The sequence below is a fragment of the Narcine bancroftii genome, chromosome 3 (genome assembly GCF_036971445.1).
Source record: "Narcine bancroftii isolate sNarBan1 chromosome 3, sNarBan1.hap1, whole genome shotgun sequence".
NCBI classification, from domain to species: Eukaryota; Metazoa; Chordata; class Chondrichthyes; order Torpediniformes; family Narcinidae; genus Narcine; species Narcine bancroftii.
Window position 1 is genome coordinate 329097713 of NC_091471.1, and position 108783 is coordinate 329206495.

At 50.8% G+C, this 108783-nt stretch overlaps 1 protein-coding gene across 1 annotated transcript; it reads right to left on the reverse strand.

The window, feature by feature from the left end:
* Positions 1 to 5427: 5427 nt before the first annotated feature.
* On the reverse strand, positions 5428 to 103804 carry flna (filamin A, alpha (actin binding protein 280)). The gene is given in 48 exon segments (XM_069923273.1): positions 5428 to 6044; positions 7855 to 8064; positions 8746 to 8964; positions 13179 to 13355; positions 13659 to 13791; positions 16558 to 16673; positions 19002 to 19139; positions 19599 to 19865; positions 22486 to 22608; positions 23422 to 23574; positions 24204 to 24407; positions 25358 to 25519; positions 26251 to 26424; positions 32894 to 33022; positions 34062 to 34202; positions 37937 to 38036; positions 39221 to 39289; positions 41902 to 42149; positions 47946 to 47969; positions 48164 to 48353; positions 49648 to 49804; positions 50640 to 50763; positions 53194 to 53361; positions 54392 to 54552; positions 61987 to 62149; positions 62699 to 62872; positions 63442 to 64039; positions 65604 to 65866; positions 67402 to 67519; positions 68624 to 68793; positions 69423 to 69513; positions 70095 to 70255; positions 71734 to 71857; positions 73541 to 73681; positions 75883 to 75996; positions 77810 to 78003; positions 78559 to 78695; positions 78897 to 79023; positions 80371 to 80508; positions 82976 to 83176; positions 83853 to 84015; positions 86225 to 86302; positions 86876 to 86994; positions 87102 to 87249; positions 89288 to 89385; positions 102970 to 103074; positions 103077 to 103214; positions 103711 to 103804. Coding segments are annotated over 48 exon segments (7632 nt in total). The 3' UTR covers positions 5428 to 5856.
* Between the last annotated feature and the right edge of the window lie 4979 nt (positions 103805 to 108783).

A 108783-nucleotide genomic window follows, 5' to 3' on the forward strand; every position in this document is an offset into this window, starting at 1 on the left:
ACACTGTGTCTGACCCCGGGAGTGTGTGATGGGACGGTGTGGAGGGAGCTTCACACTGTGTCTGACCCCGGGAGTGTGTGATGGGACTGTGTGGAGGGAGCTTCACACTGTGTCTGACCCCGGGAGTGTGTGATGGGACGGTGTGGAGGGAGCTTCACACTGTGTCTGACCCCGGGAGTGTGTGATGGGACGGTGTGGAGGGAGCTTCACACTGTGTCTGATCCCGGGAGTGTGTGATGGGACGGTGTGGAGGGAGCTTCACACTGTGTCTGACCCCGGGAGTGTGTGATGGGACAGTGTGGAGGGAGCTTCACACTGTGTCTGACCCCGGGAGTGTGTGATGGGACTGTGTGGAGGGAGCTTCACTCTGTGTTTGACCCTGGGAGTGTGTGATGGGACGGTGTGGAGGGAGCTTCACACTGTGTCTGACCCCGGGAGTGTGTGATGGGACGGTGTGGAGGGAGCTTCACACTGTGTCTGACCCCGGGAGTGTGTGATTGGACGGTGTGAAGAGAGCTTCACACTGTGTCTGACCCCAGGGTGTGTGTGATGGGACGGTGAGGAGGGAGCTTCACTCTGTGTTTGACCCTGGGAGTGTGTGATGGGACGGTGTGGAGGGAGCTTCACACTGTGTCTGACCCCGGGAGTGTGTGATGGGACGGTGTGGAGGGAGCTTCACACTGTGTCTGACCCCGGGATGTGTGTGATGGGATGGTGAGGAGGGAGCTTAACACTGTGTTTGACCCTGGGAGTGTGTGATGGGATGGTGTGGAGGGAGCTTCACACTGTGTCTGACCCCGGGAGTGTGTGATGGGACGGTGTGGAGGGAGCTTCACACTGTGTCTGACCCCGGGAGTGTGTGATGGGACTGTGTGGAGGGAGCTTCACACTGTGTCTGACCCCGGGAGTGTGTGATGGGACGGTGTGGAGGGAGCTTCACACTGTGTCTGACCCCGGGAGTGTGTGATGGGACGGTGTGGAGGGAGCTTCACACTGTGTCTGATCCCGGGAGTGTGTGATGGGACGGTGTGGAGGGAGCTTCACACTGTGTCTGACCCCGGGAGTGTGTGATGGGACAGTGTGGAGGGAGCTTCACACTGTGTCTGACCCCGGGAGTGTGTGATGGGACTGTGTGGAGGGAGCTTCACTCTGTGTTTGACCCTGGGAGTGTGTGATGGGACGGTGTGGAGGGAGCTTCACACTGTGTCTGACCCCGGGAGTGTGTGATGGGACGGTGTGGAGGGAGCTTCACACTGTGTCTGACCCCAGGAGTGTGTGATGGGACTGTGTGGAGGGAGCTTCACACTGTGTCTGATCCCGGGAGTGTGTGATGGGACGGTGTGGAGGGAGCTTCACACTGTGTCTGACCCCGGGAGTGTGTGATGGGACGGTGTGGAGGGAGCTTCACACTGTGTCTGACCCCAGGAGTGTGTGATGGGACTGTGTGGAGGGAGCTTCACACTGTGTCTGACCCCGGGAGTGTGTGATGGGACGGTGTGGAGGGAGCTTCACACTGTGTCTGACCCCGGGAGTGTGTGATGGGACGGTGTGGAGGGAGCTTCACACTGTGTCTGACCCCGGGAGTGTGTGATGGGACGGTGTGGAGGGAGCTTCACACTGTGTCTGACCCCGGGAGTGTGTGATGGGACGGTGTGGAGGGATCTTCACACTGTGTCTGACCCCGGGATTGTGTGATGGGACGGTGTGGAGGGAGCTTCACACTGTGTCTGACCCCGGGAGTGTGTGATGGGACGGTGTGGAGGGAGCTTCACACTGTGTCTGACCCCGGGAGTGTGTGATGGGACGGTGTGGAGGGAGCTTCACACTGTGTCTGACCCCGGGAGTGTGTGGTGGGACGGTGTGGAGGGAGCTTCACTCTGTGTCTGACCCTGGGAGTGTGTGACGAGACGGTGCCCGACAAATCAATGTTTCTCCACCTTGAATCCTGCTGCAGTGGAGCGGGTCTGTCTGATCTACTTTCTGTTGTTGGTGGAGATTGGTGAGGTGGTTTTGCCCCCCTCCCCTCCATCTCTGTGCCTCCACCCTCTCCCTGTTTTGCAGGAAGTGGCCAACTCTGCAATACAGTTCATTGAGGTACTCAGCCAAGCTGTCAGTGCCACAGAGTCTGACCACAGCACGCGATTGTCTAGCGATTCTGGGAACTGGCACTCCAGTTCCTACCTGGCATGAGACAACTATTGCAAGTGGTGGTGGGGGGGGTGGGGTTTAGAAACATCAAAAACCCCAGCACAACACAGGCCCTTCAGCCCACAAAGTTGTGCCAAACATATCCCTACCTTAGAAATGACTGGCCTTACCTATAGCGCCCTATCTAATTTCCAGAAGTCTCTTCAAAGTCCCTATCGTACCTGCCTCCACCATTGTGAACCATTCCACGCACCCACCACCCTCTGCATAAAAAATATCCTCTGTCCCTCCTCCCCAGCACCTTATCCCATGTCCTCTTGTGGCCGCCAATTTAACCCTGGGGAAAAAAGCCTCTGATGGTCCATGAGATCAATTCCTCTTGAACAGAGTATGGATCCTTGATGATCACTGTTGCCCCATTAGATGTTCTCAATGGTGGGGGGAGGGTTTTTATCCATGGTGCTCCAGGCTGCATCCACTTTTGGAGGGCTTTACATTCAGCAGTTTCTATAGCAGACTGTGATGCAGCTGGTCAGCACCTTTTCCACCGCACCTCTAGAAATTTGCCACAATGGGGCACAGTTGATGGCCCGAATAGCTTATTTCTGACCGTATCTCTTGGTGATCCACTGGGCACGTTGTCGGAAGAGGGCACGCATAATTGTCGAGGACCCCCTTCCATCCCCGCACGCAGTGTCTTTCAGCTGCTCCTGTCAGGGAGGTACAGGAGGATCAGAGCCAGCACCACCAGGCTGAGGAAAGGCTTCTTCCTGTGGGCTGAACGATCAAAGGAACTGCTCACACTGACGCTCCGAGACTCAATAAACAATTTATTTGTATCAATGGATACTTGTCCTGCGTATGTATTGTGTGTCTGTATGTGTGTATGTGTCTGCGTGTTTTGCACCGAGGACCAGAGAACACTGTTACGTCAGGTTGACAATCAGATGACAATAAATTTGAGTAAATCTGAACTTTACAAACCAGAGGACTTGGGTAGAAGGGGAAAAGTTTCAGGGGCTCTTCTTCACACAGAGTGTTCGGAACAAGCTGAAGGGGTGAATGCGGGCTCAATTTTAACATTTAATGAGAATTTGTACATGAGTATGGGCTGGGTGCAGGTCAGTGGGACAAGGCAGGAAAATGGTCAACATGCCAAATGGTCAACATGCCAAATGGTCCTGTTTCTGTGCTATAATCTTCTCTGGCTCTTTCTGAGAGGGTGAGGCATTCCGAAGGGGAGTTGGATCGGAATGAGTGAGGGCAGAATTGATGGGAGTTGGATTAAGCTGTGGTGCTTTTCAACAAGGATTGGACCAGGGACTCACAGAATGAGGTGGAGAGGGGATGTGTCTGGTGGTGGGATCACATTGGAGGTGACTGAGGATGATATGTTGGACGCAGAGGTGGGTGGGGTGATAGTTGAGGACAATGGGGATTCTCTGTTGTGTCTAGGGTCAGAGGGGACCCCAGGGACAATGGAGAAGATGTGGTTGAGGGCGGAGGGGAAGCTATGTTGGTGGAAGAAGGCCGACATTTTGGAAGACCTGGTCTTGGGAGCAGATGCGGTGGAGAAATTGAGAGAAGGGGATGGAATCCTTGCAGGGGACAGGGTGTGAAGAGGTGTAGTGGGAATTGGTGGGCTTGTAAAATGTTGGTGTCTCCTGAGATGGAGACTGAGATCCAGGAAGGAGTAGTCGGAGATGGACCAGGTGAGTTTGAGATCCGGGTGGAAAGTGGATGAAGTCGATGAGCTCATACCAGGTGCATGAGGCAGCCCTGATATACTGGAAGAAGAGTTGAGGGGCCTTACCTGTGTAGGCTCGAGGCATGGAATGCTCCACATAGCCAACAAAAATAGAGGCAGAGCTGGGACCCATGCGGGTACGCATGGCTACTCTTTATAACCGTAGGATATTACAGCAAAGAAACAAGCCCTTCTAGTCTGCACTGATTACTATTCTCATTGTCCCACTGACCTGTACCCAGTCTATAGCCTTTCGAACCCATCTCAACTATGAACCTGTCAAAATTCTTCTTCAATGTTAAAATTGAGCATTCACCACCTCAGCTCGTTCCACACTCCCATCGCTCTGTGTGTGAAGAGGTTCCCCCCAACATTTCCCCTTTCACCCTTAACCCATCTCCTCTGGTTTGGATTTCACTGACCCTCAGTGGAAAAATCCGACCTACATTTACTCTGTCCCCCTCATAATTTTAAACATCTTGATCAAATCCCCCCTTTCTTCTACGCTTCAGGGAATAAAGTCCTGATTAATCTTTCCCTGTAAAAGTTCCTGAAGTCCGGGCAACATCCTAGTAAATCTTCTCTGCACTCTTTCTATCTTATTGATATCTTTCCTGTAGTTCAGTGACCAAAACTGCACACAATTCTCTAAATACTGGCTTCACCAATGTCTTGTACAACTTTACCGTAACATCCCAACTCCTGAACTCAGTACTTTGATTTCTGAAGGCCAATCTGCCAAAAACTCTCTTTATGACCCTGTCCACCTGTGATGCCACTTTCAGGGAATTGTCTCTGTATTTCCAGATCCCGTTGTTCACCTCAGTGCCTAACCATTTACCGTGTATGTCCTTTCTTGGTTTGTCCTTCAAAAATGCAACTCCTCACACTTGTCTGCATTAAACTCCATCAGCCATTTTTCAGCCCAATTTTCCAGCTGGTCCAGACCCCTGTTCTAACGAACTCCTCAGGTCCCTCCACTCTTTCAAACTCCATGGGACACGGACCCTAACTGTCCAGTCTCTCTCGACCGGACGATCCTCTCATCCCCAGCCACCGTGTATCGTCTCCCAACACCACTGTGTCAGGATGGTAGTGTGCTCCTGGAGCGGACACTTCTACCCTCCTGTTTCCAAACCCTGCAGGCCAACATGTCATACCTTTCCTCACCCCACCACACCCGGTGACTCAGGGAATAGCTGCGGAGCTCTCACAGACACGGAGAGACACATGCAGAACACACATATTCACCACGGACACATAGACATACACACACACACCACAGACATGAAAAGACACACAGAGACACACACACACACACACCACAGACATGAAAAGACACACAGAGACACACACACACACACACACACACACCATGGACACACAGATCACGGACACACAGACATGCATATGTCGACACAAATACCCACAGTCACACGCATATATACACAAACACATATACACACACAGACACACACATGTACTGTATATACTGACACACACATACAGATGTACACTCAGACACCAGCCAGTGTATTATACAATAGAGTTTTAATTGGTCATTTTGATTGCAATGTGTGCAGAGAGAAGGACAGACATAATCCAGCCGGTGACCTCAGTGCTTCAGGCTAAGGGATGTGCACTGGTCATAAATACTGACAGAACCACGTAGTGACAGCAAGCAATTCTCCCCCCACCTCCACTCCCTGTCCGGTGAGAGAGGTGGTTCAGGGAGTTCAGTTCGAACCCAGGGAGCTCACCTGGCCCCCCTCTCTCCACGGAGCTCTGTCGAGAACTGACGCCAGAGATATCCCCTTCCCACCACCAAACCCCCCCCTCCTTCCCTCCCCCCCCCCCCCGATCTCTCCCAAACAGCGTGATATCTTCAGAGAGGTTTCAAAGCAGGGGTCAGCATAGAGCATGGTCGGGGAGGAGGGGGTTGAAGGATGGTGGGTGAGGGTTCAGGGGACAGACACTTGGAAGGGGCTGCCGTGAATGTGCTCATCTCCCCACTTCACAACCAGGGTGTAATTGCCTTTCTCCTTCAGGAGGTACGTCACACTGTAAAGCTTGCCGCCCAGATGTTTGACGAGGACTTCCTCGCATGGCACTTTGGGCCCATGAACTCCAACCAGCAACATGTTTGAACCTGCAGAGGAGAGAAAAGCAGAGGCAGATGGATTCAATCCGGATCAGCGTGAGCTGATGCATTTTGGGAGGACAAACCAGAAGGGTTAATGGTCAGATACTGAACCGTGTGGAGGAACAGAGGGACCTTGGGGTCCAAATCCACACATCCCTCAAGGTTACCACCCCAAATTCAAATTCATGGGGTTCAACCTCTCCAAGGATCTGTCCACGTTGATGCAATCACAAAGAATTCTTGCCAGCGGCTACACTCTGTGAGTGAATTCGGTATGAGACTCTGCAGGTGGACTGGGGAGAGCATTCTGGCTGGTTGCATCCCTGCCTGGGATGGAGGTGCAAACTGTCAGGATAAGAATAAACCCAGAGTTGTTAACTTGGCCTGTGACATCATGGGCACCAGACTTCACCCCATCGAGGTCATTGACACGAGTCGTCTTAAACAAGCAGCCTCTATCCTCAAACAGCCCCAGGCCATCACATTGCTCCCATGGGAAAAAGGTCCAGGAGCCTGAAGATGAGCAGAAAGACAGCTTCTTCCTGTCCGCCGTCAGATTGCTGAACGGACAGTGAACCACAGACACGGTCTGACTTTTCTTGAACTGTTATTTTTATAGTAATGTTGTAAGGTGGTTATAATATGAATGTTTGCACTGCAGTATTGCCACAAAACACCGAATTTCATGACTTGTCCGTGACAATAAATTGTGATTCTGATAGGTTGATAGGATTGTTAAGAAGGCCTATGGGACTCTGGACTTCATTAGTCAGGGGATTGAGTTCAAGAGCAGAGAGGTCATGTTGCAACTCTACAAATCTCTGGTGAGACCCCACTTGGAGGATTGTGTTCAGTTCTGGTCACCTCATTACAGGAAGGATGTGTCATTACAGGAAGGATGTGGATGCTGTGGAGACGGGGCAGAGGAGATTGACCAGGATGTTGCCTAGATTGGGAAATAAGTTTCATGAGGCTATGTTAGCAGAGTTTTGGAGCATAGAAGGATGAGAGGAGACTTGATAGAGGTCGACAAGATTCTGATAGTACACGAGGCCATGGTCAGACATGTCAGTGTGGGAGAGGGGCGTGGAGTTGAAGTGGTCGGCTACTGGGAGATCCCTGTAAAAGCATGAGAGTCTGCAAACTCCAGGGTTGAAGTAAAAACGCAATGCTGGAGAAACTCAGCAGGTCAAACAGTGTACCTTATACAGCAGTGATAAATTTACACAAAACACTACAGCACAGTACAGGCCCTTTAACCCTTGATGTTGTGCCAAACCATATATTCCTTTTTTTTAAAAAAAAGTAATAACCCTCCCTGCCCCATAACCCTCTATTTTTCTTTCATCCCTGGGCCCATCTAAGAGTCTCTTAAATGTTCCAGCCTCCACCACCCCTGGTGATACATTCCAGGCCTCCACAACTGTATGTAAAAAAAAAACTTACCCCTAAACTTCCCTCCCTTCACTTTGTATGGATGTCTTCTGATGTCTGGGAAACAAGCGCTGGCTGTCCACTCTGTCTCTGCCTCTCAGAATCTTGTCAACCTCTATCAAGTCTCCACTCATCCTTCTCCACTCCAAAGAGAAAAGCCCCAGCTCTGCTGGAGTGGTGAACGCAGACACTGTTTTAACATTTCAGAAGAATTTGGACAGGTGCATGGAGGGGAGGGGTATGGACTGGGTGCAGTTCAGTGGGACGAGGCAGCTAATGGTCTGGCACAGACAAGAAGGGCCAGACAAGAAGGGTGGTAAACGCCAGTAGCCTTCACCCCCACCCCCCCCCCCCCCCCCCCCCGCAGGGTCCCGCCACTCACCTGCTTTGCTGCAGTCAACTGTGAAGGAGTTCTTCTGGCCCACGTAGGCCTTGCTCAGGCCCAGGCCCTTGGCCACAACCTTGCCGGCGTCTGAGGGGGCCTTGGGGGCGGCAGCCTGCTGCACGGAGTCCACAGCGGCCGCCTTGCAGGCCGTGTCAACCAGGACTGAGGACGTCTCGTGGAGGCTGTGACTGCTGACCAGGTGCTGGCCTGTGACATGCAACAGGAGGTGAGCTGGAGTGAGGAAACAGGGCAGAGGAGAAGCAGGCCACCCCTTCCCATTCCCGGAGATGTCGCGTACAATTGCTTCCCACTCCCCTGAAACCCTCCCGCCCATACCCTTTTGGAGGTGTCCCAATCTGGGTTTGGAGGAGGAGGGCGTCACGGTTGGTGTAGAATTTAGCACATGCCGTTTCAGGGCCAGCAACCGGGGTTCGAATCTCCGTGCTGTCTATAAGGAGTGTGTATGCTCTCGTGACTGTGTGGGGTTTCCCCGGGGGCTCCGGTTTCCTCCCACCATTCAAAACGTACGTTAATGGGGTGGCATGGACTCGTGGGCCGGAAGGGCCTGTTATCGTGCCGTACATCTCCCTCCCCTCCCATTGATGTGATCGACCGAGATCATTGAAGAGGACAGGCAAAATGTTGAGGACTCCTACTACCCCCACACACAACGTCTCTCCACCGCTCCCGTTGGGGAAGAGATCAGTTTATTCAGAGCCAGGCTAAGGATCAGCTTATTCCCATTGAATCTGCATCCAGTTGGGGTCAGAAGGAAGCAGGGAGATGGTGGAGATAGCCAGAGATCGCAGGTTTGCCTGGAACCCGATCTTCTTGAGGAGGGATACTGAGCGCCCCCGGCAGAGATCAGCAGCTGGCGAGCCCACTCACCTGTGATCTTGGCCTTGAAAGGGCTGCCCACAATGTGGTAGGGCCCACCGTACTTGATGGAGATGAGATAGTGGCCAGGCGCCAGCGGGGTGTAAGTCACCATGTACCCCTCCGCACTCTCCATGCAATCCATCTTCACCTTGGACGGCCCGTCGATGCTTACCGACAAGGCACCCGGTCCTGCTTTCGAGGTGTTGACCATGAATTCCGTGGGAACCCCTGGGGAGGGAGGGAGATGCCAGGAAAGTTAGAACAGCGCGGGTTAACTCTGTGGTTGAGAGGGCGCACGGCGGATCAGCCTAAATCCATCAGTTGACTGAATTGAGACGAGAGGTAATTTTGGACCCTGGTCAGAGAACTGGACCCTGGAGAACTGTGCTCAATTCTGGCCACCTCACTACTGGAAGGAGGTGGAAGTCATAGAGAGGGTGCAGAGGAGGTTTAAAAGTAGCAGGCCCTGTGAAAACGGGTGGAGTGAACTCGGCTTTTTCCCCTCAGAGTGGCGGGGGGGGGTGGGGTGGTGGAATGAGAAGTGTTTAAGAGGCAATGATTGTGTGGATCGTCAGAGGATTTTTCCCTGGGGCTGTAAGGGTGGCCACATGGGTTTAAGGTGCTGGGGAGTAGGGACATTTTTTACACAGAAGATGGTGGGTGCATGAGCAGGCTGCCAGCAATGACGGTAGAGACAGATACGATCTTTGATAAGACCTTGGGATAGGTCCATGGAGCTTAGATAGAGGCCCAGTCATTTCTATGGTAGGGAGATGTTTGGCACAACTTTGTGGGGTGAAGGGGCTGCACCGTGCTGTAGGTTTTTCTCTGTAACAGCACAGTACAGGCCCTTCGTTCAGCCATGGAGAGGATGAAGGACGGCAAATTCCTGGGCGTCAACATCTCTGAGGATCTGCCCTGGAGCCTCCACACCAATGCCATCACGAAGAAGGCTCACCGGCGGCTAACCTTCGTGAGGAGATTCGGGATGTCACTAAAGGCTCTAGAAATTTCTACACCATGGTGATCATTCTGGCCGGTTACATTGCTGCCTGGTATGGAGGCGCCAACTCTCAGGACAACTCGGCCCGCGACAAAACGGGCACCAGACTTGACCCCATCGGGATGTCGACATGAGGTGGTGTCTTAAAAAAGCAGCCTCTATCCTCAAAGACCCCCACCACCCCAGGCCCTCTTCACTCTGCTCCCATCGGGGAAAAAGGTCAAGGAGCCTAAAGACGAGCATTCAGCGGCATAATGACAGCTTCTTCCCCTTCGGCCATCAGATTCCTGAACGATCAATGAATCATTGCCTCACTTTCTCTTTTAATTGTTTAAAAGTCTAATTTATAGCAATTTTGCCTCTGTGATGCTGCCGCAAAACAACGAATTTCATGACGTATTCACAACAATAAATTCTGATACTAACTCTGCTGTGTGCCTTGCTTGAGTGCAGAGAACTGCAGCACAGTCCAGGCCCTTCGGGCCTCGATTTTATGCTGATTCATATGTTCCTTAAAAAAAAGCTACTAAAACACTTCCTACCCCGTAACCCTCTAATTTTCTTCCATCTGTGGGTCCATCTGAAAGTCTCGTAAATGTTTCAGCCTCCACCACCACTCCTGGCGAGGCATTCCAGGCCCCCACAACTCTCTTGTGCAAAAAAAACTTACCCTTAAACTTCCCTCCCTTTACTTTGTACAGACGTCCTCTGGTGTTTGTTGATTCTGCCCTGGGAAACAGGCACTGGCCGTCCACCCTGTCTCTGCCTCTCAGAATCTTGTCGACCTCTATCAAGTTTCATCTCATCCTTCTTTGACTGAAGAACCTGCCTTAAATACACCTGGCTCTCTCAACCACCTGTGGCAACAAATTCCACAGATTCACCACCCTCTGGCTGAAGAAATTCCTCCGCGTCTCTGTTCTAAGCGGACACCCTCTTGTCCTGGACTCTTACCGTGAGGAACACCTTTCTACATCTGTCCACACCTTTCAACATTCGAAATGTTTCAATGAGAGACCCCCCCCCCTAAATTCTAACGAGTTCAGGTCAAGAGCTGTCAAACTCTCCTCGTATGAGGCCTCTATGACAAGGTAGAAGCAGGGATGATGTATCCAATGGCAGATGAGACTTGGAAGTATAGTCTAAGTCTCACCTGGATATCGTTGGAGGCTATCACTTTTATCCACTTTGAAAGGAAAATTAATATTTTCATTCTATTTAGGGGATTGTGTTCAAGAGTCACGAGGTTATGTTGCAGCTTTATAAACACATTTGGAATCTGGCCACCTCATTATGGGAAGGATGTGGAGGGCAGAGGAGATTCACCAGGATGTTGCCTGGTGTTGTCTCATGAGGCAAGGTTAGCAGAGCTTTGGAGCGGAGAAGGATGACTTGATAGAAGTGAAGAAGATTCTGAGAGGCGTAGATAGGGTGCATGGTTTCCCAGACACCAGAGGACATCCGTACAAAGTGAAGTCGGGGGGGGGGGGGTTTTTTGTTTTTACACAGAATTCTGGGGGCCTGGAATGCCTCACAAGGGGTGTTGGTAGAGGCTGGAACATCGGAAGCATTTAAGAAGGGCCTGTACCATTCTATGGTCTATGATGGGATATTGAACCCCCTGCTCTAGCACCCTAGATCCACATTTTCTGTACATCACATCAGACTCAGAGCCTGCTGCCTGTGACTGGATCTTGCCTGCCTTCGAGAGAAGGAAAATCAGTCAGCTTGGAATCTATTTTTCTGCTTTTCGCCCCTCTGGGTTTGCATAATTCCATTGACCTCTTGTCAGTTTCGTTCCTGCCTCATTTCCTCCCAAAGGATTTAACCTTGTGTTCTTGCTACCCTTCCCCCCGCCCATTTTTTCCGGTTCATTACAAGCCCATGTACATCTCAAGTTCCAGACGTTCTCCACGGGGGCCAGAGCACATTTAAGTAAAGGCCTTATTTTCTCCTAGCATCATGCAACAATGTGTGAGACATTGGTGAGGCCAGATTTGGAGCATTGTGTGCAGTTTTGGTCACCAAACTACAGGAAAGATATCAACAACATCAAAAGAGGGCAGAGGAGATTTACTAAGATGTTGCCGAACATAGAATGCTACAGCACAGTCCAGGCCCTTGATATTGCGTCGACCCATATATTCCCACCAATCAAAAACCCTCCCTACCTCAGAACCCTCATTCTGTGTCTTAAGGGTAGCAGGGTTACCTCAATGCCAGCGATCGGGACCGGGGTTCGAATCCCCCGCACGGTCAGTGAGGAATCTGTACGTTCTCCCCGTGTCGGCATGAATTTTCCCCCGGGGGGGAGCTCCGGTTTCCTCCCACCCTTCGAAACATACCCGGGTGGGTGGGGGGGGGGGGGGTTGTAGCTTGATTAGGGTGTAATTAGACAGCATGGGCAAGTGAGCCGGATTGGCCAGTTACCGCGCTGTACGTCTAAATCTCAAAATCTAAACTTCCCTCCCTTCGCTTTGTACAGACGTCCTCTGGTGTTTGCTGATCCCACCCTGGGAAACAGGTGGTGTCTGTCCACTCTGTCTATGTCTCTCAGAATCTTGTCGACCTCTATGAAGTCTCCTCTCATCCTTTGACTCTCCAGAGAGAAAAATCCCAGCTTTGCTAACCTTGCCTCATGAGACTTGTTTCCCAATCCAGGCCACATCCCGGTAAATCTCCTTTGACTCCTCTCCAAAGGTCCTGTAAGGTTGTGACCAGAACTGAACGCAATACTCCAAGTGTGGTATCACCAGAAAAGGCCCAGTTCTGCTAACCTTGAGGTACGATTAAAACAGTGGCTCTCAACCTTTTTCTTTATACTCACATACTACTTTAAGCAATCCCTAAGCCAGAGGTGCTCTGTGATTAGTAAGGGGTTACTTAAGGTGGGATGAAAAGGTTTGAAAACTACCGTTTTAATCATCCCTCATTGACTTGTTATATGTTTGGTTTCATAACTCCAAAGAAAACGGGCCAATGACAATTTTTCTCAAACAAAATATTTTAGTAACAATTGGGTCTGGAGCAGTGGTTCTCAACCTTCCCTTCCCACTCACAAGTGTGTTTGAAGGCAAATGGAACATTGGCTTCATTGCCGGAAGGATTGAATTTGGGAGCCGGGAGGTTCTGCCACTGTACAAAGTCCTGTTGAGGCTGCTTCTGCAGATCTGCGTGCAGTTCTGGTCTCCCGACTTGAGGGAGGACATACTGGCTTCGGAGGCAGTGAATGGATGGAATGATTAAGGACAGGCTGCAGCTCAGTGGGACCAGGCAGGAAAAACAAGTTTAGCACAGACTAGAAGGGGCTCTTCCTGTGCTGTCGTGATTCAATCACATGAATTGAGTGGAGGGGGAAATTCTCCAGTTCTGTACGGGGCGGGGGAGGGGGCGGGAACGATGAAGGATTCAGTCGGGAGTTTGTCGGACAAGTCCTCACCGGTGATGCCACCTTCCAATCCAGGGCCGGATGCAGACACCATTCCTGGATCGCCGGCCTGTCCTGGTTCGCCCACACGAATCTTGAACGGGCTCCCGGGGATATGAGTGCCGTTGAATTTCACGTCGATCAGGTAGATCCCGTTCTCCCGCGGGATGAAGCGCACTGCATACTTGTCTGCAAGGCAGTAATGGATTAGGTCTCTTGCTAGGGTCAGTCACCCCCCCCCCCCCCCCCCCCCCTCCTGGAGTTCCAGGACCAGTGCACAGGCCAGGGTGTGACCTTCCCTCTGTGTCTGACCCCGGGAGTGTGTGACGGGACGGTGCGGAGGGAGTTTCCCTCTGTGTCTGACCCCGGGAGTGTGTGATGGGACAGTGCGGAGGGAGCTTCCCTCTGTGACCCCAGGAGTGTGTGATTGGATGGGGTGGAGGGAGATTCACTCTGGCCGATGTGGTGGTGTCAGTACCAGTGCCGTATTACCTTCATCGATCTCGGACACACAGCACTCCTCCAGCGCCCCAGACGGGCTGTGAACTTTAGCGTCAATCATCCCCTTTGCACCGTTTAGGCACACTGCAAAGGATGCTGGGTGGTTGACCTTTAACCCCGACTCCTGGAATAACAGAAGGCATCAACATGGTGAAAGGCAAGAGCCCGTTCTTCAGAGAAACAGAAGGCAGATCTTGGAACCCACCTCCCTCCTGTCCCCTCAGACGAGAGATGGTCTGATCTATCCTGGTGAAGCATGAGACCAGGTGTGATCTCACCAACAGAGCTAGAGTGGGGTCCAACTGCCTTGTCCGACTGCATCGGCTCTGTACAGGCATTAGCTGGCCCGTTAAAGGAGCTGACGGTGATTTTATTTAAAATCCCGTGGCGTCTGTGCCCAAGATGGCGGCACCTGTGTTCTGCAGCGGCCTCGAGGGGGTTGCGAACTCCCGGGAAGCAGAGGGACTGGAGCAGGGCACCACAAAACAGGGAGACTGCCCTCCCCACCCAGTCTGAGAAGAAGCAGAGGACGGTAACCATGGCGGCGGGCTAGCAAGGGGGCTCTGCAGCTGAAGGAAGCATGCAAGCTGTTGGGAGACTCAAGGCGAGGAAAGCACAAGGCCTGATGGTGACTGCAGTTGAGGGATTCACACCGGGCTGCGGACAGCTGGAGACTGGCTGAAGGGGGCACTGGGACGCAAGGGGGTGCCAAGGGTGCTGAAGGGTTTCCTGATTCATGTCAGAGGTTCTGATCTGGAGCTCGGGCCGCTGATGGATCGGATCGGATGCTTGTGTGGATGCAGGTGAATTCACGGGCACTCGGTGGCTCTGGGGAGCGAACTCTCTTTTGCTTCTCTTTCTCTGACTGTAAGAGCCGTTTCAGGAAATTTCTGCCTTACAGCCGATTAAAGTGACAGCAAATCTTGAATCTTCAGGGTTAGATGGTGTGGATGGTTGGAGCATTTGTCCCTGGGTAGGCCCTCTACCTGTCCATGGTGGGGGGTGGGGCTGCTTGAACAGCCTGCCAGGTGGGAACCTTTGGAAAGGTTGATGCCTGGAGTTGGGGATTATCCCTTCATCTCAAAGAACAACCCAGATGGTGGATTACAGGGTTAATGGTTATTTACTGAACCATGTAGAGGAACAGAGGGACCTTGGGGTCCAAATCCACACATCCCTCAAGGTCGCTGCATAGGTTGATGGGATCATTAAGAAGGTCTATGGAACGATGGGCTTCATTAGTCGGGGGGATTGAGTTCAGGAGTCGAGGGGTCATGTTGCAACTCTACAAATCTCTGGTGAGACCCCATTTGGAGGATTGTGTTCAGTTCTGGTCATCTCATTACAGGAAGGACGTGGAAGCTCTGGAGAGGGGGCAGAGGAGATTCACCAGGATGTTGGATTAGGAGACGAGTCTCATGAGGCAATGTTAGCAGAGCTAAGACTTTTTTCTCTGGAGCGTCAAAGGATGAGGGGAGACTTGATAGAGGTCGACAAGATTCTGAGAGGAAGAGACAGGGTGGACGGCCAGCACCTGTTTCCCAGACACCAGAGGAAGTCTGTACAAAGTGAAGGGAGGGAAGTTGAGGGGTATGTTTTTTTTTATATACAGAGTTGAGGGGGCCTGGAATTCCTCGCCAGGGGGTGGTGGTGGAGGCTGGAACATTTAAGAGACTCTTTGACGGGCCCACGGATAGAAGAAAAACAGGTTACGGGGTAGAGAGCGGTTAGTACTTTTTTTTAAGGACTATGGGGTAGCACAACATGGAGGGCTGAAGGGCCTGAACTGGGCTGCAGTGTTCAATGTTCAAACTTTCCTCCACCACTCTGCTCCTGAAGGTGGGCCAACCTTTTAATTCCTGGATCAAAGGCCTCTTGAGGGAAAGGCATTATGTGATATCACTCCCCACCTCCTTCTCCCCACTCCCCACAACCCCATCAAAAACCCCAAAGTCCTTACCTGGGTGACAAGTTGAAGAGTTAAAGAGGGACAACATCAATGGCCAGAACGTGCTTGGAATCTGGACGGGCCTTGGCTCGGCAAAACCGTTCCCCCAGCGGTCCAGAACCTGGGCAGGGTGGGTCATCTCTGCCCTCTGGACACCCCCCCGCCCCCGATAAGCATGGCAAGGGCCGGGCTGATTCTCGGGGGTGGTGGGGTGGTGGGGAAGGGTGGTCACCTCAACTCGGCCCTCACTCCAGCACGAGCCCTCTTTAACCTGCAACTTCTCACGAGACGCAGAGGAAAGGGGAAAGGGGAGGAGGGAAGGGGAAAGGGGAGAGAGGGAAGGGGAAAAGGGGAGGGGTTGGAAGAGGAAAGAGGGGAAGGGGTGAGGGAAGAGAGAGGGAAAGGGGTGGAGGGAAGAGGGGAAGGGAGAGAGAAGAAAGGAAGGTGGTGGAGAGGGAGGAGAGGAAGGGGAGGAGAGGGAATGGGGAGGGAGAGAGGGGGATTGGGAGAGGGAGACTGATTGGGGAAGAGGGAGAGGGTTGGGGGAGAGAGAGATGGGGTGGAGGAGAGAGAAAGAGAGATGGGATGGGGAGAGGGAGATGTGGTGGGAGAAAGAGATGGGGTGGGTGAGAGAGGGAGAGGGCGATCGGGTGAGAGGGGAGAGGGGTGTGGGGGAAAAAGAGAGAGAGAGAGAGATGGGATGGGTGGGGAAAGGGAGGGGGTCCTTGGTGAGGGCCTGTTAGGAGCCTTTAAGAGAGACTCGAGCAAACCCCAGCGCTGGGCCTCGAGGGTCGGGCAACTGTTGGTCCTGCAACCACAGCCCCCTCCGCAGGGTCCGCCAGTGGCCACTCCGCCTGTCCACTCCAGCCTCCTGGTGCCACTGGAGACCCCCGCGGCGATCCCCCTCTGGGTCCCAGGGGAGGGTTTCCCCGCACGTCTCACCTGAAGACTCGTAACAGTGAGCTGCCTGGCATCATCTGCTGGGGAAGCCACGGGCACGATGAAGGGGCTGTCTGGGATGTGGTCATCGTTGAACTTGAGTGACACCTCGTAGTCACCTGAAGAAGCAGGGAAGGAAGGAGGGAACGTCACTGTCGAGGCAGTTGAACCCCACCCCCTCCCATCGATGCCCCCCCAAGACGGCCTGACTGTGACACCGTGTCCCGGAATCCTAGTCCCATCTCTCTCTATATACTTTCTTGGGAATCACAATCTCGGAGGATCTTTTCTGGACCCAACACACTAATGGCATCGTGAAGAAAAATCATCAACACACTTTCAGGAACAGAGAGAGGGGAAGAGGGAGAAAGGGAAAGGGGAGAGGGAAAGAAAGGGGGGAGAGAGAGAGAGAAAAAGGGGGAGAAGGAGGCGAAAAAGAGAGCAGGGGAGAAAGAGAGAGAAAGGGGGAGACAGGGAGAGAGAGAGAAGGGGGAGAGAGGGAGATCTTTCCTGGACCCAACCCACCAACGGCATTGTGAAGAAAGCTCGTTGGCGCCTCTACTTCCTCAGGAGTTTGCGGAGGTTCAGTACGACCTTGGCAAATTTCTACAGAGGTGCGGTGGAAAGTGTGCTGACCGGCTGGTACGGGGACACCAAAACCCCTGAGTGTAAAGCCTTCCAAAAGGTAGGAAGGCTTGTCTAAACACGGCCCAGGACATCACAGGCAAAACCCTTCCCCACCATCAACAACTAGTTATGTGAACTCCAAGAAACTTGGGGCTCTCCACTCTCTCCATTACAGAGTGGTTGACGTGTAGAGGAAGGTGGTCGTTCCTCGTCCTCCTGACGTCCACGATCATCTCCTTCGTCCTGTCCACATTGAGACCCAGGTGGTTCCTCTCACCCCATTTCACAAGATTTTCCACCTCTTCTCTGTAGAGCGACTCCTCGTTGTCACTGATGAGGCCGGCAACAACCGTGGGATCTGCAAACGATGACTCTGTTGGAGTTGGATCTGGTAATGCAGTCGTGGGTCAGTGACACAAACAGGAGCCAGCCGTGCGCACAGCCCTGAGGTTTGCCAGGGTGACGGTGTTCGACACTCTGCTACTGATCCAGACAGACCGCGGTCCTTCCGTTAAGAAGTCCAGGACTCAGTTACAGAGAGGGGTGCTGAGTCCCAGTGAGGACAGCTTCTCCTCCAGCCTCTGGGGAACAATTGTATTAAACTCCAAGCTGAAGTCATTGAGTCTGGTGATGGAACGCACACCTCCCAGAGATGCTGGATCCATTTCTCCTCCAGAAGAAACCGTGCCACAGATGATTCTATGTCTGTCCTGGCCCACCTGGAGATCGACGCCTCGGTCACTGACTTTCAGCTCGGTGGTTAATATGATCGTTCCCCAGAGGTTGGTGGAGAAGCTGTCCTCACTGGGACTCTTGTCACTGGATCTTGGACTTCCTAATGGAAGGACCGTGGTCTGTCTGGGTCGGTAGCAGAATACTGAGCACCATCACACTGAGCTCTGGCAAACCTCAGGGCTGTGCACTTGGCCGGCCCCTGTTCGCGTCAATGACCCACAGCTGCGTCACCAGATCTAACTCCAACAGAGTCATCGTTTGCAGATCCCACGGCGGTTGCCAGCCTTGTTAACGACAACGAAGAGTCGCTCTACAAAGAGGTGGAAAATCTCGTGGTGCTGGGTGAGAGTAACCACCTGGGTCTCAACATGGACAGGACGAAGGAGATGATCATGGACATCGGGAGGACCAGGAACAACCACCCTCCTCTACACGTCAACCACTCTGTAGTGGAGAGCACCAAGTTCCTTGGAGCTCATGTAACCAGTGACCTGTCATGGACACTCAACATCTCCTTACTGATCAGGAAGGTGCAACTGCAACTGCACTTCCTGAGAAGGCTGAAGTGGCCACCGTCACGTCGACCTTCTACAGGAGCTTCATCGAGAGCGTTCTGGCCAGTTGCATCACGGCCCGGGTCAGTCAGTGAAGAGAAATGGATCGGAGGTCCGCCCACAGAGCGGCAGAGAAGTCTCCCTCCCACTCCCATTGACATGATGTACTGCAATTGTTGTCTAAAGAGAGTGCAAAATCATTGAGGACCCCTTCCCAACCCCACGCTTGCAGCTGCTCTCATCAGGGAAGAGATCCCAGCACCACCAGGTTGAGGAACAGCTTCTCCCCACAGGTTGAACGACCAAAGGAATTGCTCACAGCGACCCTCCGAGACTCTCATACGTACGAAACTAGATTTATTTGTACTGATGAAATACTTATCCTGCATGTGTACTGTGTGTCTGGGTGTGAGTCTGCGTGTTTTGCACTGAGGACTGGAGAACACTGTTTTGTCAAGTTGGATGTACAATCGGATGACAATGAACTTGATGTGATTTCATGTCTCTCTCCCTGCCATCAACCCCACTCACCGGGCTCCTGTACAACATAGGATACGCCACACGATCCATCCTTCCGATCCTCGAAGGCGATCTCCGCTTTGCTGGGTCCCTCCACGGCAATGGAGAGGCCACCGGCCCCTGCCTCGCGAGTCCAGATGTTGAACTCGGCTGGGGGTGGGGGGGGGGGGGGGGGGGGAAGAGAGGACAGGCAGCTGTTACGGCCAGTCCCTGGCTTGTCCACGTGCCCCAGGGATCGGGGTGGACAGTTGGGGGAGGTTAGAAAGGAGAGGGAGGAGGGAAATGAGCAGATGCGGAGGGTGGAGAGGCAATGACGAGATGTAGGATGGGAGGAGATGACCAGATCCATCACCAGTCCTGACCGGACAGGCCCAGGACATTGGAAGGCCCCTCCCTCTCTGTTTCCTCTGCCCTTCCCTCCCTGTTTCCTCCGCCCCCTCTGACCGGACAGGCTCAGGACAACGGAAGGCCCCTCCCTCCTCGTTTCCTCCGCCCCCTCCGACCGGACAGGCCCAGGACAACGGAAGGCCCCTCCCTCCTCGTTTCCTCCACCCCTTTGACCAGATGGGCCCAGGACATCGGAAGGCCCAACACATAGCCCCGGCCTACCTGGAATGCCGGCCTCTGCTCTCTCCAGCCCAGGCCCTCCAGCCCGGACCTTGTGTGCTCCCCCCTCTCCCAGAGGGCCCACAGTGAACTGGAAGGGGCTTCCGGGCACGTGCTGGCCCCCGTACTTGACGCTGACCGTGTGCACGCCCATCTCCGTTGGCACAAAGCGGATGCAGTACGTGCTCTCCTTCCCCTCCATGATCTCCGCCTCATGGATCTTTCCGGAGGGGCTTGTCACCTGCGCCGTCATGTCACCCACGTTGATCTCTGCCAGAAGGGAGAGGGAAAACACACGGGGTTGGTGGGGGGGGGGGTGGGGTATGGTGTTTGCTGTCAGTCTCTCTAAGAACGTCAAGGATTACAAGGTAGGAGGGCTTCTTCTTATTTTGGTGGGCATATACGGGTCAGCAGAACATTGAGGGTCAAAAGGCCTGTACTGTGCTGTAATGATAAATATTGTTCTAAATATTGGGCATTCCCGTTAGAATCAAACTAACAATGAGGCATCTCAATCAGTCTCACAGCGTCCAAATCTTTAATCTTAAATTCAGAAATTCACCACGGTAACAGGCCTTTCTGGCCCATGAGCCCACGCCGCCCAATTTGCACCGCATCGACTGACATTTCCCCTCCCCTGGGTACATTATGAACAGGAGTGAACCCCCCACCAGGGGAAAACAAGGGGAGCACGTGCAAACTCCTCTCAGACAGACAGCGCAGGGATTCAAACCCCCACCCCTCACCGCTGGTCGTCAACACAGTAAAGACGCTAACCATGACGTGACTTGTGACCGATGTTTCAAGGTGTGACCGGAAAGCCGGCGAGCGCCTGAATTAAAGATTGAGGAAAGAGAGGGGGAGGCGGTGGGGGGGGGGGGGGGGGGGGAATGGGAGAGGAGTCCAGAACCTCAGGCAAAATGTGTTCGTTGGATAGGATAAGCGGGGAGATAAGAATTGATTTTGGCTCCATGAAAAGAAAGAGGATTCTGGAGAAACTCAGCAGATCAAACAGATACTTTATACAGCAAAGATAAAGTTACGCCACTGACTTTTCGAGCTTGAGCCCTTCGTCATGGTGCGAGCAAAATGTCAGCAGGCGTCCGAACAAAATGGTGGGATGGAGGACCACGGTCCCACGGGCAGGAGATCATCGGTGGATAAGGGAGGGAGTAGGCAGGGGGAAGGGGGTACAGCTCTGTGAATGGAGAGCTGGAGGACAGGAGGGAGAGCGGGCCAGCTGGAACTGGAGACGTCGACCTTAATGCCACCTGGTCAGGAAAATCAGGTGTTCCTCCTCTGATTTACAGGTAGTCTTGGTGGTTGTGGGAGCAGAGCGCAAAATTGTTGTGGCAACTAGGAGATCCCTGTCACTGACGCAGACGGAGAGGAGGGCTCAGAGAAGCCCGGTCTCTCTGAGGCAGAGGAAGCCACAGTAGGAGGACAAGACACAGGACACTGATGACGGCTCCCATGGAGACACGTGTGGACAGTGATAGAGAAAAGGAGACGGGGGGGGGGGCGGTTGTTAACAGAAACTGGAGAAGTCAATGTTAATGCCGTCCGGTTGGAGCACGCCCAGATGAGGTGTTGTTCCTCCGATTTCTGGGGGGGGGGTGGTGGTTTGGCGAGGGGTCTCAGTCTGGTAGGGCGCAAGACCGTGGACAGACATGTCAGCTAGGGAACGGGATGGGGAACTGAAACGGGTGGCCACCGGGAGGTCCGCGCTAGTGCGGCGATCAGAGCAGAGGTGCTCGGCGAAGCGATCTCCTGGCCTTCCCGATGTTGAGGAGACTGCAGCAGGAGCGCTGGATGCAGGATTCACCAGCAAAGTGTTGCTTCACACAGAAGGCCTGTGACTAGTGGAGTGCCTCAGGGATCTGTCTGGGGCCCCTGATTGGCAGTGGGGGAGGGGTTATGGGTGCAAATGGAGCATCGCCTACGGTCACAGGGGGCAATTGGTGGGGAGGAGGGAGTGGTCCCTACAAGGGGAGGAGAGGGGGGGATACTGTATGTGTTTACTGTGGGATCACGTAGTAGGATAATTGCTTCTCAGATGACAAGGGATGTGCCTCAGGGATCGGTGCTGGGACCAGTGTGGTTTGTCGTCTATATCGATGATAATGTGGGGAATTGGATCAGCAAGTTTGCAGATGACACTAAGATTGGAGGTGGTGTGGACAGCGAGGAAGGTTTTCAAAGATAGCAGAGGGATCTGGACCAGGTGGAAAAATGGGCAGAAAAATGGCCGATGGAATTTAATGCAGACAAAGGTGAGGTGTTACATTTTAGAAGGAAAAACCAAGAAAGGATGTACACGGTGAACGGTCGGGCACTGAGGAGAACAGAGGGATCTGGGAATACAAAGACATAATTCCCTGAAAGTGGCATCACAGGTGGACAGGGTCATAGAGATCTTTTGGCACATTGGCCTTAATGAATCAAAGTATTGAGTACAGGAGTTGGGATGTGATGGTAAAGTTGTATAAGACATTGGTGAGGCCAAATTTGGAGAATTGTGTGCAGTTTTGGTCACTGAACTACAGGAAAGATATCAATAAGATAGAAAGCGGGCAGAGAAAATTTACTGGGACGTTGCCCAGACTTCAGGAACTGAGTTACAGGGAAAGGTTAAACAGGTTTCGACTATTCCCTGGAGTGTAGAAGAATGAGGGAGATTTGATCAAGGTGTTTAAAATTATGGGGGGTAGACAGAGTAAATGTAGGTCAGGGAGATACATTAGGAATATATGGGGGTTGGGACAACATCGAGGACCAGGTACTACTGTGCTGTAGTGTTCCATGCTCTATGTGAGAGGGGATGGATCTGAAAGGTCCCCTTCCCCTCCTTCGTGGGGCGTGGTAGGGGAGGTGGTCTCATCACTCTTACCTGGAATCTTCAGGTTGAGGTCGCAGTGGCTGCCCACGTTGGCAACAGACGCGGCCCTGCGCCGGCGGGTGATGCTCTCTTTCACTCGCCCCTCTCCTGTCACCTTCACTGTGAACGGGCTCCCTGTGGGAAGAGGTGGAGGGAATCTCTGTAAGATCAAGTCCATCGAGACTGCCCTGTCCTCTCGTTTAGCCCTACAGCCCAGCCGTCTCCCCATAACCCTCAATGCCCAGGCTTATTGAGAACCTCTGCCTTAAATAAACCCAATGACCCGGCCTCCACAACTGTCCGTGGCAACAAATTCCACAGATTCTCCACCCTCCAGATGATGAAATTCCCTCGCGTCTCTGTTCTAAGCGGACACCCTTCAATCCTGAAGTTATCCTAGACTCTCCCACCATGGGGAAACCTTTCCACATCTACTCTGCCCACACCTTTCAACGTTCAAAATGTTTCAATGAGATCCACTCCCCCCATTCATTCTCTGTCTCCACCCTGCTCTCTCCAGCACGATGGTGGACAGGGGGTCGATATAGTTTGCTTCTGATGTACAGCACGGTAACAAGTCCTTCCAGCCCATGAGCCCCTGCCATCCAATTAACCTACAAACCCTGTACATTTTTGAAAGGTGGGGAAAACCCACACGGACACTGAGTGAGATTGTGGAAACTCCAGAGACAGAGCCGGATTCAGAACTTGGTTAACTGGCATCTCAGCAGCGTCGCGCTGACCGCCGGCATGCTCAGGACGACCTGTCTCTGACCATGGTACCCTGAGTGGGCATGATCCACAAGCCAGGTGAGGGACGCAGTGCAGGCAGCTTGGCTCCTGCCCAAGGCCGGGCTGGCAGACCCACCCAGCACCCCAAGTGTGGAGCATGAAGCCTGCCCGCCGTCAAGGCCTGCTCCTCCACCCCCCCACCCACGGGATGCCTACCTGGGACGTGCTGCTCGGCAAACTTGATATTGATGATGTAGTTGCCGGGTTCCGTGGGGCAGTAGGTGACCTTGCAGCTGCCGTTCTCCAGCTCTTCGGTACCGATGTCCACCTTGCTGGGGCCTTCGATGGACAGGCCCAAGCCCCCGTAACCTGGCAACCAAGGCAGTCACTCAGACGGGCCAGAGCTGGGCTCTACCCCTCCCTCACATCCCCACTTCATTCCCCTATTCCCTTCCCTCCACCATCCCCACTCACTCCCTCCCAGAACCACATCTCTGCTACAGAGGTGGCATCTCTCAGGTCAAGAATAAACCCCAGAGGGTTGTTAACTTGGCCTGCAACATCACGGCCACCAGACTTCACTCCATCGAGGACATAGAAACGAGGCGGTGTCTTAAACTCCATTGGCCATTTTTCATCCCATTTTTCCACCTGGTCCAGATCCCTCTGCAAGCTTTGAAAACCTTCCTCGCCGTCCACAACACCTCCAATCTTAGTGTCATCTGCAAACTTGATGATCCAATTTCCCACATGATCATCCAGATCACTGATATAGATGACAAACAACACTGGTCCCAGCACCAATTCCTGAGGCACACCCCTCGTCACAGACCTCCAGACTGAGAAGCACTCATCCACTACTATTCCTTGGCATCTCCTGTCCAGCCATGGTCAAATCCAGTTCACTCCCTCCCCTTCCACCCTCCTCACTCAGCATTCCAGGGATTGGGTAGCGGGGAAGGGTGTCGATCGCTCTCCCACCACCATCCCTGACTCACCAGCCTCCCTGGTGTCGATGGTGAAGTGGGCCGGCTGGAAGGTTTGGGCCTCAGAGAGGCCGGGCCCGGCGACTCGGACCCGTCCTGCGTCTCCCACCTCCGACTGGTTGATCATTACGGTGATGGGGCTGTTGGCGATGTGACGATCGTTCTTCTTGATGTTCACCACATGCTCGCCCACCTCCTTCGGGATGAAAGAGATGCCTGGAGGGGAGGGGGCAGAGATGCTGAGATCAGGTCCCCCCCAAGGGGGTGCCCTACCTTCCCTGACAAGGGGGCAGTGTGTCTGTCCGGCCTCCCTCAACGGGGGGAAGACTCAGTTGAGTCTTACGTCACTCTCCAGGAGGATGCGCAGCTGGTTAGACACACAGACACTCTTCCTGCCCCCATCAAGACAGGCTGGAGGGTAAAGGATGGTTGTATTTCCCCTCCCACAGGGATGAGAGAGAGGAGAGACACTGGGTGTAGCAAAGGGACCCAGGGTGTGTGTGTGTGTGTGTGTGTGTGTGTGTGTGTGTGTGTGTGTGTGTGTGTGTGTGTGTGTGTGTGTGAGAAATGGAATGTTGGCCTTTATTGCCAGAGGGATTGAGTTTAGGAGCAGGGAGGTTCAGCTGCACCTGTCCAAGGTCTTGGTGAGGCCGCATCCGGAGAACTGGGTACAGTTCTAGTCTCCTGACTTGAGGAAGGATGTTCTGGCTTTGGAAGTGGTGCAGAGGAGGTTCACTAGGTTGGTTCCAGGGATGAGGGGGTTGGCCTATGAGGAGATATTGAGGTGTCTGGAACTGGACTCGCTGGAGTTTAGATGAATGAGAGGGGATCTGATAGAAAAGTATAAAATGATGAAAGATGTGAATCAGATAGAGGTGGGTAAGTTGTTCCCATTGGTGGGGGAGACCAGAACTCGCCTCAAGATCCAGGGGAGTAGAGTTAGTACGGAGATGATTTTCCCAGATTGTGGGAAATCTGGGGAATTCTCTGCCCATTGAAGGAGTGGAGACGACTTCAGTCAGGAATTGCGGGATATGGGAAAAAAGCAGGTGGTTGGACCAGATCATCTGATCAGCCGTAATTTCATTGAACAGCGGAGCAGGATGGTCAGGGCGGATTGCCAATTCCTGCTGCTGTAGATGTTGTTCTGGAGGACAGGGCCTTACCAATGTTCCCGTCACGGAGACGTTTGAGCAGACAGGACTCCTCGCGTCCGGACGGGGCGACGACGGTAGCCACCAGCTGGCCCAGATCCGCTTCGCCGATCTCCAGCGGGATATCCGTGGACGAGCCCACCTTCAGCTGGGACAGGCGCATGGAGTCGTCCCCTGGGGAAGAGGAAGGAGTCAGAGCAAGGCAGGGGGCATCCGCTCCGTCACGTTTCCCCTGCCCACCCCTCCCTGCGGCCAATCGCCAGCGAGGCTGCCAACTACCATCATGCACCTCCCCCACCCAATTCTCGTCATGCTCCTCTCTCCGGGGAGAGATTAACAAATGGTGTTAAATTAGATAGGGAGAAAGTTAAACTACAAAGTAGAGAAAATCCAGAGGTCAAACAGTGTCATTAACACAGTAACACAAGAACACTTAACTAATGTAAGGAGGAGGGAGAGAGGGAGAGAGAGAGAGACAGAAAGAGAGGGAAAAAAATGGAGAGAGGAGGAAAGAGAAAGAGAGCGAGAAAGCAAGAGAGAGAGAGAGAGATGGGGAAGTGGGGCTGAAGTGGGAGGGTGGTTTCATGGAAACTGGGGAAATCGACGTTAACACTGTCTGGTTGAAGGGGGCCCAGATGGAAAATGAGGTGTTGTTCCTCCGATTTGCGGCCAGTCTCAGTCTGGCAGTGCACGAGACCGCGGACAGACCAGTCGGCCAGGGAAGTGAGGGGGGGATTGAAATGGGTGGTTGCCTGGAGATCCCCGCTATCACAGCGGACAGAGCCTAGGTGGAACCCTGAACACACTGAACAGCCAACGGTTTGGAAAGCCTTGCGTGACCCCTCCCCCCCATCCCCTTCAGGCCCACTCTCTGACGAATCAGTTGGAACGGCGCGGCGGCCTACCGGTGATCTTGGACGTGAAGGGACTCCCAGGGATGTGGTTGTCATTGTACTTCACCAGGATGTTGTAGTCCCCCGGCAGTACCGGTAGGTACGACACGGTGCAGGTCCCGTCCTTGTTGTCCAGGCAGCTGATGTCCGCTTTCGATGGCCCCTCGATGGCCAAGGACAGGCCCCCTGGCAGGAGGGAAGGGAAGCAGGTGAGCTCAGCGACGGCGGGGAGCCTCCGGAGCATGCTGGTGGGTGGAGCTTAAGTACAGTGCAGTAACAGGCCACAAGACCATGCTGCCCAATTTACCCTCCCCAGCTGCATTTCAAATGGTGGCACGCGGACAAGGGGAGTGCGAACAACCTCCTTGCAGGCAGTGTGGGGGTTCAAAACCTCCCCCCCCCCATCCCTGTCTGCCCCCGTTGTTGGCGCTGTTGAAACGGATGGCCACCAGGATGCTGACGCACCATGTCAGTTCAACCGACCCAAAAATGTCTCCCTGCTGATTTTTGTTCTGTCACCTCATGTTGTCAAGAACAGGAGTCGCCTGTTCATAGAATGTAGAAAACTTACGCCTCAAAGTTGTGCTGAACATGTCCCTACCGTAGAATTGATTGGGCTTACCCTTAGACCTCTCTCTCGGCTCCAAAAGCCTCTTCAAAGACTGTGTCGTATCTGTCTCCATCACCATTAGCCATTCCAAACATCCATTATCCTCTGCGTAAAAATGTCCTTACTTCCCAGCACCTCTTGTGGCCACCCTTTCAGTCCCAGGCAAAAAGCCTCTGACGATCCGTATGATCAATGGCCCTCAGATACCTCTATCAGGTCACCTCTTGTTCCCCCCACCACTCTGAGGAGAAGTTCACTCCACCTGTTTTCATGAGGCCTGCTCCCCAAACCAGTCAACCACCTCTGCCCCCTTTCTATGGCTTCTGGTAGTGGGGTGACCAGAACTGAGTACAGGACTCTGATGAGGGTCTGACCAGAATCCGACATGACCTCTCGGCTCCTCAATTCAGTCCCACGATGGATGAAGGCCAATCCACCGTGCACCCTCTCAACCACAGAGTCAACCCATGCAGCGTCCTGTAGACCCGGACCCTAAGAATCCTCTGCTCCTCCACTCGGCCAAGAATCTTACCGTGAATGCTACGTTCTGCCATCATGTTTGACCGACCGAGAACACTCCTCCCCACACCCCGCCACCATCCACAACACCCCCCTCCAGCCCGCCAATCCTACTCCGCTGTTTAATGCCATCACGGCTGATCTGATGATCATCTCCATCCACCTGCTTTTTCCCAACATCCCCATATAAAAATCTACCCGACCTCATCTTAAATACATTGACTGAGGTCCCCACAGCTTCGGTGGGCGGTGAATTCCACAGATTTACCACACTCTGGGGGAAAAGCAGTTCCTCCTCATCTTCAACCTAAACCATCGAGGACCCCCACTACCCATTACACACTCTAGTTAAAACCGTAGAATACGACAGCACAAAAATAAGCCCCTTTGGCCCTTCTACTCTGTGCAGAACTATTACTCTGCCTCATCTCACTGACCTGCACCCAGTCCATACACAACCCCCCCCCGAATCTATGTACCCGTTAACGTTAATTCTAAATGTAAACTCTAGCTTTTGAATTATACGATGCTGCTGCTATGTACCCTACCCAGTCTCTCTTTAATTTATTATGTTCCACTTCAGTTTCGATGCGTTTCCTGCACAAATGCTATATCTATTTTTTCTTTTTTCAGGAAATTTGATAGCCTCTTTCGTTTAATTTGATTATGTATTCCATTAATATTTATAGTCATATTCAACATGCCCTTCTCATATTCTGTTTACACCTCATTTCCGCTTCCTAACCACCACCATCCCCATTTTCATCTCTTAGTTTTCCCTTTTTAAACTCAATGTATGACAACAGATTTAAAACATAAAATACTTCAACAACTCCCACATCTAATATTCTCTTAGCCCCAAATGTTCCCCCACCCCCCCTCTCTGAGTTGCCCCTTATCCCTTGCCAGGCAACCACAACTCCCCTCTGCATTTGGATTCTGGACCCGCTCGCAAGCGTCAACTGATTTCGCAGCGACAGTTATTCTCTCCCACCCAACCCCCCCAGAAAAGACTTTTTTCTTCACATATAACAAAGCTCACCCTCTTTTTTTTCCCCCTTACTTCCTTTCTTCTCTTCTCTTTCCCTTCTTTAGTTCTTACATATACATTATTTTTACATCTTTATATGTATTTTATCACCATTCTTCATTCTTGTTACATCTCTTCATCTCTCTTTCTATCCTGCAAGCTTCCTCCGGATCCGAGAACAGTCTGTTTTGCTCCCCAGGGATAAATATTTTAAGCACAGCTGAATGTCTTAACATAAATTTATAACCTTTTTTCCATAGGATCAATTTTGCTGTATTAAACTCCTTCCTCTTTAATAGTTCAAAACTTATGTCTTGGTAAAAAAATATTTTTTGACCCTTGTGTTCCAATGGTTTATCATCTTCTCTAATTTTATTCCTTGCCCGTTCCAGTATATTTTCTCTTGTCGTGTATCTCAAAATTTTACTAAGGTGGATCTTGGTTTTTGATGTGCCTGTGGTTTCGGAGCTAGTGTTCTGTGTGCCCTTTCTATTTCCATTCCTTCCTGCATTTCTGTCATTCCCAGGACCTTTGGGATCCATTCTTTTATAAATTCCTTCATATCTGTGCCTTCTTCATCTTCCTTTGGGCCCACTATTTTTATGTTGTTTTGCCTACTATAATTTTCCATCATATCAATTTTATGAGCTAACAAGTCTTGTGTCTTTTTAACTTTTTTGTCACTTTCTTCCAATTTTCTTAAGCCATTCACTTCCATTTCTACAGCCATTTCTCATTCTTCCACATTTTCTAATCTTTTCCCTATTTCTGTCATGACCAGCTCTATTCTACTCACTTTTTCTTCTGTATTTTTCTCTTTAATTTTCACTTTTGTTGGCCCATATTCAAGGGAGAGTTAAGAAAACGGAATATAAAGCTAGATTGTTATCTGATCATTCACCCCTGTTATTAACAATAGAACTGGAGGACATCCCACAAAGAACATATAGATGGAGGTTAAACTCCATGCTACTTAAAAGGCAGGAATTTAGAGAGTTTATTGAACGCCAAATTAAAATGTACTTTGAAATAAATACGGAATCAGTGAAAGAAAAATTTATACTATGGGATGCAATGAAAGCGTTCATTAGAGGGCACATAATAAGTTATGTAACTAAGATGAAGAAGGACTACAATCGGGAAATAGAACAGTTGGAAAGGGAGATAGAAAGTACAGAAAAGGAACTAGCAACAAGGGATGATATAACAAAAAGGAGAGAATTGGCAGACAAAAAAATAAAATACGAAACATTACAAACGTATAAGGTGGAGAAGAACATAATGAAAATAAAGCAGAAGTATTAAGAACTGGGAGAAAAAAACATAAAATATTAGCTTGGCAACTTAAAACAGAACAAGCTAAAAGAACAATACTGGCATCAAGGAAAAAGGGCAAACAAATTACATATAATCCAACAGAGATTAATGAGAATTTTAAGGAATTTTATGAACAATTATACCGAACTGAGAACGAGGGGAAATATGATAAAATAGAAGTGTTTTTTTTTTAGCTAAAATTGAACTGCTGAAATTGCAAGGAGGAACAAAACAAACTGATAAAACCATTTGAAATAGAGGAAGTACAGGATATATTAAAAAAGCTGTCGAACAATAAAACGCCTGGAGAGGATGGATTCCCAATGGAATTCAATAAAACATTTAAAGAGTTATTAATTCCTCCTCTCCTGGAAGTAATGAATCAGGTAGAAGAAGCACAAAACTTGCCAGATTCATGTAAGACAGCAATAATTACAGTAATTCCAAAGACGGGGAAGGATCCATTAACACTAGCATCATATAGACCAATATCTTTACTTAACTCAGATTATAAGATAATAGCAAAATTATTAGCAAACAGATTGGCCGATTGTGTACCAAAAATAGTAAAACAAGATCAAACTGGATTTATTAAGAAAAGACGAATAGCGGATAATGTCTGTAAATTTATTCATCTAATTCATGCAGTTCAAGGAAATAAGATGCCAACAGTGGCTGCAGCTTTAGACGCAGAAAAAGCCTTTGACAGGGTAGAATGGAATTATTTATTCAAAGTATTACAGAGGTTCAATCTACCAGAAAAATATGTTAATTGGATTAAAGCATTATATAATGGACCATTGGCGAAGGTAACAGTTAAATGGATATGTATCGAACCAATTTAAATTGTAGGTCAACTAGACAGGGATGTCCATTATCTCCCTCACTGTTCGCTTTAGCAATAGAACCATTGGCAGAACTGATAAGAACAGAAAATAAAATAAAAGGGTTAAAAATAAAGGAGGAGTATAAAATCAGTTTATTTGCAGATAACATCATAGTATACTTAACAGAACCAGAAATATCAAGAAAAGAACTACATAAGAAATTGAAGGAATATGGAGAAATATCGGGGTACAAGATCAACGCTAATAAAAGTGAAGTGATGCCAATGAGTAATGCGGATTATACAGAATTTAAAAAAAGAATCACCATTTTAATGGCAAACACAAACAATCTGATACCTAGGTATTAGGTTAGATAATAATTTAAGCCACTTGTCCAAACTAAATTATCAGCCACTAATAAAGAAATTGCAGGAAGACTTAGAACATTGGAAAGAATTACCGCTAACATTGATAGGGAGGGTAAACTGCATTAAAATGAACGTGTTCCCAAGGATAAAATACTTATTTCAATCATTACCAATTCCTTAACAGAGAAATTCTTCAATGAACTAAAGAGAATAATAGGAAATTCTTATGGAAAAGGGGGAAACCAAGGATAGCGTTAGATTAATTAACAGAGAGGTACAACCAAGATGGTTTGCAGTTACCAAACTTTAAAAATTATTATAGAGCAGCACAATTAAGGTATTTATCAGATTTTTATCAGACAAGGGAAAAACCAGATTGGACTAAGATAGAGCTAGATAAAATAGGGGAGAAGGTACTGGAATTTATACTTTATAAGTGGGATGAAAAGTTGGTACGATATAAAAGCTCACCAGTATTGCATCATTTACTCAATATATGGAAGAAGATTTACTTAGAAAGGAAAAAAACAAATTACCAAATACCAAAATTATTACTGAGAACCTTTCCTTTAGAGAATGGGAGAGAAAAGGAATTAAAAGAATAGAAAATTGTTTTTTGGGAAACAATTTATTAACATTTGAACAAACGAAGTACAAATATGCAATAACTCACAGTACAATGTTTGCATACCACCATCTGAAAACCTACTTAAAGGGAAGCAGGCTGAGGTTACCAGAAGGAAGCAGCTTTGAATATGTGATTACAGACACAATGATAATTAAAAAATTTATAACAAACATGTACATCAAGTTGCAACAGAAGGAAAATGATGAAATAAGCTGTAAACCCAAACAAAAGTGGGAAAAAGATCTAAACATAAAGATAAAAAATGAAACATGGCAGAAGCTATGTTCTGGAACTATGAAGAATATAATAAACACGAGGTTTTGCATGATACAGTATAATTAGTTACACGCTATATATTACGCCCCAAAAGTTAAATAAATGGGTCCCAACAGTATCAGATAGATGTTTTCACTGTAAGAAGGAAACGGGAACAACCGTACATGCAATTTGGGCATGTGAGAAAGTGGAAAAGTTTTGGGAAAATCTAAACCAGGTATTAAATAAAATCACAAAAAGCAACATACCAAAAAATCTAGAGTTCTTTCTTCTAAGTAAGAAGTCAAGAATTAGGCCTCAAACTGGATGAAGCGCAAAAAAGATTCATTATGATAGCCTTAGCAGTAGCAAAAAAATGTATAATGTCAACTTGGAAATCAGAAGAGAGCCTGAGAGTACAGCAATGGTACATGGAAATGAATAAATGTATTCCATTGGAAAATATAAATATAAATTGTTTGAACAAATTTGGGAACCATACATGGAACGCAACAGAGAGGGCCTACCGCGGACCTCCACCCCTTAAAATGATAGAATGAGAAGAAGACGAAATGAACTGACCCAGTGTGTAAAAGTAGATGACACAATTTTCTTGTTTATTTTCATAATGGGTTTATTGTATTGTATATGTTGAATGTTTATTGGTTTTGGAGGGGGGTGGGAAGGGGAGAGGGAAGGTAGGGGGGAAAAAAGGGGAGAAAATGCCACTGTGTATATTTATGAGGGAAATGTTTCTATGTATTTTGGTTGATATGGTTCACAGTGTGAAAAATAAAAAATTATATATAAAAAAATCAGGGGCTTGTTGAAGAACTTGTGCACTTTACTGATTTTAACTCTCTCTGTATCGCACAGTTTGTTCACATTTCTTTATCTGTTTTATACGTGTACATTATGTACAATTGCATGATCAGTAAGTCTTAATTCTGCCTGGCCCTCAGGGAAATGAATTTCAGGGTTGTATGTGGCATTATGTACGTACTCTGACAGTAAATCGAAAATCTGAATCTATCGATTTTGCGGACGCATCTGTTGGTGGGGGGGGAGGGGGGGAGGCGGTTATGTCGAGCAGGTGCTCACCTTCTCCAGCGTCCTTGGTGTCCACCGTGAAGACAGCAGGCTTGTTCACCACCCCGTGGATCAGGCCAGGACCATAGGCATTTACGTGGCCACTGTTCACAAAGTCAACATAGAACTGAAGGGGGCTCCCTGGTTTCGGAGGGGAGGAAGAGCACAGTGAAAAGTTATACGCTGCACCCACGTGCCTTCAAGGTCCCCGGCAAGCCACTGCCAGGACTGGCAGATAAAACACCAGCTCGTAGATTTGCAGATGACATGAAGGTTGGAGGAGTTGTGGACAGAGCTGCAAGAGGATCTAGACAGGACGCAGAGTAGGGCTGAGAAGTGGCAGATGGAGTTCAATACGGATCAGTGTGAGGTGATCCATTTTGGAAGAACAAACCAGAAGGCTGAGTATAGGGTTAATAGTTGGTTACTGAACAGGGTGGTTGGACCTTAAGATCCAAATCCATACATCTCTCAAGGTCACCATGCAGGTTGATAGGATAGTTAAGGAGGCCTATGGGGCATTGAACTTCATTAATAGGGGGATTGAGTTCAGGAGTTGAGAGGTCACGTGGCAGCTCTACAAATCTCTGATGAGACCCCACTTGGAGAATTGTGCTCAGTTCTGGTCACCTCATTACAGGAAGGACTTGAAGCTGAGGAGATTCACCAGGATGTTGTCTGGATTGAGAAACAAATCTTATGAGGCAAGGTTAGCAGAGCTGGGACTTTTATCTATGCAGCATAGAAGGATGAGAGGAGACTTGATTGAGGTCTATAAGATTCTGGGGCATAGACAGGGTGGACAGCCCACGCCTGTTTCCCAGACACCAGAGGACGTCTGTACCAAGTGAAGGGAGGGAAGTTTAGGGGTAGGTTTTTTTGACACAGAGAGTTTTGGGGACCTGGAATGCTTTGCCAGGGATGGTGGTGGAGGCTGAAACATTTACAAGACTCTTAGACGGGCCCACAGTTAGAAGAAAAATAGAGGGTTACTGGATAGGGAGGGTTTAGTAGTTCGGCACAACATCGAGGGCTAATGGGCCTGTTCTGTGTCCATGTAATGGTGGCATTGGGAGTGGGGAGGTTGAAATTCCCCTGCTGGGGTACACAGCCATGGCCCTCAGAGTAACAAATGTTGGGCCCGAGCCCCCGTTGCCCCCTGCCCCATCCCCGGCCTCACCTGGGATGTGGTTTCCATCGTACTTGATCCCCATCTCGTGCAGGCCGAGCTCAGTGGGGGCGAACTTCACTGTCACTGTCCCATCTTTGTTGTCCCTGATGAAGGGCTTGGCTTTCTTCCCGGACGGCATCAGGACCTCACCTGAAGCGAAGGGGAGGGGAATCCATTAGTCCTCACACCACCCCATAACCCCCATCACAGCCAAACAGCCTAGCAGCTCCTCCTCCCTCCAGGCTACCAATGGTGAGCCCCTTTGCACCCCCACCATGGTTGGCAATCCACCCTGCCCTTCCCATACACCTGATGGCCTTCAGTACGGAAGCAACACTTCCCTCACCCACCATCTCCCGGCACCCTGCACCCATGGAGGTAGAAATCTCTGAAGAACCAGGGGGGACAAAGCATCGAGATTCAGAGTTGGGTGGGTGGGGCAAGGGATTTAGGCTTCTCCATGAGCACAACACTTTTACAGTGCCAGTGGCCAGGGGTTCGAATGTCTGCACTGTCTGGAAGAGTTTGTACCTTCTCCGTGTGTCTGCGTGGGTTTTACACGGGGGCTCCCGCTATTCAAATGTGGGCCAGAAGGGCTTGTTACCGTGCAGAAAGTCTGAATTAAATAAGTTAAACGTGGGAGTGAATTCGTGAAATTTGATACCGGGTTGGGGGGAGAGAAAAGAGATGGGGGGGGGAGAAGAGAGACAGGGGGGGGGGAGGGGAGTGAGACGGGGGGGGGGTTGGAAGAGAGATGGGGAAAGAGAGACGGGGAAGAGAGAAGGGGGAAGAGAGACGGGGGAAGAGAGATGGGGAAGAGAGACAGGGAAGAGAGATGGGGGAAGAGAGACGGGGGAAGAGAGACGGGGGAAGAGAGACGGGGGGAAGAGAGACGGGGGGAAGAGAGACGGGGGGAAGAGAGATGGGGAAGAGAGACAGGAAGAGAGATGGGAGAAGAGAGACAGGGGGAAGAGAGACGGGGGAAGAGAGACGGGGAAAGAGAGGGGGAAAGAGAGACGGGAGAAGAGAGACGGGGGAAGAGTGACGGGGGAAGAGTGACGGGGAAGTGTAATGGGGAAGAGAGACGGGGAAGAGAGACGGGGTAGAGAGACGGGTAAGAGAGACGGGAAGAGAGTCGTGGAAGAGACGGGGGGAAGAGAGACGGGGGAAGAGAGACGGGGAAGAGAGACGGGGGAAGAGAGACGGGGGAAGAGAGACGGGGGAAGAGAGACGGGGAAGAGAGACGGGGAAGAGAGACGGGGGAGAGAGACGGGGAAGAGAGACGGGGAGAGAGACGGGGGAAGAGAGACGGGAAGAGAGACGGGGAAGAGAGACGGGGAAAGAGACGGGGAAGAGAGACGGGGAAGGGAGACGGGGGAAGAGAGACGGGGGAAGAGAGACGGGGAGAGAGACGGGGAAGAGAGACGGGGAAGAGAGACGGGGAAAGAGAGACGGGGGAAGAGAGACGGAGAAGAGAGACGGGGGAAGAGTGACGGGGAAGTGAGACGGGGAAGAGAGACGGGGAAGAGAGACGGGGAAGAGAGACGGGGAAGAGAGACGGGGAAGAGAGACGGGAAGAGAGACGGGGAAGAGAGACGGGGAAGAGAGACGGGGGAAGAGAGACGGGGTAAGAGAGACGGGAAAGAGAGTCGTGGAAGAGACGGGGGGAAGAGAGACAGGGGAAGAGAGACGGGGAAGAGAGACGGGGAAGAGAGACGGGGGAAGAGAGACGGGGGAAGAGAGACAGGGGGAAGAGAGACAGGGGGAAGAGAGACGGGGAAGAGAGACGGGGGAAGAGAGACGGGGAAAGAGAAACGGGGAAGAGAGACAGGGAAGTGAGACAGGGAAGTGAGACAGGGAAGAGAGACAGGGAAGAGAGACGGGAAAGTGAGACGGGGGGAAGAGAGACGGGGGGAAGTGAGACGGAGGAAGAGAGACGGGGAAGAGAGACGGGGGAAGAGAGACGGGGGAAGAGAGACGGGGGAAGAGAGACGGGGGAAGAGAGACGGGGGAAGAGAGACGGGGGAAGAGAGACGGGGGAAGAGAGACGGGGAAGAGAGATGGGGGAAGAGAGACGGGGGGAAGAGAGGTGGGGAAGAGAGACGGGGAAGAGAGACGGGGGAAGAGTGACGGGGAAGTGTAATGGGGAAGAGAGACGGGGAAGAGAGACGGGGAAGAGAGACGGGGAAGAGAGACGGGGAAGAGAGATGGGGTAAGAGAGACGGGGTAAGAGAGACTGGGGAAGAGAGACGGGGGAAGAGAGACGGGGAAGAGAGACGGGGAAGAGAGACGGGGGAAGAGAGACGGGGAAAGAGAGACGGGGGAAGAGAGACGGGGGAAGAGAGACGGGGGAAGAGAGGCGGGGAAGAGAGACGGGGAAGAGAGACGGGGGAAGAGAGACGGGGAAAGAGTGACGGGGAAGTGTAATGGGGAAGAGAGACGGGGAAGAGAGACGGGGAAGAGAGACGGGGAAGAGAGACGGGGAAGAGAGACGGGGTAAGAGAGACGGGGTAAGAGAGACGGGGGGAAGAGAGACGGGGAAGAGAGACGGGGAAGAGAGACGGGGGAAGAGAGACGGGGAAAGAGAGACGGGGGAAGAGTGACGGGGGAAGAGAGACGGGGGAAGAGAGACGGGGGAAGAGAGACGGGGAAGAGAGACGGGGGAAGAGAGACGGGGGAAGAGAGACGGGGGAAGAGAGACGGGGGGAAGAGAGACGGGGGGAAGAGAGACGGGGAAGAGAGACGGGGAAGAGAGACGGGGAAGAGAGACGGGGGAAGAGTGACGGGGAAGTGTAATGGGGAAGAGAGACGGGGAAGAGAGACGGGGGAAGAGTGACGGGGAAGTGTAATGGGGAAGAGAGACGGGGGAAGAGAGACGGGGGAAGAGAGACGGGGAAGAGAGACGGGGGAAGAGAGACGGGGGGAAGAGAGACGGGGAAGAGAGACGGGGAAGAGAGACGGGGGAAGAGAGACGGGGGAAGAGAGACGGGGAAGAGAGACAGGGAAGTGAGACAGGAAAGAGAGAGACGGGGGAAGAGAGACGGGGTAAGGGAGACGGGGAAGTGAGACGGGGGGAAGAGAGACGGGGGGAAGTGAGACGGGGGAAGAGAGACGGGGAAGAGAGACGGGGGAAGAGAGACGGGGGAAGAGAGACGGGGGAAGAGAGACGGGGGAAGAGAGACGGGGGAAGAGAGACGGGGGAAGAGAGACGGGGGAAGAGAGACGGGGAAGAGAGACGGGGGGAAGAGAGACGGGGGAAGAGAGGGGTGGAGAGAGATGGGGAAAAGAGACGGGGTGAAAGAGAGAGATGCGGTGAAAGAGAGACGGGGAAACACAGGAGACTGGGAAATGGGGAGGCAGGGATGGGGAGACAAGTGGAGGGGAAGAGAGGGGGAAAGGGTGAGAGAGGAAGGTGAGGGGGAGAGAGGGAGGAGAGATGGAGGGGAGAGGATAAAATAGAGGGGAATGTTGTTGGTGAGACTCTAGGGATCAGGGAGGATGGTGGAGATGAGTCCAGAGCCGGATTGGCCATGATTGCATGGAACAGCGGGGATCAGGCTCAATGGACAAAATGGCCTGCTTCTACGTCCTTGTTGAGGTGGGAGTTGGGGGAGGGCATCTTGGCCCTCTCTGGGATGGCAGGGGAGCCAAGGTTGGGGAGGGAAATGAGGACGAGTCTGGCCTGTGGTCTGGGGTTGATGGACTGAATGACTGCACCAGCTTGTGGGGATCGGGACGAGTTCCTTCATGATGCCTGTCCACAGGTTGTGGCCGTGGGCCAAAGGCAACGGTCAGGGCTAATCCAGCCCTCCACGGGCTGAACAGCCTCCACCCAGGCCACATGCAGGGGCCAATACTTTCTGCCCACCACCCCCTCTACTTACCAGTTATCTCTCCTTTCTTGATCGTGAAGGGGATAACCAGGTCAAAGGGCCGGAGGGCAGTAGAATCCATGCCGTTGACACCCAATGGACGCTCTGGAGCCTGTAGGGTGAGGAAAGAAGAAGTCAACGTGATGCCATCTGAAGAAATCCATAGCCACCACTGTGGGGGAGTTGAAAAACCCCTCCGGAGGACAAGAGGAAGGGAAAACCAGAGGAGTCTGGGTTGGAGGGGAGAGTTGAGTTCTGCAGAAAGTGTTGAACAGGGGGCTCAATGCCCATAGTAGTGATCACAAAATGACTAGTGTTCTCAGATATTGTTGGATTGTGACAGAGGGTTAATGGTCGGTTACTGAGCAGTGTGGATGAACAGAGGGACCTTGAAGTCCAAATCAATACATCTCTCAAGGTCATTGCGCAGGTTGATAGGATAGTTAAGAAGGCCTATTGGATGCTAGGCTTCATTAGTCGGGGGGAGGGGGATTGAGTTCAGGAGTCAAGAGGTCATGTTCCAACTCTACACTTGGAGGATTGTGTTCAGTTCTGGTCGCTACATTACAGGAAGGATGTGAAAGCTATGGAGAGGGGGCAGAGGAGATTCACCAGGATGTTGGATTGGGAAACAATTCTCACAGGGCAAGGTTTGCAGAGCTGGGACTTTTCTCTTTGGAGCGTAGAGGATGAGAGGAGACTTGACAAGATTCTGACAGGCAGAGACAGGGTGGATGGCCAGTGCCTGCTTCCCAGGGCAAGATCATCGAACACCAGAGGCTGTCTATACAAAATGAAGGGAGGGAAGTTTACAGTTAAGTTCTTTTTTCAACACAGAGAATTGTGGGGGCATGGAATGCCTCACCAGGGGTGGTGGCAGAGTCTGGAACATTAGGGGCATTTAAGAGACTTGGAGAGATCCACGGATGGAAGAAAAATTTAGGGTTACGGAAGGGTTTAGATTTCTTTTGGTAGGAATATATGGGTTGGCACAACATCGAGGGCTTGTACTGTAGCGTTCTACGTAGGCCTGGAGTGGAGGAGGTGAAGGGACTGGAGATTTACTGTGGCCCATACAAGATCACAACCTTTTTTCCGGGTCAGAGAGAGATGAGGGGCAACTTTGGGTCTGGATAGGGTGAGAGTTTGTACCCCCCAAGCCCACTCCCGCCGGTGGGAGGGTTCAGGTTGGGGGAGGGGCCTACTGGCGTGACGGAATAAGCCGCGGTTTTCCCATTTGGGCGTTCAAACAGGGTGGCCGGGAACTCGTGTGGGGGAGTGGTGTGAATTCTTTACCCAGCCATAGTTAGGTGCCATCCGCTGCTGGCTGATCTGCTGAGGGATCACCTGATCCCCTTCGGTGGCCTGTGGGCAAGAGCACAGGAGGTTAGACCATCAGAGAGGATTAGAGCATCGTACAAGCCTTCATCTCCGGAGGGATTGAATTTGGGAGCCAGGAGGTCCTGCTGCAACTGAACAAGGTCCTGTCGAGGCCGTATCTGGAGAACTGGGTGCAGTTCTGGTCTCCTGACTTGAGGAAGGACGTACTGGCTTTGGAGGAGGTTCACCAGGTTGATTCCAGGGATTGGAGGGGGGGGGTGGCTAGCTGTTGAGGAGAGATTGAGGCATCTGGGGCTGGACTCACTGGAGATGAGAAGAATGAGAGGGAAACGTACAAAATGATGAAAGGTGTGGATCAGGTAGAGGTGGGTAAGTTGTTCTCATTGATTGGGAAGACCAGAATGAGGGGGACATCACCTCAAGATCCAGGGGAGTGGTTTTAGGACAGAGATGCTTTTCCCAGAGGGTGGGAAATCTGTGGAATTCGCTGTCCATTATAGTGGAGGTGACCTCAGTAAATAATTTTTACATTGTGTGGGAATTAAGGGCTATGGCGAAAAGGCAAGTCCATGGAGATGATCATCAGATCATCCACGATCACAACAAATGGTGGAGCAGGCTCGATGGGCCAAATGGCCAACCCCCACTCTTGTTTCTGATGTTCTTATAAACATACTCAACCAACTAACCCCTCCCTACCCCTTAACCCTCTATTTTTCTTCAATGTTAAATGTTTCTTCAATGTTCCAGCCTCTACCACCAACCCTGGCGAAGGATTCCAGGCCCCTACAACTCTCTGTATAAAAAAAACTTCCCTCCCTTCACTTTGTACGGACGTCCTATGGGAAACAGGCGCTGGCTGTCCACCTGTCTCTGCCTCTCAGAATCTTGTCGACCTCTATCAAGTCTCCTCTTAACCTTCTATGCTCCAAAGCTCTGCTAACGTTTCCTCATTAGACTTGTTTCCCAATCCAGGCAATGTCCTGGTGAATCTTCTCTGCCCCCTCTCTAGAGCTACCACATTCTTCCTGTAATGAGGTGACCAGAACTGTACACAATGCTCCAAGTGCCCGTGTCAACAAATTCTGCAGATTTACCGCCCTCCAGCTGAAGAAATTCTTCCGCGTCTCTGTTCTAAGTAAACGCCCTTCAATCCTGAAGTTTCGCCCCTTCGTTCTGGACTCTCCCACCGAGGAAGAGAACTTTCCACATCTGGCTAGCACCCAGCTCCTCTGTCTGAGGAACAGTGGTTGGGGGGGGGGGGTGGGGCCAAGGAGGTAACATCAGAAACAGAAGCTAGCCATTTGGCCCGTCGAGTCTGCTCCAACATTGGCTGACCTAATGATAGGCTCATCTCCACTGACCTGTAATTGCCCTACGATGTAAAAACTATCTTAAATATATTTACTGAGGTCGCCTCCACTGTTTCGGTGGGCAGCGAATTCCACAGATTCCCCATCATCTGGGGAAAAGCATCTCCTTCCTAAATCTACTACCCTGGATACCTCGCCCGTGATCCCTCCCTGCACTAAAGTACGAAGCCCATCTCCCTCTCATCACATCCTATTCCGAATGTTAACTCCACCTCTTCTTTTTCAAACAAGACATTTCAACACCGACATGAAACACAACATGAACTATAATGGTAGGCAACTGAGGAATGCGGCAGAACAGAGGGGTCTGGACAAGCTGGGCTGAAAAATGGCCGATGGAGTTTAATCCAGACAAGTGTGAGGTGTTGCATTTTGGAAGGACAAACCAAGAAAGGACGTACACGATGAACGGTCAGGCACTGAAGAGGGTAGAGGGATCTGAGAATACAGAGACATAATTCCCTGAAAGTGGCGTCATAGGTGGACAGGGTCACAAAGAGAGCTTTTGGCACATTGGCCTTCACAAATCAAAATACTGAGTCCAGGAGTTGGGATAGATAGTAAAGTTGTACAAGACATTGGTGAGGCCAAATTTGGAGAATTGTGTGCAGTTTTGGTCACCGAACTACAGGAAAGATATCAATAAGATAGAAAGAGAGCAGACTTCAGGAACAGAGTTACAGGGAAAAGTTAAACAGGTTCTGATTTTATTCCTTGGAGCATAGAAGAATGAGGGGAGATTTGATCGAGGTGTTTAAAATTATGAGGGGGATAGACAGAGTAAATGTAGGTCGGCTTTTCCCACAGAGGGTCAGTGAGATATAAACCAGAGGACGTGGGTTAAGGGTGAAAATGGAAAAGTTTAGGGAAAACTTCTTCACACAGAGAGTGGTGGAACGAGCTGAATGTGGGGTCAATTTTAACATTTAAGAAGAATTTGGACAGGTCTATGGACGGTAGGGGAGTGGATAGGGTGCAGTTCAGTGGACCTGGGATAAAAATGGTTCGACACAAACTAGAAGGGCCGAAGGGCTTGTTTTCTGTGCTGTAACATTCTATGGTAGCGTGGAATCTTGAGGCTCGGTCCCCTAGTTTTGGTTGGGGACACAGCCTCAAGGAGGATGGGGCGAGACCTTCTCTTTCCCCTAATGTCCTGCCCATACTCTGCACTGGCTAATCCCCATCGAGGTTCAGATGCTTCCTATGCTTCCAGTGTATTTAGATGGACGGGCGAGGTGATGGTGCTGGGGTGCGCCCACTCACCGTGACTTGGAAGGGGCTGTTAGGCACGTGCTCCCCACCGAAGCGCACGCAGATGACATATTTGCCAGGCTGCGGGGCGGTGTAGAAGATGTCGAAGGTTCCATCCTCGTTTTCCACAACATCCACGTCAACTTCTGAGCCGTCGGGCGTGCACACGGTGCAGGTCACCTTCCCCTTGCCTGCAGCCTTGGCATCCACCGTGATCACTGTCTCCTCGCCAATCTGGATGGTAGGGCCGACGCCAGCACCTGGAGAGAAGCCCCCACCCGGATGGAGCAGGCCACGGGAATGTCAGGGAGAGGGGTTGGGGGGGGAGAGAGAACCGTGGCTTTACAAGTTGTCACCCGTCCCAGCTGAGGAGGAAGGTGCTGTTGGGGGGTCGTTTGGATACCTTAATCCTCGCACTATTAGGACAACCATTCGACCTGCTGAATTTCTCCAGTGTCATGCTTTTACTTGAACACGGGGTCTGCGGACTCTCGTGTTTTGCTCCTCTCTCCCCTCCCCCTCAACAAGCATTTCTCTCTCATTCTTCACCCACTCTCTCTCCTTCCTTCCCAAAACAATATCCCTCTCTTTCTCTCTCCTCTATCTCTTTTTCTTCTTTCTCGTCTCTCTTTATTTTCTCTCTCCCCTCTTTTCTCCCCTCTCTTTTTACATCTCTCCTTTCCTTTTTCTTATCTCTCTCTCTCCCAATCTCAGTCTCTCCCTCTCTCAGTCCCTGTCTCACTCTCTGTATCTCTCAGTCTCTCTCTCTCTCTCTCTGTCTTTCCCAGTCTCTCTCTCTCACTCTCTCTCTCTCTCTCTCTCACTCTCTCTCTCTCTCTCATTCCTTCAGGAAGCCTATTCAAGGTTTCTGAGGGAGACACCATCGACCCCACCAAGGTCAAGTGCTTGGGCCAGGGTCTCGGAACCAACATGCGGGCCAACATCCCTCAATTTTTCAACGTGGACACGAGCAAGGCTGGAGTGGCTCCTCTGAACATCAGCGTTGTTGGATCTAAAGGTGTGGTTGGTCCTTAGGATTCCTAACAGAGGGATCCATATCCCCCAAGGTTGCCGCGCAGTTGAACAGGCTGATGGTTTGGCACAACACTGCCACAGCGCCGGCGACCAGAGTTTGAACCCAGCGTTGTAAAGGGTGTGAACATTCTTCCCGTGTCTGTGTGGGGCTATCCCCAGGGGGCTCTGGTTTCCTCCAGCCATCAGGGATTTTAAAATGTATTTTAAATCCGGACACCCCACACAGTAAACAGGCCCTTCCAGCCCATGCCACCCAATTTACACCCCACTGACCTACGACCCCTGGTACGTTTTGGACAGCGGTAGGAAACTGGAGCCCCCCCCAATGCAGGCGCGGGGGAGAACGTGCAAACTCCTCACAGACAGCACTGGGTTTGGATCCCTGGCGCTGTAAAGGTGTGGAGCTGACTGCTGCGCCAACCCGGTTGTCAGTCAATTGGACGAAATGGACTCATGGGCTGGAGGGGCCTGTTACCGTGCGCTGTACGACTGGCTCACTGTGCTTTGTCCACAATGCTCCCGGAGAGGGGAGAGAGGAGGGTGGGAAATAATGTGGATATGTGTCAACCCCCCCCCCACCCCCACATCCCCCTGGCATACTAAACCAAAACGGCTCCAAGAGTTGGGTAGAGGGTGAATGCAGGATTTGGGGTTTTGAGGCGGGGTCTTCTTCTACTCTCCCCCCGGCGAAGACCAAGACGCGGTTTGTGCATTGAGCAGGGCTGATCTCAGCTGGGTGCCTCTCATCTGGTCGGGTCTCCCCGGCCCACATTCTGGCTGATGCTCCCTCCTCTTCCCCCTCACCAGCCGGCACAGAATGAAGAATCTCCCCCCCTCCTCAACTCCAGCCACCCGGGTTCAATAGGTCCCGTCTCGCGAAGCCATTCGACACACAAAGCAATCCACAAGGGTGGGGTGGGGAGAGGGGGAGAAACCCACCAAACACATGCCTTCTTGTGAGGTGACAGGCACAGGCACAGCCAATAGAGACAAGGAAGAAGGACCAGGGTGAGGGGATTGCAGGGGGTGGGGAGGAATGAGGGACTGACCTCACCCCTGAAACACCACTGTCAGAGAAGGTTCGCAGAGCCAGGGAACAGACTCAAGACCATCGGTCGAGGGTATGGGTAGGGGGGACGATCGGACAGGACCTCTTCCCACCTTGACAGTGGGACGGTGGCAGGGGGTCTCATATGGAGCAAGGCAGGTGGGTGGGAGATCCTTCCGCTGCTTGGCCACACGAGGCGACAGTGGTGTTCCTGGGGAGGAGCCTTCGGAGGTGAGAGGTGGTCTTGCGCTCCCGTGACCGCGGCGAGGCATGCACACGAACCAGGCATGTTAAAGGTATGGAGGGAGGGGGTGGTTCAAGGGCAGGGAGGGGTTGGCTGGAGACACCGTGAAGGGAGGATGGGACCCAGATTTTTCCCCCCTAGCCTCTGCAGGGACCTCTCACCCCATCCATCAGCCCCTTCGACGTCTACAGGAGACGTCCCACACCCCGCCATTTGGGGCCCCAAACAGCCCTTCCAAGTGAAGCCACATTTCATAGAACAATTCAGCACAGTTCAGGCCCTTCAGCCCTCGATATTGAGCTGACCCATATATTCCTACTAAACCCTCCCTACCTACCCCGTAACCCTCTATTTTTCTTCCATCCATGGGTCCATCTTAAATGCCCCTTATGATCCAACTTCCACCACCATCACCTGGTGAGGAATTCCAGGCCCCACAACTCTGTGTAGAAAAAAAACTTCCCTCCCTTCACTTTGTACAGACATCCTCTGGTGTCTGGGAAACAGGCGCTGACCGTCCTCGCTATCTACACCTCTCAGGATCTTGTTGACCTCTATCAAGTCTCCACTCATCTTTCTATGTTCCAAAGCTCTGCTAACCTTGCCTCATGAGACTTGTTTCCCAATCCAGGCAACATCCTAGTGAATCTCCTCTGCCCCCTCTCCTCAGCTTCCACATCCTTCCTGTAATGAGGTGACCAGAATTGAACACAATCCTCTAAGTGGGGTCTCACCTGAAATTTGTCGAGTTGCAACACGACCCCTCAACTCCTGAACTCAATCCCCCCGACTAATGAAGCCCAGACCATAGACCTTCTTAACTATCCTATTAACTGCACGGTGACCCTGAGTGATGTACAGATTTGGACCCCAAAGTCCCCCTGTTCCTCCACACTGTTCAGTAACTGACCATTAACCATTCTGGTTTGTCCTTCCAAAATGCATCACCTCACACTGATCCGGATTGAACTCCATCTTCCACTTCTCTCCCCGACTCTGTATCCTGTCTAAATCCTTTTGTAACCTTTGACAACCCTCAGCTCTGTCCACAACTCCTCCCACCTTCATGTCACCCACAAACTTACTGATCCGTCCTTCTGCCTCTTCAACCAGGTCATTTATTAAAACAACAAAGAGTGGGGGTCCCAGAACAGATCCCTGCAGCACTCCCACTAGTCACCGGCCTCCAGGCAGAATACTTCCCTTCCACTACTGCTCTCTGCTTTCTTCAGGCAAGCTGCTTCTGAATCCACACGGCCAAGGTTCCACTGATCCCTCATGACTTTCTGAACGAGTCTCTCATTGGGGGACCTTGTCAAATACCTCACTAAAATCCTTGTCGACCACATCTACGGCCCATCCGACATCAATTTCTTTTGTGACCTCAATTAGACTCGTGAGGCACGACCTTCCCTTCACAAAACCATACTGGCACCCTGGAGTAGATTGGACTTCTCCAAATGCTCATAGATCCTGTCCTTAAGAATCCTCTCCATTAGTTTGTACCCCACTGACGTAAAGACTCACCGGTCTCTAATTCCCAGGATTCTCCCAATTACCTTTTTTAACCAATTTGCCATTCTCAAATCCTCCGGTACCACCCATGTGGCCAAAGAGGATTCAAAGATCATTGCTCCTGCCCCAGCTATCTCGTCCTTCACTTCCCACAGCAGCCTGCGGTATATCACGCCTCGGGGATATATCAATCTTGATGTATTTAAGATCATCCAACATTTTCTCTTCCTTAATCTCCACATTGTCCAGGGCACAGGCCCATTCAATGTCGACCTCATTGTGATCAAGGTCCTTTTCTGACAAAGTTTTCATTTAGGACCTTCCCCAACCTCATCTGCCTCCAAGCAGCACATCCTTTATCGGCCCCCACCTTCATTCTCGTCATCCGTCTGTTCTTCACATCTGCCTGGAACACCTTGGGGTTCTCCTTAATCCTACATGCCAAGCCTTTCTCATCCCCACTTCAAGCTCTCCTTCCTGGCTACCATATACTCCTCATGAGCCCTTCCTTATTCCTGCTTCCTATATCTAACGTGTGTTTCCTTCTTCCTCTCAACTAGTTGCCGGACCTGCTTCATCAACCATGGTTCCCTTTTCTTACCATCTTTTTCCTGTCCCAAGACAACCTCCTCCACGTTACCTCTGTGCTTTCACCCTTGAAAGTCTGTTTCCAACTTACTCTCGCCAATTCCTGCCTCATCCCCTTCCCCAGTTAAACACTTTCCCATTTTATCCGTTCTTATCCTTTTTCCATGGCTACACTGTGGTCACTCTCACCAAAATGCTCCCCCACCAATTGACCAGCTATCTCCCCACTCACTTCCCACAGCAACCTGGAGGAAATCGCATTCGGCTCCGTTGACATATTGATCTGGATGTTTTCCGAAAGATCAAGCACTTCCTCTTCCTTAATCTCCGCACGGTCCAGCACCCAGACCTACATTATTCCCGTGTCACCCTGATCCAGGTCCTCCCGCCTCACCCTGATCCAGGTCCTTTTCTCTTGTGAGGGCTGCGTCAACCGCCTCCAGCCACATGTTGCCTCCTTTATCCATAAGCAGCTCCCTGCCTCACCACCTTTGTGCTCGTCCTCGGAATTGACGCCAGCCGTGATTTTCCTTCAATTAAACCGTGGTATCCAAATGGCTAACTCTCCCACCCCCCCCCCCCCAGATCCTGTGCCATTCTCCAAAACTTCCGGCACTTACCCGCGGCCAAGAAGGACACCATGAATGTCCCGGCTATCACTACCCCGCCCCCTTAAACATAGAACACTACAGCACAACACAGGCCCTTCAGCCCTCGATGTGGTGCCAACCCATAGATTCCTTAAAAAAAGTACTAAACACTCTATTTTTCTTAAATCCATGGGCCTGTCTAAGAGTCTCTTAAATGTTCCAGCCTCCACCACCACCTTGCCAGTAAGGCATTCCAGGCCTCCACATCTCTGTGTAAAAAAAAAATTCCCTCCCCTCACTTTGTACAGATATCCTCTGGTGTCTGGGAAACAGGCACTGGCCATCCACCCTATATCTGTCTCTCAGAATTTTGTCGACCTCTATCAAGTCTCTTCTCATCCTTCTACGCTCCAAAGAGAAAAGTCCCAGCTCTGCTAAATTTGCCTCACTTGTTTCCCAATCCTGGTGAATCTCCTCTGCCCACTCTCCAGAGCTTCCACATCCTTCCTGTAATGAGGTGACAATTCTCCAAGTGGGGTCTCACCAGAGATTTGTAGAGTTGCAAAGTGACCCCTCTACTCCTGAACTCAATCCCTCCGACTAATGAAGCCCAGCGTCCTATAGACCTTCTTAACAATCCTATCACCCTACATGGCAACCTTGACGGATGTGTGGTTTTTGGACCCCAAGGTCCTTCTGTTTATCCACACTGTTCAGTAACTGACCATTAACCCTTCTGGTTAGTCCTTCCAAAATGCATCAGCTCACACTGATCCAGATTGAACTCCATCTGCTACTTCTCCACCCGACTCTGCATCCTGTCTAGATCCTGTTGTAAACTTCAACAACCTTCAGCTTCGTCCACAACTTCCCGACCTTCGTGTCATCTACAAACTGACTGGCCCTTCCCACAGCCACCCAGGATAGAGGTGCATCCCATCCCGGGGGGGCTTGTCAATCTCAGGTTGTTAGGGGGTAGGGAAGGTGATGGGGAGAGGAAACAGAAGCTTAAACACGATTCAGGCAAGCGTCTTACCTAACCCGTGTCCTCCGATTGACACTGAGGTGAAAGGGCAGAGAGCAAGGAAAGGTCAAGTGAGATAGTGCTCAAAATATATTCAAAAAAATAAGCATTTAAACCGAGTGCAGCGGTGGAGGCGTGGACATGTGCGTGTAAAGAGGGCGTGAGGGAGGGTGGGGGGGGGGGTGTGTGGCGGGAGGGGGGTGAGGCGGAGTGGTTCAGCATGTGCTCACCTGTCACGGTGCATTTGCTGGCATCGCCAGTCGGCACAGCCCGGATGCGGTAAGGCGAGTAAGGGATCTCATCGCCACCGTACTTGATCAGGATGGTGTAGCGGCCGGCCATGGCAGGGATGTATGAGACAGTGTAGGTGCCGTCGCCATTGTCTTGGATGTTGGCCTTCCTGGGCTTGCCCTCCGGGTCCTGTCGGTGCAAGGGGGTGGGGAGAGAAAGGAGGAAAATCTACAAATCTGCCAACAATATCGTGGTAATGGGTTGTATAAAAATAGGGGAGGGGGGAGATGAGATGAGTCAGAAAACAGGAGGGAGATTGAAAACCAACAAGAACAACCTCACACTAAGTGTCACAGAATCTAAGGAGCTGATTGTTGACTTCAGGAAGGGAAAAACCAGAGGTTTACGATCCAGTGATCATTGGGCAATCATTAGGAGTCACAATCTTGGAGGATCTTTCCTGGACCCAACATATCATGAAGAAAGCCCGTCAGCGCCTCTACTTCCTCAGGAGTTTGTGGAGGTCTGGTACGATGTTAGGAAACCCTGGGAAATGTCTACAGATGTTTGGAGGCTGGCAAGAGGGGTGGGTGGAGAGGATCTCCCACCAGCACGGTGCCGAGAGATGGAGATACGCTTCACGTTGTTCAGTGTTGGGGGCAGACAAGGTGGAGTACTGTGGCTGGAGGAGAAGATTGCCACAGAACCAGGCAGAGGTGAGGCAAATGCAGGGAGAGGGTCACCCACCCTACCCAGGGATGGGTTCACCGTTGCCAGTGCACACATGACAAGAGCAGGGATATGATGTTGAGGCTTTATAAGGCCCTGGTGAGACCTCACATAGAGTATTGTGATCAGTTTTGGGCTCCTCATTGGAGAGGATTCAGAGGAGGTTCACTCCGGGGATGAAAGGTTATTGTGTGTTTGACGGCTCTTGGTCTGAACTCGTTGGAATTTAGGAGAACAGTTTTGGGGAGGGAGTCTCATTGAAACATTTTGAAAGGCATGGACAGAGTCAACGTAGAAAGGTTGTTTCCCCCGTGGTGGGAGAGTCTGGGACAACTTCAGCATTGAAGGGCGCTCACGTAGAACAGAGACGTGGAGGAATTTCTTCAGCTGGTAGGTGGTGAATGTGAGGAATTTGAGGCCACGGGTGGTAGTGGAGGCGGGGTCATAGGGTGTATTTAAGACAGAGGATCTCGATGAGTCAGGGGCATTGAGGGTTACAGGCAGTGGGGCCAGGTGGGAGAATGGATCAGCTCACGATTGAATGGTGGGGAAGGCTCGATAGGCTGAATGGCCTATTTTTCTTTTTTTCCCCCCAGAATACAGTAGGGTAGCAGGCCCTTCCGGCCCATGAGCCTTTGCTGCCCAATTACAACCCCTCCCCCTTCCCCTCGCAATACGCCAACCACCCCCCGCAACAAAGACCCCCCTCACCCTGACACTGTGGGTGAAGCCGGCAAAGGAAAGAGGGACTCACTGTGATCTGGACAGCCAGGAGGCCCTCGCCCGCATCCTTGGCATCGATGGTGAACTCCACGGGCAGGCTGGCAGGCACCCCGGTGGTGTTAAGACCAGGGCCACTAGCTTTGACCTTGCTGGCATCGTGGGTGGGGAGGACCTTCACCTTGAAAGGGCTGTGGAGGTGGGGAGGAAACGGGGATTTAGTCAAGGTCAAGTTTATCAGCATCTGTCCAACCTGTCAAAACAGCATTTTCCGGTCCTCAGTGCAAAACACCCAGACATAACACACATACAGACAGATGCAGGTCAAATATTTCATCGATACAAATAAATCTAGTTTCATGAATACAAGAGTCTCGGAGGGTCAGTGTGAGCAGTTCCTTCGGTTGTCCAGCCTGTGGGAAGAAGCTGTTCCTCAGCCTGGTGGTGCTGGCTCTGATCCTCCTGGATCTCTTCCCCGACGGGAGCAGCTGAAAGACGCTGTGTGCGGCAGAGGGGGGTGGGGTAGTGGAAGGGATCCTTGACAATTTTGCCCACCCTCTTCAGACAACGATCCCTGTCAATCATGTCAATGGGAGTGGGAGGGAGACCAATCTGCCGCTCTGTGGATGGACCTCCGGTCCGTTTCTCTGCAGCGACCATCCTGGGATGCGATGCAGCTGGCCAGGGCGCTCTTGACAGTGCTCCTGGAGGTCGATGTGACTGTGGCGCTTCAGTCTTCACAGGAAGTGTAGTCACGGTTGCGCCTTCCTGACCAGTGAGGAGATGTTGAGTGTCTACGATAGGTCACTGGTTACGTGAGCTCCAAGGAACTTGCTGCTCTCAGACAGAGCAGTTGCTGTGTAGTGGAGGGTGGTCATTCCCGGTCCCCCTGACATCCACAATCATCTCCATCCTTCAGACTGGCCCAGCACACAACCCCCCCCACCCCCCCTGTCCCTGGAGTCATCGCTGTCCCCCCACCCGTCCCCACCTCCAATCCCACCCCCTCTCCCCCCAGCCACCCACCTCCGCGGTATCTCCTGATCCCCGTACTGGACACCGATGGTGTATGGGCCCTCACAGGTGGGGACGTAATTTACCGTCTTGGTCCTGTTGGGGTTGTCCACAATCTGCACCGGCTCAACAACCCCTGGAAGAGAAGAGGGGGTGGGAGGGGTCCAAAAGTCAGTCGGGAGGCAAACCATGAAAGTCTATGGATCCCACGGTTGAAGTAAAAACACGAGAAACTCAGCAGGTCAAACAATGTCCTTTATACAGAAAAGATAAAGATAAGTGTCCGACGTTTTGGGTTTGAGCCCTTCGTCAAGATGCATGCAAAATGTCAGCAGGCAGCGTAACAAAGTGGGGGGAGGGGCATGAGGAGGAGTGTGGTCCCACAGGGAGCATGGTGCTCCCCCTGCAGTGTCCAACCGCCCGGTCTTGCTACAATCGGCTCTGTATGAGCTTTAACAGGCCCATTAAAGGAGACGACAGCAGTCTTATTTAAAATCCCTTGGAGTTAGTGCCCAAAATGGCCACAAGGGGTTGCAGACTCCAGGGGGAGGGAAGTGGAGGGACCAGCGCAGGGTGCCAGAAAACGAGGAGACCACCCCCCTCCCAGCGTCTGAGAAGGAGGAAACGACCTGCGGCGGTGGACCAGCTGGGGCTGCTGGCCACTCGGGGCGAGGGACCCACGGTGTCTGCGGTCAAGGGACTCGTTCTGGGGTGGTGGGCTCCTGGAGACGGTCTGGAGGAGGGTACCAGGTATCGGAACCAGGATGCGAGAGGGCGCCGAAGGGCTTCCCTGATCCGAGTCGGGGGCTCGGGCTGCCGAAGGGCTTCCCTGATCTGTGTCAGGAGCTCGGGCTGCCGAAGGGCTTCCCTGATCCGTTATGGGGGGTTGGATCTGGAGCTCGAGCCGCAATGGTTTGAACCAGACTCTGTGGGGCTGTGGGGGCACTGGTGGTGAATCTACAGACACTTGGGGACCATGGGGGGTGGGCGTGGGCCACTCTCCTTTGCTTCTCTTTCTCAGATTGCGCTTCAGGCAATTTCAGCTGATGGCAAATCTGTCCCATGTAATATTTCACTGTCTTCATTACAGGACAATAACTTGAATCTTAAGGCAGGAGGTAATAGATGGATGGATAAAGGAGAGAGGGCAAACCAGCAAATGGAGGGAGGGGGGCCAGCTCTGTGAATGGAGAGGGAAAGGGTAGAGAGCTGGAGGATGGGGAAGGGAAGGAGAATGGGGAGTGGACCAGCAGGAATCGGAGATGTTGACGTTGATGACGCCCGGACAGAAAATCAGGTGTACCTCCGATTTACAGGTGGTCTTGGTGGGACAATAGATGAGGCCGTGGATGGACATGGAGCACAGAATTGAAGTGGACAGCCACTGGGAAGTCCCCAGCACTGAGGCGGATGGAGCGAAGGTACTCAGCAAAGCCATCTCTTGGTCTCTCCGACACAGAGGAGGCCACAGCGGGAGCGCCGGTTGACTCCCACAGACACACAAGGGAAGTGTTGCTTCCCTCAGAAGGCCAGTATGGGGCCCCGAGTGGCAGTGAGGGAGGGGGGTGTGGGGGCAAGTGGGGCACCTCCTGCGGCCATAGGGATAAATGCAGTAGGTGAGGGTGAGGGGGGGGATTCTATGTTCCGTTGCGTCTGGGACCGGAGGGCCAGGGCAGATGAGTGGGAGATGGAGGAGATGCAGGTGAAGGCAGAGGGGGAGCCATGCTGCTGGGAGAAATCGTTGCCAACCACAGGACACTGTTTGACCTGCTGAGTCGATCATTTATGTTTTCTAGGTGAATGATTTGTGCACAGGAGCCCATGGACAATTGATCAAGAAATTAATTTTGTAAACCAGGAAATAACGGACATTGAAGGGGGTGGTTGGGGTCAGGAATCAAAACTGCAGAGAAGGGAGAGGGCAGTGGAAGGATTTACCAGAGGTCGTGGGAGAACATAGAAGATCCCAGCACAGTACAGGCTCTTTGGCCTTTGATGTTGTGCCTAACCCTTCCTTCCCTGCCCCATATTTTTTCCATCTATGTGTCTGTCGAAGAGTCTGTTAAATGCTCCAGCCTCCACCACTACCTCTGGCGAGGCATTCCAGGCCCCCACAACTCTCTGTGTGAAAAAAAAACTTTACCCCTTTCCCTCCCAACACTTTGTACAGACATCCTCTAGTATCTGGGAAACGGACGCTGGCCGTCCACCCCGTTTACGCCTCTCAGAATCATGTTGACCTCTATCAAGTCTCCTCTCATCCTTCTACGCTCCGAAGCTCTCCTAGCCTTGCCTCATAATTCTCCAATCCTGGTGAATCTCCTCTGCCCCCTCTCCATAGCTTCCACATCCTTCCTGTAATGAGGTGACCAGAACAGAACACAATCCTCCAAGTGGGGTCTCACCAGAGATTTGTAGAGTTGCATCGTGACCTCGACTCCTGAACTCAATACCCCGACTAATGAAGCCCAGCGTCCCATAGACCTTCTTAACTATCCTATCAACCCGCGCGGCGACCTTGAGGGATCTGGATCCCTCTGTTAGGAATCCTAAGGCCGAGCCACACCTTTAGGTCCAACAACGCTGACGTTCAGAGGAGCCACTCCAGCCTTGCCCGTGTCCACGTTGAAGGATTGAGGGACGTTGGCCCGCACGTTGGTTCCGAGACCCTGGCCCAAGCACTTGACCTTGGTGGGATCGATGGTGTCTCCCACGGGAACCTTGAATGGGCTTCCTGAAGGAATGAGAGAGAGAGAGAGAGAGAGAGAGAGAAAGAGAGAGAGAGAGAGAGTCAAGTCAAGAAACATTAGAGTCTGCAGACCTCGGGGTTGAAGTAAAAACACGAAGCTGGAGAATCTCAGCAAGTCAGACAGTGTCCATTATACAGCAAAGATAAAGCTACAGAACCAGTCTTTCTGGTACCCTTCACCAGGGTACGAGCAAAACATCAGCAGGCGTCTGAACAAAATCCTGCTGAGATTCTCCAGCTTCGTGTTTTCACTTCGTCAGGTTCATTGTCATCCAATGACACAGCATTTTCCGGTCCTCGGTGAAAAACACGTAGACACACACCCAGACATAACACACATACAGAAAAACAGGACAAGTATTTCATCTATACAAATAAATCTAGTTTCGTGTCTATGAGAGTCTCGGAGGGTCAGGGTGAGCAGTTCCATTAGTCATTCAGTCCGTCGGAAGAAGCTGTTCCTCAGCCTGGTGGTGCTGGCTCTGATCCTCTTGGATCTTTTCCCCCATGGGAGCAGCTGAAAGAGGCTGTGTGCAGGGGTGAAGGGGGTCATCGACAATTTTGCCTGCCTCTTCAGACAATGATCCCAGTAGATCACATCAATGGAGGGGGGGGGGGGGTGGTGTTGGAAAGGAGACTCCAGTGATCCTCTCTGCCTCTCTAACAGTCCTGTGTCTAGACCCCTGATCCATTTCTCTGTAGTGATCGTACCCCGCCGTGATGCTCTCGACAGAGCTCCTGTAGAAGGTTGACGTAACGGTGGCCGGTGGCCATGCCTGTTTCAGTCTTCTCAGGAAGTGTAGTCGCTGTGGCACCTTTCTGACCAGTGAGCAGACGTTGAGTGTCACAACAGGTCACTAGCTAACTCCAAGGAACTTGGTTCTCTCCACTACAGAGTGGTTGTGGAGTGTGGCCCCTGACATCCACAATCATTTCCTTCATCTTGACAAAGGAAAGTGGGGAAGGTTAATGGTGCCACCCTCCCGCCCACTGTGGACACTCTCCCTCCTCTTACCCGGTATCTGTTGCCCTCCGTAGGTGATGATGACATCGTAGGTCCCCGGCTCATAGGGGACATACTCCACCGAGCAGCTGCCGTCTTTGTTGTCCTTGCAGGAGATCTTGGCCTCAGACGGTCCTTCGACGGCGAGTCCAAGACCTCCAGTGCCGGCGTTCCTACACACCAATGGGGGGTGGAGTGGCGGGTGGCAGGGGAATGAGAATGAGGCAGACCAGTTAGCGCATTGCTGTTACAGCACCAGTGATCAGGACCAGGGTTCGAATCCCGTGGTGTCTGTAAGGAGTTTGTATGTCATGTCCTACACCATGTCTGTGTGGGGTTTCCCTGTGGGCTCCGGCTTTCTTCCACCCTTCGAAACGGTCTGAGGATTGTAGGTTAATTGGGTGTAATTGGGCAACGTGGCTGGAATTGTCTTCTACCGTGATGTAAATAAAATCTAAATAAGGTGTTTGACTGAGATCATCTTAACTACAGGAAAGATATCAATAAGGAAGTAAGAGGGCAGAGAAGATTTACTGGGACGTTGCCCGGACTTCAGGAACTGAGTTACACGGAAAGGTTAAACAGGTTCGGACTTTATTCCTTGTAGCGTAGAAGAACGAAGGGAGATTTGATCGAGGTGGTTAAAATTATGATGGGGGGGGGGTAGACAGAATAAATGTAGGGGAAAAAGTTTAGGGGGAACTTCTTCACACAGAGAGCAGTGGGAGTGTGGAACAGGCCCTTCTGGTCTATGCCAAACCATTTTCTGCCTAGTCCACTGACCTGCACCCAGTCCATACCCCTCCTGTCCATGTACCCATCCAGATTCCACTTAAATGTTAAAATTGAGCCCACATTTTACTTTTTCCACACCCCCACCACTCTCTGTATGAAGAAGTTCCTCCTACATTGTTCCCCTTTCACCCTTAACCCTTTGAACAAACTCTGCCTGTCCCCCTCATAATTTTAAACACCTTGATCAAATCTCCCCTCATTCTTCTACACGCCAGAGAATAAAGTCGAACCTGTTCAACTTTTTCCTGTAACTCAGTCCCTGAAGTCCAGGCAACATCCTAGTAAATCTTCTCTGCCCTCTTTCCATCTTATTTTTTAAATTTTTTTATTTTTCACACTATAAACCATATTGACCAAGATACATACAGACATTTTTTCTCTTGAATAGTGTCATTTTCTCCCCCTTTTTCCCCCTCCCTTCCCTCCCTCCCTCACCCCCTTCCCATTTAATTGAAGTTCAATCTATAAGATACATTAAACCCGTTAAACAATGTTGTCACTTAATAAAAATAAAAAAGAAATTTTACTGAGTCAGTTCTTTTCGTTGTCTTCTCCTTCTGTCATTTTAGGTGGTGGAAGTCCACGGTAGGATTTCTCTATTGTGTTTCATGTATGGCTCCCATATATGTTCGAATATTGTGATGTTATTTCTTAAATTATATGTCATTTTTTCTAATGGAATACATTTATTCATTTCTATGTACCATTGTTGTATTCTCAAATTATCTTCTAATTTCCAGGTTGACATAATACATTTTTTTGCTACAGCTAGAGCTATCATAACAAATCTTTTTTGTGCTCCATCCAAATCGAGTCCAAATTCTTTGTTTCTTATGTTACTTAGGAGGAAGATCTCTGGGTTTTTTGGTAAATTGCTATTTGTGATTTTATTTAATATTTGGTTTAGATCTTCCCAAAATTTTTTCAATTTCTCACAGGTCCAAATTGCATGAATTGTTGTTCCCGTTTCCTTTTTACAGCGAAAACATCTGTCAGATACTGTTGGGTCCCATTTATTTAACTTTTGAGGTGTAATATATAGCCTGTGTATCCAGTTATATTGTATCATGTGTAACCTCATGTTTATTGTATTTCTCATAGTTCCGGAGCATAGCTTTTTCCATGTTTCATTCTTTATCTTTATGTTTAGATCTTGTTCCCATTTTTGCTTAGGTTTACCGTTTGTTTCCTCGTTCTCCTTTTCTTGCAGTTTGATGTACATGTTTGTTATAAATTTTTAAATTATCATTGTGTCTGTAATCACATATTCAAATTGCTTCCTTCTGGTAACCTCAGACTGTTTCCCAATTTGTCCTTCAAGTAGGTTTTCAGTTGTTGGTATGCAAATATTGTATCGTGAGTTATATTATATTTATCCTTCATTTGTTCAAAGGATAATAATTTATTTTCCAAAAAACAATTATCTATTCTTTTGATCCCTTTTCTCTCCCATTCGCTGAAGGAAAGGTTATCTATTGTGAAAGGGATTAGTTGATTTTGCGTCAATATTAGTTTTGGTAGTTGGTAATTTGTTTTATTCCTTTCTACATGAATCTTCTTCCAAATGTTGAGCAGATGATGCAATACCGGTGAATTCCTACATTGCACCAACTTTTCATCCCATTTATATAGTTCAGGTGTATATATATATATGTGTTCAGGTATCTTCTCCCCTATTTTATCTAGTTCTAATCTAGTCCAATCTGGTTTTTCCCTTGTTTGATAAAAATCTGATAGGTATCTTAATTGTGCGGCTCAATAATAATTTTTAAAGTTTGGCAGTTGTAAGCCTCCTTGTTTGTACCATTCTGTTAATTTATCTAGTGCTATCCTCGGTTTCCCCCCTTTCCATAAGAATTTCCTTATTATTTTCTTTAGCTCCTTGAAGAAGTTCTCTGTTAGGTGAATTGGTAATGACTGAAATAGGTATTGTATCCTTGGGAAAATGTTCATTTTAATACAGTTTATCCTTCCTATCAGTGTTAGTGGTAAGTCTTTCCAATGCTCTAAGTCATCTTGTAATTTTTTCATTAATGAATGATAATTTAGATTATATAGATGGCCGAGATTTTTATTTAGTTGTATACCTAGGTATCGCATTGCTTGTGTTTGCCATCTAAATGGTGATTCTTTCTTAAACTTTGTGAAATCCGCATTATTCATTGGCATTGCTTCACTTTTATTTTCGTTAATCTTGTAACCCAACACTTCTCCATATTCCTTCAATTTCTTATATAATTCTTTTATTGATAGTTCTGGTTCTGTTAAGTATACTATAACATCATCCGCAAATAAACTGATTTTATATTCCTTGTCTTTTATTTTTATCCCTTTTATATTATTTTCTGTTCTTTATCAATTCTGCTAGTGGTTCTATAGCTAACACGAACAGTGAGGGAGATAGTGGACATCCCTGCCTTGTTGATCTGCTTAAGTTAAATTGTTTTGATATATATCCATTAACTGTCACTTTCGCCAATGGCCCCTTATATAATGCTTTAATCCAATTAATATATTTCTCTGGTAGGCTGAATTTTTGTAGTACTTTGAATAAATAATTCCATTCTACTCTGTCAAAGGCCTTCTCTGCGTCTAAAGCAACGGCTACTGTTGGAGTTTTATTTCCTTCTACTGCATGAATTAAGTTAATAAATTTACAGATATTGTCTGTTGTTTGTCTTTTTTTAATAAATCCAGTTTGGTCTAGTTTTACTATTTTTGGTACATAGTCGGCCAATCTGTTTGCTAATAGTTTAGCTATTATCTTATAATCTGTGTTAAGTAGAGATATTGGTCTATATGACACTGGTGCTAGTGGATCTTTCCCTGTCTTTGGTATTACTGTAATTATTGCTGTTTTGCATGAATCTGGTATGTTTTGTGTTTTATCAATCTGGTTGATTACTTCCAGGATGGAAGGAATTAATGTCTTTAAATGTTTTATAGAATTCTATTGGGAATCCATCCTCTCCTGGTGTTTTATTGTTCGGTAGTTTTTTTTAATATCTCCTGTAATTCTTCTATTTCAAATGGTTTTATTAATTTATTTTGCTCCTCTGTTTGTAATTTCGGTAGTTCAATTTTAGTTATTCTTCTTTCCCTTCGTTTTCAGTTTGGTATAGTTGTTCGTAGAATTCCCTGAAGTTTTGATTGATCTCCGTTTGATTATATGTAATTTGTTTGTCCTTTTTCCTTAATGCCAATACCATTCTTTTAGTTTGTTATGTCTTAAGCTGCCACGCTAGAATTTTGTGAGTTTTTTCTCCTAGCTCATAATATTTCTGTTTTGTCTTCATTATGTTCTTCTCCACCTTATATGTTTGTAGTGTTTCATATTTTATTTTTTTGTCTGCCAATTCTCTTCTTTTAGTTGTATCTTCCTTTTTTGCTAATTCTTTTTCTGTATTTGTTATTTCCCTTTCCAACTGTTGTTTCCCGATTGTAGTCCTTCTTCTTCTTAGTTACATAACATTATTTGCCCTCTGATGAACGCTTTCATTGCGCCCCATAGTATAAACTTATCTTTCACTGATTCCGTATTTATTTCAAAGTAAATTTAAATTTGTCGTTCAATTAATTCTCTAAAATCCTGTCTTCTAAGTAGCATGGAGCTTAATCTCCATCTATACATTCTTGGTGGGATGTCCTCTAGCTCTATTGCCAATAACAGGGGTGAGTGGTCCGATAATATTCTAGCTTTATATTCTGTTTTCCTAACTCTCCCTTGAATGTGGGCTGATAACAGGAATAGGTCTATCCTTGAGTATGTTTTGTGTCTACCCGAATAATATGAATATTTCTTTTCCTTTGGGTGTTGTTTCTTCCATATATCCAAAAGTTGCATTTCTTGCATCGATTTAATTATAAATTTGGTTACTTTGTTCTTTCTGTTAGTTCTTTTTCCACTTTTATCCATGTTTGAGTCCAAATTAAGGTTAAAATCCCCTCCTATTAGTATGTTCCCTTGCGTATCTGCTATCTTCAAAAAGATATCTTGCATAAATTTTTGATCTTCTTCATTAGTTGAATATACATTGAGTAAATTCCAAAATTCTGAATATATTTGACATTTTATCATTACATATCTCCCTGCTGGATCTATTATTTCCTCTTCTATTTTGATTGATACATTTTTATTGATTAATATAGCTACTCCTCTGGCTTTTGAATTATATGACGCTGCTGTTACATGTCCTATCCAATCTCTCTTTAATTTCTTGTGTTCCACTTCAGTTTGATGTGTTTCTTGTACGAATGCTGTCAATTTTTTCTTTTTTCAGTAAATTTAACAGTTTCTTCCTTTTGATTTGGTTATGTATTCCATTAATATTTAAAGTCATATAGTTCAACATAGTCATTTCATACTTTGTTTATCTTTCCTTTCTGTTTCCTCACCACCACCTTCCCTTCTTATCCATTTCTGCTTTCTTTTTTTGAACACATTATAAGACAACATTTCTAAAACATAAAATATTTCCACTATTCTCATATCTAAAATTCCTTTAACACCAATAGTCCTTCCCCTTTCTGAGTTGCCCTTTGTCCCTTGTCGAGCAACCACATCTCCCCTCTCCATTTGGATTTGCGAATCCGCTCACAAGCGTCAACTGATTTCGCAGTGACTGTTATTCTTCCCCACCCAGCCCCCCCCCAGAAAAGATTTTAATCTTCATATATAACAAAGGTCACTCTCTTAATTCCCTCCTTACTTCCTTTCTTCCCTTTCTTTCCCTTCTTATTTCCTACTTATACTCTATTTTAAAAAAATATATATATATAGTTTGTTGTCATTTTTGTTCTTGTTACATCTCTTCATCTCTCTGTCTGTTTTGTAGTTGTTCTGCAAATTTTCGTGCTTCTTCCGGATCCGAGAATAGTTTGCTTTGCTGCCCGGGGATAACTATTTTAAGTACCGCTGGGTATTTTAACATAAATTTATAACCTTTTTTCCATAGGGTCATTTTTGCTGCATTAAACTCCTTCCTTCTTCAGGATTTCAAAACTTGTATCTGGATAGAAAAATTTTTTTTGACCCTTGTATTCCAGTGGTTTTTTGTCTTCTCTTATTTTTTTCATTGCCTTCTCCAATATATTTTCTCTTGTATTTCTTAGGAATTTTACTAGAATGGATCTTGGTTTTTGTTGTGGTTGTGGTTTAGGGGCCCTGTGTGCCCTTTCTATATCCATTTCTTCCTGTAATTCTGGTCTTCCTAGGACCCTGGGGATCCATTCTTTTATCAATTCTTTCATATTTTTGCCTTCTTCATCTTCCTTAAGGCCCACTATCTTTATATTGTTTCTTCTGTTATAATTTTCCATTATATCTATCTTCTGAGCTAACAGCTCCTGTGTTTCTTTAACTTTTTTATCAGATTCTTCTAATTTCTTTTTCAAGTCATCTACTTCCATTTCTATGGCTGTTTCTCGTTCTTCCACCTTGTCCACTCTTTTTCCTATATCTGACATGATCATCTCTAATCTATTCACTTTTTCTTCTGTATTTTTTACTCTTCTTTTTATTTCACTGAATTCTTGTGACTGCCATTCTTTTACTGTTTCCATATATTCTTTAAAAAAATATATATCCATGTACTTGCCCTTCCCTTCGTCTTCCATTTCTCTGTGTTCTTCCTCCTCTTCTTCTGAGTCCACTCCAGGATCTGTGTCCTTTATCTTGTTGGGTTGTTTGTTTTATTTTGTTGGGTATTTTTGGTCTTCTTATTTTTATTAGAAGTGTCTTGGTGTTGGTCTTCTTCCTCTGGGTTGGTCATCTGTTGTTTCTTTGATTTCTTATTTTTATTCTCTTCCGTCTTGTCCCGTTATTTTCTAGGTTTTCCTGTTGAGAGTCTTGCTGTCGTGTTATACTTGTCTGTTTCGGCTGTGGAGATTTACTCCTCAGCTGGACCCCCTCCCATCGGTGTTGTTTTTGTCTTGTGCATCGCACATGCGCGAATCCTCGCGCATGTGCAGTTGCGCACTTTTGTTTGGCTCCGTGAGCCATCTTTGTAGTCCTGAGTTCAGGGTTTCCACTGACCTCAGGGAGCGGGCTTCTCTCTCCACGGCGGGCCTCCTCCTACCGGTAAGGCCACCTTCCTCTTCCGACGTCCTTCCTTCTTCTTTTCTTCCCTTTGTTTTTGGTTTTTCTTTCTTTGCTGCCATTTTCTCCAGACTTTCATTTTCAATTTGTTATGGTTTCTGTGTTAGTGACTTTGTTTTTTCTCTACCTTTTTTTAACTTTTCTGGAGAGGGCTGGAATTCCCCTACCGGCCACTACTCCATCACATGACTCCTCCCCTCTTTCCATCTTATTGATATCTTTCCTGTAGTTCAGTGACCAAAACTGCACACAATTCTCCAAATTTGGCCCCACCAATGTCTTGTACAACTTTACCATTACATTCCAACTCCTGGACTCAATACTTTGATTTCTGAAGGCCAATGTGCCAAAAGTTCTCTTTACGACCCTGTCTACCTGTGATGCCACTTTCAGGGAATTACGTCTCTGTATTCCCAGATCCCTCTGCAAGCTTTGAAAACCTTCTTGCGCCGGCACCCAAGGTGTCTTCGGGTGCCTAGTTTGTGTTAAATCATAATGGTGTTGAGACTGATATTCATTAAGTAAAAAGCAGAGGGTGGAGGTAACATGTGAGAGGGAGATGGGCTTCAGCACAAGGAGGGTTTGTGGACAAGGTGGGCCTGTCTCGGTGTTGAAGTAGCTCTCCTACCCCCTCCCCCCGGCCGAAGCCCCCAGGATGGTCAGAGGGGGGAGCAGGAGGGCCAGGCCAGGATTCGGTTGGAGGAGCAGGCCCCACCTGGTTTCCACAGTGAACTTGTTGGGCTTGTTGGTGATCCCACCATCCAGGCCGGGTCCGTGGGCCCGAACCCTGCCAGCGTCACACCCTTCTGTCACCGGCACCTTGAACGGGCTCTTGGGGACTGGGGCCTCGTCGTAAGCCACGTCTATTGAATGTACCCCTGGACGGGAAAGAAACAGGGGTTAGAAACATACATAAGAGCAAAGTTGGCCATTCGCCCCATCGAGCCTGCTCCGCCATTCAATCTGATCTGATGACAGGCTCATCTCCACAGACCTGCTTTTCCCCCCATATTCCTCAATTCCCCAATGGTGTAAAAATCTACCCAACATTGTCTTAAATATATTTATTGAGGTCATCTCCACTGCTTCAATGGACAGTGAATTCCACCGCAAATCCTCATCCATCCCCAACCATCACTCTGTCTCGCTCCACTGACCTACACCCAGACCATATCCCTCCATACCTTTGAGGGATGTACGGATTTGGACCCCTAGGTCCCTCTGTTCCTCCACACTGTTAAGTAACTGTATAACATGTGCAAGTACATAACTTCATCTTGACTTCCTAGACCCAATATTTTGGTTTCTGAAGGCCAACATGGCAAAAGTTCTCTTTACGGCTCGATCTAGCTGTTATGCGAGGGATAATCCAACCCTGGGGAGAATGGCCCCCACCCCGCCTCCCGTCCTGCCTCAGTGATGCTCACCTTCCTCGAATGGAGTGTACTCCACTTTGTAGGTGCCATCTCCCTGGTCTCGGATGACAGCGTCCGTGTGAGACCCCGAGGGATTGGTGATACGGGTCTGGATGTGTTTCCCTCCGGTGCTGGTCAGCTGACGGGCATCCACCTCAAACTCCGTCGTGGCTTCCCGGAACACTCCTGGGGAGAGGGTGGAGGGAAGATGCAGGGTCAATCTTATGCGCCACCGAGGACCCACTCCTGCCCAGCCTCTCACACGGAGGGGACTCTTGCAAGAGGGCGGCCTGATAGTCAGCTCCAAAGAGAGGAGGGAGAAGGAAATGGGGGGGGGGGGAACAGAGGATGAGGGAGAAAAGAGAGATGGGAGAGGAGGAGAGGGGAGAGGTGGGAGAGGGGGTAGAGGGCGGAGAGAGGGAGAGGGTTAGAGAGGGGGGAGAGAGGAGGGAGAGGAGGTAGGAGAGGGAGGAAAGAGAGAGGAGGGGGAAAGGGGGAGAGGAGGGGGAGGGGGAAGGGGGAGAGGGAAGGGAGAGGGGGAGAGGAGGGAGGGAGAGAGGGGAGGAGGGAGGAGAGAAATGGGAGAAAGAAAGATGGAGAGAGATAAAGGTGGGAGGGAAAGGAAAGAGGGCGAGGGAGAGAGATTAGAGAGGAAGGAGGGAGTTATCCCTGCAGTGAGGGGAGGGTATACCAGAGAGGGGAGGTGAGACAGAGAGGCACCTGAGCAGCGGGACAGAAGCAACGTGAAGACTCACCCACTCCCTCCACTCCGGGCCCGTACACCTGTACGCTGGAAGTGTCGACGGCCGGCTCCACCTGAAGCTTGGCGGGGAAGTCAGGCACGGCCTGCCCTCCGTACTTGATGGTAATGGTGTAGGTACCGGGGTAGAGGGGGATGTAGGTGATCGTGTAGGTTCCATCCCCGTTGTCCTCCACACGCACCTCGGCTGGGGCACCTGTCTCTGAGATGATCTCGATGGTCAGCTCCGCTGTGCCTGCCCGGCTGCAGTCCACCAGGAAGTGGCCCGACTCACCCGCTCTGGCCTTCTCCAGGCCCGGCCCCGAGGCCTTGACCTTGGTCGGGTCGAATGCGCCCTGCACCTTGGCCTTGTATGGCGAGCCAGGGATGTGGGCGCCGGCGAAGAGGATGTTGATGGAGTAGTCGCCCGGCTGCGTCGGGAGGTAGGACACGGAGCAGGTGCTGTCGCCGTTGTCCAGGCACTCGATCTTGGCCTCGCATGGCCCCTCCACCGTCAGGCCCAGGCCCCCTGCCCCGGCACCCGTGGTGTCAATGGTGAAGGGCGCTGGTGATCCCACTACACCTCCCCTCAGCCCCGGTCCATGAGCCTTGACCTGGGGTGGGGGGGGGGGGTGGGGAAGAGGAGATAGAGGCAACAAGTCAGACTCATGAGACATAGAACAGGCCCTTCAGCCCTCAATGTTGTGCCGTTCAACCATAGAACATTACAGCACAAAAACAGGCCCCTTCGGCCCTTCTAGTCTGTGCCAAACTATTACTCTTCCTCGTCCCTCTGACCTGCACCCAGTCCGTACCCCTCCCATCCACGGACCTGTCCAAATTCTTCTTAAATGTTAAAATTGAGCCCCTCAGCTCATTCCACACTCCACTGCTCTCTGTGTGAAGAGGTTCCCCTAAATTTTCCCATTTCACCCTTAACGTGTACCCTCTGGTTTGCATCTCACCGACCCTCAGTCCCCCTCATAAGAGCAAAGTTGGCCATTCGCCCCATTGAGCCTGCTCCGCCATTCAATCTGATCTGATGACAGGCTCATCTCCACAGACCTGCTTTTTCTCCCATATTCCTCAATTCCCCAATGGTGTAAAAATCTACCCAACATTGTCAACATTGTCCCCCTCATAATTTTAACCAGCTCAATCAAATCTCCCCTCGTTCTTTTACGCTCCAGGGAATAAGGTCCCGAACCTATTTAACCTTTCTCTGTAACTCAATTCATAAAGTCTGGGCATCATCTAGAAAATTTTCTCTGCACTCTTTCTATCTTATTGATATCCTTCCTGTAGTTCAGTGACCAAAACTGCACACAATTCAAATTTGGCCCCACCAATGTCCCATCACGTCCCAACTCCTGGACTCAATACAATGATTTCTGAAGGCCAATGTACCAAAAGTTCTCTTTACGACCATGTCCACCTGTGACACCACTTTCAGGGAATTATGTCTCTGTATTCCCAGATCCCTCTTTTCCCGACCCATATATACCCACCAAAAACCTGCCCCATAACCTTTTATTTTTATTTCATCCTGTCTAAGAGTCTCTTAAATGCTCCAGCTTCCACCACCACCCTCTGGTGAGGCATTCCACGTCCCCACTACTCTCTGTGTAAAAAAACACCCCTAAACTTCCCTCCCTCTGGTCAGGGTTGTCAGAAGCTTGGATGGGAGAGTGGCCAGAACAAGGATCAGGTCAGGCGGATTGGGAGCTTGGATGGGTTGGGCAGCCAGGATGAGGATCCACTCGGGGCATCAGGAGCTCAGATGGGAGGGCGGCCTGGGTGAGGATCCCGTCAGGGGCATCGGGAGCTCGGATAGGACGGCTAGGACAAGGATCCAGACAGGATGTCGGGAGCTCGGATGGGCAGACAACCAGGGCCCAAATGCAGGGTGGTCGACTTTTACACGGGTAACACTGAAATCACCCAATATTTGGGCCAAAAGGTGGGGGGGGGTGGGTGTGAGGTCAACTATTACACAGGATTGACCATCATACGAATCCATTCACCAAATGGATTGGATTTGGAATTCCTGCTCAGAAAGGGAAGTGGAGGGCTGAGGGCAAGGCCGGGTAGCATCAGAGGAGCAAGGGTAGGAGCGCAGCCTCAGAGCGAGGGGTGCGACCAGGATCCTCCCCCCCACCTGAGTTCCCCGACACTCACCTTAGATGGGTTGGAGGGAGCCACCCCCTCGATGGGAAAGGGACTGCCGGGCACAGGGACCCCGTCGTAGCTGACATCCACTTGGTATGGACCCTCGGCCTGGGGGATGAACTTGACGATGCTGTTGTCGGCACTGAGGCCGGGCTCCACCTTACAGGGCACTGCCTTGTTGTTGGGTCCTAGGATCTTGGCTGCCACTTTGCCCTGGCCCCCAGCGCCCTTCGACTTCACTGTGAACTCCTGGTCCGTGCCGACTTCTACCTCTGCCAAGCAAGAATGTCAGGCATGGCCGGTCACACTCTCCCACTCCGTGCCCCCACACCCCCACTCTCGCCCACCTCCTGCCCCTCTCCAAGAGACAACCAGCAACGTGACCCTGGTCTAACAACATCAATGCAACATTTGGAGAGGTACTCAAGGCTTTGTGAAGGGAAAGTTGTTCCTTTCGGTCTAATTGAGGTTTTTTGAGGAGGTCACAAAAGAAATTGGGCGGTAGATGTGGTCGACAAGAATTTTAGCAAGGGATTTGACAAGGTCCCCACGAGAGACTAGTTCAGAAAGTCATGAGGGATTAGAGGAACCTTGGCCTGGTTGCCTGTAGAAAGCAGGGAGCAGTAGTGGATGGGAAGTATTCTGGCTGGAGGTCGGTGACTAGTGGAGGTTCCACAGGATCTGTTCTGGGACCCCCCTGCTCTTTGTGATTTATTTATAAATGACCTGAATGAAGAGGTGGAAAGATAGGTCAGTCAGTTTGTGGATGACATGAAGGTTGGAGGAGTTGTGGATGGAGCTGAGGGTTGTCGAAGGTTACAAGAGGATGCGGAGTCGGGGGGAGAAGTGGCAGATGGAGTTCAATCCAGATCAGTGTGAGGTGATGTATTTTGGAAGGACAAACCAGAAGGCTGAATACAGGATCAAGAGGTCATGTTGCAACTCTACAAATCTCTGGTGAGACCCCACTGGGAGGATTGTGTTCAGTTCTGGCCACCTCATTACAGGAAGGATGTGGAAGCTGTGGAGAGGGGGCCAAAGGAGATTTGCCAAGATGTTGCCTGGATTGGGGAAACAAGTCTCATGAGGCAAGGTTAGCAGAGTTTTGGAGCGGAGAAGGATGAGAGGAGTCTTGATAAAGGTCAACAAGATTCTGAGAGGCGTAGAGAGGGGAGTGGCCAACACCTGTTTCCCAGACACCAGATGATGTCTGTACAAAGTGAAGGGAGGGTTTTTTTTTAATATACACATACACACAGAGTTGTGGGGGCCTAGAATGCCTTGCCAGGGGGTGGCAGGGGAGGCTGAAACATTTAAGAGCCTTTTAGGCAGGCCCACAGATGGAAGAAAAATACTGGGTCACGGGGCAGTATTTTTTTTGGTGGGCTGGCACAACATCGAGGGCTGAAGGGCCTGCCTGTACATTCGATGGCATCAATATCTCTGGTTCCTGCTGGCCTGCACCCCGTTCTCCCTCCATTCCCTGTCCTCCAGCTCTCCACCCCCTTCCTTCTCCATTCACAGAGCCGCCCCACCTTCTCATTTGCCCTCCCTCCCTTATAACCTCCTGCCCGTGGGACTGCGGTCCTTCCCCCACCCCCCCACCATTTTGATTGGGTGTCTGCTGACATTTTGCTCGTCCCTTGACGGGTTCAAGCCCGAATCGTCAGTGACATATCTTTATCTTTGCCATCTAAAGGAAGTTGTTTGATCTGCTGAGTCTCTCCAGTGTCGTGTTTTGATTCTGACCCTCCTGTCTACACCAGCCTTGGCCCATCAATGCCCCGCTCCGCTGCTCCCGACTCACTGTCACTCAGTCCGTCGATCTTGATCTTGCTGAGGTCGACGGAAGGGGCAACAGGCACGCTGAAGGGGCTCTTTGGAACGTGGTCTCCCCCATAGGTGACGGCGATGCCCAGGTTACCCTAAAAGAACGAGAGGTGCAGAGAGTCAGCGTGAGGTCGGAGTGGACGCGAGAGAGGGGAGGGGTGGAACCTAGCTGCTCGGACCCTCCTGCAGGAGGTGTGGACATTGTCGACGGTGGAGGGAGAGGGACGGTGCCATCGGTGAGCAGCAGTGATCATCAAGGATCCCCACTCCCTCCTCTGCTCACACACGCTCTGCTCTCACTGCCGCCATCAGGAAAGACGCCTCAAGACTCGCACCACCAGGTTCAGGGACAGCTCCCACCATCAGACTCCTCAACGACAAACTCAATCAGGGTCTGGTTTAAGGACGATCTGTAATTTCTGCACATCTCTGTGGAGACCTTGCCAGACTTTCTAATGTTGTTCCCAACCCCCTGAGGAAGTAGAGGCTCTCTTCACTATGCCATGGGCATGTTGGGTCAAGGAAAGATCCTCTAAGACCGTGACTCCCAAGAACTTACATTTGCTCCCCCTCCGCTCCCCCTGTGATCACAGGATCATGCACCTCTGGCTTTCCCTTCCTGAAGTCGGCAATCAGCTCTTGGAAGTGTGAGAGGGTTCAGTTTCCTAGTTAGAACCGGTCAAGAGTGAAAGGCCATTCCTATCCCGGGACACTGAACGGGGATGCAAGTGTGAAAGGGGCTACAGTCAGAGAAAGAGGAGCAGGACGGGACCCCCCCCTCCCCACACTGAGTCCCCGTGGACTCACCTCCAGCAGAATCCTGTCGGCCTGAGCTCCAGACATGGATCAGGAAATTCTTCAGGGGTACTCTCTCGTCCCAGTCCCAGGCAGCTGCGTCGAGGGACTCCCTCTGGGCTATGGGAGGTGGGCTCGAGAAGGGGGTAGGGATGCGAGAGGGTACTGAGGGGGCTTCCTGACCGTGCCAGAGGGAGTTGGGTCTGGAGTTCGGGCCACCGATGGTTCGGACCGGACTCTGCGGGAGCATTAATGGTGAATCCAGGCCACTCGCTGACAGGTTCCCGTCCCAGTGTGGAGATGTGTGGCTGTTCCTTCTGACCAGGACACCTGCTCCCCCTCCCAGACCCGGACCCTCACCCTGCTCTGGGGAGGGGAGGGGAGGGGGAGCTGCGGGCCCTTACCTGCTGGACGGGTGTGTACTTGACAGTGTAGCTGTCGTCGTGGTTGTCGATAACCTCCATGTCCCGCACGGCGTCTGCCTTGGTGGGCCCAGAGAACTGGGCGTTGGGCTTGGCCTTGCCGGCTCCTTTCGTGTGGACGGTGAAGTGGGTGGGCTTACCCATCTCCACACCTGAGGCGGTGGGGGGGGGGGGGGGAGAGCATGTCAGTGAGAGGGACAGAGAAGGGGTAGCCCGGAGGCCGGCCAGCCACCCGAAGGGGCAGGGACTGCAGATTGGAAATGCTCGGTCAGGAGGCTGATCTGTCCCACTTCCTACGCGCAGCGCCCACAATCTGTATTCACACACAGACCCGCACCACACACAAGGCTTATTTCGCACTCTCTTCCCTGTCCCGCGCTCTTAGCTTCCCGCCTCGCACAGTGCCCCCCTGTTCTGTGATCACCACACGCTCTCCACACATCACCGCCCACCTTCCACATGCCCGGGGCTGCTCCCCTACCTGTCCCCCTCTCCCTCTGGATCGGCTGGATCTGCCCAGGGTGGCTCCCCTCTCCCTCTGTGCCGGCCGGATCTCCCCCGGTGGGGGGGCTCTCCTCTCCCTGCACACCGGCTGGATATCTCGGTAGGCTCTCCTCTCTCTCTGCGCCAGCCAGTTACCAGTCCTGGTATAGCTTTGTCGGAGCCCCCAGCTCCCTGACCCAGGACAACAATCCCTGACCTCTCCACTGACTAACCCCTTCACTCACCCTCCCCCAAACCTACTCCCCCCACAGGGGGGATGCAAGAAGAAGGGGCGTACCGGAACGGCTGAGTCCAGGACCATCGAGTTTCACCTTGCTGGCGTCATGGGACGGTTCCACCTTGACGCGGAGTGGGCTCATCGGTATGGCCTGGGGGAGGCAGGAGGCGGTTAGAATCACAGATATTTGGGAGCGGTGGGGGGGGGAGGGGGCCATGATAGGATATCGACCCAGACGCTGGGAAGGGTCTTCAATTTCAGACTGGGGGGGTCGGGGATGGAGCTTCGATCCCAGATCGGGAGAGTTCAGGGGAGCTCTATCCCACACCAGGAAGGGTCGGTTGGGGCTTCAATTCCAGACCGGGAGAGGTCGGGGGGCTTTGATCCCAGACACGGAGGGAGGGGTTGGGGAGCTTCGATCCCAGACACGGAGGGATCGGAGGGGGCTTAGATCCCAGACCTGGAGGTGGTTGGGGGGGGTCTTCGATCCCAGACCCTGGAACAGTCCAGGTGTGGAGGACTCAGACCCAGAATGTGATCATCTCGCCCCCCTCAACTCCTCTCCCCAGCAGGCTATTCAGCCCTTCTCCCATCCCACCGAGGCCCTGTTTCCGTTTTCCTTTCCCCTCAGACCATGTGGGGGTCCGTTTCTACACCGTGGTGGAAGCAGGGCACCTCCCGTTGGCCAGCTCCCTCTCATGGAGGAAGGGGATCTTGCATGCGGTGTCTGACCTGGTCAGCGAAGAGCACCATGATGGTGTAGTGTCCCGCGCCGGGAGGCGTGTACTTGACAGTGAAGGTGTCGTTGTCATTACGGATGATGTCGAAGTCGATGTCTGCCTCGGCGGGACCCACCACGCCAGGCGCACACTTGATCCCAATGCTAACGTCACCTGTTCAAGATTCAGGTTCACGGTCAACCGATTGTACCTGTCCAACCCGTCAAAACAGCATTCTCCAGTCCTCAGTGTAAAACACACAGAGTCGGGCAGAGAAGAGGTAGATGGAGATCAATCCAGATCAGTGTGAGGTGATGCATTTTGGAAGGAAAAACCAGATGGGTTAATGGTCAGATACTGAACTGTGTGGTGGAACAGAGGGACCTTGGGGTCCAAATCCATGCATCCCTCAAGGTCACCGCGCAGGAAAATAGGATCGTTATGGGATGCTGGTTTTCATTAGTCGGAGCGATTGAGTTCAAGAGTTGAGAGGGCATGTTGCAACTCTACAAATCTCTAGTGAGACCCCACTGGGAGAATTGTGTTCAGTTCTGGTCACCTTATTACAGGAAGGATGTGGAAGCTCTGGAGAGGGGGCAGAGGAGATTGACCAGGATGTTGCCTGGATTGGGAAACAAATCTCAGGAGGCAAGGTTAGCAGAGCTGAGACTTTTCTCTCTGGTGTAGAAGGATGAGAGGAGACTTCACAGAGGTTGACAAGATTCTGAGAGGCAGAGACAAGGTGGACAGCCACCACCTGTTTCCCAGAGACGAGAGGATGTCTATACAAGGTGAAGGGAAGGAAGTTTTTATTTTACACACAGAGAGTTGTGGGGGCCTGGAATGCCTCGCCAGGGGGTGGTGATGAAGGCTGGAACATTTAAGACATTCAGACCCACGGATGGAAGAAAAATAGAGGGTTACAGGGCAGGGAGGGGTTCGGCACTCTTTTTTAGAAAGGACATATGAGTCAGCACAAGATCGTGGGCCGAAGGGCCTGGTTGTGCTGTATGTCTAAAATCTAAAACAATCTTAAATTTAAAATGCTGGCATTCATTTCAAGAGAAATCGAATCCAAGAGCAGGGATGTGATGTTGAGGCTTTTAAAGCCCTGGTGAGACCTCGTGTGGAGCATTGTGAGAAGTTTTGGCCTCCTCGCTAACGTTGGAGAGGGTTCGGAGGAGTTTCACTCTGGGAATGTAAGGGTTATCATACAAGGAGTGTTTGATGGCTCTTGGCCTGAACCCATTGGAATTGAGGAGAATGGGGAGGGGGTCTCATTGAAACATTTTGAAAGGCGTGGACAGAGTAGATGTAGAAAAGTTATTTCCCCCGCGGTGAGAGTCTGGGACAACTTCAGGATTGAAGGGCGTCCACTTAGAATGGGGACACAGAGGGATTTCTGCAGCCAGAGAGCCGGGAATCTGTGGCAGTTATAGAAGCTGGACCATGGGTGCAGAGATTCTTGAGCAGCCAGGACATCGAAGGGAGAAGGCCGGGCAGTGGGGCTGATATATCAGCTTGTGATTGAATAGCCAATTTCTGCTCCCATGTCTCATGGAAATTGTTCCAACATGTCTGGTCTCTCCTGACAGGTGGGGGAAATGATCTTGTAAATCCTCATGGGACCCTCCTCTGCGATGCCCCATTACCTTGCCCGGCTTCGGCGCAGTCCACGGTGAAGTAAGTGGGCTCGAATGCCTTCAGGCCTGTCTTGGCCACGCCAGGCCCATAGACCTTGACCTTCTGAGGGTGACTGCCCGCTCCAACGTTGACCTAGGGTCGGAAGAGAGGCAGGGTTCAGCGGCCAGGCGTGGAGAGCCACGCAGGTGTGATCGAACTCCCTCCCCCCTCCCCCCCCACTGACCACAGGTTCAAACCGCCTGCCCGTGAGGCCACGCGATCAGCCCTTAGCACCAGTGTCTCGAGGCTGGTACGCAATGGGTCCTCACGGGTCATGTAGACTGGCCCTGCATCAAAAAGGCCCTTCACGTTGGGCCTCTTGCTTCCCTTTTTGCTACCCCATGAGCTCCTGACCACAGGAGCATTCTGGAATGCCATTTAGCCCATCAAGCTCTGCTCCACCATTCAATGGCTGATCTGATGATCATCTTCACCCTTTTCCCCATATCCCTTAATTCCCCTATGATATAAAAATCTATCCAACCTCGTCTTAACTATATTTACTGAGGTTGCTTCAATGGGCAGTGAATTCCACCGATTCCCCACCCTCTGGGAAAAGCAGATTCTCCTCATCTCTGTCCTAAATCTCCTCCCCTCGATCTTGAGGTGATGTCCCCTCGTTCTGGTCTCCCCCACCAATGGAAACAATTTAGCCACCTCTATTTAATCCACGCCTTTCATCATTTTATATGTTTCTATCAGATCCCCTCTCATTTTTCTAAATTCCAGTGAGTCAAGTCCCAGACGACTCAATCTTTCTTCGTGGGCCAACCCCCTCATCCCTGGAATCAACCTGGTGAACCTCCTCTGCACCACCTCCAAAGCCAATATGTCCTTCCTTAAGTCAGGAGGCCAGAACTGCACGTGGTTCTCCACATGCAGTTTCACCAGGACCTTGTACAGTTACAGCAAAACCTCTTGGCTCTTAAACTCAATCCCTCTGGCAATGAAACCTGCAAACCAACTTTTTGCAAATCATGCACCAGCTCTCCCACATCCTCCTGCACGGCAGCAGGTTGCAATCACTTACGGTTCAAATAATAATCCGATCTTCCATTCTTTCTTCCATCGTGAATCAACTCACGTTTACCAACATTGTTCTCCATCTTCCAACCCTTGCCCACTCACTGAACCTATCTCTATCCCTCTGTGGACACTCCATGTCCTCTGCACAATTTGCTTTTCCATTCAATGTAGTGTCATCAGGAAATGTGGATACATGAGCCCTCTTCCAGTTGTGGGCCTAGCCCCAACTCTCCCACAGCACACCGCTTACCACCCAGAAAAACACCCCTGTACCCCAACTCTGCTTTCTGTTGGTTAACCAATCCTCGATCCATGTTAAGACTTCACCCCCAACTCTATACATCCTTACCTTCTGCTTGAGACCTTTATCGAATGCCTTCTGGAAATCCAGCATCCATCTGTGCGGTTCCTTCAGCTGCCGATTACCCCCCCCCCACCTCGCTGGCCCACTGTTACGGATCGTCTCCTCTGCTTCTCCTTCTCAGACTGGGGAGGGGGGGTAGTCCCCCCAGTATCTGGTGCCCTGGGACGGCCGCTGCCGATCACAAGCACTGCTATTCTGGGCACAGAGCCCACGGGATTTTTAAAGAAGACCATCATCCGCTCCTTTAACAGGCTGGTTAAAGCCCATGCACGAATGCGAGCCTTGCTGTCCTTTCCCCCCATACATCACCAAAGACACTTGTCCGGCCTCGATTCTCTTGGAACCTGTTGAACTCATTCTGGACATAGCAGTGGCGCAGGACTCACCCGGAAGGGGCTGTCGGGGATATTGACCCCTCCCCATGACACCAACACTGTGTGCTTGATGGGCTGCTTTGGGGTATAGGAACAGGAGTAGACGCCATCCTTCTCCCGCACACGAATGTCAATCGGCACCCCTTCCGCGTCCTGGGGAGAGACAGAGAGTTAGAGGTCAGGTATGGACCTGAAGGGTGGGTGGAGTGGGGAGGAACGCAGTTCGAAAGTTGTCACCAGAATCAGAATTTATTGTTACCTCCATACAAGGCAGTGAGGTACTGGCCAGAATGCTCCCCACGGTCCACCTCTAGGCGTTTATGAGAGTCTTCGCTGGTGGCTATATTTTGTGAGCTGCCTGAGAAGATTCGGTAGGCCACTGAAAATTCTCAAAAACTTGTCAAAGTGGACTGCAGGGAGCATTCCAACTGGTTGCATCCCTGCCTGGTATGGAGGTGTCAACTCTCAAGTCAAGAATAAACTCCAAAGAGTTGTTGACTCGGCCTGCGACATCGCAAGTACCAGACTTCACCCCATCGAGGACATCGACATGAAGCGGCATCTTAAAAGAGGAGCCTCTTTCCTCAAAGACCCCAGGCCATCACTCTGCTACCATCGGGAAAAAGGTTCAGGAGCTGATCACTCAGCAGCATAAGGACGGCTTCTTCCCCTCTGCTATCAGATTCTTGAACAGACAGTGAACCCCCAAACCCTGCCTTACTTTTCATGCACTGCTTTTTTTCCAGTAACCTTGTAAGATGGATATAATATGAATGTTTACCCTGTGATGCTGCTGCAACCAACCCAATTTCATGACTTGTTCGTTACAATAAATTCTGAATCTCCTCAAGCTCCTCACAAAGTATTGCTTCTTTTCACTTATTCAGTCTAACCTCAATCAGTGGGAAATTCCTGTTTTGAGATCCTGCCAACCATGCCAAATGTTTGAAAGCCAACTAGACTGGAGTGTACAGATGTTTAATCACTTTGCAAAGCATGAGAACTCCAGTACAGCAAGAGGCACTCCCACAAGCAGCTAGTCTCACCACAAGAGAGACACCTCGTGGCTTGCAAATCATGCCTTCCTCTATCGTCAAGGACCCCACCACCCAGGTCATCACTCTGCTACCATCGAGCCTGAGCCCTCCCTCAAGGTGTGAGCATGGAATGGGGAATTATCGGAATGTTAACAATGCTGGCTGGGGGAGCGGGTCCAGAACAACCGCAGTATCTGAGAAAAGACGTGCTGGTGTTGGAGATTCTGGAATGATACCAGGAATTAAAGGGTTAGCATATGAGGAATGATTGGACTGTACTCGTTGGGGATTCGAGGGACTTCATTGAGGCAATTCGAAAGCCTAAAGGCCTGGACAGAGTGGATGTGGCAAAGGGTTTTCCCCCACACTGGGGGAGTCCAGGACAAGAGGACCCAACTTCAGGGTCAGTGTAGAACAGAGACGCGGAGGAACGTCTTCAGCCGGAGGGTCGTGGAACTTGTGGCTGCAGGTGGCAGTGGAAGTAAAGTCGTTGGGTGGATTTAAGACAGAGGGAAGCCAGGAATTGGGAGGATGGATTAGAATGGGCCAGCTTCATGTGATCTTGTGATCAAAAGGTGTTAATTGAATATAAGGGGAGAGGTTCGAATTGATATTGCCTGTGTGAAATGAGGCAGAGGGAAAAGGGAGAGAGACAGAGGTAGGAAGTGAGTTGGGGTGGGGTTTAATGGAAACCTGAGAAGTCGACGTTGGTGCTGTTTCTCCGATTTACGGGTGATCTCAGTCCGACCTTGCACAAGACCGCCGGCAGACACGTCGGCCAGGGAACGGGACGGAGAATTGAAATGGGCGGCCACCTCACATGATCATCGATAGAGACGTCAAACAACAATGGTCCCAGCACCGATCCCTGAGGTGCTCGGCAAAATGATCTCCCGGTCTCCCCGACGTAGAGGAGCACCAGACGACATCCCCTCTCCCCCACCACGAAGTGTTGTTTCATCAGAAGGAGCTGTTTGGGGCCCCGGAATCACAGCGAGGGGGGGGTGGGTAGTGGGCACAAGAGGAGTGTCTCCTGCAGTCACTGGTGGAGGTGGGGTTTAGGTGCCAAGGGGAGCGAGGAGCGGACGAGGGAGTCCCTGGGGAAGGTGGAGAGGGGAAAAGATACCTCTGGTATGGGAATACTGTTATCATTCTGACACATTCCTGATCCTTGAGTAGGTGGCCGGGCCGTAGTTGGAGACAGAAGGAGGTCGGGCCTTTCAGGTAAGGGAGGGAGGAGGAGACAGAAAGACACGTGAGGCAGGAGGGGAAGGGCGCTGCTGAAGAGGGGGCGGGGGAAGGCGAGGGTCTCCTTACCTGGCCGTACACCTTCAGCTGGCTCTTCCCCCCGTTCTTTGCGTCAACGGTGAACTCGGCGGGCTTACCGATAACGTTGCCCGAGCTCTCCAATCCCGGCCCAAAGGCACGCACCTGCAGGGGAGAGAGGCGGAGAAATGCTCGGCAAGAGTCCCCGGGGCAATCACTGGCCCGCCCACTCATCCTTCACCCCCCCCCATCAGGGTAATCATCGAGATCTCACGGAGGGAGGGGGTTTGTCCCAAAAACAGTAGCCTCCCCTCCATCCAGAATTAGAGTGGGGCCCAACAGAGGTTGTCTCCAGGGTCGGGGGGGCAAAGGTCACTAACCAAGGTCAACGGGCTCTTAACAAAAGCAGTTTAGCGTTGTTTGTCGTCTACATCAATGATCTTTGGGGACAGGAGAAATCAGAGGATTGGAAGGTAGCTCACGTTGTTCCAATGTTTAAAAAAGGCTCCAAAAATCCCTGGAAATTATAGGCCGGAAAGCCTGACTTCAGTAGTAGGTAAATTATTGGAAGGTGTTCTAAGAGATCAGATGTACAATTATTTGGATAGCCAGAAACTGATTAGGGATTGTCAACATGGCTTTGTGCATGGTAGGTTGTGTTTAACGAATCTTGTTGAGGTTTTTGAGGAGGTTACCAGGAAAGGTGATGTGGATGTTGTCTACATGGACTTTAGTTAGGCCTTTGACAAGGTCCTGCATGGGAGGTTAGTCAGGAAGGTTATGCTGCTCAGTATTCATAGTGAAGTAGTGAACTGGATTCGACCATGATTGGGTGGGAGAAACCAGAGAGTAGTGGTGGACGATTGCTTTTCAGACTGGAGACCTGTGACTGGGGGAATACCTCAGGGATCGGTGCTGGGACCATTGTTGTTTGACGTCTCTATCGATGATCATGTGAGAAATTGGATCAGCAAGTTTGCAGGTGACACTAAGATTGACAGTGTTGTGGACAGCGAGGAAGGTTTTCAAAGCTTGAAGAGGGATCTGGACCAGCTGGTAAAAATGGGCTGGAAAATGGCCGATGGAATTTAATGCAGACCAATGTGAGGTGTTGCATTTTGGAAGGACAAACCAAGAAAGGACGTACATGGTGAACGGTCGGGCAATGAGGAGTGCAGTAGAACAGAGGGATATGGGAATACAGAGACATAATTCCCTGAAAGTGGCGTCACAGGTGGGAAGGGTCGTAAAGAGAACTTTTGGCACATTGGCCTTTATAAATCAAAGTATTGAGTCCAGGGGTCAGGATGTTATGGTCAAGTTATATAAGTCATTGGTGAGGCCAAATTTGGAGAATTGTGTGCAGTTTTGGTCACTGAACTACAGGAAAGATATCAATAAGATAGAAAGAGGGCGGAGAAGATTTACTAGGATGTTGCCCAGACTTCAGGAACTGAGTTACAGGGAAAGGTTAAACAGGTTAGGACTTTATTCCCTGGAGCATAGAAGAATGAGGGGAGATTTGATCGAGGTGTTTAAAATTATGAGGGGGATCGACAGAGTAAATGTAGGGGTCGGCTTTTCCCACTGAGGGTCAGTGAGATACAAACCAAAGGACACGGGTTAAGGGTGAAAAGGGAAAAGTTTAAGGGGAACCTCTTCACACAGAGAGCAGTAGGGGTGTGGAATAAGCTGAGGTGGGGAATGCAGGCTCAATTTTAACAGTGAAGTAGAATTTGGACAAGTCCGTGAAAGGGAGAGGTATGGACTGGGTGCAGGTCAGTGGGACAAGGCAGAATAATAGTTTTGGGCTGTCGTTTGTTTACGGTTCTATGAACAGGGGGCAGGTTTGTGGGTCAAATGAAAGTGAAGTGGAAGGTGGGCCACCCACTCCGAGGTCCACGGGGTCATCCGCTGTTGGGACTGGAGGAGCAACACTTCCCTCCACCCCACCCCCCCACCTCCACCATTTGCTCACCTTGTCGGGCTTGAAGTTTGGAGGGGCGGATTGGATGTCAGCCATGAAGGGGCTGTACTTGATGTCCTCATTGTTGCAGAGGACGTGGACAGCGTACTCGCCGGGTTCCAGGGGCCAGTAGCGGACATCACAGGACCCGTCGCCCTTATCATCACACTCGATCTTGGCCTGTGATGGACCTTCCACGGAGAACCCTGCAAGGGGGGGGGGCCACACGGGGAGAGGGTCAACAGGAAACTCGTCCAGATTTATTGTCAGAGTGCGTACACGACATCACATGCAACCCTGAGATTCCTTTCCCTGCAGGTACGACAGAATTATCACGAGTCCCCTTCATTGATCGTTCACACCCTGCTTGCACGGTAAAGATGAGAGAGCGGGGAATGGAGAGTCAGAGGCGATCGAGGGGGACACAAGGGTAGTCGAGGGATCCAGGGCGGCGGGATCGAGGGATGTGGGGAATGGCAGAGGGAAGCAGAAGGCCGTGGGGGTCAGAGGGAAAAATCGAGGGACGGGGGGTGGGAGGTCGAGGGGTCGGAGAAGAACGAGAGGGATTACAGGGAAACTGAGGTACAGGGAAAGGTCGAGGGTGAGGTTGAAGGGATCGGTGGGGAATGAGGTGGATTGAGGATGAGGTGGATAAAGTGGCGGGGGTAGGGGGAAGCAAGGGTCGAGGGGCAGGTCAAAGGGAACCACCCTCCCTGTCCCTTTCCCCAGCATCCGCAACACCCCCCACCCGAGACACTCACCCAATGTGCCCACATCTGTGCCAATAGCCTCCACTACGAAGTCAGCTGACTGGCCTGCCACTCCACCTTCCAGGCCTGGGCCCCATGCTCGCACCTTCTGGGGGCCCGCCTCAGTCCCCACCTTCACCTCAAAGGGGCTACAGGGAGGGGGGGGGAGAAAAGGGGGCTGTTAGGCTGGGTGGTCTTTGTCACACACGAGGGGGAGGGAAAGAGGGAGGGGAAGAGAGAGGGGGGGAGGGGAGGGGGAGATGGGGAGAATGGGGGAGAGTGGGGAAGGGGGAATGGAGGGAGAGGGGCAGGGAGGGATAAGAGAGGATGGATGGGAGGGAGGCACTCACCTGCGAGGGATGTGCTGGCCGCCCCAGGTGATGGCCACGTTGTACGTCCCCGCCGTGTTGGGGTAGTACTGGCAGTCGTAGACTCCTTCCCCCAAATCCTTCTGCCTCACCAACTCCTCCAGGCCCTCTGCGGAGATGAGCAGGACCTGCTGAAACGCTGGCCGCCTTTTCCCACCCCCCCACCCCACCCAGAATTCATGGCCGCCCCCAGCTCCCCAGACGCACCCCCGTCCTGCGTGGCAACTGAGGGGGACGGAGGTCGCAGTGTCCTGGGCCGGTGAACCCCATGTGGGATGCAGAGAGCACATTCCGTGGACCGGTGGGGGGAGAATTCAGGGGGGAGGGAGGGGCAACCGGGAGGGCTTCGTGTGTGGAGCGTCCGCAGGGAGATATAGATAGGTTAAGTGAATGGGGAAGGTTGTTCCAGATTCCAGCATCTACAATCTTCTGTTGGCCAAATGGTGCAGAGGATATGGAGAGTCTTGGGGGGTGGGGGGGGAGATATAGATAGGTTCAGTGAATGGGCAAGGGTCCGGCAGATGGAGAACAACGTGGGTAAATGTGAGGTGATCCACTTTGGAAGGAAGAATGGAAGATTGGATTATTATTTGACTGGTAAGTGACTTCAGCCTGCTGCCGTGCAGAAGGATGTGGGAGAGCTGGTGCACGAATCGCAAAAGGAATTGAATTTGGGAGCCGGGAGGTCCTGCTGCAACTGTACAAAGTCCTGGTGAAGCCAGATCTGGAGAACCACATGCAGTTCTGGTCTCCTGACTTGAGGAAGGATGTTCTGGCTTGAGAGTTGGTGCAGAGGAGGTTCACCAGGTTGATTCCAGGGATGAGGGGGTTGGTCTATGAGGAGAATCTGGGACTGCACTCGTTGGAATTTAGAAGAATGAGGGGATCTGATAGAAACGTATAAAATGGTGAAAGGTGTGGATCAGATAGAGGTGGGTAAGTTGTTCCCATTGGTGGGGGAGACCAGAATGAGGGGACATTGCCTCAAGATCCAGGGGAGTAGATTTAGGACGGAGATGCTTTTCCCAGAGGGTGGGGAATCTCTGGAATTTGCTGTCCATTGAAGCAGTGGTGGTGACCTCAGTAAATATATTTAAGACGAGGTTGGGTAGATATTTTACTTTGGATGGGAATTAAGGGATATGGGGAAAAGGCAGAAAGGCAGGTTGGTGGAGACGATCAGCCACAATCACATTGATCAGCGGAGCAGGATTAACAGGCCGAATGGCCGACACCTGCTGCTGATGTCCTGGTTGGTCGCCTGAGCCCCTCGAGGATCTTTGGATCTGCACTCAGGGAGGTAGGGGAACCTCCCACCTCTCCCGGTACACAGGATAGGCAGTCATGCTCAGGAGAGCAAGGGTAGGGGGTCCCAATTCCAGCGCGGGGAGGGGAGCAAAATCCCCACCCCCCACCAATGCTCCCGACAATCCGTAACCCAGCCCCTGACACTCACTGGAATCCTTCACCACCACCTTCAGCTCCCCGCTGCCGGCTCCTTGCGTGTGCACCTTGAAGTCAGCTGTCTCCTTCAGCCGCACACCTTTGGGCTGCAGGCCCCGTCCCACAGCCCGGCAAGCGCTGGGGTTGCATGCTGTGGTGGGGGAAGGAGGGAGACAAGTCATCTCTGAGCATTCTCCTCCCTTACCCCCACCCCCCAGCCAGCGCAGTCCCCTTCCCAACCCAGCTGCCTTTCCTCCCACAGGAGACGAGGAGAAGGCGGGGTGGGGGGGGGGGGGCGGTGGGCAGTTCATGCACCAACTTTACCCCAGAGAGAGTGCATTAAGAGAGAGGAGTGGAGTCAGGGATGTCTGGAGTTGTGGTGGAAACATCCCAGGACGTTCAAACTGTGTCACAGCACGAAAAGTGACCAGGAATGCGACAGGAAATTCAACAGTCTTGCGGCAGCTTCACAGATGTCCATTCAGGAATCTGATGGCGGAGGGGAAGAAGCCATCCTTGTGCCATTGTGCTCATCTTCAGGCTCCTGGGCGTTTCCCCCCAAATGGTAGCAGAGTGGAGGACCTGGCCTGGGGGGGGTGGGGGTGAGTCTTTGAAGATAGATGCTGCTTTTTTAGGACGCCGACTTGTGTCGATGTCCTCAACGGAGTGAAGCCTGGTGCCCGTGATGTCACAGGCCAATTTAACAACCCTCTTGTCCTGAAAGTTGGCACCTCCGTACCAGGCAGGGATGCAACCGGCCAGAATGCTCTCCGGTGACGCAAAGAATGGCGGTCGGTGTGCCTGCTTCGCATTTGCATCGATCTGCAGGCTCCAGGAGAGTCAGGAGGTCGTATTGCAACTCTACAAATCTCTAGTGAGACCCCACTTGGAGGATTGTGTTCAGTTCTGGTCACCTCATTACAGGAAGAATGTGGAAGCTCTGGAGAGGGACAGAGGAGATTGACCAGGATGTTGCCCGGATTAGAAAATAAGCCTTAGCAGAGCTGGGACTTTTCTCTTTGGAGTGTAGAAGGATGAGAGGAGACTCAATAGAGGTCGACAGGATTCTGAGAGGCGTAGATAGGGTGGACGGACAGTGCCTGTTTCCCAGACATCAGGGGACGTAAAGTGAAGGGAGGGGGAGTTTTTTTATGCACAGAGAGTTGTGGGGGCCTGGAATACCTTGCTAGGGGGTGGAGGCCAGAACGTTTAATAGACAGGCCTACGGATGGAAGAAAAATAGAGGGTTACGGGGCAGGGAGGGGTTAATTTTTATATGGGTCAACACTACATCGAGGGCTGAAGGGCCTAGGCTGTGCTGCAGTGTTCTACATTGACCCCCAGGAATTTGACATTCTTGGCTCTCCACTGCTGAGCCCTCGATGAGGATTGGCTCCCTCTTCGAGACCCTCTTGGCCATGGTGGAGGATTGGAAAAGGGCGCAGGGCCCAAGGTGGTTGGTGGGGGGGGAGGGGGGGGGGCGTAGTTGGTCATTCGGATGCTGTGCTTTCCCAGAAGGAAAATCATGCCTGACGTCAATCGTCGATTCAGAGGATGAGAAAGAAGGCTGGGGATGGTGGGGGTTGGGCCTTTAGGATAAAGGAGGCAACACGAACCCGGAAGCAGAGGTTGGGGAGGTCTTCAGTGAGGAAACCTGTCAGAAGGATCTCCATGCTCCACCTGTAGAAGTTTCCAAGCATCTTTGGTGAAATACAGAATTTCCTCACCAAGTATAGCCGCAGGCAAGTCTTCTTCGTGATTGCATCGACATGGAGGCCCCAGGGCAGATCCTCGGAGAATTTGAAGCCTTCTCCATGACTGAGCCCTCGATGAGGACTGGGTCATGTTCCCCTGACTCCCTCCTGGTGTCCAAAATCACTTCCTCAGTTTTGCTGAGGTTGTTGGCGTGATACCGCTCAAGGGACTGATCTGTATCGCTGAATGCGCTCCCGTCTCGAACGGGGTGGGATGGGAAGATGGAGAATCTCCCACCGTGGGTTGATGGCTCGAGGCAAGGGGTCAACTGCCAGGAGGCAGGTTGGGACGTCATTCAAAGGGCCTGTCTCCACGATGCCTGACCACAGGGTGGGGGGGAGCGTGTTGAAGAGCGTGGCGGGAAACTCACGGCATCAGAAACAAAGGCGGCGACAGAAGACGCTCGGCTGCAGGGCCGTCCCATGGATAGTCGAGAGAGATGAAGTGAAAACACGAGCAGGAGAAGGGGGAGAGAGAGGAGTGGGGGGAGAGGGAGAGAGAAGGAAGGGGGAGAGAGAGAGGGAGGGGAGAGAGAGAGAAGGGGGAAAGAGAAGAGGGAGAGAGAAGGGGGAGAGAGAGAGAAGCGAGAGGGGAAAAGAAGACAGAGCATCACACCTAACTCCAGCCACACGATCCCCACCTGCTTCCACCTTGAACTCCCCACCAACTCCATTCCCTTCTGACCCCGGCGGAAGATCCAACACCTCCAGACCCCTACCCTGCTGAGCGTTACCCCACCCCCACTCTCGAGGGGAACCATTCAGTGGCCATTCAGCCCCACCTGATTTCCTCTCCCTCCCCAAAGACATCAATGTTGGGGTGGGGGGGGTGGAAAAGCCCCTCGGCCTACCGCCGGTCCCTACCTTTGGCAATGTTGACAGAGTAGGGGCTCTTAGGGATAGCGGCCCCAGCGAAGGCCACGGTGATTGTGTGAAGCCCCTCAACGCTGGGCCGGTAGGTGCAGCGGTAGGAGCTGTTGCCGCGGTCCTCCACGCTCACGGTGACTGTGTCATCCTTACCCCCAGGGTCCGTGACAGTGACGGTGACGGCGCCCACTCCAGCACCTGGTGGGCAGAGAGCAGAGGGGTCAGAGGGCACAGTTCCCACAATCTCCCTCGCTGGTTGGGTGTAACTGTGGCCTGACCCATCTCACCCAATCCCCGACCCCTCTTCACAACAGCCCCACCGATCTCCCCTCCTCAAACCCTCCGATCTCCCCTACCCCCTCCCCTCAACCCCTCCGATCCCAGCTCCTCACACCCTCTGATGACTACCCCCCTCCCCTCAACCGATCCCACCCAACCCCCTCCCCTCACACCCCTCAGCCTCCACTTCCCCTCCCCCTCCACAACAGCCCCTCTAAACCCACTGCAGCACCGCCCCCCCCACCTTCCTCTCAACCCCTCCGGCCCCATCTTATCCACTGAGTGAAATAGGAAAGTCTGCAGACGCTGAGACTGTGGTGAAGACACAGACGGGGTTGGGGGGTGGGGTATCACAGCCGGTCCTGCAGCCCCCGTAGGAAGTAAAGATGGATCGCTGGTGCTTCGGGCCTGAGCCCTTCCTCGAGGTTTGAGTAAACAGGAAATCTCAGAATACAGACAGTGCTGGGGTTGGGGGGGGGAGGATTCCAGACCATCACAAGGCATTTATAGCTTCATGCTGAACTCTTCCTTCCCAATCATTTTCCAAACAGTTGATTGTTGTTTCGTTGATGTCTCTTACTGACTTTACTCTGACCTGCAGTGTAGATGTCGAAGTAGGTGGCCTTGTTGGCAACATTCCCCACCGGCTCCAGTCCGGGACCCTGGGCCGTCACCTTGCTGGCGTCTCCCTGGGCCTTGCCGACCGTCACCTCGAACGGGCTCTTGGAGATGTGCTGTCCTGCAAACAGGACAGTCACCTGAAAGGATTGGGGTGGGGGGGAGAAGAGGGCAGGCTGTCAGGGTATCCGAACTGCCGGGTGTGGGGACGTCGGTCAGCAAGGAGGTGGGGCGGCTCTTCAAATCCGTCCCCTTTTGACGCCTGACGACGACGCCCTCTCCCTCCCTGAGGCAAGAGGAATCCAGCGGGATCCCGCCCAAGATTTCCACGCAGATTCGGCTTGGTCAGCCCAGCGGCCGGGACCAGGGTTCAAATCCCCACACCACCTGTAAGGAGTTTGTACATTCTCCCCAGTGTCTGCGTGGGTTTTCCCCGGGGGGGGCCTCCAGTTTCCTCCCACCATTCAAAAATGTACCGAGGGTTGTAGATCAGTTGGGTGTAATTGAACAGCACGGGTTTGTGGGCCGGTTACGACGCTGTACGTTAAAATTTAAATAAACTTGAAGAGCTGTGGAGACCCCGAAATGCATTGCCGGGGGTGGTGATGGAGGCTGGAAATGATTTTGTGGAGGTCCACAAGATGCTGAGGGGTGGAGACAGGATGAACAGTCATCACCTGTTTCCCAGGGCAGTGAACACCAGAGGACGTCCATACAAAGTGAAGGGAGGGAAGCTTTTTTTTAAAAAATCACACAGAGAATTGTGCAGGCCTGGAATGCCTCGCCAAAGGGTGGTGGTGGAGAATGGAGCATTTAAGAGACTCTTCGGCGGGCCCACAGATGGGAAACATACAGGTGGTCCCCATGAGTTGGTTGCAACCCGGATTGATCATTAAGTCAGGTTTGCCCACCACACATGATTAAACGAGACCATAAGGACATTTAAAAAAAGATTTTAAACAAATGAATCCTTCATGCAGAACGTAAACAAACGTACAGTGCAGTACCTTCAATACCAATCCTCTCCCCAATCCCCATGAGAAGTTCTGTTATATAATAGTCTTGGGGGCATGGGGTTGCCCCGGGGTGCAGGGACATCGAGGCTGCTGGTCCCCACCCAAATATACAGTAAAGTTTGTTTTTAAAAAACTTGGTCATTCATGAGTGGTAGGTTAGGACACTAGGTATACACAGAGAGGTTGGTTCTGAAGGTTAGGACACTAGGTATACACAGAGGTTGGTTCAGAAGGTTAGGACACTAGGTATACACAGATAGGTTGTCAACTGGATTCAATCTGGCTTGACGGGAGAAAACAGAATCATGGTGGATGGCTGCTTCTCAGACTGCAGGTCCGTGTCGAGCGGCGAGCCTCAGGGATCTGTGCTGAAACCATTGTTGTTTGTACATGGATGATACGCGGCAGGTTGGCTGATGACACTCGGGTCAGAGGCGTTGTGACTGTGAGTTGCTTGCAGAGGGATCTGGACCGGCTGGGGAATTGGGCCACTATACGGCTGGTGGAATTTAATGCAGATCAGTGTTTCACTTCAGACGAGCGAATCAGGGTAGGACATACACAGTGAAGGGTCGGCTACTAAGAAGCGCAGAGGAGCAGAGAGATCTGGGAATACAGAGACATTGTTCCCTGAAGGGGCTGTAAAGGAAGCTTCTGGCACCTTAGCCTTTACAAAATCAAAGTATTGCGTCTAGGAGCTGAGCTGTGATGTTGAAGTTCTTAAGTCACTGGGAAGACCGCACGTGCCTAACAGCAGGGAAGATGGAAAGAGTGGGGAGAAGATTTACTAGGACTTTGCCCGGACTTCAGGAGTTACCAGGAAAGGTTAAACAGGTTACTCCTTGGGACGAAGAAGGATGAGGGGAGACGAGATGGAGGTTTATGAGGGGTAGATGTGAGTAGGATGTTTCCCACTTAGATGGGGGGAGGTCATCGCTTTAGGGTGAAAGAGGAGAGGTTTTAGGGGAAGGTTTTTCATTCAGAGAGTGATGGGAGGGTGGAATGGTGTAGTGACTGCAGATTCCTTCTTGTGTGTTAAAAATAAATTGGATCAATACATGGATGGGAGAGGTCCAGAAGGTTATGGAATGAGAGCAAGTCAGTGGGACAAACTAGTGGTCGGCACAGACAGGAAGGGTCGAATGGCCTGTTTTTCTGTGCTGTAACGTTCTATGTGCAGGTGGATGCAACTTGTGTGGGTCGGATGTCAAGGTCTACCTGTATAGATGGTTACAGGTTAAGAAGAGATTTTTTTTAAGGAATATATGGGTTAGCACAACATTGAGGGCCAAAGGGCCTGTACTGCGCAGTAACGCTCCATGCCTCCCCTTACCTTGTGAAGGCCCACCACCTTTGGTATGTAGTACACAGAATAGGTCCGGTTTTTATCGTTGTTTGCTGTCACTTTCGCCTGTCCAGGTGGGAAAAAAATGAGTAAATGAAAACCCAGATTGTCAAGCAGAGAGCACTTCCATCTCCCAGGCCAAGGGACACATGATCGGTGGCATGATGACAAGAATGGGGGGGGGGAATGGAAAGGGGCCCCATTTTGTCCCCAACAGCGTGGCATTCCCTGGTGGACGGTCTCCAACTAATCCGATCAGGGATTGAGGAGATACCTTCCCCCACCCCCATAACCCACAACCGACTGAATCAGTGGAGGTGGAGCTCAATAACCTCGATCAAACACTCTAGTTCAGAGTAAAAGGGGCCAAATAGCCACTCTTATGACAGGAATTCTGTAAAATTGTGGGCAAGGAGAAGATTTGAACATCATGATAATTATTTGAATCTCATGCAGTCACAATCCAACAGCTTTTGAGAACAGCAGCCATGTTGTGATCGGTACTCCGGGCATTGCTCCCTTTGCAGAACACATCCTGCAGAAAATGTCATTCCAAACCAAGCACACAGATTCCAAGGAAGAAATCTCGGCCCTCCCATTCCCCCAGTCCCCCAGCAGACAGCAGAGAGGGGTCCTCACCTCCTCACGGTGACCAGCAGGGTCCTCAACGTACACCAGAACCTCGCCGAGCCCAGCGCTCACTGTCTCCACGGTGAATTCTGCCTTCCTCATCACCACGTTCCCGGTCGGTTCGATGCCTGAGATGGGGGTGGGGGGGGGGGAGGGTGGAAAGAATGAAAAGGAAAATGTGAGATATCGGTCTGGAGGCTCAGAAGACAAGCCAGAATGAAGGCACAAGACAGACCTGGTCCATAGGCGCGAGCTTTCTTCGGGTTCAGCTTGGGCCGGAGAGGGGCTCCCGGCTTGAGCTTGGCCTTGGGGAACTGTGACAAGTACGTCATGACCGAGTGCTCATCCACATTGGGATCCAGAATTTCTTCAGGGGTGATAACCTTGGAGAGGTGGGGGGGGGGGGGGGGTGGTGTGGAGAGAGAGAGAGAGAGAGAGAGAGAGAGGTGGCAGATTAAATAAACCAGATCATCGTAGTAAAACATGAAAATCTGCAGATACAGTGAATGAAGTAAAATCACAATAAAACGTAGAATTCTACAGCCCACTATACCCCCTTCAGTCCTCGATGTTATATTCCTTAAAAAGAGTACTCAACTCTCCCTACCCTGTAACCTATTTTCCTTCCATCCGTGGGTCAGTCTAAGAGTCTCTTAAATATTCCAGCCTCCACCACCACCATCTAGCGAGGTATTCCAGGCCCACACAACTCCCTTGTGTAAAAAAAAACTTCACTCTCTTCACTTTGTACAGACATCCTCTGGTGTCTGGGAAACAGGCGCTGGCCGTCCACCCTGTCTACACCTCTCAGGATCTTGTCGACCTCTATCAAGTCTCCTCTCATCCTTCTCTGCTCCAAAGAGAAAGTCCCAGCTCTGCTAACCTTGTCTCATAAAGACTTATTTTCCGATCCTGGTGAATCTCCTCTGCCCCCTCTCTCCATAGCTTCCCCATCCTTCCTGTAATGAGGTGACCAGGACTGAACACAATCCTCCAAGTGGGATCTCACCAGAGATTTGTAGAGTTGCAGCATGACCTCTCGACTCCTGAACTCAATCCCCCTGACTAATGAAGTCCCATTGGCCTTCTTAACTATACTATCGACCTGCACGGTGACCTGGAGGGATGTGTGATGCTGGAGAAACTCAGCAGATCAAACAGTGAACTTTATGTAGCAAATATAAAGATACAGAACCAACATTGTGGGCTTGAGCCCTTTGTCAAGAGGCGACCAAAATGTCAGCAGACACCTGAGCAAAATGGTGGGGAGGAGGAGCATGGTCCCACAGGTGATAAGGGAGGTAGAGCAAACCAGCAAACAGGTGGGGAACAGCTCTGTGAATGGGAGGAGAATAGAGGGGGAATTTTCTGCTATCCCTTCAGCTCAGTAGCAGAACGTAGAACAGTCACATTGAGCTCTGGCGCACCCTGGGACTGTGGGCTCAGCCCGCTCCTGTTCATGTTACTGACCCCCCCCCCACCACCAACTGCATGGCCAGATCCAGCTCTAACAGTGTCATCCAGTTGGTAGATCACACGGCGGTCGCCGGCCTCATCAGCAACGAGGAGTCGCTCTACAGAGAAGAGGTGGAAAATCTTGTGAAATGGGGTGAGAGGAACCACCTGGGTCTCAACGTGGACAAGACGAAGGAGATGATCGTGGATGTCAGGAGGACCAGGAACGAGCACCCTCCTCTACATGTCAACCAGTGTTCCTTGGAGTTCACTTAATGAGTGACCTATCGTGGAAACTCAAAATCTCCTCACTGATCAGGAAGGTGCAACTGTGACTGCACTTCCTGAGAAGACTGAGGTGGGCAAGGCTACCATGTGTCTGCCCTGTATAGGAGCTTCACGGAGAGCGTCCTGGCCGGCTGCATCACAGTGTAGGACAGTCGCAGCAGAGAAACGGGTCGGAGCTCCATCCACAGGACCATAAAAGTGGCAGAGAGGATCATTGGTGTCTCCCTCTTCCCCATCAACGTGATCGACCAGGATCATGGTCTGAAGAGGGCAGGCAAAATCATCAAGGACCCCTTTCCACCTCCGCACACGGCGTCTTTCAGCTGCTCCCGTCGGGGAAGAGATCCAGGAGCATCAGAGCCAGCACCACCAGGCTGACGAACAGGTTCTTCCCACGAGCTGATTAACCAAAGGAACCGCTCACACTGACCCTCCGAGACTCACATAGTCATGAAACTAGATTTATTTGTATCGAGGCATATGTATTGTTTGTCTGTGTGTGTGTATGTCTGGGCGTGCCTGCATGTTTTGCACCAAGGACCAGAAAACGCCGTTTCGTCACGTTGAACTTGTGCAATCAGATGACAAAACGTTTGACATGAACTGGGACCTGTTCTTTCCCTCCCCACCACACCTGAAGTCATCACCCTGTGGCAGAGGGGCCGTCCACCCACTTACCTGCGGAATTCCCAGCCAGTCGTCAGCCTGCTGCATGGCTTCCCGGGCATTGTCCACAGGCCTCGTCCCATCCCACGTCTCCCAATCAGGGCACAGGCCTGCACAGAGGGAAAACAGAGAACGTCAGGCACAGGAGGCCAAAGGTCGCTCAGCCACACCGGATGGAGACCCTCGTTTTCCCTCCCCCCTCCCCATATCCAGTCCTGGCCCTCGTTCCAGTCTGGTGAAACAGCAGCACTGCCTGTGGGACCAACCAACCAGTCCGACTGCAGGCAGCTCCATTTGGGCTTTAACCAGCCCATTAAAGGAGCCGACGCTGGCGCTATTTAAAACATTGCAGCATCTGCGCCCAAGATGGTAGCACCTGTGATCAGCAGCATGGTTGCAGGTCCGGCGCTGGGCTCCAGAAAACGGGGAGATCAACCCCCCCGCCCACTGTCTGAGGAGGAGAAGCAGAGGAGATGGCTCTCAGGACGGTGACCAGCAAGAGAGAGGGAGCTCTGCGACTGAAAAACACACACGGGTGATGGGGCTGCTAGCGACTCGAGGCGAGGAACCCGTGCAGGTTGCTGTGGTTGAGGGACTTGCGCCAGGGCTGCGGACTGACTGGAGGGGGCACCGGTTATTGGAACCGGGACGTGAGAGGGCACCGAAGCGATTCCCGATCCGTGTGGGAGGTTCGGATCTGGAACTCGGACTGCTGATGGTTTGAACCAGACTCTGCAGGAGTGCTGGAGGCGAATCCATGTACGCTCGATGGCGGGGGTGGGGTAACGACTCCCTTCTGCCTCTCTTTCTCCGACTGTAAGAGGTGCTTCAGACAATTTCTGCCAATGGCGAATCTGTCCTGTATTACGGGTGATTATGTGTAATATTACACCGTTTTTATTACATGACAATGAAGGATCTAGTTGTTGACCAGCACCTCCCTAGCTATGGAAACCCAGTGTAGAGTGAATTTGTCACTCTGCACAACAAAGATTTTGCTTCCTGAACAATGTTGGGTGTATTTCGCTGCTGATCATGAAAATCACCTTAAAATCTTTCTATCACATACCATTCTTTAGATACAACCTGCTTTTCAGTCATATTTTAAGTCTATGAGAACATTGTCCGGTAAGCCTTCAGATTCCTGGGGGGTCGACATCTCCAAGGATCTGTCCTGGAGCCTCCACATCAAGGCGATCACGAAGAAGGCCCACCAGCGGCTCTACTCTGTGTGGTGTCTGAGGAGATTTGGTGTGAGACTCTCTACAGGTGGACCTTGGAGAGGATTCCGGCCAGTTGCGTCACTGCCTGGTAGGGAGGCGCCAACTCTCAGGACAAGAATAATCTCCAGTGGGCTGTGAACCCAGCCTGCGACATCACGGGCACCAAACTTCACTCCATAGAGGACATTGACATGAGGCAGCATCAAAAAAAAAAGCAAAGACCGCACACCCCCCAGGGTAGGCCCTCTTCATTCTGCTATCATTGGGGAAAAGGTCCAGGAGCCTGAAGACAAGCACTCAGCAGCACAAGGACAGCGTCTTCCCCTCTGCCATCGGGTTCCTGAACGGACAATGAACCCCAGACACGGCCTCAATCTTCGTGAACTTTTATTTTAACAATAATGTAGTACAGTGGTTATAATATGAATGTTTGCCCTGTGATACTGCCGCAAAAACACCAAATTTTATGACAATAAATCCTGATTCTGATTCTGAAGCAAGCTGTTTTGGTCAGTCCAAGCATGCACTCAGTACAAATGTTGCCCTAGGCCTGGGCACGCTTTGTTAGGATAGATGCAGACAGACTATAGAAGCCGCTCACGTATAGCGATGATGTGCATTACCTGGATCTAGATCAGTAGCTCTCAACCTTTTTCTTCCCACTCACATCCCACTTTAAGTAATCCCTGGCCTTTTAGTGCTCTGTGATTAGTGAGGGATTGCTTAAGATGAGATGTGAGTGGGAAGGGAAGGTCGGGAATCTAATTGTTACTGAAATATTGTCATTGTCCCATTTCCTTTGGAGTTCTGAAACTGTGCACATAACGAATCAACAAGGGATGATTAAAACAGCGGTTTTCAAACCTTCCCATCCCACTCACCTTTATCCCACACTAATCACAGAGCACCTCTGGCGTAGGGATTGCTTAAGGTGGAAGGCGAGTGGAAAGAAAATGGTTGAAAACCCCCCCAAGGTAGATTGAATGCACGTTGATCCACAAGTTCTTCGGGCAATAGCTCACAGTGAGTGTACTTAACCACAGCATTTATTGTTTGGTAGAAGATGTGCTGGTGAAGTCAGAGAAAATGGTACGGAGGGCATTTAGACATGTCATGGAGGGGACTTTCTTGGCCACCACAGAGCCCCGAACGACACCCAGCTGATTGATAACAGACTTCAAGGCGACAAAACCAGCGACACGTGGTTGAAAAACTCATTTTTCGCGGGCGCGGTGAACAGTTTCACCAGGCCATTTGCGACTGGGTAACCGGGGGCAGGAGGTGGAAAATTGAATCTGCCAGTGCCAGCCAACTCTCGTCGGACACTGACTCCGAGAACCATCAGACGAAAATCGGCAGCAAGACATTCGAACTGGCACGATGTGTCAGCCTCGTGATGTGATTAAACGAGCTGAATTCAAGAAAAGTTAATTTAATGTTCCTCCAACTTCCGACATGATCCAGCAAATCTGAAATTAGCCTGAAGTTGCCTATCGAAAACCCCAATTAACTTTCAGGAAGTCAACCTTATGATAAAAACTCTTGTCCAGCATTATCAGAAGCCTGCAGCCAAGACTCGCTTTACTGACAGAATAAAACTCTCTCCAGTCAGATGGCCGTGACAGAGGTCTCTGGGTTGCTTTTTTTTTATTCCCTCCCCGTTCTCCCTCTCTGGCTTCATCGTCTAAGGTGAAGAGTTCGTCAAGCACATCCGGGGTCGCACTGTTTACACCCTTCAATGTACAGGTCTGTCTGAATCTGGTGAGGTGGCTTTGTTGTCAGTAGCACCTGGGTCGCCCTCCTGGGTACGATTACTGGGGCAAAGCATCTTTTAGCCTGCAGGGGAATCGACCCATTAAATCGCCAACACTTCACCCAGGAGTTTCCAGGTAACCGGGGGCTGGCCATTTTCCCGTTCAAATCACCCGTGGACACAACCTGGGTATGTGGAACTGGGCTCCCCGACTCCCTTGGAGGTCGGTCATGGACCCGGTCGGATTCCAACGTGGTTGCCCGGGTTGGACTGCCGCATAACTGGGGTGCTAGTTGCCTGGTGAACCCCATTTTACACAGTAGTTTGAAAGAGCCCAGAGTCCCAAAGAAAATCACCATCCAGTGACCATGAGACTTAAAAATTTCTTCATACTTACCAGTAGCTTCATGATAACAATCCAATTAAAATATTTAAATTGGGTAAGATAAAAGTTAGCCCATGGTTGAGATGATTTAGAGAATGGTGTAGATTGGGCCGTTAAATGTGTTATTTGTCCAGGGGAGTCTTTCTTCTTTTGAACAACCTTCAGTTAAGAACAAAAGTTTTTGGTTTCTACAGATGAGAGATTTTTTTTACTATCTCAATTACAGGCTCTAATTTTGGAGGTAGGGGAGGGTCATTGGAAGCTGAGAGGTGACTATATTCCAGTGCTCGAGAATTTGGTGGGGAGGGTGCTGTCAACTAAAAATGAGCCGGGGTGGTGGGGGGGAAGGGGTGCCACCGATGGATGTTCACTCTTCTGACCCATGGCCATGCACGGCTCGAACCACGTCATCCATCATGCGGGCGACACGGCAGCAGTGGACCAAATCCATAAGAATGGGGGGGGGGCGGGGTCAGCGTGAAGAGACGAGGTGCGGTCGCTAACGGACTGGGGCAGAACCGACAGCCTGCATCGGAACGTTAATCAAACAAAAGAGACACTTATCGACTTCAGGAGGGACTGGGGTGGGGTGAGGGGTGTAAGATCAAGCTTCATTGACCATTAACAGCTCGACCAGTGAGGTTGTCAAGAGGATCAAGTTCCTTGGAGTGCACTTGTTATTTATGACGTGTTGTTGGGAATAAGAAAGGCTCCATTGGATAAAATTTTAAAAGCATGGAAACAGGACCAACAGCTTTCAATTCCTGAAGAAACTTGGAATGTAGTTTTCAAATGGGTTAATCCCTCTTCTTTATGTGCCTATCACTCTTTCCTACAATTCAATGAAGTCCATAGGGCTCACACATCCAAAATCAAACTATCTCGTCGTGATAAATGTGGATGATTCACTAACTCGTATGTTCTGGACTCATGAGAAATATTGGATCGAAATACTAGTTAATTTTAAACCTAATCTCTTAACTGCTTTATTTGGTATTGCTGGAGAGAGAGGCATAATGTCAACAGCATCTGATTTGTATGCATGAGCTTTTATTTATCTGGTGGCTAGTGGGTGGTGTGGCTCAAACGGAGGGATGTTACCCAGCCTAATCAATGGCTATGTGACGACACGAACTTGGAGAAGATTCGATGCTCGATTTCCGATGTGAATGTAAATCTTCTAACACCATGGGGACCCTTTTTTAGTTACTTTTATAATCTTTGATTTGTTACGAAGGTAGAACTGTCGACTAATGAGGTAATTTATCACTCTGAGAAGAATTCGGTCTTCCTTTTCTTTTTTGCCCAAACAACTTCATTCTTAGTCAGGGGTTTAGATTTTATTTTATAATAACAATATAATTTGATTGATTAAAACATGGGGAACTAAATTGATTTAAGTGTAACGTACCTTCTTGAACTTTAACATGTATCCATATTTTTGATGTTAATAAAAATATAGAAAAAGACAGAAGCTAGCTACAGACCAAACCGAGAATCGCTTTGTGACGATGCTCACCCACCTACCAGCCACACCCACTGGTGTACCAGTATGTTCGGGAGCCGCCTTATACCACTAATATGAGCTAAAGCCATGAAATTCAGACTGAAATTGGGGTCTTGTCTTATCTGAAGGTCCCCTTATCCACTGAAATAGATGGTCCATAAAGGGCCTGCTGAGTTCCTCCAACATTGGGTTTTTACTTCAACCGCAGAGTCTGCAGGCTTTCGTGTCTTACTATCGACAACCCAAGTTCTCCGCACTTGCTCAACCCTAAAATTACTTCAGGAGCACTTCAGATCTGTCTTCACTACTGAAATATTTAGCACTGCAAATGTTTCAATTCGCCAGTAGAAGAAACCGGTCCACAGAGCCTTGACCCCTCACTCTGCCCTGGCCCACCTGGAGAACAATGCTTCATACGTTTAACTTAGCATTTAATGTGATAATTCTCCAGAGGTTGGTGGAGAAGATGTCCTCGCTGTGACTCTGTCACTGGATCCTGGACTTCCTAACGGAAGGACTGCGGTCTGTCAGGGTCAATAGCAGAACATTGAACACCATCACGCTGGTGAACCTCAGGGCCGTGCGCTCGGCCAGCTCCTGTTCACCATTAACCCACAGTTGCGACAACCAATCCAGCTTCAACAGAGTTATAATTTGTAGATCCCACAGCGGTCGGCGGCCTCATCAACAACAATGAGAAGAGGTGGAAAATCTCGTAGTGCAGGGCGAGAGTAACCACCTGGGTCTCAACATGGACAGGACGAAGGAGATGATCGTGAACGTCAGGACCAGGAACAACCACCCTCCTCTACACGTCAACCACTGTGCAGTGGAGAGCCCCAAGTTTCTTGGAGTTCACGTAATGAGTGACCTATCGTGGCACACAGACGCACACACTCACAGACGCACACACTCACAGACACACACACTCACAGACACACACACATACATACACTTACACAGACACCCTCACAACCCCACCAACACACACAGACACACATTTATAAACATGCACACAGACACACACACACATTCAAACTTAATTAGGCCATGGTTCAAGTGCTGGGAACTGGAGTTAGTACAAATCGTAAACAACGGCTGGAAACGTTCAGCAGGTGGGAGAGCTCCTGTGCCCAGAGAAGGTTTGAGGTCCTGCGCTGTTACCATGAGGAAGGTGCCAGAACCTCTGGTCCCGGAACAAACTGCAAGTGTTTCCAGTAGCCTGGGTTTACCGCAGTGCAGAGGCCTGGCTGGCCACTGCAGAATCAGCAGGTTGACTGTGCCACATGGCTGTGAGTACTGGCATGGCAGAGGAAACCACCAGGGTGTGCCACATTGACTCATCGCAGCCAGATCCTGGCCATACGTCACACAGGGAGGAGTGCCAGGCAACCTTAGAGTGATAGCAGATGGCATCTACACAAAGCCCTGGAAAATCTGGACAGCAAAGACTCATACATCAGGATGCCCTTTATCGACCACAGTTCAGCATTTAACACCATCCCCTTAAAACTGATCAGCAAGACCTGGGGGTTAATGCCCACTGTGTAACTGGAGTGTGGATTTCCTCACCTCCAGACCACAGTCAGTGAGGATCAGTAAGAATTTCTCCTCCCCAATCTCCATCAGTACTGGACCACCACAGGGCTGTGTTCTTAGCCCCCCTGCTCTACGGTAGTGGGTTGTATAAAGGAAGGGGATGAGTCGGCCTACAGGAGGGAGATTGAAAACTCGGATGGATGGGACACCAACAACAAACTCACGCTCATCGTCACCAACACCAATGAGCTGATTGTTGACTTCAGGAAGGGAATTGGGGGCATCAGAGGTGAAGAAAGGGGAGCAAATTTAAATTCTTGGGTGTCACCATCTTAAAGGATCTTTCCTTGGCCCAACACACCAATGACATCGTGAAGAGAGCCCGTCAGCACCTCGACTTCCTCAGGAGTTTCCAGAGGTTCGGTACGACCCTGGCAAATTTCTAGAGGTGCGGCGGAACGTGTGCTGACCGGCTGGTGTGGGGACACCAATACCACCCCCCTCCCACCTCCCCGACCATAAACCCTGCAAAAGGGTAGTGAACGTAGTCCAGGAACATCACAGGCAAAACCCTCCCCTACCATCGGGAACATCTATGGGGGAACGCTGCTGTCGGAGAACATCAGCGATCATCCAGGGATCCGCACTGCCCAGCAAACTCTTGGTTCTCGCTGCTGCCGTCAGGAAAGAGATCTAAGGACAACAGGTCTCGCCCCACCAGGTTCAGGAACAGCTGCTCCCCCTCCACCGTCAGACTCCTCAACAACAAACTCTATCAGGGGCTCATTTAAGGACGTGCACTTTATTGATTTTTACCTTCTCTGTGTCACACAGTCAGTTTGTTCACATTTTTTTATCTGTTCACACATGTACGTTGAGTACAGATTTTTTTTTTGCAGGGCCAGTAAGTGGAAATTCTGCCGCATCCACAGGGAAACTAATTTCCAGGTTCTACGCAATGTCGTGGATGTCCTCTGACAGTAAATCAGAAATATGAAAATGGTCCTTGTTGGGATGAAACCCCTCCTGTACTGGCAACACTATCACCAGTGCAGACCCATGAGGAGCAGGGAGTGGAGACACAGGGCTTCTCCCACAGGGTCCAACCACTCGGTCCTGGTGCCGGCGGTCCATGCCCAGGACAGTGGTGCCTGTAATTGGCAGCAGGCTTGCAGAGTCTGGGGGAGCAGAGGGACCAGCACAGGGTGCCAGAAAACAGAGAGACCGACCTCCCCCCTCCCTGAGAAGGGGGAGCAGAGGAGATGACCAGCAGGGATGGTGGCGGCGGGCCAGCGAGGAGGGCTCCATGGCTGAAGGAACCTCACGGGCAGGGCGGGACTGCTGGCAATTCAAGAGGCGAGGAAACCCTCGCGGGCTGCTGCGGACCGGCCAGAAGGTGGCACCGGGGTTCAGAACCAGGACACGAGGGGTGCCAAGGGCGCTGTGTCGTGGAGGAAAATCCACAGGGAATTGGGGGGGGTGGGTGGAGAAAGAAGAAAACTCCGACTGTAAGAGGCGCTTCAGGCAATTTCTGCTGATGGCGAGTTCACCTTACAGCCGCCGGAAACACGTTCCTTGTAATACTATGCTGTCTTTGTTGTGCCCTCTTGTCCTGGACACCCCCACCGTGGAGAAACCTCATTACATCTACTCTGCCCAGGTCTTTCTGCGTTCAAAATGCCTCCACAAGGTTGCCCCTCATCCTTCTGTCCTCCCAATGAGTGCAGAGAATCTAGGCAACATCTTTTCTGAGTTAGTTTTGGTCTCCTTATCAGCGGGGAGGCCTTCTCGTAGAGGAAATGCAGTAACAGTGTACCAGACAGTTAACAAAAGCTGGGAGGAACTTGGGAGGCAGGCAACAACCACAGAGGGAAATGGACCGTTGACAACTCAGCACAGTGAAAGGTAAGACATGAGAATCTGCAGACCCCACAGTTGAAATGAAAACACCATGCTGGAGAAACTCAGCAGGTCTTTCTTTATACAGCAAAGATACATAACCAACATTTCAAGCCCTTCAAGGGATGAACAAAATGTCGGCAGGCGCCCGACACAAAATGGGGGTGTGGTAGGGGGAGGAGCATGGTCCTACAGGCAGGAGGTGGATAAGGGAGGGAGGACATGCCAGCAAGCAGAGGGAGGGGGCAGCTCTGTGAGTGGAGAGGGAAGGGGCAAGGTGGAGAGCTGGAGGACGGGGGAAATGAGGTAGAACGGGGAACAACCCAGCAAGAACCAGAGACGTCTAAGCCATCCGGTCGGAAAGTCGAGTGCTACTCCCCCAATTTACAGGTGGTCTTGGTGGGACGGTACACGAGGCCACGGGCAGATGTGCAAGTACAGGATTGGGGCGCAGAATCGAAGGGGGGATGTCAGCCGCTGGGAGATCCCCATCACAGACAGAGAAGGAGCGAAGGGGCTCAGCGACCAATCCCTGTAGTGGTGGGGTCACGTGGACCTCTACGTCTGGAATCTGGTGGGAGTGGGGATCATGGAAGGTCACGTGACCTCTCCGTCTGGAACAGAGTCAGAAGTTGCGTCACCTGCCAATCAAGGTTGGACTCTAATCACCCCCCCCCCCCACCCATTAGTGCCCACCTGACCCTTGGCCCCTTTCAGCACCTAGAGATTACATGGACCGGACCCTCCATTTCACTGTACTATAAAGCCCACCACCTCTCCCTCTCCATGGGATGAACCCTGCTCCACTCCAGGTCTCAAACTGTGGACGATGCTGGTGGAGTCAACGGTAGGGTGTGTACTACATAGGGATCAGGGCCATTAGATAGCACTGGCGCTGTGCCCACATTAGACAAGGAACGGCAGGTAACGTGCTGTAATCCTTGGTTGTTACAAGTCCACACATAGTTGCTGATATCAGTAGTGTTGAATCTGATGCGACTGGGCTGAACTGTGTCGTGTGGTTGAGAGAACCAGTGGGTTTTAGTGATACCTGTGATGCCACTTTCAGGAAATTATGTCTCTGTATTCCCAGATCCCTCTGATCTATTGCACTCCTCAGAGCCCGACCTTTCACCTTGTACGCCCTTTCTTGGTTTGTCCTTCCAAAATGCAACACCTCGCCCTTGTCTGCATTAACCTCCAATGGCCATTTTTCAACCCATTTTTCCAGTTGGTCCAGATCCCTCTGCAAGCTTTGAAAACCTTCCTCGCTGTCCACAACACCTCCTTGTGTCAGTCCCCACACTGATCCATTGTCCCACTCTTTCCCCACATCCACATGTCAGTCCCCACACTGATCCCACAGCCCTGTGTCGGTCCCCATATTGATCCCACTGCCCCTCTCTCCCCAAAGCCACATGTTGGTCCCCACACTTATCCCACCGCCCTTCTCTCTCCCCCACACCCCCATGTCAGTCCCCACACTGATCCCACTGCCCCTCTCTCCCCAAAGCCCTGTGTTGGTCCCCACACTGATCCCACTACAGTAAAAGGATGTTAAACGCCGCACACTCTGAATAGGGTTCAGAACTATCTGAGGTTTCAGGCATCTGCCGGAGGGGTGCGGGTGGGGATGGGGGTGCAGTCCATGCAACATAGTCCCCCACAGATAAAGGGGTGGGGGGGGGGGGAAAGACAATAAATCAAAAATCTCAGACTCGATGAATTGAGCAATGCAAGCATGTGAATGAAGGGTGTGTGAAGTTCTACATGGTCTGAACTGAGAAGGGAGCGCTAAACAGTAGCCGAGAAAGGGCCGAGCACTGGTGTCATTGGTGGGGGGTGGTGTGGACTGCACTGTTGCTGCAGGGTTTCAGCAGAAATTTATAATTGTTTTGATGAAAATATCCCAGTCATTCATTCTAACAATAAACATTTTTCATCATCCCAGCTCACACATATCAAGGCTAAAACTCGATGCTCATTTACTTTTAGAACCTCCAGTCAGAGCTGTCATTATGACCCAATGACCCTTGGGATCACGTGGTTTCACCATCAGCAAGCGCTGTTGTTTTTGTTGCTGCTGGAGTTTTTACAGTCGCTGCTTTCGTCAAATGTTCTGGGATTTTAACTACAATACCGCAGTCGTTAGTATTTGGAACTGATAGCAATAACTTTTTTTGAGAATGAAGGAAAAGGAGAAAAAAAATCAAAAAAAGTTTCTGCTCAGTTACGAATAACGTCATAATTTTTTGGTGTTCGAATTCATATAATCCAAAAAATAATCAATTTCAGCAACTTTCAACTATGACATTTTTACAACGATATATATTTTCATTTGGGAGTATTTTTTTTTTAATTTAGACCTACAGGACAGTAACAGGCCTTTCTGGCCCACGAGCCTGCACTAAGCATTGACCTACAACCCCCGATACGTGTCGAAGGGCAGGAAAGCCCCCACAGGGGAAAACCAGGGGGGTGATGGGGAGAACATACAATAGTCAGCGTGGGGATTCAAACCCTGGGTCTCAGTCACCGACACTGGAGAGGGGTTGTGCCAACCGCTGAACTGACTGTGCTGCCAAACACCAACCAGGCCACCTTGTATGCATTTGAATACATTATTTGGCCAAATCTCACATAACAACAAGGGTTAACATTAAAATCAACATAATGTTGATGTAGATCTGAAACATTTTAATTTCAAATTCTCTTGTCTTCTTCCTGAATGTTTACTTTAACCACACAAAATTATGTAAACGTAAATATATTCAGGCCGTGTGTATGATATTGTAATTTAAAGGTGTAGCTGTTTATGGGTGTTCGAAGGTTACATCAGGATCCAGACAGGATGTGGAGACAGGCGGAGAAGTGGCAGATCAATCTGGATCAGTGTGAGGTGATGTGTTTTGGAAGGACAAACCAGAAGGGTTAATGGTCAGTTACTGAACAGTGTAGAGGAACAGAAGGGCCTTGGGGAAAATCCACACATCCCTCAAGGTTGCCGCGCCGGTCAATAGGATAGTTAAAGTGGGTATGGGACACTGGGCTTCATTAGTCGGGGGGGGGGGGGGGGGATGGAGTTCAGGAGTCGAGAGGGCATGTTGGAATTCTACAAATCTCTGGTGAGACCCCACTTGGAGGATTGTGTTTGGTTCTGATCACTTTATTACAAGGAGGATGTGGAAGCTACAGAGAGGGGGCAGAGGAGATTGACCGGGATTGGGAAACAAGTCTTTACAAGGCAAGGTGAGCAGAGCTGGGACTTTTCTGTTTGGAACGTAGAAGGATGAGAGGAGACTTGATCGAGATTCTGAGAGGCGTAGATAAGGTGAACAGCCAGCGCCTGTTTCCCAGGGCAGGATCAGCAAACACCAGAGGATGTCCATACAAAGTGAAGCAAGGGAAGTTTAGAGGGCAAGTTTTACAGAGAAATTGTGTGGGCCTGGAATACCTCACCAGGGGTGGTGTGGAGGCTGGAGCACTAGGGGCATTTACAAGACTTTTAGACATACAGATGGAAGGAAAATAGAGGGTTAAGGGGTAGGGAGGGTTTAGTACATTTTTTTTTAAAAGGAATATATGGGTCAGCCCCATATTGAGGGCTGCACTGGGCTGTTGATCTCACTACGATTCCTATTACATTCAGTGGTAGACGGGAATTACAATTTACAAGCAACATTGGTACTAAAAACATCACCAATGGTCAGGTGTCGGAGCTGGGCCATTAATCAGCCAAAGGAGGTGTGTGACAGAGTATATAGATATGTTTTTGGAAAATAAATTGGGAAAGGTTTGTTAGTGTAGGTCATATACAAACACTTTAAATCAGATCTTATTTGAAATACTTGAGCTCTGCTAATGCAAGACATATCAGCTCCACAGCTTATGCAAGAGCTTTGGAGAGTGCTCAAAAGACTTCACTAATGGATTATTAACAAAAGGCAACAGAAGAAAGATCTTGTTGGAGCCACAGATTGTCTGGAAGAGAACTTGTTGTTCTAAGAGGGTCATGTGGTTTTGCAAGCAGAGAGAGTCAAACAAGTTTTTTCTCTCTAAGAGAGAGGGAGAGAGAGACCCACACACACAGATCACTTCTACAGTGTAATAGCTAGCAGAAGTAGCTGGGACTAGAACAGGACAAGCTGGCAAGCTTGTGGAGAGCCCCATTTGGAAGACAGCTGGTCAAAGGCCTTGTGGTTCTTGCAAGAGGAGAAGACTGGTTGCCTAATGTTTCACTTGGAATAAGTGAAACAGAAATTAACTCTGTGGTGACCTGAAAGAAAGAGGTTATCATCTGGAGAACCCCGAGGGGGAAAGTTTCATCAGCAAGACACTAGAGTGGCTGATGGAAGTACATCAGTTCCGGATGTCACAAAACAACAAATCTCTCTGAATACCGACAAGAACCTTCCTGAATGGTAACCATTTACCTTTCAAGCACCAAAGCCTGGTGAACTTTTTGCATGTTAAATTCTGTGCACAGTATAAGAATTGCCTGCAACCAGTGAACTTGGAGGAATGAGAAGTGAGATTGGACTGTGAACCAAAACACTTTTCTGAACGTACATGCACATTACATACACGCGCGCTTAGATTTAGAAGGGGGTTCAGTTTATTTCTATTTTCATCTTTAAAGATAATTAAAAGCAACTTTTGTTTAAGTAACCATTTGTCTTGGTGAATATCTATTGCTGCTGGGTTTATGGGTCCTCTGGGCTCGCAACAGGTGCAAGGTGCTCCTTCCGTCTGATAGCCAACAGGTCACCCTTGGGTCACGTGAAGCCGTGGCTTGCGGATGGTTCTGCAAACCAGTGGCCAGGGTTACCCATCCAGTGTGGACACTGCAACTGAAGGCAGCAATGGGCAACCCCTTCGGTAACATTTCCCCCTTGCCTAATCGAAGATGGTGGCGCTGGTGTGGACCGCGCAGGGAGTGGAGATACAGCAAACCCCGCCCCGCGGGATCCAGTCGCCCAGTCGACTGTCCCTCCATATGGGCTCTGAGTGGCCCCCTTGGGGAGGGGGGAGCCAACAGGGGTCTCAGTCAAAATCCCGCAGGAGGGGTGGGTATCCGTGCCCACTTCTCGGTAGCGGCCACAAGGGAATGCAGACTCCGGGGAGGAGGTGGGGGGAAGCAGAGGGATTGGAGCAGGGCACCAGAGGATGAGAAGATCAAACCCCCCCCTCCCCAGCCGTCGGAGAGGAAGAAGCGGAAGAGGCGGCAACAGACAAGCGAGGGGGACCCTGCGGCCAGCGCATGCAGCGGGGCTGCTGGTAACCCAAGACTGGCGTCGGGGCTACAGGCGATTTCTGCCGGACCAGGTGATGCCACTGGGGTCGGAATGGATCAGTGGGTGTTGGGAGGCAGAGGAATGGAACCCTCACCTGGAGCACAACTGTCCACCAAGGCACCCAGGGCCTTGCCAGACTGCCAGTCGCGGCTGAAGTTGGTGATGGGCATCTCAGGCAGTTTGTTCTGGATCCAGCCAGCAGCCGCTGCTTAGGGGTCTGCTTCTTTGCCTCATCGTCGTCCTCGTCCCAGACGGGCATGGAGATCGAGTAGTGGAGAATGAGCGTCCAGATCAGGCCCAGGATCAGCTTCAGGTTCCCGTCCACGATGGCCTTGCTGTCTGTGAAAGATGGTGGGATTGGTTGGGGGAGAGAGAGCGCATGACAGACACTAAAGTACTCGCTGGTTTGATTCGATCACCCTGGAGGTGGTGGGGGGGGGTCACACAAGCAACCAGTGTGGGTGGGGGTGGGGGGGGGGGGGTTGGGGGGAATGTCAGAGAAGGTCTTGCTGACTATGGAGCGAGGGATGAGGACAAGTGGGTTGGGAATGGAAGAGATGCAGGGAATCTCCAGTTTACTGTAGGCACAGAATCCGGGAGTAGAGGGGCTAGAACTACATGGAATATTACCTCACAGTACAGGCCCTTCGGCCGTCCATGTTGTGCTCACCCTCCCTGCCCCGTAACGCTCTATTTTTCTTCCATCTGTGGGCCCATCTAAGAGTCTCTTAAATGTTCCAGTCTCCACCCCCACCCCTGGCGAGGCATTCCAGACCTCCACAACTCTTGTGTAAAAAAAAACCCACCCCTAATCTTCCCTCCCTTCACTTTATACAGACGTCCTCTGGTGTCTGGGAAACCAGGCGCTGGCCGTCCACCCTGTTTCTGCCTCTCAGAATCTTGTTGACCTCTATCAAGTCTCCTCTCATCCTTCTACACTCCAGAGAGAAAAGTCCCAGCTCTGCTAACCTTACCTCATAGGTCTTGTTTCCCCCAATCCTGGTTTTTGGGAGTCGCTATCTCAGAGGATCTTTCCTGGACCCAACACACCAATGACATTGTGAAGAAAGTCTGTCAGCCCCTCTACTTCCTCAGGAGTTTGGTACGACATTGGAAAACCTGGCAAATTTCTACAGAGGTGGGGTGGAAATTGTTGTCCGGCAGTATCAGGGTCTGGTATGGGGACACCAATACCCCCTGATCGTAAAGCCCTGCAAAAGGGAGTGGACGCAGACCAGGAACATCACAGGAAATTCTTCCCCCACCATCGAGAACATCGACAGGGGATGCTGATGTTGGAGAGCAGCAGCGACCATCAGGGATCCACACCGCCCAGCACACACTCTGTTCTCGATGCTGCCATCCGGAAAGAGGTCTAGGGGCCATAAGACTCGCACGACCAGGTTCAGGAACAGCTGCTCCCCATCCACCATCAGACTCCTCAACGACAAACATTTCTTTATCTGTTTGCAAGTATACGTTGTGTTCATACTCTGACAAAAATCTCCTCTGCCCCTCTCCAGAGCTTCCATCCTTCCTGTAATGAGGTGACCAGAACTGAACACAATCCTCCAAGTGGGGTCTCACCAGAGATTTGTAGAGTTGCAACATGACCTCACGACTCTTGAACTCAATCCCTCAACTAATGAAACCCAGCGTCCCATAGACCTTAACTATCCTATCAACCTGCATGGCAACCTTTTTTTTTTAAATTTTTCACACTATAAACCATACTGACCAAAATACATACAGACATTTTTCTCTTGAATATACAGTGTCATTTTCTCCCCTTTTTCCCCTCTCCCTCCCTCACCCCCCTTTCCCATTTATTCAAAGTTCAATCTATAAGATACATTAAACCCGTTAAACAATGTTTAATGTTGTCCTGTCATTTTAGGTGGTGGAAGTCCATGGTAGGATTTCTCTATTGTATTTCATGTATGGCTCCCATATTTGTTCAAATATTGTGATGTTATTTCTTAAATTATGTTATTTTTTCTAATAGAATACATTTATTCATTTCTATATACCATTGTTGTATTCTCAGGCTATCTTCTAATTTCCAGGTTGACATAATACTTTTTTTTGCTAAAGCTAGGGCTATCATAACAAATCTTTTTTGTGCTCCATCCAAATCGAGTCCAAATTCTTTATTTCTTATATTACTTAGAAGAAATATCGCTGGGTTTTTTGGTATGTTGCTTTTTGTGATTTTATTTAACACCTGATTTAGATCTTCCCAAAACTTTTCCACTTTCTCACATGTCCAAATTGCATGAATTGTTGTTCCCATTTCCTTTTTACAGCGAAAGCATCTGTCTGATACTGTTGGGTCCCATTTAGTTAACTTTTGAGGTGTAATGTATAGCCTGTGTATCCAGTTATATTGTATCATACGTAACCTCGTGTTTATTGTATTTCTCATAGTTCCGGAGCATAGCTTCTCCCATGTTTCATTCTTTCTTTATGTTTAGATCTTGTTCTCATTTTGTTTAGGTTTACAGTTTGTTTCCTCGTTCTCCTTTTCTTGCAGTTTGATGTACATGTTTGTTACAAATCTTTTAATTATCATTGTGTCTGTAATCACATATTCAAAATTGCTTCCTTCTGGTAACCTCAGATTGCTTCCCAATTTATCCTTCAAGTAGGTTTTCAGTTGGTGGTATATTTGTCCTTCATTTGTTCAAAAGATAATAATTTATTTCCCGAAAAACAATTTTCTATTCTTTTGATCCCTTTTCTCTCCCATTCTCTGGTTATTTATTGTGAAATATTGTGTCAATATTAATTTTGATAGTTGATAATTTATTTTATTCCTTTCTACATGAATCTTCTTCCAAATGTTGAGCAGATGGTGCAGTACTGGTGAATTCCTATGTTGCACCAATTTTTCATCCCACTTATATAGTATATGTTCAGGTATCTTCTCCCCTATTTTATCTAGCTCTAGGGAAGTTTGGATTTGGACCCCAAGGTCCCACTGTTCTTCCACACTGTTAAGTAACTGACCATTAATCCTGTCGCAATCCAACAATTTCTGGCCTTTTGAGAACACCAGCCATGTTGTAATCGCTACTTGGGGCATTGCTCTTCCTGTTCATGACATCCTGCAGGACTCTTCCCTCTGACACAGTCTGGCAACAGTCTATCAACCTGTGCAGCATCCTTGAGGGACCTAGAGATCTGGATCCCAAGGTCTCTCTGTTCTTCCACAACATTAGGCAAGAGTCAAATTTTATGGACCACTGATAAGAGTAAAATTTAGGGGGTCAACTATTACACACACACACGACTGTTGTTCAGGCCATGGAGAGCTCGGAAGGGCAGGCGGCCAGGGCGCGAGACCATGGGTGAGCGTGGGTTGACTTTTACGCAGTATTGACTATTAAATGGTAAACTGCCGTTAACCTGTACTCAGCCTTCTGGTTCGTCCTTCCAAAATGCATCAACTCACACTGATCCGGGATGAACTCCATCCTCCACTTCTCCGCCCAACTCCACATCCTGACAGGACCTACGCCATACGTACCAGAGTCCGAGGTGGGCTTGTGGGCAGGGGATGCAAAAAGGCACCTGAGGAGTAAGAGGGGTGCAACCACCCTCCCACCCCAGCATGGGACCAGAGGAGAGGGAGACCTGTTATCAAGCACCCTGGTGCCAGATACTGGGAGAGCAGTGGACAGAATTCTGTTGTCAGGCCATAAATAACTGACTGCACCCTCACCAACAGACTGTGTCCACAGAGCCTTGTGAAAGCAGAAGGGTGTGTGACTATGGGTGGGGAATCACTGCCTCAGCAATTAAGCTGCTACAGCTTCACTGACAACACCAAAGTAGTGGATTGTACAGAAAAGGTGATGAGTCAGTTGGGGGGGTGGGGGGGGGGGGAAGGAGGAGGAGGGGGGGGGAAGGAGGAGGAGGGGGGGGTTGGAGAGAAGTTACAGAAGGTCTACATCCTGACCTGTAATGGGGACTATGGGAGGAGTGGTCTATTGCATTTGGACAGACAGGGGACCCCTGCCTCCATCTCAGCCAGAGACCCTCTCTGCAATGACGTCGGGTGCTGGAGGCCCCTGGAAATTGCTTCCAGAGACGTCCTGTTACACAAGGCGAGGCTCGTTAGAGCGATGATCGATCAGCTCCCTGCTCGTAAGCCCCGGGGTGGGGGGGGGGGGGGGGAAAGAGTTGTAAACTATGCTTTCTACAGCTAGAAGATTCCTTGCCTTATATAGTGCAGAGTGTCCAAGAGACACAAAACCAGGCACACACTGTGTCTTCAAACGTGCTGCCTGCACTAGGTCTCAGGGACTGCCCCCTTCTCTGAGCACTCAGTGGCATGTCTGGTGTGTGGTGTGGTGCAGAGGCAATATCTTTCACTGGTCTCACCCAACCCCCACCCCACCACTCCGTCAATCGAGGATATGGCAAAGTGGAATCTCCCCCTCCTGACCCAACATCCATCACTGTCACCGTAACCCCCTCCAGTCCCCTACACCCCTCCCTATCTCCACATCCCACTCCAGTCACCCACAGCCCTCCCCGTCTCTGTAAATCACTCTGGTCACCTACAGCCCTCCATCTCTCTGTCACCCCCCCCCCACTCCAGTCCTCTACACCCCTCCGTCTCCATAACCCCTCTGGTCCACTACACATCTCCCTGTCTCCATAACCCCCTCCAGTTCCCTACAACCCTCCCTATCTCTGTAACCCCCTCTGGTCCCCTACACCGGTCCCTGTCATGTCCTCCAGTCACCCACACCCCTCCCTATCTCCGTTACTCCCTCCTGTCCTCCACATCCTCCTTGTCTCGGTCATCCCCTGCCCCTCCAGTCTCCTACACCTCTCCCTGTGTCTGTAACAACCATCTACCCCACCCCCCTATCCCATCACACAAAAAAATGCGCAATGGGGAGAAAGAGAGCACCCTTGGGTGCCAGTGCCAGAGGATGAGGGCTAGCTGAATACCTATTGGTGCTGGGTTTATGGGTACTCTGGGGGGGCCTCGTAACAGGTGCAAGGTGCTCCTTCCGTCTGATAGTCAACAGATCACCCTTGGGCAAGCTGTTTCGCCTCCCAATCAGGGTCACATGAAGCCGTGGCTTGGGGATGGTCCTGCGGACCAGTGGCCAGGGTTACCCATCCAGTGTGGACACTGCAACTGAAGGCAGCAACGGGTAACCCCTTTGGTATCATTTTCCCCCCTTGCCTAATCAAATATGGCGGCGCTGATGTGGACCCCGCAAGGAGTGGAGATACAGCAAACACTGCCCTGCGAGATCCAGCAACCCAATCGACTGTCCCTCCTTATGGGCTCTGAGCGGTCCGCCTTGGGGGAGGGGGGAGCCAACAGGGGTCTCATTCAAAATCCTGCAGGAGGGGTGGTATCCGTGCCCACTCCTCGGTAGCGGCCACAAGGGAATGCAGACTCCGGGGAGATGGGAATGAGGTCGAGGGATCAGGGGCTGGAATGGGGAACTGCCAATTCTTGCCTTCACCAAAGTGTGTTAGTGGTAGGCAGCAACCCTGGGGGAAGGAAACGACAACCAGAGTGAAGCTCCCTCTGCACCACCCATCATTCACTCCAGGGGTCAGACACAGAGTGAAGTTCCCTCCGCACCTTCCTATTACACACTCCTGGGGTCAGACACGGAGTGAATCTCCCTTTTCACCATCCCATCACACACTCCCGGGGTCAGACACGGAGTGAATCTCCCCCTACACCATTCAGTCACATACTCCCGGGGTCAGAGAGAGAGGCTGTAGGGGGGGGGAGAGAGAGGCTGTGGGGGGGGGAGAGAGAGGCTGTGGGAGGGGGGAGAGAGAGGCTGTGGGGGGGGGAAAGAGAGGCTGTGGGGGGGAAAGAGAGGCTGTGTGGGGGGAAAGAGAGGCTGTGTGGGGGGAAAGAGAA